At 43.1% G+C, this 126537-nt stretch overlaps 1 protein-coding gene across 1 annotated transcript; it reads right to left on the minus strand.

Moving 5' to 3' along the window:
• Positions 1-28021: 28021 nt before the first annotated feature.
• C5H1orf198 (chromosome 5 C1orf198 homolog) lies at positions 28022-120700 on the minus strand. The gene is made up of 4 exons (XM_069769127.1): positions 120180-120700; positions 83906-83956; positions 33703-34314; positions 28022-28754 (listed from the first exon to the last, which is right to left on the minus strand). Exons 1-4 carry the CDS (start codon positions 120519-120521, stop codon positions 28698-28700), a joined length of 1062 nt encoding a protein of 353 aa, XP_069625228.1. The 5' UTR covers positions 120522-120700; the 3' UTR covers positions 28022-28697.
• Between the last annotated feature and the right edge of the window lie 5837 nt (positions 120701-126537).

Raw genomic sequence — 126537 nt, forward strand, 5'->3', positions numbered from 1 at the left:
GCACAAGATTAGCCCCTAGAAGGACTGTTAGTATGATGGTCAGGTACGGACTGGGGCTGAAATTCAGCCCTGGCATTTGAAATCACACAGGCCCATGTTTTCTCCATCTCCAAGCACCAGATGGGATATATTACTAATATTACCCTGGATAGAGGGAAAACGAGATTTACTACAAGACCAATATGTCTGATGATACCCGTGGCCTACTGGGGTAAGTGATGGAGTCAGCGACTGTGTGCTCTGTCACAACTCTTAACAGTATGGGTGTCCTGATAACACAGATTTTGTTAACAATGCAGCAGCAAGGCAGCCCACAACCAGACCGGCCCTCCTGGCATTTGCCAGAATTGCCAAATGGCCAGTCCGGCCCTGATGATAGTTCATCATCAGCACCAGTATCAACACTAGATGACTCTGATTAGTTAAACTGTACACACACAGGCCTGGATAACTGCTCTCCCTCCAATCGGAACTGTCCCTGAGCTGTGCAATGGTATCAGTGAGCCAAGCGTGGCAGCGCAAGTCCTTTTACAATGATGAGGTAATTGTCAAGCACAGTGTTGGAAGACTGAGTGCAACACAAGGGGATGACGGGAAGGAAGCCCAAATGCTATGGAAAGGGGGAGTGGAGACCACAAGGCATTTGTAAATGTCATTTTTGTTTTTCTTGCCAAGATGTAGAATTTTGCATTTCTCCCCCTTAAATACCATTCTATTAGTTGCTGCCCATTGTTCAAACTTATCTAGATCCTTCTGGATCCTTTCTCTATTTTCTCTAGTGTTAGCTGTCCCACCTACCTTAGCATCATTTGATTAGTTTACCTTCAATAACCTTATCTTAATCATTTATGAAAATGTTGAACAACACTCGGGCCAGGACAGAGCCTTGTGGTACCCCACTTGAAACACTCTTCCAATTGGATGTGCAACCATTTATTACCACTCTTTGAGTACAATCACTGAGCCAGTTATGAATTCACTTAACCTTAGCCTTGTCAATCCCATACTTGGTCATTTTTTTTCAATAAGGATAGTATGAGATACTTTATCACATGCTTTGTTGATTGTTGAAGTTGAGATATACTATATCTACCACATTTCCCTGATTCACCCAGTTACTGATTCCATCATAGAAGGAAATTGGATAAGTTTGGCATGACTTGTTTGCTAAAAACCCATGCTGTCTCTGGTTAATTACTGTATTCTTATCCAAGTACTAAGATACATGTTTCCTGGTATAGAAATAAGGCTCACTGACCTGTAATTTCCTGGTTCCATCTTCTTTCCTTTTTTTTCGTCAGAAACTTTCAAAGATTCTGGCTAGTGGTTCGGCAATTTCCTCTATCTCTTCCTGTACCCTAGGATATACAAGAAGTATCGTTTCTCCTTGCAGAGATTGACATGCTAAGCATGCCAAGATGAGGAGACTTAAAGCCGCAATGCTCCTCTGGGAAATATGCTAATTATGCAAATTGTCTCTTCAGGGAGGAAAAGAACTAGAACTCTAGTGCCACCTATTGGAAGGTAGCAATCCTACAAGTCAATGTCGACCCTTTTACTAGCTTTGTCACATGACTTAGGATAATAGCCAAACCAGAATCTCAATTTGCAGACACTGTGTTTCAGGGTACTGCCCCTCGACAGTGCAAAGTGGAGATCTGGTTTGGCTGTGTGAGAGGTGTCCAACCGATATCCAAGAAGTATTGTTTCTCCTTGTGGAGATTGACATGCTAAGCATGCCAAGATGAGGAGACTTAAAGATGCAATACTCCTCTGGGATATATGCTAATTATGCAAATTGTCTCTTCAGAGGGGAAGAGAACTAGAACTCTAGTGCCACCTATTGGAAGGTAGCAATCCTACAAGTCAATGTCGACCCTTTAACGAGCCTTGTCACATGACTTAGGATAATAGCCAAACCAGAATCTCAATTTGCAGACACTGTGTTTCGGAATACTGCCCCTTGTCAGTGTACCCTAGGGTTTAATTCATCTGGGCCAGGAGATTTAAATTAATTTAAATTAGCTAAGTGTTCCCTCACCATCTGTAATACTCTGGTATTACAGTATAAAGCACATGCGATCAAACAATCAATTTCATATCCCCTAAGGGAAGTTAAAAAAAATAAAGTAAAAAACATGTATTTCAAATAAATAAATAAATAAAAGTTTGAATAATTAAAAATAAAGAAATAACAAAAATTTAAAAAATAAACATAATTGGTATGACTGTGTCAGGTCTATCAAAATATAAAATTGATTAGCCCGTACAGTAAAAACTGTAAATAGAAAAAAAATTGAAATGCAAGAAATGCGTTTTATTTTGGTCGCCACAACTTCACCAACAAATAGGAAGGAATCAAAATGTTTTAGTTCTCCCAAAATGGTATCACTAAAAATTTCATCACACTATGTAAAAAAAAAACAGGACGCTCACACAGCTCCATTGACGTAAATATGAAAACATTATAGGTCTCAGAAAATGGCTACAGAAACCAGAATTTGTGTTTTTTATGCATTTCTGATTTTTGCTTCATAAGTTTTAAAAAATATGAATTTGGCTTTGCCATTTATGTATAAATAACACATTCCGATTACTGTACTGACTTTATTATTATACATTTATATAGCACCATTTATTCCATGGTGCTTAACATGTGAGAAGGGGCAAATATAGACAAGCACAATAAACATCGGCAATACAAGGCACACATAAGTACAGAAGGAGAGACGACCCTGCCCACGAGGGCTCACAGTCTCCAGGGGATGGGTGAGGATACACTAGGAGAGGGTAGGGCTGGTAGTGTGGCGGATCAGCAGACTAAGGATCACTGCAGTTTGTAGGCTTGTCGGAAGAGGTAGGTCTACAGGTTCTTTTTGAAGGTTTCCATGGTAAGCGAGAGTCTGATGTGTTAGGGTAGAGAGTTCCAGAGTATGGGGGAAGCACGGGAGAAGACTTGTATGCGGTTGTGGGAAGAAGAGATAAGAGGGGAGTAGAGAATGAGATCTTGTGAGGATCGAAAGTTGCATGTAGGTAAGTACCGGTAGACCATGTCACAGATGTATGGAGGAGACAGGTTGTGGATGGCTTTGAATGTCATAATGAGAAAGAATGTGATAAAAAAATAAGTGATGCCTTAGCAATTACTTGCCACTTCCCACATTCAGCACCAGTCATATGAATTTATAAGGACCTGTAGACAAAACCTAGATTCATGCCATGTTTGGTCTTTATTATAGGTATTATCATTATTTCTGGTACCCTTTATTTATGTGCATTTTTGTCTCTATTTAGACTTTAATGCGGTATCGGGTGAGAGTAGCCACACCAAGGGGGCTAAAAGATAAACATGACAGGTACTAATTCCCAAAAGAGAGAGAGCAATATGGGGAGAAACTCCACATGTATTTCTGCACAGAAAGACAGCTTCTTCAGGGCAAAAGAGTAAACAAAGCTCTCCTATATATAACATGAGGAGCCCCATAGCTCCCTAAAAAGAGTATAATGATCTCCACAGCCTACACACAGACACACACTATGAGATCCCCCCACACAATATGATGTCCCCAACAGATCCCAGTCAGTATCTCACCCACATCCCCACAAAGTATGATGACCCCACACACAATGATATCCCATACAGCCCCAACATGCACTATGAGGGCGCCTACAACTCTCAATATAGTATTAGGGCCCCTACACACAATGATGTCCATCACAGAGCCCACAGGCAGTGTGAGGGCCCTTATGAGGTCACCCACTTCTCCACACACAATTTGAAGTCCCCAACATTCAGTTTGAAGACCCCACAAAGTATGATGGCCCCTAAACCCTCCAAAACAGTATGGAGACCCCCCAAACAGTTTGAGCGCCCTGCAGCCCCCTTTAAAAAAATACAAACTACCCACCTTCCTCCATTCCCATGTCTGATTCGGGCAGTGCACATTGCTGACTGAGGCCATGTCCGCACAGGAGGCAGAGCCAGTAACATGCAATGGCAGAATAGTGCAGCAGGAAAATGACAGCTCCCTCCTGCACCATGCTATTCAGCAGTAGGATGCAGATAACGTTGAAATGGCAAATGTTCAAAACTGTAACTCATTCTGCCAAAAAAAAAAATCCTTCACATAAAAAAGTTATGGAGGAAAAAAGGAAAGCCCAAAAACAAAATCGCCTTGCTGGGAAGGGGTTAAATAGCGGCATGATTTATTACTGTTTGAGCCTTTTAATCCTCTTATTTTAACTCTGTCCATTTTATCTATCTAAATTACATTTCATTTGAATGTCATTTTTCCTAGAAAAGGGAGAATTTACATGTAAAAGCATTAAAGCATAATCTGAAATATCACTTGGGTTCTAATACATTTTCAGCTTCATAGATAAGTGATATCGATGAATTTCCATGTACCACACAAAGCTTTATTTTGTTACATAACACAATACATTCATGTGACATTGAAGCACCAGCTGTTCAATAGTGTAACCTAATTTGATATATAAAAAAATAGTTTATTGTTAATTTTTCAGGACATGTCAAGATACCATGCTGGAAAAACTGTAACAGAACAATATAAAGGATTTTTTTAAAGATTTTAAAATGCTGTATTTTATGTCTATAGGAAATTCATATATTTAGCTTTAAAACTGTGATTGCAATGGTCAGGAAAATGCATAAAACTTTTCTCCAAAAAAGTAAAAAAAAAATGGTGAATTATATTGCCCCTGCAGCTATACAAATATAATTGATGTACAAAAAATTAAAATTAGAAATTTATACTGTGTCCGCTTTTATTCATGTCATAAATGTCCCATTTAAAGTTCATGTAAAAAAAATATATATATAGGATGAACGGAACAAGAATTACATGTAGGAATAAAAGAACATGCACAAAACATTATAACGAAAAAAACAATGGAAATCTGAAGGGAAAGAGAAGACTTCAAAATATAAGATGGGGGGGGCAGTTATACAGAACAAGTGTCGAGAGCAGAAACCAGCTCCAACACAATATATTGAAACTGGCAGGATTTTCTTTAAATACATTTTTTTCCTTTGGCACAGTATTGGTCAATGAATATCCAGAATAGAGCTCACTTCAGATATATGAAATCCAATATATCTCAGAAAGCTGACAAAGGAGAATGTGTTTTTGGTCAATTGAACTTTCTGTAGCTCTGTGACATCAAAGGAGCTGGACGCAGTCTGCCTACACGCTAATGGCCGTGGCGAATAGGACAATCTGCTTTTCCAGAATTGTGTGCCCAGTAAAAAAGTAGAAATATCAAAAGACTGACTGTGTCTTCCAAACAGAAATCAGGTGTGTACATGTGCTTACTAAGAGTAGCCATCTCCATATATAACCAACAAAATGAAGTAGCACTCTGTAACGCTATAGCATGAAAACATGAAATTTCAATTGCATTACTGCTCTAGAAAATATGAAAAATTGAGAATACTTAGTGCATAAATTGGCCAAATCATCCATTCCTTGCTGCCGCAATAATATATATCATATATTTCATGTTTGCATGCTATAACTATGTGAATACTTTTCTGCTCAATGATGACAAAAGTATTTTGGGAGTGATACCTTTATTTGCTAACCAGAAAATAATATGTTTGCAAGCTTTCAGAGCACAGTGGCTCCTTCTTCAGGCAGGATTACAGATAGATTAATAAGAAGAAAGCACAACATTTAGGGTATGTGCACACGTCAGGATTTTCTAGCAGAAATTTCCTGACAAAAAAACGGACATTTCTGCCAGAAATCCGCATGCGGTTTTTTTGGGTTTTTTTGTGCATGTTTTTGCGCTTTTTCCCAATGCATAGAATAGCGGGAAAAATGCGAAAAATCCGCAAAATTAATGAACATGCTGCTTTTTTTTACCGCAATGCGTTTTTTTGGCAGAAGAAAACGCATCATGTGCACAAAAATTGCAGAATGCATTCTAAATCATAGGATAGAGAGGGCTCCCTGCGTGCTTCCCTGAGACCCTCGGAACAACACGATGTGATCGCGTTGTTCCGAGCGTCTCCTCCGTCCTCCTCCCTGCAGGCCCCAGAACCAAGATGGCCATGGGGGTCCTTCCGGGTTCTGCAGGGAGGTGGCTTGTGCCGGCAAGCCTCCAGCTCTTCATGTCAGATTGCTGATCTGACACAGTGCTTTGCAAAGTGTCAGATCAGTGATCTGACACTATAGCATGATGTCCCACCATGGGACAAAGTAAAAAAAAAAATCCTAAATAAATAAATAAAAAAAATTTGTTTCAATAAATATATTTCTTTATGTAATTAAAGAAAACAATAAAAGTACACTTATTTAGTATTGCTGCGTCCGTAACAACCCGACCTATAAAACTGTCTCACTAATTAACCCCTTCAGTGAACATCGTAAAAAAATTAAAAAAAAGAGGCAAAAAACAATGCATTAACATAATACAGCCGAACAAAAAGTGGAATAACACGCGATCAAAAAGACAGATATAAATAAACATCGTACCGCTGAAAACGTCATCTTGTCCTGCAAAAAACGAGCTGCCACACAGCGTCATCAGTAAAAAAATGAAAAAGTTATAGCCCTCAGAATAAAGCGATGCAAACAATTATTTTTTCTATAAAATAGTTTTTATTGTATAAAAGAGGGTTATAGATATCGTTTACAGTAAACAGGTTTACAGTGATAGACTGGTACTGAGGGGAGAGGACCCTGTCCTTGCAGACTTATTTAATGGGATAGTGGGGAGGAGACAGAAGGTAGGGGTGAGGCGGAGGCTCTGGCGGTGGTGAGGCGGCGGTTCTGGCGGCGGTGAGGCAGCGGCTCTGGCGGCGGCATGGTTATTGTAGGCTGTAGGCTTTCCTGAAGAGATGGGTTTTCAGGTTCCGTCTGAAGGATCCGAGGGTAGTGGATAATCGGATGTGTTGAGGCATGGAATTTCAGAGGATGGGGGATATTTGGGAGAAATCTTGGAGGCGGTTGTGTGAGGAATGAATAAGTGTGGAGGAGAGTAGGAGGTCTTGGGAGGATCTGAGATTACGTGAGGGAAGATATTGGGAGATTAGTTCAGAGATATAGGGAGGGGACAGGTTGTGGATGGCTTTGTAGATAAGTTTTAGTAGTTTGACCTGGATTCGTTGGGGAATTGGGAGCCAGTGGAGGGATTTGCAGAGGGGAGAAGCAGGAGAGTAGCGAGGAGAGAGGTGGATTAGTCGGGCAGCAGAGTTAAGGACAGACTGGAGTGGTGCAAGAAAGTTAGCTGGGAGGCCACAGAGGAGGGTGTTGCAGTAATCGAGGCGGGAGATGATGAGAGCATGCACAAGAGTTTTGGTAGATTGTGGGCTGAGGAAGGAACGGATTCTGGCAATATTTTTGAGTTGGAGGCGACAGGAGGTGGCAAGAGCTTGGACGTGAGGTTTGAAGGACAGGGCAGAGTCGAGAGTTACCCCGAGGCAGCGGCTTTCAGGTGCAGGAGAGAGCGTGATGCCGTTTACCATAATAGATAGATCGGGTAGGGGGGATACGTGAGGTGGGGGAAAGATGATGAATTTGGTTTTGTCTACATTGAGTTTTAGGAAGCGAGAGGTGAAGGAGGATATGGCTGACAGACACTTTTTACATAGTTACATAGTTATTAAGGTTGAAGGAAGACTATAAGTCCATCTAGTTCAACCCATAGCTTAACCTAACATGCCCTAACATGTTGATCCAGAGGAAGGCAAAAAAAAGCCCATGTGGTAAAGTGTAAGCTCCACATTGGGGAAAAAAATTCCTTCCCGACTCCACATACGGCAATCAGACTAGTTCCCTGGATCAACGCCCTATCGAGGAATCTAGTAAATATACCCTGCAACATTATACTTTTCCAGAAAGGTATCCAGTCCCCTTAAATTTAAGTAATGAATTACTCATTACAACATCATACGGCAGAGAGTTCCATAGTCTCACTGCTCTTACAGTAAAGAATCCGCATCTGTTGTTATTATACTTAAACCTTTTTTCCTCCAAACACAGAGGATGCCCCCTTGTCCCTGTTTCAGGTCTATGATTAAAAAGATCATCAGAAAGGTATTTGTACTGTCCCCTCATATATTTATACATTAAAATAAGATCACCCCTTAGTCTTTGTTTTTCCAAACTAAATAGCCCCAAGTGTAATAACCTTTCTTGGTATTGCAGACCCCCCAGTCCTCTAATAACCTTGGTCGCTCTTCTCTGCACCCGCTCTAGTTCAGCTATGTCTTTCTTATACACCGGAGACCAGAACTGTGCACAGTATTCTAAGTGTGGTCGAACTAGTGACTTGTATAGAGGTAAAATTATGTTCTCCTCATGAGCATCTATGCCTCTTTTAATGCATCCCATTATTTTATTTGCCTTTGTAGCAGCTGCCTGACACTGGCCACTGAACATGAGTTTGTCATCCACCCAGGTCTTTTTCATTGACGGTTTTGCCCAGAGTTTTAGAATTAAGCACATAATTATACATCTTATTACTTCTACCCAAGTGCATGACCTTACATTTATCCCCATTAAAGCTCATTTGCCATTTATCAGCCCAAGCTTCTAGTTTACATAAATCATCCTGTAATATAAAATTGTCCTCCTCTGTATTGATTACCCTGCAGAGTTTAGTGTCATCTGCAAATATTGAAATTCTACTCTGAATGCCCCCTACAAGGTCATTAATAAATATGTTAAAAAGAAGAGGGCCCAATACTGACCCCTGTGGTACCCCACTGCTAACCGCTACCCAGTCCGAGTGTGCTCCATTAATAACCACCCTTTGTTTCCTATCCCTGAGCCAGCTCTCAACCCACTTGCACATATTTTCCCCTATCCCCATTATTCTCATTTTATGTATCAACCTTTTGTGTGGCACCGTATCAAAAGCTTTTGAAAAGTTCATATACACTACATCCACTGGGTTCCCTTGGTCCAATCCGGAACTTACCTCTTCATAGAAGCTGATCAAATTAGTCTGACATGAACAGTCCCCAGTAAACCCATGCTGATATTGGGTCATGAGGTTATTCCTCTTCAGATACTCCAGTATAGCATCCCTTAGAATGCCCTCCAGGATTTTACCCACAGTAGAGGTTAAGCTTACTGGCCTATAATTTCCAAGTTCAGTTTTTGTCCCCCTTTTGAATATTGGCACCACATTTGCTATACGCCAGTCCTGTGGTACAGACCCTGTTATTATGGAGTCTTTAAAGATTAAAAATAATTGTCTATCAATGACTGTACTTAATTCCTGTAGTACTCGAGGGTGTATCCCATTCGGGCCCGGAGATTTGTCAATTTTAGTTTTTAGATGCCTCCGCACTTCCTGCTGGGTTAAGCAGGTGACATTTAATTGGGAATTTTTATCACTAGTCATTTTGTCTGCCATTGGATTTTCTTGTGTAAATACTGATGAAAAAAAGTCATTCAGCATATTGGCTTTTTCCTCATCCTCATCCACCATTTCACCCAGACTATTTTTAAGGGAGCCAACACTATCATTTTTTAGTTTCTTACTATTTATGTAGGTAAAGAATATTTTAGGCTTATTTTTACTCTCTCTGGCAATGAGTCTCTCTGTCTCAATCTTTGCTGCCTTGATTTGCTTTTTACAGAATTTATTTAATTTTTTGTATTTATTTAATGCCTCCTCACTACCTACTTCCTTTAATTCTCTAAATGCTTTCTGTTTGTCACTTATTGCGCCCCTTACAGCTCTATTTAGCCATATTGGTTTCCTCCTATTTCTAGTATGTTTATTCCCATACGGTATATACTGTGCACAGGTCCTATCCAGGATGCTAATAAATGTCTCCCATTTTCTTTGTGTATTTTTGTGTCTCAGGATATCGTCCCAGTTAATTGCACCAAGATCCTCTCTCATCCGTTGGAAATTTGCCCTCCTGAAGTTTAGTGTCCTTGTAACCCCTCTATTACACATCTTTTTAAAGGATAGATGAAAACTTATTATTTTGTGATCGCTATTACCCAAGTGACCCCCAACCCTTATATTTGATATGCAGTCTGGCCTGTTGGTTAATATTAGGTCCAGCAGTGCCCCCCTTCTTGTTGGGTCCTGAACCAGTTGTGAAAGGTAATTGTCTCTCATAGTTGTCAAAAACGGATTACCTTTGCTGGAACTGCAGGTTTCTGTTCCCCAATCTATTTCAGGGTAGTTGAAGTCCCCCGTAATAATGACTTCCCCTTGAGTTGCAGCTTCATCTATTTGCTTTACGAGGATATTCTCCATTGCTTCCATTATTTTTGGAGATTTATAACAAACCCCTATCAGTAATTTATTATTTTTTCCCCCTCCCCTTATCTCCACCCACAGGGATTCTACATTTTCATTAAATTCACCTATATTATCACGCAGGATGGGTTTTAAGGATAATTTTACATATTGACACACCCCTCCCCCTCGCTTCTCTGCACGGTCATTTCTGAACAGGCTATAGCCCTGCAAGTTAACAGCCCAGTCATGGCTCTCATCCAGCCATGTTTCAGATATCCCCACCATATCATAATTATGCTCCAACAACATTATTTCTAATTCGTCCATTTTGTTGGCGAGGCTTCTGGCATTAGTATACATGCACTTAATGTTCCTCTCTCTACCTCTATTTCTTAAATTATTAACTGTTCTAACCCCACCCCCCATGCCACCGCCACCCCCAACTTCCTTATTTGTGCCCAGGTCTCTATCTGCACTATCTTCCCCTCCTATAAAATGAATACCCTCCCCCCTAATTCCTAGTTTAAACACTCCTCCAACCTTCTAGCCATATTCTCTCCCAGCATAGCTGCACCTTCCCCATTGAGATGCAGCCCATCCCTAGCGTAGAGCCTGTAGCCAACTGAGAAGTCGGCCCAGTTCTGAAGGAACCCAAACCCCTCCTTCCTACACCAATTCTTGAGCCACTTATTAACCTCCCTAATCTCCCGTTGCCTCTCTGGCGTGGCACAGGCAGTATTTCGGAAAATACCACATTGGAGGTCCTTGCTTTCAGCTTGCGGCCTAATTCCCGGAAATCATCTTTAAGGACCTTCCACCTACCTCTAACTTTGTTATTTGTGCCAATGTGCACCATGACTGCTGGGTCCTCACCAGCCCCTCCCAGTAGTATGTCCACCCGATCAGCGATGTGTCAGACTCGAGCGCCAGGTAGGCAGCACACCGTTCGATGATCCCTGTCTTTGTGACAGATTGCCCTATCTGTTCCCCTAATAATTGAGTCGCCCACTACCAGCACCTGTCTGGCCTGCCCTGCTCTCCTATTTCCCTCCTTACTGGAGCAGTCACTCCTCCGGCTTTCAGAGGACATGCCTGGCTGCAGCAGTGCAACCCCTGTACTAGCACCCCCCTCATCTGCCAACTTAGCAAACTTATTGGGGTGTTCCAGATCAGGACTAGCCTCCCTGGCACTTTTCCCTCTACCCCGCTTCCTAACTGTCACCCAGCTTCCTACTTCACCATCCTGCAGCTCCATCCTACCATCACCCCCCTCATCTATCCCATTGAGCGTCTGCTCCGTGAGCAGAAGACTCCTCTCCATATTGTCTATGGATCTCAGTGTTGCCAGCTGCACATTTAGATTCAGAATCTGGTTTTCCAAATGCACAACGTGCTCACATCTCGCACAGCAGTATGCACCCTCGACCGGCTGCTCAAGGACTGCATACATGTGGCAAGATGTGCACTGGATGGGATTCTGGACAGCAGGGAGGTGACATCTGGGCCAGAGAGGTATATCTGAGTGTTGTCTGCATACAGGTGGTACTGGAAGCCATGGGACTTTATGAGTTATCCTAGGCCAAGGGTACAGATGGAAAAAAGTAGGGGCCCTAGGACAGAGCCTTGAGGGACTCCAACAGAGAAAGGGCGGGATGAGGAGGTAGTGTGGGAGTGGGAAACGCTAAATGTGCGGTTTGATAGGTATGAGGCAATCCAGGACAGGGCAAAGTCTTTGATGCCAAGGGAAGAATCTGTAGCAGTAGGCAGTGATCGACTGTGTCGAAAGCAGAGGACAGGTCAAGAAGGAGGAGGATGGAGAACTGTCTGTTAGCTTTGGCTGTGACTAAGTTATTAGTAATTTTTGTCAGGGCAGTTTCGGTGGAGTGGTGGGGGCGGAAGCCAGATTGGAGGTTGTCAAGGAGAGTTAGATGAGAAGTGGGAGGAAAGTTGAGCATGGACATGCTGCTCAAGGAGTTTTGAAGCAAACGGGAGCAGTGATATGGGGCGATAGCTGGGCATAGCAGTTGGGTCAAGGTTAGTTTTTTGAGGATGGGTGTGATGGTGGCATGTTTAAAGTCAGAGGGGAAGGTACCAGAAGAGAGTGATAGGTTGAAGAGATGGGTTAGGGCTGGAATGAGCGTGTTAGTGAGGTTGGGGAGCAGATGTGAAGGGATGGGGTCAAGTGCACAGGTGGTGAGGTGTGATTTGGAAAAGAGGCGAGTTAGCTCTCCTTCAGTGATGTTGGAGAGGGAGGTTATTACGGAAGGGCAGAGGTCTGGTATATGGAGTGGTTGGGGTGGACAAGTAAAGGTTTGCCTTGTTTGGTCGATTTTGTTTTTGAAGTAGGTGGCAAAGTCCTCGGAAGAGATGAAGGGAGTTGGAGGTGGCAGTGGTGGGCGGAGGAGAGTTAAATGTGCTGAACAGTTGTTTTAGGTTGTAGGATAGTGAAGATACAAGGTTAGTGAAAATGGTCTGTTTAGCAGAGGTGAGGGCTGATTTGAAGTCAAGTGTAACTTGTTTGAAAGCAGTGAAGTCGTCTGGCAGGCGTGTTTTCTTCCAACGCCGTGACCCTGGATGCTTGTCGAGGTTTTTTTGGGAGATTGTTATGCCAGGGTTGCATATTGGTTCGTCGCACTTCGCCATGCATGAGAGGGGCGACTGAGTCTATGGCTGATGTGAGGGTGGTGTTATAGAAAGCGGTGGCGCTGTCTGTGTCATGGAGTGAAGATATGGAGGACAGGGGTAGGAGAGAATCTGAGAGTCTGTGAATGTCTAGGTTTGCAAGGATTCTGCCTTATAAATAGGGTATCGTTGTAATCGTACTGACCTGAAGAATAAAACTGCTTTATCAATTTTACCAAACGCGGAATGGTATAAACGCCCCCAAAAATAAATTCACGAATTGCTGGTTTTTGTTCATTCTGCCTAAAAAAATCGGAATAAAAAGCGATCAAAAAATGTCATGTGCCCGAGAATGGTACCAATAAAAACGTCAACTTGCCCTGCAAAAAACAAGACCTCACATGACTCTGTGGACCAAAATATGGAAAAACTATAGCTCTCAGAATGTGGTAACCCCAAAAATATTTTTTGCAGTAAAATGCGTCTTTTAGTGTGACTGCTGCCAAACATAAAAACCCGCTATAAATAGTAAATCAAACCCCCCTTTATCACCGCCTTAGTTAGGGAACAATAAGAAAATTAAAAAAATGTATTTATTTCCATTTTCCCATTAGGGTTAGGATGGGGCTAAAGTTAGGGTTAGGGTTGGGGCTGGGGCTAAAGTTAGGGTTGGGGCTAAAGTTAGGGTTGTGGCTAGAGTTGGGGTTAGGGTTTGGATTACGTTTACGGTTGGGTTAGGGGTGTGTCAGGATTAGGGGTATGGTTAGGGTTGGGATTAGGGGTTTGTTGGGGTTAGGGGTGTGGTTAGGGTTGGGATTAGGGTTAGGGGTGTGTTGGGGTTAGGGTTGGAGTTAGAATTGGCGGGTTTCCACTGTTTAGGCACACCAGGGGCTCTGCAAACGCAACATGACATCTGATCTCAATTCCATCCAATTCTGCATTGAAAAAGTAAAACGGTGCTCCTTCCCTTCCGAGCTCTGCCGTGTGCCAAAACAGGGGTTTACCCCCACATATGGGGTATCAGCATACTCAGGACAAATTGGACAACAACTTTTTGGGTCAAATTTCTCCTGTTACCCTCGAGAAAATACAAAACTGGGGGCTAAAAAATAATTCTTGTGGAAAAAAAAAGGATTGTTTTTATTTTCACGGCTCTGAGTTATAAACTTTAGTGAAACACTTGGGTGTTCAAAGTTCTCACAACACATCTAGATAAGTTCCTTGGGGGTTCTAGTTTCCAATATGGGGGTCACTTGTGGGGGGGTTCTACTGTTTAGGTACATCAGGGACTCTCCAAACGAGACATGGCGTCCTATCTCAATTCCAGACAATTTTGCATTGAAAAGTCAACTGGCGCTCCTTCCCTTCTGAGCTCTGCCATACTCCTAAACAGTGATTTACCCCCACATATGGGGTATCAGCGTACTCAGGACAAATTGCACAACAACTTTTGGGGTCCAATTTCTCCCGTTACCCTTGGTAAAATAAAACAAATTGGATCTGAAGTAAATATTTTGTGAAAAAAAGTTAAATGTTCATCTTTTTAAAAACATTCCAAAAATTCCTGTGAAACACCGGAAGGGTTAATAAACTTCTTGAATGTGGTTTTGAGCACCTTGAGGGGTGCAGTTTTTAGAATGGTGTCACACTTGGGTATTTTCTATCATATAGACCCCTCAAAGTGACTTCAAATGTGATGTGGTCCCTAAAAAAATGGTGTTGTAAAAATGAGAAATTGCTTTTAACACTTATAACTTTTTGGTTCCAAAATTGTGCTGATGTAAAGTAGACATGTGGGAAATGTTACTTATTAAGTAGCTTGTGTGACATATCTGTGATTTAAGGGCATTATAATTCAAAGTTAGAAAATTGCGAAATTTTCAAAATTTTCCCCAAATTTCAATTTTTTTCACAAATAAACGCAAGTAATGTCAAGGAACTTTTTACCACTAACATGAAGTACAATACCTCACGAGAAAACAGTGTCAGAATCCCTGGAATTCATCCAAGCGTTCCAGAGTTATAACCTCATAAAGGGACAGTGGTTAGAATTGTAAAAATTGGCCATTGGTCATTAACATGCAAACCACCCTTGGGGTTTAAGGGGCTAAGAATAGGGTATCTATACAAAAGTGACATACAAACCCTTTTAATTTTCTAATAAATTCTGAATGTTAGATACACCATCAGTATTCTCCGTATATAGCTCTTACGATGATTTGTCCAAGCGCATTTAGTTCTTATTCCGTTCTCAATATTGTCAGCAGTTACTCACACATGATATAGTTAGCAAGTAGCAATCATGGTATGAAGAGTACTTAAGATAACAGGGTTAAAATTAAAGGTTATGTTCAGGAGCATGTGGAATGGGAGCTACAAAATATAAAAAGGATATGCCCTAAATGTCTGATAAGTGGAGGTTCAGCCTCTGGGACCCTCTGGTATTGAGAGAAAACAATGTAACAGGGTTGCTTCCATGTTAAAGGGAACCTGTCACCCCGTTTTTTGAGATTGAGATATAAATACTGTTAAATAGGGCCTGCGCTGTGCGTTACTATAGTGTATGTAGTGTACCCTGATTCCCCACCTATGCTGAGAAATACATTACCAAAGTCGCCGTTTTCGCCTGTCAATCAGGCTGGTCAGGTCGGGTGGGCATGTTCACAGCGCTGTTTCTTCCTCAGCTTTACGTTGGTGGCGTAGTGGTGTGCGCATGTTGAAGTGACTAATCCACTGTGAGCACGTGAACAAGCAGCGCGCGATCTGCGCTGTCATCCCTTTCATCGGTGGGGGCGGCCATCTTCCTGGGGCCACGCGTGCGCAGATAGAGTGCTCTGCTGCACGGGGCTTCAGGAAAATGGCCGCGGGATGCCGCGCGTGCGCACAAGAGATCGCAGCGGCTATTTTCCCAAAGCCGTGTTTGCATCTCGGCTTTGGGAAAATGGCCGCTGCGATCTCTTCTGCGCACGCGCGGCATTCCGCGGCCATTTTCCTGAAGCCCCGTGCAGCAGAGCACACTATCTGCGCACGCGCGGCCCCAGGAAGATGGCCGCAACCACCGATGAAAGGGATGACAGCGCAGATCGCACGCTGTGTCTTCACGTGCGCGCAGGGAATTCGGAACTTGGACATGCGCACACCACTACGCCACCAACGGAAAGCTGGGGAGGAAAAGAGCGATGTCACCACGCCCACCCGACCTGACCAGCCTGATTGACAGGCGAAAACGGCGACTTTGGTAATGTATTTCTCAGCATAGATGGGGAATCGGGGTACACTACATACACTATAGTAACGCACAGCGCAGGCCCTATTTAACAGTATTTATATCTCAATCTCAAAAAACGGGGTGACAGGTTCCCTTTAAGTTGTTGTAATTTTATCACAAAGTTGGAAAACATTCTTAGTAACTTGAGTAAGTTAGTGAGAAACCGGTATAAATATTTTTTGTTTATATTGAAATAGCTCCCATTTATTGTCCATCAACTTATTACACATCATACAGGTCTGAATGTAGAGTCATGATTATAAAAATAGGGCAAAATTAACTAAAAATGTTTTACATTTGTCCTAGGCTATGTGCACACGTAGGAAATGTGGTGCAGAATTTTCTGCACAAAATCCGCATCTCCTGGCAGAATCCGCAGCTGCGGATTTGCCGCGGTTTTTATGTGGATTTTGCGCGGATTTGCCGTGGAATTGATGCGGATTTTCTGGAGATTTTGCCACTGCGGATTTCTATCATGGAGGGGTGCAGAAACTCTGCAGATCCGCACAAAAGAAGTGACATGCACTTCTTTTAAATCTGCAGCAATTCCGCACTGATTTTTCCGCACCAAGTGTACAGCTTTTTTTTTTACATTCATTTACATTGTACTGTACATCACAGTGCGGATCTTCAGCGTTTTAACACGGAAAAATCCGCTGCGGATCCGCAGCAAATCCGCATCGTCTGCACATATCCTTAAAGTAGTTTGCAAGTATCAATATAGTGAACCTAGATTGATGTGACCTTGTAATTAGCTCTGTCTAAAGTAGAAACATCAAGTGTTTTGCATTGCACTAGGAGGATCAGGTTCATTTTCTGAGATATAAACAGAAGCAATCTGGTCAAGGAAGAGTGACGATTGATCTTTGGTTCCCAAATGATGTATTTGAAGAGTTTTGCCCTTGAAGCTCTTGTCTTCATGACGGCAATGACACCTGTGCCGGAGTTTTTCTTTACAGTCTACATAGTTTGTTTCTAAAACTAAGCAATCTTAATGGGTTATTTTCTTAAGATTAGTAAAAATAAGTTAAACCAGATGTTTTTCATCTTTCCAGGATTTTAATTTCCCTAAACACTACCAGTCAATGGCCACTTTTACCTGCAATCTCATCAATCTTTTTTTTACCTGCAATTTCATAAAGACGTCTTTTTAATTTATGTGTGGTAAAAACCAGTGGCTTATTGTACCCTTTACCCATTTTCTATCTTTTTTTCAGGAATTATGAAACATGCTATGTTATGACAGGTGTGAAAGGCTAGGCCGGTACAATTCTCAGATTAGCTACAGTGCCATCTAAACTTTTAGGTTGTAAACTTTATTATGATGCGCACTGTGGACAAAGGAACATCAAGATCTCTGGAGATGGACTTGTAAGCTTGATAATTATTGATATTTTGTTTCTCAGGTCCTCAAACAGTTCTCGTCTCCTCTTTCTGTTCTCCATGCTTAGTGTGGCACACACAGGCACCAAATGCAAAGATTGAGTCAACTTCTACCATTCTTATGTTTTCAGGTGTGATTTTCATATTGCCCTCACCTGTTACTTGCCACAGGTGAGTTTTTTTTTTAAATTATGTTCAATTTGCCTTTTTTCATTTTTTTGTGCTGTTCCAAAACATACAAAGGAAATAAATGTGTATAACAAAACGTGTGTAATTGAAATATTATATATGTGTAATTGAATATTTTTTCTTCATTGGCTTATCATTTACATGTCTATTGATCCTATGATTTTGGACCCATACAAACATATCTTCTTTCCCCTGTACTCACTCCTGCATTATGCTGAATGATGTCCATATGATTTGGAACAAAGGACTTATAGCTGCAAGAATTCGGTGAGTGCTGCTTTTCATTGTTCTACAATTTTCCTGATCCTATGTTTTTCATAACTCCATGACTTTTCTTGTTATTGCAATTTCAATGTTGAGGAGCATAGGATTATGCTCTGATCTAAATGAGCATAATGCCTGTTGGGCTTCAGCATTGCATCTTCCTCCTTTTAGTCACTATCATGGTGAATAGTGGGGCATTTTGGGATGTCAGCCATCCAAGCTAACACCTAAAGGTTTTGTGTTTTACCATGTGAAACCTCTATTGACCCTAGATTACTTCACTATGCTTCTGCCTACATTATTATACCACATTCCTGTTGTATTTAACTTTTGTCACTGGCCCTTGGCTTATTTGACCAACCTGATTATGTCACAGTATTAAATCCTTGATCTGCCTGATCCCCTTTATCAACCTCAGCTAATCCAATATATTCTACTTTTCACCAACAACTCCAGTTCAACAATCAAACTTCACTTCATTGATATGTTTCGGCATAGATTTTTAATTGCCTTGCATAGTGCATAGTGACCCTATCTCCAAACTACTCTAAGCAGTAAGTGGCTATTTGAAGTAGCGAGTTTCACATTTCACAATTTGAGCCTCGGCCTTGGCACGTAAGTTAGGCATGAGGCACATTTTACTTATTGTAAGGTTAACATTTACTGGATTAACCTTTATTAATACATCTAAATCTCGATTGGATATTCTTTTCTCCATTACTACATTTCCAATTATTTCTATGGCACCTCAGTCAACTACTTGTTTTATGTAGCCTATTCAAAGCCTACTGTGTGTCGTATGGTTTTATAGCAACAAGTAGCAAGAAGTGATTATTGATTATTGCTGATGCATGTGAGGTTAATAGTATGGATTAACCTCAAAAGAGTACATCTAAATATCAACGACTTGCTATGTCAAAAGGTGCAAAATTATTTGTATTACTCAATAAATACACATAAACAAGACAATTGAGCAAATTCATACACCAAAGTATTCATAATAAATGATAAGCGGGCAGCAGTGCAACCATGGGGCAATGGAGGCCAAAAGGTATAAACGGACAGGTGGAAGAACCCTAGGCACCTGGGTCAAAATTTATATCCCAGTACATGTTGCTGAATGCAATAATATATGCAGGTACTAAAGTTATCCCACAAAAATTCCTAAGATGAGAAAAGAGAAAATATCATGATGTCTGACAATTTCCATTCCTTATAATTGTAACCGAGCCAGTGTACGGGTATGAGAATATTGCCAAACACATTGTTACATAATTATAAAGTGTCACTAGTGCATGTAAAGGGATATTATAAGGGCCTCTTAGGCTGGTTTCACACTAGCGTTTTTGAACGCATGCGTTTTTCTAAAAAAAAACGCATGCGTTTTTTTCCCTATATTTAACATTAAAAACGCGTGCGTTTTTTGATGTCCGCGTTTTTGAACGCATGCGTTTTTTAACTGCATGCGTTCACTTTCTAAAATGCAACACCCATGATTGGTATACCAACACCCATACACTGACCAGGTTACAATTGTAAGGAGAAAATAATTGTGCACCTTTGACATAGCAAGCCTTTGATATTTAGCCTCTTTTGAGGCTAATCCATACTATTATAAGGATATTTAAACTCTCTATGTTTCTTATTCTCTCTTTATAGTCTTTGGAGTGTATCCTGCAAAGAGTATATGCATTTTGTTGCACTGCATCAGTTCCAGTATGCTCTTAGAACTATTCTATAACTGTATGATGATTTAAAAACATAAATGGATTACTTAGGGGGGCAATGACTATAAAATAAGGGCATATTGCAAAAATGATAAATAAGACCAAAATAATTCGGAATATTCCACATACTTTATTAAAACTTAATTGTTTACAATATAAAATATGTCAAGAATTCCAAATCGACATGGAGACGGGTGCAAACAGAAAGTACATTGTCTGTCCCTAACTCACAGGAACAGAAAACAGATGCTGCAAAGGAATTCTGGATAATATGTTCTATGTAACATCATTTCAGCTTCCGGAAACTGGCGAAACAGGACAGATTTATTGACCAGAGAACACATTAATGCAAAGCATCAGTAGGCCTGCTAAGCAAACGTTGAAATGAAAGGCTGTATACACTTTTGCCATCATTTCTGTATTGTTCCAATGCATTATATTAACATTAAGAAAACCAGAAACAAACCGCCTGTGTAGTCTGATCCCGTAGTCACACAGTATATTCTCTTTTCCCCCCTTTTTTATGGTTTGTGGGTAATCAAAAAGAAGTGGAATAAAAAAAAAACTAGTAGCATATTAGTGAAAATCTAACACCAAATTAATAAAATTTGTACTTTAAATGCATTGGAGATGTTAAAAAAGTTGCAAAAGTGTTCATGGCCTTTACTTTTCAAAAGTTACTTTCTCGGGGGACACCCAGTTTTAGAATATCTATTGATGTTGAGGTTTTTGGAAATTCTATATAAAATAGTTTTAGGTATTTCAGGTTTCATAAAATATGTTGTTTGTTAGTAATAGTGCATAGTAATGAGATGTTCAATATGTACGGTCTCTATTATGTATGCCAAGGAATGTGTTTGTATTATCATCGGTCATTAAAGTAGCACTCTCATCAAAGTTTTTATCCTCTTAATATATTGAAGTCATCATATTATATAGCACTGTGCACTTACAATTGCTCATTTTGCCATTATACCCAGTTAATTTCTCTTTTTTCCATTAGGTCTATGACATCACGTGATTAAAAACTGACTTGCTGAATCCTTGTATGTAAGTCATTAGCACGGTGGAGGAGCGAAGCAGCTGAGTCAAGAAATGAAGGGTGATGTAGAATTGTAGTTCTAATGCTGCCTCATGCAGGGAAAAGAGACTTCCTGTTTTTACATAGAGCTTAGAACGATTCTGCTAGTCAGTTTTTAATCACGCGATGTCATAAACGTAATGGAAAAGAGAAGTATTATCTGGGTAGAAAGGAAAATTAGTAATTGTAAATGCACAGTGCTATATAATGTGATGATTGCAGTATACAAAGAGGATGAAAAGTTTTATGGTGTGTTTTTTTCTATGGTCATTGAATTGTACACTCTGCAAAATATTGGGCTATTAACCAGATATTGCGGCATTTGTTACAATTTACACAACTGCTTATTTCATTACTCAAGACCACATCAGGAATAATACTCACATGACGGCTGTCGCTCCATTCATTTTAATCATGATTAGTAACGGATTAGCCTTAATAGTAACAGATTCACCTTAATAAATACACAATCAAAGTGTGAATCTTCCTCATAGAGCCACTTAATAACACTCCCAAAACACAGCGTGTATCTAGCGTTTACTATACCGTTTATGCAGTGGATGGATATGTTTTAATATAAGGTGGGTTACAAACAAAACGTGTAGCAGAGACAAAACTGAATGCTGACAAATATCATCTTCCCGAGACTTAAGGCAACTATGTACATAGAAAAAAAGGTCTATTTTGAAGAAATGCCTATAAACCCTCTAAAAATAATGATTCTGCTGAGAAATAGTTTTGCGTATGTTATATGCCTTTTTAATATAAGTCTTGCATAAACAAATAATATAAAACAGCTTCTAGATATAAAAGTGTGCATCTCACAGATCTAAATGAGACTGGTATCTCACGTATTATCTCCGTTCTGCAGCTCGTAACAATAGGATTAGAATATCTTATGCTAGAAGTAGGGACCATTGATCCCTATAAAGCCCTGAATGCATTGTGTGTGCAAATTGTATCAGGTAAACAGAAGAAGACCTGAGACCAAACTGTATCAAGGTGAATCATTAAACTGCGGAAGAAGATAGACATTACAAACAACTGTATGTAATGTGAGCCGTCACCTATTGTATTAAGACGACTGAAGAGTAACATGCAACACAAGGGTTAGTTAAATACTGACTTAAATAAATGGTCCACTAAGTAAAAATATAACAAGGCCTGAGATTTAAAAGTGGATACAATTGTATAATAGAAGAAAATACTAAAAAAAGTATCACTATGTTAAATTATAGGAATTTTTTATACATGTACAGCCTGTGCAATCTACTGATTTCAATAAAGGTTTGCTTGGTTGTTTCTTTTTTTTATCTTTTATTATTGTATTTTTCAAAAGTTTAAACTGAATAACTGCTATGGAAACAGCTTTAGTAACGGATTTGAAAAAGGATTTTGTAAAGCAGACAACCACTTTAACAAAGAATAGACATTATTAACTGATTTAACAAAATAAGAAAGGTTAGTTTCTTTTAATTAAAAAGGAATTACTAATAAATTGTAAATCATCTTTAGAAAATAAATACTAAATTCGTACCAATAGATATGTAAATCACATGACTTTGAAATAACATTATTGCCTTTTTATTTATTTTAGAAGTCTGTTACTTAAGGTACCGTCACACATAACGATATCGTTAACGATATCGTTGCTTTTTGTGACGTAGCAACGATATCGTTAAGGAAATCGTTATGTGTGACAGCGACCAACGATCAGGCCCCTGATGGGAGATCGTTAGTCGCTGAGGAAAGTCCAGAACATTCTTTCGTCGCTGGATCTCCCGCTGACATCGCTGGATCGGCGTGTGTGACACCGATCCAGCGATGTCTTCACTGGTAACCAGGGTAAATATCGGGTTACTAAGCGCAGGACCACGCTTAGTAACCCGATGTTTACCCTGGTTACCAGCGTAAACGTTAAAAAAAACAAACACTACATACTTACCTTCAGCTGTCTGTCCCCGGCGCTGTGCTTCTCTGCACTCCTCCTGCATCCTGTGTCAGCGCCGGCCAGCCGGAAAGCACAGCGGTGACGTCACCGCTCTGCTTTCCGGCTGACCGGCGCTGACAGTGCAGAGGAAAGCAGAGCGCGGAGGACAGACAGCTGAAGCTAAGTATGTAGTGTTTGTTTTTTTAACGTTTACGCTAGTAACCACGGTTAACATTGGGTTACTAAGTGCGGCCCTGCGCTTAGTAACCCGATGTTTACCCTGGTTACCGGGGACCTCGGGATCGTTGGTCGCTGGAGAGCTGTCTGTGTGACAGCTCTCCAGCGACCAAACAGCGACGCTGCAGCGATCGACATCGTTGTCGGTATCGCTGCAGCGTCGCTGAGTGTGAAGGTACCTTTACTCATGCTGGTCCCCATGTACATATTTTTTGTAAAGGAATATGGTCCAACATAAACAGCAGTATATATACATACACACACACACACTACATGTGTGTGTATAAAATTTATAATATATAGAAAATTGATCAGTTGTATACATATATATATACTAGCTGAAGAGCCCGGCGTTGCCTGGGCATAGTAAATATCTGTGGTTAGTTATAGCACGTCACTTCTCTTATTTTCTCATCACGCCTCTCATTTTCCCAATCACATCTTTAATTTTCCCCCTCACATCTCTCATTTTCTCCCTCACTCCTCTCATTCCCGCCTAACACTTGTCATTTCGACCTCACATCTGTCATTTTCCGATCACTACACTATTTTCCCTCACTCCTCTCATTTTGCACTCACACCTTTTCATTTTCACCTCACACCTCTCATTTTCACCTCAGTATATACATGTTTGTCATTTCCCTTATATATAGTATACACCTGTATGTCATCTCCTGTATATAGTATATACCTGTATGTCATCTCCCCTGTATATAGTATATACCTGCTGTGTGTCATCTCCCCTGTATATAGTATATACCTGTATGTCATCTCCTCCTATATATAGTATATACCTGTATGTCATCTCCTTCTATATATAGTATATACCTGTATGTCATCTCCTCCTGTATATAGTATATACCTGTGTGTCATCTCCCCTGTATATAGTATATATCTGTGTGTCATCTCCTTCTATATATAGCATATACCTGTATGTCATCTCCCCTGTATATAGTATATACCTGTGTGATCTCCCGTATTAGACCTCGTTAACACGTTATTTGCTCAGTATTTTTACCTCAGTATTTGTAAGATAAATTGGCAGCCTGATAAATCCCCAGCCAACAGGAAGCCCTCCCCCTGGCAGTATATATTCGCTCACACATACACATAATAGACAGGTTATGTGACTGACAGCTGCCGTATTTCCTATATGGTACATTTGTTGCTCTTGTAGTTTGTCTGCTTATTAATCAGAATTTTATTTTTGAAGGCTAATACCAGACTTGTGTGTGTTTTAGGGCGAGTTTCGTTTGTCAAGTTGTGTGTGTTGAGTTGTGTGTGGCGACATGCATGTAGCGACTTTTGTGAGATGAGTTTTGTGTGGCAACATGCGTGTAGCAACTTTTTGTGTGTCGAGTTGCATGTGACAGGTTAGTGTAGCAAGTTGTGTGCAGCAAGTTTTGCGCATGGCGAGTTTTGCACGTGGTGAGTTTTAGGTCTGGTGCCTTTTGAGTATGTGCAAGTTTTGTGTGAGGCAACTTTTGCATGTGTTGCAAATTTTGTGCATGTGGCAATTTTACCGCATGTGCAAGTATTGCGTGTGGCGAGTTTTCCATGAGGTGAGTTTTGCACTTGTGGCGAGTTTTGCGTGAGCCTATTTTTTGCATGTGGCGAGTTTTGCGCGTGGTGAGTTTTGAGCGGCGACTTTTGTGTTTCGACTTTTATGTGGCGAGGTTGGTGTATGTGTGGTGAAATGTGTGCTGAGGGTGGTATATGTGTTCAAGCTCGTGGTAGTGTGTGGCGCATTTTGTGTGTGTGTTCATATCCCCGTGTGTGGTGAGTATCCCATGTCGGGGTCCCACCTTAGCAACTGTACGGTATATACTCTTTGGTGCCATCGCTCTCATTCTTTAAGTCCCCCTTGTTCACATCTGGCAGCTGTCAATTTGCCTCCAACACTTTTCCTTTCACTTTTCCCCATTAAGTAGATAGGGGAAAAATAGTTTGGTGAATTGGAAAGCACGGAGCTAAAATTTCACCTCACAACATAGCCTATGACGCTCTCAGGGTCCAGACGTGTGACTGTGCAAAATTTTGTTTCTGTACCTGCGACGCCTCCAACACTTTTCCTTTCACTTTTTTCCCCATTATGTAGATAGGGGCAAAATTGTTTGGTGAATTGGAAAGCGCGGGGTTAAAATTTCACCTCACAACGTAGCCTATGACGCTCTCAGGGTCCAGACGTGTGACTGTGCAAAATTTTGTTTCTGTACCTGCGACGCCTCCAACACTTTTCCTTTCACTTTTTTCCCCATTATGTAGATAGGGGCAAAATTGTTTGGTGAATTGGAAAGCGCGGGGTTAAAATTTCACCTCACAACGTAGCCTATGACGCTCTCAGGGTCCAGACGTGTGACTGTGCAAAATTTTGTTGCTGTAGCTGCGACGCTTCCAACACTTTTTTTCTTTTCACTTTTTTCCCCATTATGTAGATAGGGGCAAAATTGTTTGGTGAATTGGAACGCGCGGGGTTAAAATTTCACCTCACAACGTAGCCTATGACGCTCTCGGGGTCCAGACGTGTGACTGTGCAAAATTTTGTGGCTGTAGCTGCGACGGTGCAGATGCCAATCCCGGACATGCACACATACACACACACACACACACACACACATTCAGCTTTATATAGTAGATATATATATATATATATACATATATATACACACACACACACACACACACACAGTATATATGTAATATATTATATATACATATGCGTGTTTGTGTACAGTATATATATATACACACACACACACACACACAGTGGGTCAGTAAAGTCATGGTGCACTTTTGACCAGTCACAGGATCTATTTATAGTTTACATTTTGGCACCCTTTCTCTGGCCCAATCATATCAAACCTGTTCATGAGGAGAGATAACAAGAACCAATCAAACAACACCAACTCATTTAAGCTGTTGCTGAGCCCCCAGTCAGATTAACCCCTGATAAACTGAACTCTGATTAATACACTGCCAGGTCTGTGACATCATGCAATCACAAGCTTATGCCAGCTGTGTGGTTTTCCATGCCAGTGGAGAAGTGGACGGTACAGAGGAAAGTTCAGTGTGTTCGGTGGCTCGCTAAATTCGAATCCGTGACCAAAGTGCTACGTGAATATCGGCGCGTTTATAACGAAGCGCCACCACTCAGGAATAGGGAAAAGCAGTTGAAGGAAACCGGCAGTTTGTTGGAGAAACCCTATGATAGGTCCATTTTTTTTTCGCGGAGCGGTCTGTGACAGCAAACGCTTATCTTGACATGTTGGAATTGTATGCAGTGTCACAATTTCCAGAAGGTGTCATCTTTTAACAGGAAGGCGCTCCTCCGCACTACGCCACCATTGTTTGAGAGATTCTAGATAGAAAAAACAGCAAAACGAGGCAGAGCTTCTTACCTGCCTAGGCCTCTAAACAAATGCACTATCAGGATGCAGTGGACCCATGTGGTTAAGATGGAGACTACACAGGTGCAGCATAACCGATGAGGCAGCCACTCACCAGCTACCAAACTAATGGAGGGGGTGGCTGCTTGGCACAATGCTGCACATAAAAGACTTGTATGTGGCGCTGTTCACACAATGGAGATGCACAGCATCCAGGCAGGCCTAGTAGTGACACACTTCTATTAGGTCAGGCGGGCCTGCCCAGCGCTATCCAAATGCACCCCATGTGAACAGACACCACAGTTTACAAGACAAAAATGGGCCCAACTGCACCCCGAAAAAAAGTGCAAAAAACACAAAAAAAATATAAATACCTCACAAAAATTTTTTTATATTTTTTTGTGTTTTTTGCACTTTTTTTTTGCATTTGTTTAGAGGCCTAGGCAGGTAAGAAGCTCTGCCTCGTTTTGCTGTTTTTTCTATTTTTTGGAGGATCTCTGAATCCTCTTCTTGTGCTCTTGCTGTTTAGAGATTCTAGATAGAACATTCCCCCGGCAGTGGATGGACAGGGGTTCTGTCAAGCCATAGCCACCACGATCCCCGGATCTGACGCCCTTGACTTTTACTTTTGGGGCTATGTGAAGCAACATGTGTACATTGAAAATATCAACGACCTTAATCATTAAAACAGAAAATCACACACGTTATTCACTCTGTTACACCAGACATCCTTATCCGTGTGTGGCAAGTACTTCACTATCGTTTGGATGTGTGTAGGGCAACAAATGGAGCCCACATCGAACTGCACTGAATAGGTATGAAACTGGGAGAGTTTCTCTTTTATTTGGACCAGATTTCATATTTCTATCGTTTTTTGTTGCTTTCCAGTGACTGGTCAAAAGTGCACCGTGACTTTACAGACACGCTGTATATATATAACAAACTGATCAAATTTCTATCTTTATCCCGTGAGATGCTAAATGTCTAACAAGCTAAATATAAATACGTATTGTTGTGCAACTGATATATCTAGTTATTAAAGAATATGAGAAAAATAATATTATATAAAAAAATCCACCTGTTTTGATAAATATATTACCGCCGCATCCTACTAACCAAATTGACCTATTATCTTGGTGTTAGACCTATGAGAGGAAGTTCTTCAAAGGTTATAATATTACAAACTAAGTTCTAGATACCTATAATGCTCGGTGGAATTTGATTGCTCCTGATACCAGATTCCCAAAGGATTCCATTCGTCACAAGCAGTACAAACATGTGATGCCCTAGTACCCCAGTGACCAGCAGCACAGAAATGATGGCCTTTTTTAGTAATATTGAAGTGGAAAGCCTTAGACAAGATGAATGCGATCAATATCATCTATCAGGGCTCTTGTAATGCATGTGACTTGCCCCTAAATTCTGCCTCAAGCGTATGTAGTGTATAATCGGTTTCCACTACTGTCATCGGATCTATTTATTACGGAGTTATGACAGCTTTACTGTCAAATCCTGATGGACCGCATTGATTTTGGCATTTTTGACAGAAAGAGCAATGCAAAATGTGCTCTTATAGAAGTTTTATCTCCTACTCCAATCAGTTTTGTTATCAACTTGCATGAACATGGAGGACGTCACCCAACCGATTTGAGAATATTTCTATTGACCATTTAATACAATTTTGTTTTTCTTCTTTTTGATCTATTTAGATATGTGAGATGATTTAATCTCCAAAGACAAGCCCAGCAATACTAGTATCAAGTAGAATACTTTGATTTAAAGGGAATCTGTGACCAGTTTTGTCCCACCTAGCTGAGCACATCATGATGTAGTGGCAGAGACCCTGATTCCAGCAATGTTTCACTTAATGTACTGCTTGCTGTAGGCAGGATTATACAGAACTAACTAAGAACTTAAGAGGACTGCTAGATCTGCAGCAGATAAAACAGCGATTTTAGCAAAACAGCAAAAAGCAGCCCAGTAAGTGACACATCACTGGAATCAGGATCTCTGCCCCTACATTATGCTGCCTGCAAACAAGGTAGGAAAAACCTTGTGACAAATTCTCTTTATGTAAATAGGCATTTTTGGTTTTAGTGTAATTTCAAGAGCACTAGTGTAACAAAATGACTAAACGTTGTAGGAAACATGATACAGGCACAGTATAGGTACCATTAAAAAACACCTTGACTTCACCAAAACCAGTACATAAAAGGTTTAGCTAACAAATGCATCACAAAAGTATAGAAAATAAGGATTACAGTTTTACAAAAAGCCTTATAGGAAGAGATTGCAGGTAACAGCTAAACCATCCGATAAAGGAAATAATTAGCACGTGTCTTCCAACAGATTCCAACAGTACCGATGATCCTTGTTACCAGTTGTCAAGGAAATCAAATCCAGACTTCAAGAGTACACTACTAGTGTTAATCTGTGGAGGAAAGAAGAACTGTGGTAAAATTGTGACTGATTAAATTATTCATTGACGTCTGAATGGTTCTGTACATGGCGGTGTATGCTCTCAAAAGTTATGCAATATCTGATCCTCCTAAAAATCGGTTAATATGCATTCTGTCATTAGAAAAAGAAAACAATGAACACTACCTTGTTAAAGATGTTTTAGGCATCGTTATGACGTACAAGTCCTGCAAAAAGCAAGAGCTCACACAGCTACAGCATAAAAAATAATAAAAATACAAATTATGACCGTCTGAACGTGGGTGAAAAACTTGGATCTCACCCTACACGTGAAATGATGGGTCAGTATTTAACTGTAAAAAAAAAAAGATATTTTATCACAAAAATATACTTGTGACATGTTAAAGGAAATTGGTCCCCAGTTTTTTGTGTTATAAACTATGACTACCACCTTTACAATCATCTAAATGGGGTTTCTATAACCCCTTTAAACCTACGTAGGTGCCTGTGCATAATGCTTTATGCATGCAAATTGTGTGGTCCGGTATAATGGGTGAATCTAGATCGTGCTCAGCGCTGCACCGGGCACTTCAAATGCTGCCTCCTTTATTACGATGACATCTCCTACATCATCCATACGGTGCTCAAAGTCTCGCACCAGCGCAGTGGGAACAGAGACCGGCAGCACAACGTCAAGTAATGTGCCAGCGCTGACTTTACTTGTATGTCACCAGCTCCCTGGCTGTTCAGTATAGCGGAATAAGTGGTCTCTGACTCCACTGCCCAGGTCTCTGAATCCACTGCCCAGGTCTCGGACTCCACTGCCCAGGTCTCGGACTCCACTGCCCAGGTCTCGGACTCCACTGCCCAGGTCTCGGACTCCACTGCCCAGGTCTCGGACTCCACTGCCCAGGTCTCGGACTCCACTGCCCAGGTCTCGGACTCCACTGCCCAGGTCTCGGACTCCACTGACCAGGTCTCGGACTCCACTGACCAGGTCTCGGACTCCACTGACCAGGTCTCGGACTCCACTGACCAGGTCTCGGACTCCACTGACCAGGTCTGACTCCACTGACCAGGTCTCTGACTCCACACTGCGCAGGTCTCTGACGCCACTGACCAGGTCTCTGACTCCACTGACCAGGTCTCTGACTCCACTGACCAGGTCTCTGACTCCACTGACCAGGTCTCTGACTCCACTGACCAGGTCTCTGAATACACTGACCAGGTCTCTGAATACACTGACCAGGTCTCTGAATACACTGACCAGGTCTCTGAATACACTGACCAGGTCTCTGACTCCACTGCCCAGGTCTCTGAATACACTGACCAGGTCTCTGAATACACTGACCAGGTCTCTGAATACACTGACCAGGTCTCTGACTCTACTGACCAGGTCTCTGAATACACTGACCAGGTCTCTGCAGTACATTTAATTTCACACTATTATACTCTCCTGACCTTTACCTCACTCCATGCTATCTCCCCCCCTTTTTACAGTTCAACCTCTGCAGTGTATTCCACTACCTCAATACAGACTGCATCCCATGTTGTAAACTTAAACCTAATCAGCTTTCGGTATGTCTTTGCATTATCTCCCCCAGTCACATATTTCGCTTATGTTTTAACCCTGCACATTCCCCTTTTCCCCATCTTGTATTTCTGCATGCGTCTACTATTTCACTGAGCATCCTTCTTTACCAACAGTACCCGATACATGGTCTGTTCTGTTTTTTCAGTATATTTCCCTATGATGCTCTATCGCGACATACCTTTCAATATACCTTTTCCCGGATGGGAACATACAAGTACGACTGTTGATTCATTAATTCAATGGTATGTCCTCATTTATATTATCTTTACATTTCCTCTGTATCTTCCATCTCACTACGTTTTTTACTTTTCTGGCTCTTTCTGCCTAGCCCCGGTACTGATGTCTCCACTTTCTGGACATTTTTTCCCCAGGTCTCTGAATCCACTGACCAGGTCTCTGACTCCACTGACCAGGTCTCTGACTCCACTGACCAGGTCTCTGACTCCACTGACCAGGTCTCTGACTCCACTGACCAGGTCTCTGACTCCACTGACCAGGTCTCTGACTCCACTGACCAGGTCTCTGACTCCACTGACCAGGTCTCTGACTCCACTGACCAGGTCTCTGACTCCACTGACCAGGTCTCTGACTCCACTGACCAGGTCTCTGACTCCACTGACCAGGTCTCTGACTTCACTGCCCAGGTTTCTGACTTTACTGCGCAGGTCTCTGACTCCACTGTCCAGGTCTCTGACTCCACTGCCCAGGTCTCTGACTCCACTGCCCAGGTCTCTGACTTTACTGCCCAGGTCTCTGACTTTACTGCCCAGGTCTCTGACTTTACTGCCCAGGTCTCTGACTCCACTGCCCAGGTCTCTGACTTTACTGTCCAGGTCTCTGACTCCACTGCCCAGGTCTCTGACTCCATTGCCCAGGTCTCTGACTGCACTGCGCAGGCGCGAGACATCGAGCACCGTGTGGTTGACGTAGGAAAGGTCATCGTAATAAAAGAGGCAGCATTTGAAGGGCCCGATGCAGTGCTGAGCACGATCTAGATTCGCCCATTGATCTGGGCCACATAATTTGCATGCAGTGTGGGACATGAATAATGCTTTGTGGGCATAAAGGGGTTGTAGGATCCCCTTTTACATAATTTTAAAGTTGATGAGCAGGGTTTATAAGGCAAACAATTGGTGACAGGTTCCTTTTAAGAGATTTTCTTTCTGAAATTTCTAGACATTTAGGTATCACATTATTTAGCTAGATATTTCCAGTCTCTCCACAAAAAAAACTACAAATGTAAATAAAATCTTGGGAGAAGAGGAATCGGAGAAGAGACATAACATTTCATTTACTAACATGACTGCATTGCTAATGGGCACTGGCAGGAGATTACAGACATTACGTTCCCAGTGTATAAAATCATATCTGCCAATTATGAACAGTCACTTCCTTCCAAGAGGCATGCTGGCCAATTATCCCAGACAATTCTATTTCGCTGTGTATTTATTTTGTGGATAACAAACCCTAGGAAAATTAGATTTCAGGGCCCATGGATGTTGTGGCATCACAATGAAGACTCATCAGTACACAGCAATAATGAGCAGATGGCAGCTTGTTACATTAATGATCAGCTGTCGGCATCTGACCATTCTGTACTATATTGCAACATTGTGTTTCCACAGCATACCTGTGTTTCTACTTAAAACAGATCTGCTACTTTTATTTTGATAATTTTCCTAAATCGAAAATAAATTATTACATGCAGTAACAGTAAGAGCTGGAAAATAACAGTACTGTAATATGGCCACAAATTGTATTTTCAGAGGAAGAAGACTTGAACTCTATCGCCACCTATTGGAAGTATCAATCTTAAAAGTCAATATCAAGCCATTAATGAGCCTCGCCACATGACTTAGGATAAAAGCCAAACCAGACACTCCATGTGTAGATACGTGTTTTGGGGTGTTTGCCCCTTTCTCAATGCAAAGCAAGAGGTCTGATTTGACTGGAAGAAAGGACTCTGATGAGGGTCTGAGTGTTAACGTCTCTCCTTGTGGAGAGTGCCAAGTCGATGTAAGGAGACTTATAGGCAATGCAATGCTTCTCTGTGAAATTAAATATGCAAAATGTCTCCACAGATAGGAAGAGGACAACAACTCTAGCGCCTCCTATTGGAAGTAGCAAGCCTAAATATAATATGGCCCTAAAATCTGTAGCAAAGATTTCCTAAGTAACACTACTATACCATGACAAACAGTTCCCACATAATACTTACATATAGTGCCTATATAACAGTATGAAGACTATATTATTCTTCCATATAGCACCAAAACAGTGAACACATAATTCTACTATACAGTGCCAACAGAAAAGGGCTAAAAAAGCGATCAAATAATTCTCTAAAATGCCTGAATAATATTATAAATGGTCCTATGATTTGAATTTACACTAAAGCGATGGTAGGGTGGTACATGTCTCTAAATGGTGGAGTTCCAAAGGGGATTGCCTCCTTTTGACTAATATTAAAATTCCACTTTGATTATTATCATATCTGGGTGGGTTCCTCTAAAATCTACATGGAAAACATAGTGGGAAAATTAGCTACATTTGCTGTGCTTAAATAAGTAGTTTCCTCCAGCCTCTCTTGTGAACTGGAGCCATTTTTGTAATGCATGGAAGATCAGTCATCTGAGCATCACGTCGCCCGCAGTGAAGCCATGGGCAAAGTGCCCCATGATAGTTTCCTCCAGCCTTTCTTGTGAACTGGAGCCATTTTTGTAAGGCATGGAAGATCAGTCATCTGAGCATCACGTCGCCCTCAGTGAAGCCATGGGCAAAGTGCCCCATGATAGTTTCCTCCAGCCTTTCTTGTGAACTGGAGCCATTTTTGTAAGGCATGGAAGATCAGTCATCTGAGCATCACGTCGCCCTCAGTGAAGCCATGGGCAAAGTGCCCCATGACTTGGTTTGTAGGGCAAGCATCGTTGTATGATGTCTGATGCATCATGCCATGATACAAGCCTGACAATCAGTGGCTTCCTCTGGTAAAATTAGCTGTGTCCTGTGGGTGCTGCACACTGCTGACCATCGGGGGGATTGGCTGTATTCTACAATGGGAAGCCCATAACGAGACAACTATGCAACAGAATCCCAAATAACCTACGGATACATAACCCATTTGTAAAGAAGAGAAGCAATTTCAAAACCCTTAATATTTCAATTGTACCCATGCTCGGCATAGTGCAGAGTGAGTATCCTCAGTATTTTCAGAAGGTAGAGGGACAAGTGCTTCCCGGTTTTAGCACAAGATCTGCCTCTCGTTGTTTTGCCTACCATAAACCATATTCTAAGAAGAGGCCCATACTGTAAATTCCAAGAGGACACTTGTTAAGAAGTCTGACTATTTTACACATCTTACACTGACCTGTGAAAACAGCTGAGGTCCTGATGAAGAAGCCTCATTTTCAGGTTCCTTACTGATTTCTGTCACTGGCGGCATTCGTGCTGGTGGCTCTGGAAGAAAGACATCATCTAGAGTGCTGACAGAAGACTGACTTTGTCTTGGAGTCTCCAAAGCTAAAGAAACACTACTTGGATTGGTTGTCTTTGGCTGCTTAGTGACCACAGATGGCTTTTCAGACACAAGAGACTTCTCAGGTTTTTCTGGCTTTATCACTTCCTTCTCCTTCGGGAATGAATCTTGTCTACAGAAGACGGGAAGTGGTTTCTCTCCCTTTTCTAAGGACTTTATTTGACTGGGTGTCAAAGACTGAAATTCTGACGGTGAACCTTCAACTCTAGAACGTTCCATGCTTATTTTCCAAAATGCTGATTCTTCTTCTTTTCTGACTGGCGTAGACCCATCACAATTAGGTGTCCTGATTCCCTGAGATGGCTTGGCTGCTGAACTTCCAAGGGGAGTCTTAATTTGGGTGCTTTGACTGGCCGATTTGGGGGTTTGTTTCTGCTCACTCTGTACGATAGTGCTTGCTGGTTCTTGAGAAGACAACGAGGCAATGCTGAAGTCTATCTGACTCTAATGAGAAAGAAATAGAAGAAAATGAACAATGACAGGTTATTACGATTCAATAATTGACATCATCCATTTCCAATAACAGATGAAGATGGGGCTGGTGAGTATAATACAGGGAACCTACATTAGGCTAGGTTCACACTAGCGTTGCGCCGCCCTGCGTCGGCGACGCAACGCGCGACGCACGTAAAAACGCGCGCAAACGCGCGCGTTTTGCGACGCGTGCGTCGTTTTTGACGAAAATCGGACGCACAGAAAATGCTACAATGTAGCGTTTTCTTGCGTCCGACGCTAGCGTCGGAAACGACGCACGTGGCGAAAAACGCCACCAAAACGACGCACGCGTCCCCTATGTTAAACATAGGGGCGCGTCGCCGCTGCGTCGCCGGCGCGTCGCCGGCGCAACAGCGACGCACATTGGCGGAACGCCAATGTGAACGTAGCCTTAGTGACACCACTCCAGTGGTAAAATAAAAACAAGTGCTGGAGTGGTACTTTAATTACATATAGCCATCCCATCACTGTCCAACCCCATTATGGCTAGCCAACTGGCTGTAAATAGCAGAACATTTAGCCACAGGCATTAAACGTGGTAAAATGAATATTTACCTGCCAAATCTCCTGCTGCACTGTTGACTTCTGAAAATTTTTATTTATCTGGTCACAGCAATGATGCATTGCAAACCCTGTGACTGCGCAGCCAATCAATAGCATCAGTGATGCATGGGAATGGCTGCACCGTCATACAACATGTCATTGCTACAGTCAAGCATTCAAAGACCGTTAACAAACTGGCATTACCTTCCCTGCCAATGGCCAATTTTTTATGTCCAAAACAAAAACAATATTTTTTGATACCAAAGATAGTTAAAAAAAAACACTAAATGTAGAAATGATGAAAGTAAACAATTAGTTTAACGAAGGTAATGGCAGAGAAAACAACGGGTTAAATATCTTACAGAGTCCTTTACATTCACTGGAAAAAGACTAGGGGGAGGGGGGCAAACAGATGTAAGTCAGCCAAACCTGATGATTTTAGCAGGACTGACTATTGAATGTGAATGAGGGCCTCCTGTTTTTCCCCAGACAGATAATGTCAGGTTAGATGAGCATTAGGCATTATGAAATCAAGTGCGAGATCCTTTTGTCCTAAGTGGAGGTAAGCCACTGCCAAAGTCTGACACATGGTTTAAAGGGGTTATCCACTACTCGGACAATCCATTCTTGAATACTATGATCCTTACAAATGGCTGAAGAACCTCCCTCCATTGCGCAATCTGGAGCAGACCACACATGTTTTTATCCCCTTTGTCAAATACACATTTAGGAAATTTTAGGAAATAAAAAAAAATATTGGAAGTGCTTCTTTAAGTTAAGCACTATATTCTTTAAAGGGAACCTGTCACCCCCAAAATCGAAGGTGAGCTAAGCCCACCAGCATCAGGGGCTTATCTACAGCATTCTGTAATGCTGTAGATAAGCCCCCGATGTATCCTGAAATGAAAAATGAGAAAAACAGGTTATATTATACTCACCCAGGGGTGGTCCCGATCCAGTTCTGGTCCGATGGGCGTCGCGGTCCGGCGCCTCCTATCTTCTTACGATGACGTCCTCTTCTTGTCTTCCTGCCGCGGCTTCAGCGCAGGCGTACTTTGCCTGCCCTGTTGAGGGCAGAGCACAGTACTGCAGTGAGCAGGTGCTGGGCCTCTCTGACCTTTCCCTGCGCACTGCAGTACTTTGCTCATGATTAAGGGAGCCTAGTCTCCAGAAACGCGTTGAGATTCTTACCCATATGGTTGTGCTGAAGTCTGTATCCTCCATGTTCAAAGTTTGTTAATAAAGAAAAAGCTTTTTTTTACGGACTCGGTGAAGCTGGACATTTCTTTCTTCTTTTTCTGGATCTTGCACGCCTGGACACAGCGGGTCCGTGCTCCCGAGGTTTGGTTGCTGAATCACGGGTGAGCTGGTTTATGTTCCTTCTTACTAAGTACTTTGCTCTGCCCTCAACAGGGCAGACAAAGTACGCCTGCACCGGAGACGCAGCATGAAGACAAGAAGAGGACGCCATTGTAAGAAGATGGGAGGCCCCGGACCGGACCGCGACACCCTTCGGACCAGAACTGGACCGGGACCGCCCCTGGGTGAGTATAATCTAACCTCTTTTTCTCATCTTTCAGGATACATCGGGGGCTTATCTACAGCATTACAGAATGCTGTAGATAAGCCCCTGATGCTGGTGGGCTTAGCTCACCTTCGATTTTGTGGGTGACAGGTTCCCTTTAAATATGTCAGGTCATCAGGTCACATGTGGTCAGTTTTTACTTTTATTTTATTCCCGCCACTTAATTTTTTTTCTAAATCTGCAATACAGAATACTCAAGGGAGTAGCGGGAATAAAATAAAAGAGAAAAAAATGGCCAGTTTTGACCAGACGATGGGTCAAATGAAATGTTAGCTCCATAGGATTACACTGTACAAGCTACTTCTGCCTCGGTGTGATCTGGGGAGTCAGAAGCCACGTGAGAAGAGGACTAGGGCAGCGCTGGAAACTGGGGAACATGACAATCAGTAAGTATTTGTTTGGTACTTACACTACATTACATAACAATTTAAACATAAAAAGAATTCTTGTAAGTTCTTCTTTATTATTATTAGTATTTATTATTATAGCGCCATTTATTCCATGGCGCTTTACATATGAGGAAAGAACCTGTATGTTTCACACTTTGCTATGTTCCTTTTCTTTGGAAAATCTGTGCATGTATTTTTGGTTCCCTTCTCGCTGCTCTAAATAAGAATTGTAATCTCTGCCAGACCAGCTGTGAAAATAGCATTATAAAGAAAGGCCCCTCAGAGACCCACTGTAAATGTTTGTATGAGTAATAGCAAATGTATAACAACTTGTGCTAACAACACACAAAGGTTCTGACACAAATGTTATATTTGGTAAGATGTGGGAAAGGAGACAAGGGTGCTCCTGAGCCTCTTCCCCCTTCCCTGCAGACCTGTATTCTGACACCCAGCTTGGAGATGACTAGATGAGTCATTTGTCCGAAAACTGGAAACCAGGGATGCACTGCCTACCACCTACCTCTGTGTAACGAGAGATGCCAGACCGCACAGGTATGCAAGTGTGTTAGCAAATGCTGCTTATGCAGATAACTGCTATGCCATATGCTCTCCCCAGTCTTGGCAGCTACATTTCACTTTATCTTAGATCAAACAAGCTTAAATATAGGGTACATTCTGCTCATATACTTCACTGTCAGTAATATATATATATATATATCTATAATATAATGCTGGGAGCGTCACTCTGTCCGAAGCCTTTATAGACTGTGCAAGCGCAAGCGCCGGCGCAGTTTGGACCCCACAGAGTGACGCAGCCCAGGAGATCGCGGTATGCGTAAACACTGAACGCACACCGCGATCTCCACCGGAGAGGCAGGGACCGCCAGGGGGGTGAGTATGCTATATTCACCTGTCCCGTTCCAGCGCTACGCGCCGCTCCATCTTCCGGGTCCTCTGCCTGTGACGTTCAGTTCAGAGGGCGCGATGACGCGTTTAATGCGCGCCGCCCTCTGACTGAACAGTCACAGCCAGAGGACCCGGAAGATGGAGCGGCACGCAGCGCTGGAACGGGACAGGTGAATATAGCAAGTGTCGGGGGCCTGAGCTAGCGGCGACTCCGGCACCTGACCCCCCACAGCGCACCGGTGTCCCCGCCTGCTCAGGCCCCCCAGCACTCGGCGCCCAGCGACGATAGGTGAGTATGTTTTTTTTTTTTTATATATCACAGCAGCATACGGGGCATATAATACTATGGAGCATCTTATGGGGCCATCAACATTTATGGAGCAGTATACGGGGAATATACTATGGAGCATCTTATGGGGGTCATCAACCATAATGGAGCAGCATACGGGGCATATACTATGGAGCATCTTATGGGGGCCATGAACCATAATGGAGCAGCATATGAGGCATATACTATGGAGCATCTTATGGGGGCCATCAACCATAATGGAGCAGCATATGAGGCATATACTATGGAGCATCTTATGGGGGCCATCAACCATAATGGAGCAGCATATGAGGCATATACTATGGAGCATCTTATGGGGGCCATCAACCATAATGGAGCAGCATATGAGGCATATACTATGGAGCATCTAATGGGGGCCATCAACCTTTATGGAGCAGCGTATGGGGCATATGGATGGGAGCAGCAAATTACAGAACGGTGGCGCAGGATGGGAGCAGCACATGACAGAACGGGGGCGCAGGATGGGAGCAGCAAATTACAGGATGGGGGCGCAAGATGGTAGCAGCACATGACAAGATTAGGGCGCAGGATGGAAGCAACACATACCAGGATGGAGACCATATACCAATATAAATGCTCGCCACCCGGGCATAGAACGGGTTCAATAGCTAGTATATATATATATATATATATATATATATTTATATATATGTGTGTGTGTGTGCGTCTGAGAACAGAACCTTCTAAATTATAAAGAAATCTCCAAGAAGTGAATAGTGAATACAAAGACTCGGCTATGCAGAACACATTGCTCCAGCACCCAGCTGTGTAACTGCAGTAATGCCCAAAGATGGCCTACTTATCCTATCTATAGAGATACATTTGAAAAAGGACCTGTCGCCAGGTCAGAAGTGGCCAGGATTTATTCTTAATGTATTCCAGCTGTTTCCCTTACTATTCTTTTTTTTTTCTATTATCCAACATATTTGAAATCAGCTGGAGATATGGGCCTTTTTCATTTAGTTCTAATTTTCAAGGTTTTAATCAGGGGGTCAGGGGGATGTGACCCACATGTTTCTCTGTCGGCATGTATTAAGGCTTCTTTGCATAATTACCATGTAAATTTCAAAACACCAATACTATGGAAAATAAAGGGGACCATAATCCCTCAATTGCTAGGCAACTCCTAATTGAATATATCCTATAGAAAAAAAGGGAGTGATTAATGCCAAAAAGCTAAAACAAAATAATAGAGACCTATTTGAGCATAAAAAAAATAAAACAGCTCCTGTGAAACACGTGTTGGGGCTGCAGGCGTACACAGGGTCATTACTTTATGGGTAAGCACTAGTCACTTTACATTTTTAGACATACCGTATATACTCGTGTATAAGCCGAGTTTTTCAGCACATTGTTTTGTGCTGAAAATGCCCCACTTGGCTTATACACCAGTCATTGTCCAGAAAGCCGGCGGGGAAGGAGGAGCGGCGGAGCAGCGGCAGGAGCCGGCAGCTGTTGCTGTAACTGTGCAGCTGCTAAGGAGAAATGAATTTTAATTTCTCTTATAGAGCACAGTGATAGCTGCATCATACTCACCCTCCACTGTGCCCGTGCAGCATCTTATTGGTCTCTGTGTCGGCAGCTCTTCCTGTGCTGAGCGATCACGTGGCACCACTCATTAAGGTAATGAATATGCACGCGTCTCCACTCCCATTGTGGATCGCTCAGCACAGGAAGAGCTGCAGGAAGCCAGAACGAGATGCTGCGACGGTGCGGAGTAGGAGGGTGAGTGGGATGTTTTGTTTTTTTTGGAACAGGAAGCATGCATACCGGGATGGGGGGAAGCCATGCATACAATGATGGGACGGGGTGGGGAGCCATGCATACAATGACGGGATCGGGGGAGCCATGCATACAACGATGGGACAGGGGGAGCCATGCATACAGGACAGGATGGGGGGTGAGCCATGCATACCAGGACAGGAAGGGGAGCCACACATAGCAGGACAGCGACAGGGAAGCAACACATAGCAGGACAGCGACGGCGGAAGCCACGCATAGAAGGACAGCGATGGGAGGAAGCCACACATAGCAGGACAGCCACGGGAGGAAGCCACACATAGCAGGACAGTGACGGGAGGAAGCCACACATAGCAGGACAGCGAAGGCGGAAGCCACGCATAGCAGGACAGGATTTCCGTAGAAAAATTAGGTGCCTCGGCTTATACTCGGGTCAGCCTACGCTCGAGTATATACGGTAATTATATTTCACCTATTTTATCTATATGTATTAAAAATTCATATTTTTTATACCCAAATAAGTCTCCATCATTTTGTCTCAGCTTTTTGGGATTAGTCACTCCCTATTTTCTGTAAGATATACACTGTGTTCCAAATTATTATGCAAATTGAATTTAAGTGTCATAAAGATTTAATTGTTTTGTTTTTCAACTAAACTCATGGATGGTATTGTCTCAGGGCTCAATGGATCACTGAAATCAATCTTAAACACGTGATAATTAGTTTTCCAGTTGATTCTAATTAAAGGAAAACTACTTAAAAGTTATGTTCCACATTATTAAGCAGGCCGCAGGTTTCAAGTAATATGGGAACTAAAAAGGATCTCTCTGCTGCTGAAAAGCATTAAATAGTGCAATGCCTTGGACAAGGTATGAAAACATTAGATATTCCACGAAAACTTAAGAGTGGTCATCATACTGTGAAGAGATTTGTGACTGAAACAGAGCACAGACAGAGTTCATGCAGATAAAGGCAAAATGAGGGAGGTTTCTGCCAGACAAATTCATGGGATTAAGAGAGCAGCTGCCAAAATACCATTCCAAAGCAGCAAACAGTTATTTGAAGCTGCTGGTGCCTCTGGAGTCCCTCGAACCTCAAGGTGTAGGATCCTTCAAAGGCTTGCTGTGGTGCATAAACCTAATATTCAGCCACCCTTAAACAATGTTCATGAGCAGAAATGGTTAAAGTGGGCCCAGACATACATGAACACTAATTTCCAAATAGTCTTGTTTACTGATGAGTGTCAAGCAACCCTGGATGGTCCAGATAGATGGAGTAGTGGATGGCTACCATGTCCCAACAAGGCTGCGACGTCAGCAAGGAGGTGGAGGAGTCACATTTTAGGCCAGAATCACGGGGAAACAGCTGGTAGGACGCTTTAAGGTTCCTGAAGGTGTGAAAATGACCTCTGCAAAGTATTTAGAGTTTCTGACTGTCAACTTTCTTCCATGGTCTAAAAAGCAGAAATGTGCCTTCAGGAGCAAAATCATCTTCATGCATGACAATGCACCATCTCTGCTGCAAAGAATACCTCTGAGTCATTGGCTGCTATGGGCATAAAAGGAGATAAACTCATGGTGTGGCCACCATCTTCCCCTGACCTCAACCCTATAGAGAACCTTTGGAGTATCATCAAGCAAAAGATCTATGAGGGTGGGAGGCAGTTCACATCAAAACAGCGGCTCTGGGAGGCTATTCTGACTTCATGCAAAGAAATACAAGCAGAAACTCTCCAATAACTCACAAGTTCAATGGATGCAAGAATTGTGAAGTTAATATCAAAGAAGGGGTCCTATGTTAACATGTAACTTGGCCTGTTAGGAGGTTTTGGAGTTAAATAGCTTTTTATGTTCAGTGAATGTGACCTCCTAATGCTGCAAATTCCACAAATGAGCATTTTCAGTTCCTTAAAACATATCAAATGTATAAAAATTCTACTGTGCCTAATAATTTGATAAGTGCATTTTGAGTTTATTTATTTTGCAGATTATACTGTTATCATTGGGAGGTTTCTTCAATAAAATTCGATGTATACTCTAACGGGTGATGACTTTTATTAGACTGACTATCATTTGCACTGACCATTTAGGAAAATCTGAGAAAAATGTCATTTGCATAATAATTTGGAACACGGTGTATATGATTACCCTGTAAGTAACACCGCCTTGGTGAAGACCACACAAATTAGCCATACATAAGAAGGTCAATATCCCTGGAATTGTTTGGGACATTTAAAAAAAAAAAAAACAAAGAAAAAAAAAGAACACTCAGGGGAGCATAATAATAATAAAAATAATTTTATATCGTCAACATATTCCACAGCAATTTACCATCAATTGGGGGACATGAACAGACAATACCATGCAATTCAAATGTAACACAAGGAGCGAGGGTCCTGCTCACTAGCTTACAATCTGTAAGAATAGATAAAGAAGAAAAACTGGACACTATAGGCCCTCCTTAAAGGGAACCTGTCACCCCCCCCCCAGGCGTTTTTAACTAAAAGAGCCACTTGAGCAGCAGTAATGCTGCATTCTGACAAGGTGGCTCTTTTAGTTCTGTGTGCTGTAACTGCCGAAATAATCTGTTTTGTAATTTGTCCTAAATACTTTTCTTCAGTCCTGAAGGCAGGCCTTTCCCCTCCCCCCTGCTGCAGACGCCTCACAGCCGTCACTCAAGTCTTCTTGGCGCCGGGCGCCGCCTCCTCAGCGCTGTTTTGAAATGAGCTGGCGCCTGCGCTCTTTTCTCCTGCCTTGGGCAGGCGCAGTGAACGCTGCCCGTCTGTCCTCATATGCAGTCCAGCTGACTGCGCCTGGGCGGCCGCCCTGCCTGTGAATCCCAGCCCCGTAGTATGAATAAATAAGAAGACACTGCGGGGCTGGGATTCACAGGCAGGGCAGCCGCACAGGCGCAGTCAGCTGGGCTGCATATGAGGACAGACGGGCAGCGCTCACTGCGCCTGCCCAAGGCAGGAGAAAAGAGCGCAGGCTCATTTCAAAACAGCGGTGAGGAGGCGGCGCCCGGTGCCAAGAAGATTTGAGTGACGGCTGTATGGCGTCTGCAGCAGGGGGGGGGAAATTACAAAAAGGAAAATGGACCAATGCAAAAGTTTGGCCACCATTGGAGATTTGTGTGATTAGATTACTATGACCAAGGTTTCAGTCCTTAATTAGCCTGGTGGGGTTATGGCTTGTTCATTATCATCAGTAGGAAAGGCCAGGTGATGTAAATTTCCCAGCTTAATAAAACCCAGCCTACTCTAACCTCTTGCCAACAAACAGCAGTCATGGGTTTTTCTAAGCAGCTGCCTTGTATTCTTCAGTGATAGCTGCTCATAGGATTGCTAGAGAGGCAAATCAGAACCTACGCTTGGCTGAAAAAACCTTCAGGAAGATTTAGCAGCCTCTGGAGTTGTGGTACATTGTTCTACTGTTCAGGTACACCTGCACAAATATGGGCTTCATGGAAGAGTCATTAGAAGAAAACCTCTCTTGAGTCCTCACCATAAAATTCAGAGTCAGAAATGTGCAAAAGAACATCTAAACAAGCCCGATGCATTTTGGAAACAAGTCCTGTGGACCGATGAGGTTAAAATAGAACTCTTTGGCGACAATGATCAACGGTATATGTGGAGAAAAAAAAAAGGACACAGAATTTCAGAAGAACTTCTCACCAAACATTAAGCTTGGGGATGGATCAATTATTCTTTTGGGTTGTGTTGCAGCCAATGGCATGGGGTACAGGGAAGAATAGATTCCAAGAAATTTCAACAATTTCTTGATGCAAACATAACACCATCAGTAAAAAAAGCTGAAGTTGAAAAAATGATGGCTTCTACAAATGGATAATGATCCTAAACACACGTCAAAATCCATAATAGACTAACTCAAAAGGTGCAAACTGAAAGTTTCACAATGGCCCTCACAGTCCCCTGATCTGAACATAATTGAAAATCTAAGGTCAGACCTCAAAATAGCAGTGCATGCAAGACGACCCAGGAATTTCACAGAATGAGGGATTTTCATCCATTCTTCCTTGAAAATTTTTTCTCAAACAACAATTGAAAGACTCTTTGCTGGCTACAAAAAACATTTATAAGCTGTGATACTTGCAAAAGGGGATGCTACTAGGTACTAACCATGTAGGGTGCATCTGCCCATTTTCCTTTTTGTAATTTTTAAAACATAAAAAACGACAATATATTGCCTATGCATTATCAATAGTAAAAAGATCAAATGTTAAAAAAATTAATAATAAATATAATATAATAATAAAAGTTAATAAAAAATCATTATATTCTCACCTTCTGGCACCTTTCCCGCTCCTCGCGATGCTCCGGTCCCAAGAATCCATTGCGGCAATGACTGGAGATGCCGCAATGCATTATAGGGAACGGAGCGTCGCGAAGAGCATCGCTAAAGGCCTGGGCTGGATCCGGGGGCCGCCAGAAGGCGAGTATATAACTATTTTTTATTTTAATTCTTTTTTTAACAGGGATATGGTGCCCACATTGCTACTTACTATGTGGGCTGTGTTATATAGTACGTGGGCTGTGTTAGATACTGCGTGGGCTGTGCTATATACTACGTGGCTGTGCAATATACTATGTGGCTGTGTAATATACTACATAGGCGGTGCTATATACTACGTCTCTGCTATATACTACGTGGCCTGTGTTATATACTACATGGGCTGTGTAATATACTACGGGGGCTGTGCTATATACTACGTGGGCTGTGTTATATGCTACGTGGGTTGTGTTATATACTGCGTGGGCTGTGTTATATACTGCGTGGGCTGTGTTATATACTGCGTGGCCTGTGTTATATACTGCGTGGCCTGTGTTATATACTGCGTGAGCTGGGTTATATACTGCGTGGGCTGGGTTATATACTGCGTGGGCTGGGTTATATACTGCGTGGGCTGGGTTATATACTGCGTGGGCTGGGTTATATACTGCGTGGGCTGGGTTATATACTGCGTGGGCTGGGTTATATACTGCGTGGGCTGGGTTATATACTGCGTGGGCTGGGTTATATACTGCGTGGGCTGGGTTATATACTGCGTGGGCTGTGTTATATACTCCGTGGCCTGCGTTATATACTAACCACAGAAAAAGAAACGACAAAAAGCTCCCAGAATTATTTCGAATACTATATATAAATTTATTAACAGATCAGGTAAAAGATGACAAGCACAGGAAATGGGAGGGGAGTACAGCCACATAACACATGTCAAAAAAGGACACTCATAGGACTACAAAACAATCATAACCTTGTATGTAGGCAACACAGGACATACCTGCTAACGATAAAGTGTAATACAGTGTGAATACTGCACGGCGCCCATACTGCCTGATTGTAACCAAAATAGGTGCTAGGGTATGAATTACAAGTTCCAGAGATTGAAAGGGCCAAAGTTGAGCCACATAACATAAATAGTATATTTACCCGTATAGCACCAGGAGAGGAGTCCCAGAGTGTGAGAAAGGCCACACCCCTTGAGAAAGGCCACACCGCCGAAACGCGCGTTGGGGTGGACACTCTGGGACTCCTCTCCTGGTGCTATACGGGTAAATATACTATTTATGTTATGTGGCTCAACTTTGGCCCTTTCAATCTTTGGAACTTGTAATTCATACCCTAGCACCTATTTTGGTTCCAATCAGGCAGTATGGGCGCCGTGCAATATTCACACTGTATTACACTTTATCGTTAGCAGGTATGTCCTGTGTTGCCTACATACAAGGTTATGATTGTTTTGTAGTCCTATGAGTGTCCTTTTTTGACATGTGTTATGTGGCTGTACTCCCCTCCCATTTCCTGTGCTTGTCATCTTTTACCTGATCTGTTAATAAATTTATATATAGTATTCAAAATAATTCTGGGAGCTTTTTGTCGTTTCTTTTTCTGTGCTGCGTTATATACTGCATGGGCTGTGTTATATACTGCATGGCCTGCGTTATATATTGCATGGGCTGTGTTATATACTGTGTGGGCTGTTATATACGTCTCTCTGCTATATACTACGTGGGCTGTGCAATATACTACGTGGCTGTGTTATATACTACGTGGGCTGTGTCACATACTACGTAGGCTGTGTCACATACTACGTAGGCTGTGTTATATACTATGTGGGCTGTTATGTACTGCGTGGGCTGTGTTATATACTGCTTGGGCTGTGTTATATACTACGTGGGCTATGTTATATACTACGTGGGCTGTGTTATATACTGCGTGGGCTGTGCTATATACTACTTATCTGTGTTATATACTACGTGGGCTGTGTTATATACTACGTGGGCTGTGCTATATACTATACATATTCTAGAATACCCGATGCATTAGAATCGGGCCACCATCTAGTAGCAAGCAATATAATTGGTAAAAGTGACAGGAAACTGGAGATTTAAATAGAATATGGGCAGCACATTTACCCACAAAATAACTCATGGATTGGTCCACTGAGCAGCCCTTGTGATTGGACAGTCAGTAGGACTAACTATATAACAATGCTGTAAACTACATTACTTGGGCATCGCCCAGACTGCCCAGCATCATAGTAAGTAACGCTACAAGGGTAGAGGATGGTTTAGACTGGACGGGCTTTAGGATGTTTCTTGCTATCCACACCCTGTAATGGATAACAGCCAAACATAACTATTTCGAAACATATGCTATGGTGGTGTATTAAGGTTTAAAATAGTATTGTCTGCAAGAGTAGGAATTTTCCAAACATTGACAGACACCAGATTGGAATGTGAATATATAAACTTCCACATACCAACATCTGGAAAGTCCAGTAGTTAAAAGGGAGAGTGCTGCAAAAGATTTTGTTCAAAATCTAGCAATTCTTAGGATTTTTAACACTGCCACCTCCATAAAAAGAAATATGGCCTTGACATTCCACTGCTATGTCAGTGTGTTAACTACTGCAATCCTACAAATGACAGAACCTCATCTCCAGCTTGCTCAGTTCTAGCTGGAATGCTTGCTACTTCTGTTGTCCTCAGACCATACCAAGGAGGCCGGGAACACAGGCTTCGAATAAAGGATTCTTCTGATCTTTTTATACATTGTTAAATGTATTCACATGAAGCTGAGATTTAAGCATCTGGCTGACAGAACTTACAACTGAGGAAATACGGTAATTATTTGATCCCTTGCTGATTTTGCAAGTTTGCCACTGACAAAGACATAAACAGTCTGTCATTTTAAGGGTAGGTTGTAGGTAGCATGTTGCTTGTCCAACTGCAAGCAGCCTGTGTAGCTTAAAACATGCTACCATGGCTAGCAGCATCTCCAGACTTGTATCTCATCGAACACATCTGGGGCGTCATTGGTCTGCAATTGCAAAGGTTGCTGGATATATACGTTATGGAGCATATTAGGGTGTTTGGAGCAGGTTCAGGAGTTGAGCACACTCCACAAAGTGCAGCTGCTGGTTACATTACATAGCCGGCATCTGGTTTTAACTACAGCCATCAGCGCTACCACCAATGACTGTTGTTAAAACTATTAAATGCTGTTGACAATCACTAACAGCAGCATTTACGCATCGCAATGCGGGCCTCGCGCTCGTTCTGGTGCCCATTGTCCAGACATAAAGCAATCGCAGGAAGCCGATGAGTTGAAATGATAGCTGGTGACTTGTCAGCTTACTGTGTCTGTTAGGTCATTTCTCCCAGGATGTCTAGCCCCAGGCTTGACATCATAGAAGACTGTGATTTGTACTATATACAGCAATACTGGAATATTGCAGCATATGGTACAGACAATAAATCGATCACAAGTTCAGATCCCCTAAAGAGACTGAAAAATAAAGTGAAAAGTAAAAACAAACAAAACATAATTAAACATTTTAAAATATATATAAAAAGTGAAGATATGTAAAAACTATACAAATATATACATATTTAATATTAAAGTATCCGTAAAAGTCCGATCTATGAAAATACAAGATTAACATGACCAGTAAACGTTGTAATGAGAGAAAAAAAATCACTAGCTTGCCCCGCAAAAGAACAATCTCTTACATGGGTCCATTGACCCCAAAGCATTATGGATCTCAGAAAATGGTGTCAGAACCCAATTTTTTGTTTACAAAGTTAGAAAAAAAAAGTTATGGCTAATAGAAAACGAGGAGAAAAATGAAAAAAACAAAAACAAAAAAAAACACAAAATTGTCTGCATCCTTAAGCGATTTATAACCTTATTTTTTAATATTTTGTTTCCATTTTTTAAATATTTGCATATCAATGATATATCTATTGATCCATAATTGTACAACTTTTCCTTCTTGGTGTTGCAATTTCAATATTGAGGCATGTATATAACCTGTCACAAAAAAATATGTGTCAGTTCAACTCACCTCATATGTAACCCCAAGATAAGCTGAGAGAATCACAGGCGGTGCAAGGACAAAAGGAATCTGAGTTGGAATCGGACAAGCATGAACATCATTTCAAAGAAACCAAGGGGTGAGTAGTCCAGCACTCAAACTCCAGAAGTGATAAGATAAAGTATAACTTCATACAATCCCTGGCCTATTCTACCACTCCTGGAGTTTGACTGCTGGAATACTCAACACCTGGTTCTTTGGGAACGGATATATGTACACTGTCTCAAAATCATTTATTTAGTAGAAATAGATTCTTCACAAGCTGCAAAGAAAGCCCCTTTAAACTCAGTTGTAAAGGGCATCTTTATAATAGGATCAAGCATTGTTACGGGTCAATATGGGCATGTAAGTCATAGAAAGTGGAATAAAATGATATCTTGAAATCCGTAATCCGATGTCTTATTCCAAATCCATATTTTTGTCATGTGATCTGATAAGAGCTATAGGCCAGACACTGATCTCCATGAGACTCTGCCTCCAGAGCTTATTTTAAATAAAAAAATACCAGTGTGATATGTAATGGTTACCAGCGTGATGTGTAATGGCTGCTCTTCTGATCTCACTGCAGAGCTGTGGGTGATTATACCGGACACATCTGCAGGTTCCTCTCAGCGTCCATCTCTGTTGCAATACGGCAGAGCTCTGAGAGCTGCTGCTGCAATTGTGTTTGTAATGAAACAAAGTTCAGTTCTACTGTTCTGTGTTGGTTACAGATCTTACACTGGTAACTTCTCCTTTCATTCAAAGGGAATCTGTCACCAGAAATAATGCTGTTAACCTGCAGATATGCGGTTAATCTGTACGCAGCCGAATGTTGGAGGAGAAAATGATCAATATTCTCCCCGGCAGCATTTGGCTTCAGTCATGGGGGCAGAGGCCGGTTCAGTCACCGCTGTGAGTATACAGAGCGGCCGCTGTGCCACAATGTAGAGCCAGTGTCAGTCAGGGTCCGGGAGCTTAGATTAGAGGCACTGGCATCACTCAAACGCTGAAATAAAACCCCCCCAATGGAGTGGTGCTTAATTCTGATCATATCAAATTAAAATCAGAATTGAGCTTAACATTCAGGGGAAGACAAGAGGGACTATTGACTAAAGGTACCTTCACACTAAACGACGCTGCAGCGATCCAGACAACGATCCGGATCGCTGCAGCGTCGTTGTTTGGTCGCTGGAGAGCTGTCACACAGACCGCTCTCCAGCGACCAACGATGCCGGTAACCAGGGTAAACATCGGGTTACTAAGCGCAGGGCCGCGCTTAGTAACCCGATGTTTACCCTGGTTACCATCCTAAAAGTAAAAAAAACAAACGCTACATACTTACCTACCGCTGTCTGTCCCCGGCGCTCAGCTTCTCTGCTCTGGCTGTGAGCGCCGGGCAGCCGGAAAGCAGAGCGGTGACGTCACCGCTCTGCTTTCCGGCCGTTGTGCTCACAGCCAGAGCAGAGAAGCTGAGCGCCGGGGACAGACAGCGGAAGGTAAGTATGTAGCGTTTGTTTTTTTTACTTTTAGGATGGTAACCAGGGTAAACATCAGGTTACTAAGTGCGGCCCTGCGCTTAGTAACCCGATGTTTACCCTGGTTACCAGCGAAGACATCGCTGAATTGGTGTCACACACGCCGATTCAGCGATGTCAGCGGGAGAGCCAGCGACCAAAGAAAGGTCTGGCCCTCTAGCCCCGACCAACGACATCACAGCAGGATTCTGATCGCTGCTGCGTGTCAAACTAAACGATATCGCTAGCGAGGACGCTGCAACGTCACGGATTGCTAGCGATATCGTTTAGTGTGAAGGTACCTTTAGACCGCATGTTGTGATTAACACTGAACAGCACTGAGCAGCTTGTAATGTATTGTAATACATACAAACTACAAAACAGTTACTTTTTAAAATGAAACCAGTTAAAGAAATGCTTCTCTTCATATGATACTTAAAATCAAACAAAAAAAATGAAAAGATATCCATAGTCTTTAAGACTAAAATGAAATTCAGTTTTTCTGGTTATGAGGCGGAAAGCTCAGAAGTCTATTTTTACATGTTATTCAGTTAGTCGGAATGTATACTATTTCACAAGCATCTAAGGCCTCTTGTGACCAGAGGAAGCTGTTTAGTTTGGCAGGCTGGAAAATTTTAAATAGCAGAGAGAAAGGAATCTGATTCTGTCTCTTTGTACCTGAACATTAAATGAGAGCAGAACCAAAGAGACTGGCCAAAAATGTAAAAGGTCCAAGTCTATGTAAAGCCAAATATAGAATACTGAGCTATAGTTCATGGAACAACCTAATCAGCAAAAAAGCTGTACTTTACTAGTATTTTGTACTTAAAAGTTAAAGAGTTGGCCACTCAAACTTTTTTTCTGCTTAGAAAGAATGTGATAAAATTAACAAGTGCCACTTCCCACATTCAGCACCAGTCATATCTACTATATAATTGTCTAAGGGTCACTTCCGTCTTTCTGTCCTTCTGTCTGTCTGTCACGGATATTCATTGGTCGCGGCCTCTGTCTGTCATGGAATCCAAGTCGCTGATTGGTCGTGGCAAAACGCCCACGACCATTGCTACGACCAATCAGCGACGGCCACAGTCCGGCGGCAATATGGCCGCTCTTTCCTCCCCGCAGTCAGTGCCCGCTCCATATTCCCCTCCAGTCATCCAGTCAGCCCTCACGCAGGGTTGATGCCAGCGTTACCGGAGCGCGGTGTAACGCACTCCGGTTACGCAGCTTTTAAGCCTGTGTGACCAACTTTTTACTATTGATGTTGCGTATGCAGCATCAATAGTAAAAAGATCTGTTACAAATAAGAATAATTAAAAAAAAGGTTATTCTCACCCTCCTACGTCGCGTCCTGTCCTCGGCAGTGCAAGTGGCAGGTTCCGGTGCTAAGGATGCTATGCGAGAAGGTCCTGCATCACAGGTCCTGCGCTCATACCAACCCTGGGACCGGAAGCTGCCGCGTGCATCGCACAAAGGCGCCAAGACTACAAGGGGCCCTCGGAAGGTGAGTAATGAGTGTATGTTTATTTTTTATTTTTTAACCTGTTACATACGTGGCTGGGCAATATACTACGTAGCTGGGCAATATACTACGTGACTGGGCAGTATACTACGTGTCTGTGCTGTATACTACTTCGCTGTGCAATATACTACGTGACTGGGCAATATACTACGTGACTGGGCAATATACTACGTGACTGGGCAATATACCATGTGGCTGGGCAATATACTACGTCACTCGGCAATATACTACATAGCTGGGCAATATACTACGTGACTGGGCAATATACTATGTGACTGGGCAATATATGTGGCTGGGCAATATAGTACGTAGCTGGGCAATATACTACGTGGCTGGGCAATATACTACGTGGCTGGGCAATATATTACGTGGCTGGGCAATATACTACGTGGCTGGGCAATATACTACGTGGCTGGGCAATATACTACGTGGCTGGGCAATATACTACGTGGCTGGGCAATATACTACGTCACTGGGCAATATACTACATAGCTGGGCAATATACTACGTAGCTGGGCAATATACTACGTGGCTGGGCAATATACTACGTCACTGGGCAATATACTACATAGCTGGGCAATATACTACGTAGCTGGGCAATATACTACGTAGCTGGGCAATATACTACGTGGTTGGGCAATATAATACGTGGCTGGCCAATATACTATGTGGGCTGTGCAATATACTATGTGGACATGCATATTCTAGAATACCCAATGCGTTAGAATCGGGCCACCATCTAGTGAATTTATAAGGACCTGTAGACAAAACCTAGATTCTTGAAACAGCTTGTTAATCTTCATGAAGACCAGGCAACTGGGTTTTGCCCAAACCTGGTTTAAATCTAATGATCTTTAGGTGCCTATTCACACATTGCTAGAATTTTCACAATAATAATTCTTGAATTCTTTTAACGCTTCTGTAAAATCCACCACAATAAAGAGGATACAGTAAGTACAACTCATCAGAAGAGGAGCGTGTACACGCAGACATGTAGTTTAAAGGTACCTTCACACTAAACGACGCTGCAGCGATCCAGAAAACGATCCGGATCGCTGCAGCGTCGCTGTTTGGTCGCTGGAGAGCTGTCACACAGACCGCTCTCCAGCGACCAACGATGCCGGTAACCAGGGTAAACATCGGGTTACTAAGCGCAGGGCCGCGCTTAGTAACCCGATGTTTACCCTGGTTACCATCTAAAAGTAAAAAAAACAAACGCTACATACTTACCTACCGCTGTCTGTCCCCGGCGCTGTGCTTCTCTGCTCTGGCTGTGAGCACAGCGGCCGGAAAGCAGAGCGATGACGTCACCGCTCTGCTTTCCGGCCGCTGTGCTCACAGTGAGTGCAGGAAAGCAGAGCGCTGGAGGACAGACAGCGGAAGGTAAGTATGTAGCGTTTGTTTTTTTTACTTTTAGATGGTAACCAGGGTAAACATCGGGTTACTAAGCGCGGCCCTGTGCTTAGTAACCCGATGTTTACCCTGGTTACCAGCGAAGACATCGCTGAATCGGTGTCACACACGCCGATTCAGCGATGTCAGTGGGAGAGCCAGCGACCAAAGAAAGGTCTGGCCCTCTAGCCCCGACCAACGACATCACAGCAGGATTCTGATCGCTGCTGCGTGTCAAACTAAACGATATCGCTAGCGAGGACGCTGCAACGTCACGGATTGCTAGCGATATCGTTTAGTGTGGGGCTAGTGAGGGGCGATCTAATAACCATGTATAAGTATATAAGGGGACAATACAAATATCTCGCTGAGGATTTGTTTATACCAAGGAAGGTGACGGGCACAAGGGGGCATTCTTTGCGTGTGGAGGAGAGAAGGTTTTTCCACCAACATAGAAGAGGATTCTTTAATGTTAGGGCAGTGAGAATCTGGAATTGCTTGCCTGAGGAGGTGGTGATGGCGAACTCAGTCGAGGGGTTCAAGAGAGGCCTGGATGTCTTCCTGGAGCAGAACAATATTGTATCATACAATTAGGTTCTGTAAAAGGACGTAGATCTGGGGATTTATTATGATGGAATATAGGCTGAACTGGATGGACAAATGTCTTTTTTCGGCCTTACTAACTATGTTACTATGTTACTAGTGTGAAGGTACCTTAAGACCTAGAAGATCCTCTTCCTACAAGTCTGCAGAGTGACTCTATGTGACTGCAGACTTGTGATTCCTCACATTGCACTTTGTGAGGATTGTCCGTCCAGGGAAAAGCTGATGGTGTGACCGCAAGTACTTCTGGCCACATTCCAACTAGACTGTTGCCGGCCTTGCTTAAAACATTTGCATTGAGTGAGGCCAGCCCATTTAGTCAGAATGTGGCTGGGAGTATGCATATCCCATACTTACAGTCACATAACAGACTGCTCAAGGCGCCAGCACTGGGGAATCCTCACAGAGTGCAGTGCACGCAATGTGAAGATTCACAAGTCTGTAGTCACATAGAGATACTACTGTATTGTAGCTTAAAACTGGACAACCCCATTTAAAGGGAATCTGTCACCCCAAAAATCGTATATGAGCTAAGCCCTCCGGCATCAGGGGCTTATATACAGCATTCTGTAATGCTGTAGATAAGCCCCCGATGTAACCTGAAAGGTAAGAAAAACAGGTTATATTATACTCACCCAGGGGCGGTCCGGGTCCGATGGGCGTCGCGGTCCAGGTCCGGCGCCTCCTATCTTCATACGATGAAGTCCTCTTCTTGTCTTCCTGCCGCGGCTCCAGTGCAGGCGTAATTTGTCTGCCCTGTTGAGGGCAGAGCACAGTACTGCAGTGCGAGGGCGCTGGGCCTCTCTGACCTTTCCCTGCGCACTGCAGTACTTTGCTCTGCCTCAACAGGGCAGACAAAGTACGCCTGCGCCGGAGCAGGAAGACAAGAAGAGGACATCATCGTATGATGATAGGTGGCGCCGGACCCGGACTGCGATGCCCATCGGACCTGGACAGCAACGGGACCGCCCCTGGGCGAGTATAATATAACCTGTTTTTCTTACCTTTCAGGTTACATCGGGGGCTTATCTACAGCATTACAGAATGCTGTAGATAAGCCCCTGATGCCGGTGGCCTTAGCTCATATACGATTTTTGGGGTGACAGATTCCCTTTAATAAAGAAAAGCAAACTGTACTTGTGACGCCCAGGAGACCGGGATACCCAGCACCGGACCAATGGAGTCTGTCTCTTGAGGGGGGGGATGCCACGGGTGGCTTGACCCGGTGCTGTGGCCTCAGGCAATGCACAGTGTAAGGGGTATCGTGAGGGGACAGGCACTTACTTGATCAGCAGCAGGTTCTCCCAGCGGTGACGATCCCGATCCTGGATAGATGGCTATTGTCCAAATGAAAGACTGAGGCACTGAAACGTTTAACCAGTTTACTTTAACAATAAAGGATTTACAACCAGTCCTGTCACCGGAGTCTGTATGGGAACTCTGAGTTACTTTGACCCTGCCGGGGTCTTCGCCTCTTATTGTGCGCAATTTCTGTGTGGCCCTGCTGCTGTATGTGAACTGGCTGCCGGCCCAATCTGTCCCCTCCGGGTCCTGGTTCGACAGGCAACCCGAGTCCTTTTATCGGTTTACCCCCTCTGGGAGTACCGCTGAACTCTGTGTCTGTTGCTGCATCCGGCCCTAGTGAAGCTGATATCACTTCACGTTTTTCCGGTTGCTGTATTATATATAATGAATACAGCCACTGATCCGGTATCCGTCTTTGCGCCTGTTCTGGGTAGTGATTAATGCTACCCGGTTCTCACAATGTCCTTTTTCTCTATCCCTCTTCTCCTCAGGCCGGTGATTTTGGCCTGGTAACAGTCACAGGGCTGTTAGATATTAAACTGTATGACCTCTCACTTTCAGCTCCTTGGCCCAACTGCCATTTCTTCTCTCAGACCAGAATGGATCAAGGGGAGTCTCTGGAGCTCCCCCTTCTGGCCGGAGGTGGTAGTGCAGTCTTGCTATTTTAGTATTTGTATTTACTGTCAGTAACTATTTTTGTGGCAAATACCCCTAGGGGTGCCACATTCCCCCTTAGTTAAGAACAGTACTCCGGGACTGTGGGACAATAACATTTTGAAATAACAATTAATATGTACAGAGTCTTAAAAATGAAAAGTTACAAAAACCACTCAAGGAAACAAAAATAGAGTTCTGTAAAAAGTCACTTCAAATAGCGTCCATTAATACAGTTCTATCCTTGAAGGTATTAGGAAAGGCACTGTACTTAGTGTCCAGGAATTTAGTTCCATTTTTCCAACGGAGTTGTCAATATAAAGTCTAAAGAAAGTTCAAAAAGAGCAAAAAGCAAAGTTCAAAAAGCAGTCTTTCCGGAGCTTTGATTTAGTGCCTCCGGGCTGATAAAAAGTTCAAGAATATGCAAGAAGTTCATACAGACAAGTCTCTGTAGGCACTGGGCTTAAACGTTGCAGACTGATAACAATGACTATACTACATTTTCTGTTTAACTATATACGGCATAACATATATACAATTCACATTATGAGCTTTATAGTTGGTAATCTGCATACCTGGCCGGTAATTGACCCTGGGTACTACGCTGTGATCTACGTAATAGCGGTGTCTTTTCATGTGGTGTACTACTGTCTACTGTGGATGTAGTATCTGCCCGCTCTGCTAAAGATAATTCCACGACTATGGAGTTGGCAAGTCCACCGTGAATGGGATTACTCTGACCAGGAATCTGTTCTTCCTAGCCTGGAACCTCCTGTAGTACGGGGTCAGCCTCTTCCTGTCTTGGGACTTCTGGTATTGGGTTCGGTGTTGGGTAAAAGGCCACCATGGGAACCACTACTGCACCATGGTATGTTAGTAGGGTTTTGGGAAAGTCTCCTATACAGGTGTGATACACGTCCTCTTCTTTTTCCTTTACTGGTTAAACCTGTATGTGTTGAATAACTTCTGGTTCTGGCTGGACAACGTCTGGCTCTTTCAATGCTTCCGGACATAATTTAAGATTGTCTCTTGACACTAGTACAGATGTTAAGCCTCCGTTTTTGCTAATGAGACACATTTTAGGATTATCCACTCTTGTTGGTAAAACTGTGTAGGGTACGGCTTCCCACTGATTGTCCAGTTTATTGGTTCGACGATTTCTCTTGAGCACTTGGTCACCTGGTCTTAATGGGGTCGCTAGAGCATTCTGGTTGAAAGTTCGCTCTTGTCTTTCTCTAGTTTGCTGAAGGCTTCTTTCCACACTCTCTTGCACTTGGCGATACTGCTTTTGCCGTATGATATCCCAATTGGAGTCTTGAACTTCTGCATCTGGTTTCAGAATTCCCATTTCTAGATCGATTGGTAATTGGCCGGGTCTTGCACGCATAAGGTAAGCTGGGGTGCAGTTGGTGGAGCTCACCGGGACATGATTATACAGATCCACCAAGTCAGGCAATTTCTCTGGCCATTGATTCCTTTCTGTCTCAGGTAAAGTCTTTAGTAGGTCTATTACAATATGGTTCATCTTCTCGCATAAGCCGTTTGTTTGTGGATGATAGGCCGTCGTCCGGATCTTTTTGCAACCATACATATTACAGAATTCTCTGAAGATCTCTGATTCAAAGGCTGTACCTTGGTCGGTGAGAACCTGTTCCGGATATCCATGGGGTCTACAAAAGTACGTTTGGAACGCTTTGGCTGCTGTTTTTGCTGTCAGATCTTTTACGGGTACTACTACCAAGAAGCGTGAATAATGGTCCACGATGGTCAAGGCATAGACATAGCCGGACCGGCTTGGTATTAACTTCACGTGGTCTATGGCTACAAGTTCAAGTGGTTGTTTGGTGATTATGGGCTGCAGTGGTGCTCTTTGGTTCTTTTGATCGTTTCTTCTGAGGTTGCACGGGCCACAATTTCTGCACCACTGTTCGATTGATTTTCTCATCCCGACCCAATAAAATCTTTCTCTTAGAAGTACTTCTAACTTTTTCCAACCGAAGTGACCAGCACCATTATGGTAAGCTTCGAGGACCATCTTGACATCTTGTTTAGGCACGATAATCTGCCAAACCAATTCATGTGTTTTCGGATTGGTGTACCTTCTACAGAGCTTCTCTTGATACAGGAACATTTTGCCTCTCTCTTTCCAGAGTTGATGCGTCTCTTCTGGGGCATCCTCATCGGGATATGCACTTTGGTCAGTTAACAGTTCCTTCACCAACTTCACAGCCGGATTGCTGTCTTGGGTGTCAGCCCATCTATGGTGTGCTAACGGATTAAAATTCACCTCTTGTTGTTTCTGATAGGTACTTGACTGATGATGTTTTGCCTTGGGATGATGGAAGGCTGGTAGTTCAATTTCTTCAAGCTCCCCCGTTTCTTCTTCTACATCTCTCAAGTGTGGCATCCGGGATAGGGCATCGGCATTTCCATTCTTGCGACCTGCTCGATACTTGATCTTGAAGTTGTAATTAGATAACCGGGCTATCCATCGCTGTTCTAACGCACCTAATTTGGCTGTGTCCAGGTGGGTCAACGGATTGTTGTCAGTATAGACAATAAATTCTGCAGTGGCCAGATAGTGTTTGAAACGTTCAGTCACAGCCCAAACTACTGCCAGTAGTTCCAATTTGAAGGAGCTATAATTTTCTGGATTTCTTTCAGTAGGCCGGAGCTTTCTACTTGCAAAGGCGATGACATTCTCCCGACCTTCTTGCTTTTGTGACAGCACCGCTCCTAGTCCGACATTACTGGCATCGGTGTAGAGGATGAAAGGTTGATGGTAATCTGGGTATGCCAGAACCTCTTCTCCGGTTAGTGCCTTCTTTAGTTGTTCAAAGGAGTCTTCCCTTTCGTCGTTCCACTGGAAAGGAGGGTTTCGGTTTGAAGGTTTCTTCGTCTGCCCTACCAAGGCGTCTTGCAAGGGTGCTGCCAACTTGGTAAATCCTTTTATAAATCTGCGATAGTAACCCACCAATCCCAGGAATTGCCTCACTTCTTTTGCGCTGGTAGGTCTCGGCCAATCCCTTATGGCGGTTATTTTCTCGGGATCCGGTGCTACTCCCTCCGAACTCACGATGTGTCCCAGGTACTGTACCTTTGGCTTGAGAAGGTGACATTTGGATGGCTTGATTTTCATGCCATACCTGGATAAGGCTTCGAACACTTCTGCAAAGTCTTTTAAGTGTTGTTCGTAAGTCTTTGAGTAGACGATCACATCATCTAGGTACAGGAGGACGGTCTCGAAGTTCTTGTGTCCGAGGCAGCATTCCATCAGCCGCTGGAAGGTACCGGATGCATTGCAGAGTCCGAACGGCATGCGATTAAATTCACTTAGACCCATTGGTGTGGTGAATGCCGTCTTTTCCTTATCTCTCTCAGCCACAGGGACTTGCCAATACCCGCTTGTTAAGTCTAAGGTGGAAAAATAATTAGCAGATTTCAAAGCAGTCAAGGACTCTTCTATCCTAGGCAAGGGGTAGGCATCTTTATGGGTGATGTTATTAATCTGCCGGTAGTCTACGCACATTCTCATGGTTCCGTCTTTTTTTTTGACAATCACTAGAGGGGCCGCCCAGGGGCTACAGCTGTCTCTTATTACCCCGGCCTGTTTCATCTCCCTCAGCATATCTTTTGCACATTGATAGTGAGCGGGCGGTATGGGTCTATATCTTTCTTTTATTGGGGGATGGTCACCGGTGGGGATTGTGTGTTCTACCCCTTCTATCCGTCCGAAGTCCAATGGGTGTTTACTGAAGACTTGTTCATATTCCATCACTAGCCTATACACCCCTTGTTTTTGATGGGTAGGTGTTGAATTTATGCCCACGTGTAGCTGTTGGCACCAATCCTCCATTTCTCCATCTGAGCCATTGCCTTCCACCTGACAGGTTGGTTCTAAGGGCTCAATGGTTGTGATGGCATTGTTGTCAACAGTATATAGCTTTGCCATTGTAGCATACCTTGGCAAAGTGACCTCTTCCTCTCCACAGTTCAAAAGTCGTACCGGCACTCGTCCCCGGTGTACCTCGACTATCCCTCGTGCTGTGAGTATAGTGGGCCTGCTGTCGGTGTACACTGGTTCTATTAAGGCTTGATAATCTCGTCCCTTAGTACCAATGGCTGCTCTACACCATACCAGCATTTCTGTTTTTGGTGGGATTACAATAGACGTTGGATCACTTACCCTCACACTGCCGATTTCTCCACCTGCAACTTCTACCTGTTGCCTTAACATCAATACTTTTATTTCCCTCCGGAGAACTCTCTGCTGGCAAGATTGGGCAGTTTCAGCAATTTGCTGTAAGACAGAAATGACTTCGGAAAAGCAGTTCTCTAACACATTCATTCCTATCAATACAGTTGGTTCACAGTTCCGCCGGTCAACATCAACAACAATTATACCCTGTTTCTTCAATTCTACTTTACCAATCTTTATGGTCATCTCCCTGAATCCTAGTTTCGGTACCAACTTACCATTACTGGCCCATATATCTAGTTCAACATCAGAGGGCCCTTTATCAATATCTGCATCAGCCCAGTACCTCTTATAAAGGATATACGGAATAGATGAAATCTGGGAACCTGTGTCCAGCAAAGCGTTGAGAGGAATTCCGTCCAGCACGATAGGGATAATGGGTCGTCCTCCGATGTACCTGTCATGCCAGGGTGTTGGGCCTTGAAAGTTCATTCCTGTGAAGCGGCCCGCATTCCCAGGGGATTCCCATTTAAATCACAATCTCGTGCAAAGTGGCCTGGCTGCTGGCAACGACGGCAAATGGGCTGTCCATCCGGTTGGTAGCGGTCGCGGGGTCGTCCTCTCCATGTCGGGTATCTCCGGGGTCTCATCCATGGAACATCTTCTCTAAGGTTTGCCAACTCCATCTTGGGTCCTCTCATCTCCTGCATGGTTTTAGCCATTGAAGCAACAACATCAGTTAAAGAGTCAAGCTTTTGTTGAAGAGCCTCATTAGTACTGGGCCCCAGGGGCTTAGCAATGGCCCCGGACATAGCTGATGTCACTGGTACTCCATGTTGTTGAGGAGCCTCTGCCATGAGTTGCACAGGCTCCTGATCCCGAGGTGCTTCTGCCAGCTGGAGACGTATAACGCTCTCCTTTAATTGGGCAAATGTCAATTCAGGGTTCTTAAAAACAAGCATGCTCACATGCCCCCGGTGAGAAGGGGTGTAGAGTCCCTCAATAAATTGATCTCTTAGCAGTTTATCCGCTCCGGTGTTAAAAATGGGTTCAGCCAGTGTAAGTGATTTAAGGGCTTCCTGCAGGTTTAAGGCAAAGTCTCTCACGCACTCATTAACTTTTTGTTTGCAATTAAAGAATCGTACTTTAGCTTTGCTGCTGGCAGTGGTTTCAAATGTAGCTTTTAATCCAGCAAATATGCGTTCAACAGTGCCTTTTAGATCAGCTGCCCATGCTGTGACTTCTCGCTTAGCATGGCCACTTAGCTGCATCATCAGGAGACTAACACGCTGAACTTCACCCACGGGGAACATGTCAAAATGGGCCAGCATCTTTTCTCTGAAATCGTCAAGGGTATTAGGCTCACCTTCATACATTGGAAGCCATGGACCACCCGGGGTATATGGCATCAGCACCGGCATGATGGGCGCCACTCCTTGCACCGCTGCGCTACCGGACTCTCTATCGACACTCTGTCTTTCAGCTGCATTAGCGTCGCCGGGTGCTGCGGCGTCTCCGTGCTGCGACATACTGTGCCCCCTTAGTTAATCCGGACCCTTCCGGTCCTCCGCTTCCGTCGGGATAGTGTAGATTCGTTCCGCTGTGCAGCAGGATCGATTTTCCCCTTGCTCTGATGTCAGAGCGCTCAGCTTGGTGCCGCCCACAATGACACGCCCCCTGCTGCTCCCACCCGCCGCACGCTCTGTAATGGCGGATTCTGAAGTTTTTCAGTTAGACTGGGGCTCAGATGATGGCGTAGCTCAATTAACAGTCTTGTGCCTAACGGTTATGAGGTGATTACCTCAGGGGATGGCGGCCATCTTTACTCCATTATAACCAATGGGGAAAAGTCACTTTCAATAGTTTTCAATGGGAAATGGAATTTTCTTTAATAAAGTCAATTTTCAAGATTTTTCATCCAAGTTTTCACAATTTTGGACTCCAATCATGGCACACAATACCCGGTATACGGGCTGGCTGAATCCTGTTCGTGACGCCAATTGTGACGCCCAGGAGACCGGGATACCCAGCACCGGACCAATGGAGTCTGTCTCTTGAGGGGGATGCCACGGGTGGCTTGACCCGGTGCTGTGGCCTCAGGCAATGCACAGTGTAAGGGGTATCGTGAGGGGACAGGCACTTACTTGATCAGCAGCAGGTTCTCCCAGCGGTGACGATCCCGATCCTGGATAGATGGCTATTGTCCAAATGAAAGACTGAGGCACTGAAACGTTTAACCAGTTTACTTTAACAATAAAGGATTTACAACCAGTCCTGTCACCGGAGTCTGTATGGGAACTCTGAGTTACTTTGACCCTGCCGGGGTCTTCGCCTCTTATTGTGCGCAATTTCTGTGTGGCCCTGCTGCTGTATGTGAACTGGCTGCCGGCCCAATCTGTCCCCTCCGGGTCCTGGTTCGACGGGCAACCCGAGTCCTTTTATCGGTTTACCCCCTCTGGGAGTACCGCTGAACTCTGTGTCTGTTGCTGCATCCGGCCCTAGTGAAGCTGATATCACCTCACGTTTTTCCGGTTGCTGTATTATATATAATGAATACAGCCACGGATCCGGTATCAGTCTTTGCGCCTGTTCTGGGTAGTGATTAATGCTACCCGGTTCTCACAATGTCCTTTTTCTCTATCCCTCTTCTCCTCAGGCCGGTGATTTAGGCCTGGTAACAGTCACAGGGCTGTTAGATATTAAACTGTATGACCTCTCACTTTCAGCTCCTTGGCCCAACTGCCATTTCTTCTCTCAGACCAGAATGGATCAAGGGGAGTCTCTGGAGCTCCCCCTTCTGGCCGGAGGTGGTAGTGCAGTCTTGCTATTTTAGTATTTGTATTTACTGTCAGTAACTATTTTTGTGGCAAATACCCCTAGGGGTGCCACATACTCATCGCCGAGTAGTAACCGTACAATGTCCTGCACAAGGTTCTACAGATGGGCTTTATTTTTCCCCCTCTTTCAAGTTCTGTATTCTTCAATGGACTCCCCTGACATCAATGGGACACAAAGAAATCAATGAAATGCCTAATGATAGATTTTAACCCTTTTCTGACATGAGACGTACTATTCCATCCATGATCCCTGGGCGAATTTGACCATGGACGGAATAGTACGTCTCAGCGATCGGCCGTGCACATGGATGGTGAGTGGCCGATCGTTGCTGGGTGTCAGCTGATTCTCACAGCTGACACCCGGCACTAAGCAGCATTCCAGGAGCAGGCAGAGGGCTGACAGCCCCTCTGCCTTTGGATCGGAGACCCCGCAGCGTGACGAGGGATCCAGATCGCTGCCATGGTAACCCAATGTCGTCATGATGACATCCGGGTTACCAGAGCTGAGAAACTTCCTGTCATGCTCAGTGCATGTCAGGAAGTCTCTCAGGTCAGTGTGCACTGATTGCAGCGCTGACAGCTTTTATAACATGCAGATGCTGCTTCATCTGCATGCTATAGAAGCGATCAGCCTGCAAAAAATTAGTGTCCCATAGTGGGACAAAGTGTAAAAGTTAACCCCTTTAGTGAACAACATAAAAGAAAATAACAAAGGCAAAAAACAATGCTTTATCATCATACCTCCGAACAAAAAGAGGAATAAAACGCAATAAAAAAAAGGGATATAAATAAACATGGTACCGCTGAAAACGTCATCTTGTCCGGCAAAAAATGAGCCACAATACAGTGTCATCAGCGAGAAGATAAAAAAGTTATAGCTGTCAGAATAAAGTGATGCAAAAACAATTATTTTTTCTATAAAAGAGTTTTTATTATATAAAAGCGCCAAACCATAAAAAAAGATAATCAGTAATCGTACTGACCTGAAGAATAAAACTGCTTTATCAATTTTATCACACGTGGAAGGTGGAACAGTGTAAAGTGATAAAAAATAAAGTCATGTGCCCAAAAATGGTACCAATAGAAACGTCAGCTTGTCCCACAAAAAACAAGACCTCATATGACTCTGTGGACCAAAATATGGAAAAATTATAGCTCACAAAATGTGGTGATACAAAAACTATTTTTTGCAACATAAAGAGTCTTTTAGCATGTGACAGCTGACAAGCATAAAAACCCGCTATAAGGTCTCTTTCACACGTCATGATATTTCCGGTACCGCAGATGTCAGTGTCCGTGTGTGCAATACTTGCGGCACACGTGTAGCATGTGTGTGCCACATCAGTACCACATGGACGGGCACTAGGGAAAAAGCGTTGCAGTGAGCGCTGTTCCCCAGTGCCGGGTTCTGAACAAGGCTCTCATCATTCTCCCTTGCTCTGCCGGCGATCGGCACGAGCAGGGGAGAATGAGGAGAGTTACATTTAACCCCTTAACGACCACCAATACGCCTTTTAACGCCAGCAGTTAAGTACTTAAACCACGCTTTTTAACAGTGCTGAGGTTTAAGGTTATAGCGCCCCCCAGCGTCAGAATTTCTCCGGGGTCTCGGATGCTGGGGGTAGCCGAGACCCCACAGAACATGAGTTGGGTCGGTTTTTACCGACCCCGGTGTTGCAGTAAATGAAACCTCAGCTTTATCACCCCCTTAGTTATGGAAAAATAATAAAATAAGAAAAATGTATTTATTTCCATTTTAGGGTTGAGCTAAAGTTAGGATTAGGGTTGGGGCTAGAGTTGGGGTTAAGGTTTGGGATTAGGGTTAGGGGTATGTTAGGGTTAAGTTTGTGGTTAGGGTTATGGTTAGGATTGGGATTAGGGGTGTGTTGGGGTTAGGGTTGGCGTTAGAATTAGGGGGTTTCGGCACATCAGGGACTCTCCAAGCGCGACATGGCGTCCGATCTCAATTCCAGCCAATTCTGCATTGAAAAAGTCAAACAGTACTCCTTCCCTTCTGAGCTCTGCTGTGCGCCCAAACAGTGATTAATTATTATTATTATTTATTTATATAGCACCATTGATTCCATGGTGCTGTACATGAGAAAAGGGGTTACGAACAGAGTTATAGATAACGTTTACAGTAAACAAATTTATAATGACAGACTGGTACAGAGGGGAGAGGACCCTGTCCTTGCGGACTTACATTCTACGGGATTTATCCCCGCATATGGGGTATCGGCGTACTCAGGACAAATTGGACAACAACTTTTGGGGTCCAATTTCTCCTGTAATCCTAGGGGAAAAAAAACATTGGGGGCGAAAAGATTATTTTTGTGATTTTTTATTTTTACAGCTCTACGTTATAAACTTCTGTGAAGCTCTTGGGGGTTCAAAGAGCTCACCACATATCTAGATAAGTTCTTTAGGGGGACTAGTTTCCAAAACGGAGTCACTTGTGGGGGGTTTCCACTGTTTAGCCACATCAGGCGCTCTCCAAATGCAACATGGCATCCGATCTCAATTCTAGCTAATTTTGCATTGAAAAGTCAAACAGCGCTCCTTCCCTTCCGAGTTCTGCAATGCGCCCACACAGTGGTTTTCCTGCATATATGGGGTATGAGCATACTCAGGACAAATTGTACAACAACTTTTGGTGTCTAATTTCTCCTGTTACCCTTGGTAAAATAAAAACAATTGTATCTGAAGTAATTTTTTTGTGAGAAAAAGTTAAATGTTCATTTTCCAAAAATTCCTATGAAGCACCTGAAGGGTTAATAAACTTCCTGAATGTGGTTTTGAGCACCTTCATGTGTGCAGTTTTTAGAATGCGTCACTCTTGCGTATTTTCTATAATATTATAGAGTATATTATATAGTATTTTCAAAGTGACTTAGAATGTGCTGTGGTCCCTTAAAAAAATGGTGTTTTAAAAATGAGAAATCGCTGTTTAAATTTTAACCCTTATAACTCCCTAACAAAAAATAATTCTGGTTCCAAAATTGTGCTGATGTAAACATGTGGGAAATGTTACTTATTATGCATTTTATGTGAGATATCTCTGTTATTTAATGGAATGAAAATTCAAAGTAGGAAAATTGCGAAATTCTTAAAATATTCGCCAAATTTCCATTTTTTCCCCCACAAATAAACGCAAGTAATATCAAAGAAATTTTACCACTATCATGAAGTACAATATGTCACAAGAAAACAATGTCATAATCACCGGGATCCATGGAAACGTTCCAGAGTTATTACCTCATAAAGAGACAGTGGCCAGAATTGTAAAAATTGACCTGGTCATTAACATGCAAACCACTCTTGGGGGTAAAGGGGTTAAGCTTGCAAGCAGGGCCCTCAATCCACTTGTACTCGTTGAATTATGTGTCACACTGTAATGTCTGATATTGTCCCTAGTGAATTGTAAAGGGATGCAGAATATGTTGGTACTATATAGTTATGGCCAAAAGTGCGGAACCTTTGAAATTGTTCTAGAAAATGAAGTGTTTTTCCCAGAAAGTTATTGCAATTACACGATTTGTTATACACATATTCATTTCCTTTGTGTGTATTGGGACAACAACAACAACATCATCAAAAATGGCAAATTGGAAATACTTTTACGCAAAAACCCAAAAATGTGCTGGACAAAATTGTTGGCACCCTCATCTTAAGATTTGTTTGCACACCCTTTGCAATACAGTCATGGCACCCTTGAATTTGTTCCAGAAAATTAAGTACCGTATTTTTCAGACTATAATACACTTTTTTCCTCCAAAAATGTGGAGGAAAATTGGGGGGGAGAGGGAGGGTGCATCTCATAGTCCGGATGTACCTGTTCTGGCTGTGGTGAGGAGGTGCGGGAGCGGCAGCGGGTCACAGGAAGCAGGAGTCGGCTACTGCAACTAAAGCCTGTGCCCGCTGCTAAAGAGAAATGATTATTCACTGCATTCCACGCCCATGGGCGTGGAGGACCGTGAATATTCATATGTCTTGAACATCCAAAGAAAAAGAAAAGGTGGCACTCCACCTGGACCCGTTGAAGCGCATCGTGCGCGAAACGGCCGTTGTCCGGTTCACTCCCCGCACCCTCTCGTTTTACCTGCAGCCCAAAAGGCATGTCCTTACTCCGATATATGGAAGAATAAAGGATTTTTAATACATCGCTTGGTGAGTGCCACCTTTTCTTTTTCTTTGGATGTTCAATACGAATTACTGTTTGGTAGAGCACCACAGTGCGATTATATTCCGTTAGTCCGATTGCCATGAGAGACTTTGATTGCTGCAGTAAATTGCTCACTTGAAGGCCATCTAAAACCATCTATCCTGGTGCCGTCATACTTTCTTCTCTTTTTATATGGACTATTCATATGTCTTTAATAGCATCCTGGTATGCATGGCCTCACCCTTATTCTGGTATGATTGGACCCCATCCTGATATGCAGGGCCCATCAGAAAAACATTTAAAGAAAAAAACCCAAAACATTACACTTACCTTACTTCGCTCCCTCACAGCATCTTGTTCCGGTGCCAGCAGCTGCTCCAAAGGTCAGCTAACGGAATACTCACTACTCCACACATCGGGACTATGTGCGTGGAGGGCAGTGAGTATTTATTGCTCTTTAGTATCACGCACAGTGTTAGCAGGCTTCCTGCAACTGCCGGGCTTTCACGTGCCCCCGATATTAAAGGGACTGAATATTTAATGCTCTCCACTCCCATAGGCGTGGGATGCAGTGAATATTCATTCCCTTTAGCAGCGGGGACATGTGACTGCCCAGCGCTGCAGGAAGCCTGCGGCTAACATTGCGCGCGCTACTAAAGAGCAATGAATACTCACTGTCCTCCATCTACATAGTTCCGGCGTGGGGAGAAATGAGAATTCCGGCAGATATCCTTCGGCTTTTAAGCAGCGCATGACATCCCTGCCATAAGGGCTGTGGAGTCGTAGGCTAAGGCTATGTGCACATGTTGCGGATTTTGCTGCGGATCCGCAGCGGATTTGACGCTGCGGATCTGCAGCTGTTTTCCATGTAAACATATGGAAAACAAAATCCGCAGTGCACATGCTGCGGAAAAAAACAGCATTCTGGAATGCTGTAGATAAGCCCCCGATGTATCCTGAAAGATGAGAAAAAGAGGTTATGTTATACTCACCCAGGGACGTTCCGGCTGCGGTCTGGTCCGATGGGCGTCGCGGTCCGGGGCCTCCCATCTTCATAGGATGACGTCCTCTTCTTGTCTTCACGCCGCGGCTCCGGCGCAGGCGTACTTTGTCTGCCCTGTTGAGGGCAGGGCAAAATACTGCAGTGCGCAGGCGCTGGGCCTCTCTGACCTTTCCCGGTGCCTGCGCACTGCAGTACTTTGCTCTGCCCTCAACAGGACCGCCCCTGGGTGAGTATAATCTAACCTCTTTTTCTCATCTTTCAGGTTACATCGGGGGCTTATCTACAGCATTCTAGAATGCTGTAGATAAGCCCTTGATGCCGGTGGGCTTAGCTCACCTTCGATTTTGGGGGTGACAGGTTCCCTTTAAACCTCCTCTTTGGGACAGGCAAAACAACAAGTTCTTCCACTCCTGTATAAAAATGCCAGGAGTTAAATTCTCAGCTTGTAACTTTTCAGTCACTTTAAATGGGTGATGAAGAAATTCCTTCAATTCAGCCACCTGTGTCCATTGAACTTCATGTAGTGTTACCTGGGGGCTGGCCATATCTACAAGGAAGGGATTCAGCTTAAACAATCAATAATCATTAAATAGGTGCTGCCCCACCGAGTGGCTTGATCCACAATTGCCCCTTTTCCAGCACGTCTCTTCAGGATGGAATCAATTTTAGGGGTTCTGGCAGCATAGCCCATTTCCTCACTTTGCTAATAAGAGTTCCAGCATGTCCCTCTTCCAGACTATCTCTTATTGCCAGCTGCAGCATGTGCACAACACAGCGCATGTGATGAATAGGAAAGAGGTGTGAAGCAGCTTCAACAAGATCATCTAATTTTAAAGAATCATTTTGATGTTCTTCTGTAGTAATATCTGTTTGTTCCTCCGTTATGGGAATAGGACTGTGGCCTTCCACCTCCAACATACTGAATGTGAACTGTTCTTCTAGCTGCTGTTCACCTTCATTATTCTCATTCATCAGTTTAATTGTACGTATCATGTTTGCAGCATTATCAGTTACACTAGCAAGAACCTGTTTTTTTATGTCATAATCTTGTAGAACTTTTTCCACTAAGGTGTGGAGAAACTGGCTGCTGTATCTTTTAATGCAGCATCATAGTAACAATTTTTTTGTTGTCACAAACATATCATTGATAGCAAAATATTTCACTCTGTGACGTGTGCAGGCATCCATTTTAAGAAATACAAATCATCTCGAGAGTCTTTTTAAGATCTTCCTTTTGGTTAATGGCTTCTTCAATCACTAATTTTCTTATATTTTCTCTTTCAAGAGAAACACCAAGTTTGTGGGCCATTTCTCCATTAAGAGCTATAAAAGCTGGTCATGCAAATAATGATAATGGTACACAGTCCTTCACAATAAGCTCGATGAGCTGTCTTTCAAGCACATCTGTCATTGTTGCAGTAACTTTGTCACTTACAAAATATCTTGTAACTGATGTTTGAGATGCTCTTTCCTCCTCCTTTGCCTGGCGGGAAGTGCTGGTCTCTGGTTTCATGGTGCTGCTGTGATCTTTTTCAATCACAGCTTTGTAAATTTATGGGTGACAGCGTTGGAAATGTCTTCTTAGATTGGAAGCTCTTGAAGGAGCATTTTTATCACTGCCTGAGAATGCACTGATTTTGGCATCACAGCATTTGTTTTCATCTGGGTCACTTATACACTGACACACAAAATGTTTTTTATCTCGGGTCGCTGTAAAATGCTCAAATACAGCTGACTTCATAAGATGCTTCTTAGACATTTTGTAATTATGTAAATTCGCTCTCAAAATATTTTTGTCCTTTAAAAAAATAAGGTATATTGTAATTCTTGCAAGAGTAGGGAATCATGAACTGTATAATTTAGGATATAAATAAAACAATCTTTGCATACATCAATAGGACAGATGATAAGCATAAAGTTTGTAAAATATGTTAGCTAGCTTTATGCTGAACTTTCAATGTCAGGCTTGTCTCAGGGTACAGCTCACTAAATGCTTCACATCTTATTTCTTCACAGTCTATGAAGAGGGGAGGAGGGAGTGAGCATGTTTGTGCTGAATCGTATTGCAGAACACACACACACAAATATATATGTTATCATCGATCCTGTTACTGTATTTCTGAATTTGAGATGTTAGAAAACAGTTTTTCCTCCTTATATTCTATGTATAGTGTATATAAGTCATCAGGCCAGCTAATTTCTCCAAACATGAGCTAAGAGGAAAAACAAACTAAAACATCAAGCATACAGAGACAACATATACTGGACGATTGATTTATGCACAGTTTATTGAAAGTTTAGATATCCATTAGGAAGTACTTACCTTCCTTAATCCTGCTTTCCTGTTCACTCCAGAAGTTTTGAGATGAAGAAGGCTTTCCTTCCCTGTGTTTGTTATTTTTTCCCCTTATCTGTAGATGAGGAGCTTCACTACTTATCATGAACATAAACTGCAGCACAGATTCATCTCAGCTGAAAGTCTAGACCTTAGATCAGGAATAGAACAGACATTTATAGGACATTTCATATCTTTACCAAATTCTTATGAAAAAAATATTCCATACAAACTGCATTGAACTACTGTACCAAATTTATGATATATTTTAGGAGTTGGAGTCAGTCCATTTTATACCGACTCCAAATTCACCAAAATGGGGTCAGACTCCGACTCCACGACTCCGACTCCACAGCCCTGCCTGCCACGTGCTGCTTACAAGCATAAATCAGCTGCTGGCACCGGAATTAGACGCTGCGAGGGAACACAAGAAGGTAAGTGTAATGTTTTTTTTTTATGTTTTTCTGATCATACCAGGATAAGGATGAGGCCATACATACCAAGGCGGGGATGGGGGCCAATCATACCAGGATAAGGATGGGGCATTGCATACCAGGATTGGGATGGGGGCCAATCATACCAGATTAAGTACAGAATTGACCATATTTTTTGCTTCAATTTTTTTTCTAAATCTTCCTCCAAAACCTAGGTGCGTATCATAGTTCGGTGCATCTTATAGTCCAAAAAATATGGTATTTCTCCCAGAAAATTATTTTTTTGTGTTATTACAATTTTAAGATCCCTCCACAGGTGATCAATGGGATTTAGATACGGACTTATTGCTGGCCACTGCAGAACTTTCCAGGGCTTTGTTTCCATCCATTTTTGTGTGCCTTTAGAAGTATGTTTGGGGTCATTGTCCTGCCGGAAGACCCATGGCCTAGGACGCAAACCCAGCTTTCTTACACAGGGCACTGCGCTGAAACCCAAAATCCGTTAGTAATCTTCAGATTTCATGATGCCTTGCCCACAGTCAAGACACCCAATGCAAGAATCAGCAAAACAACCCCAAAACATCTTTGAACCTCCACTATATTTACTGTAGGTACTTTGTTCTTCTCCTTGTAGGGCACATTCTATTTTAGGTAAACAGTAGAATTATGAGCTTTACAAAAAAATCTATCTTTGTCTCCTCTGTCCATAAGACGCTTTCCCACGAGGATTTTGGTTTACTCATGTACATTTTGGCCAACTGCAGTCTAACTTTTTTAAGTCTCTGTGTCAGCAGTGGGGTCCTCCTGGGTCTCCCGCCATAGCATTTCATTTCATTCATATGTCGACACGTAGTTGGTGCTAACACTGATGCACCCTGAGCCTGCAGGACAGTTTGAATTTCTTTGGAACTTGATTGGGGCAGTTTATCCACCATCCGGATTATCCTGTGTTACAACCTTTCATCAATTTTTCTCTGCCGTCCACTTCCAGCTAGATAAGCTACAGTACCATGGGTTTTAAACTTCTAGATTATATTGCACACTGTGGACAAAGGAACATCAGGATCTCTGGAGATGGACTTGTAACCTTGAGATTGTTCATATTGTTCAACAATATTGGCTCTCAAGTCCTCAGACAGTTTTCTTCCCTCTTTCTGTTCTCAATGCTTAGTGTAGCACACACAGACACACAATGCAAAGATTGAGTAAACGTCTCCCCTTTTTATCTGGCTTCAGGTGCGATTTTCATATTGCCCACACCTGTTACTAGCCGTAGGTGAGTTTGAACGAGCATCACATGCTTGAAACAAAGTAGCTTACCCACAATTTTGGAAAGGTGCCAACAATTTTGTCTGGCTCATTTTGGGGGTTATGTGTAAAATTATGTCCAGTTTGCCATCTTTTCCTGTTTTTTTTTTTTGTGTTGTTCCAATACGCACAAAAGAAAAACAGTTTATGGCGATGTTCACACCATCCTTTTTTCATGCGGAATCGCCGCGATTTTCCCGCTGCGGGTCCGCAGCTGTTTTCCATGCAGGGTACATTACAATGTACCCTATGGAAAACAGGAACTGCTGTGCCCACATTGCAGAAAATCGCGAAAAAAGCCGCACTGAATAGCCGCGGTAAAAAAGAAGTACCATGTCACTTCTTTTTGCAAAACTGCAGCGGTTCTGCACCCATTGACCTCCATTGTGAGGTCAAACCCGCTGTAAAACCCGCAGATGAAAAATATATCTGCGGGTTTTACTGCGGTTTGTGGTGCAGAACCGCTGCAGTGTGGCTGCCCCCCGTACCCCAATCCCACCCCCCCCATGCTCTGATGCCACCCCCCCGTGCTCCGACGCCCCCCCGTGCCCTCATCTCCCTTCCTTATACATACCCGGCCTCCCGGTGTCCGGCCGGCAGTCTTCTCCCTGGGCGCCGCCATCTTGCAAAATGGCGGGCGCATGCGCAGTGCGCCCGCCGAATCTGCCGGCCGGCAGATTCGTTCCAAAGTGCATTTTGATCACTGAGATATAACCTATCTCAGTGATCAAAATAAAAAAAATAGTAAATGACCCCCCCCCTTTGTCACCCCCATAGGTAGGGACAATAAAAAAAATTAAGAATTTTTTTTTTTCCACTAAGGTTAGAATAGGGGTAGGGTTAGGGGTAGGGTTAGGGTATTTTCAGCCATTTTAACCCTAAAAAAACTTCCTAGAAAACACACAGACTCTGCATAGAAAACTGCATAAAAAACGCATCAAAAAACGCATCAAAAAAGCACCAAAAAAAGGACCTGCGTTTTCTGCCAAGAGCTGCGGTTTTTAGTCCTGAAATAAAAGGAGGGAAATCAGGAACGTGTGAACATAGCCTAAATGATCTCCCCATGTTTGCGTGGGTTTCCTCCAGGTAAAATTTTTTACTTTATTAACCCCTTTACCCCCAAGGGTGGTTTGCACGTTAATGACCGGGCCAATTTTTACAATTCTGACCACTGTCCCTTTATGAGGTTATAACTCTGGAACGCTTCAACGGATCCCAGTGATTCAGACATTTTTTTCTCGTGACATATTGTACTTCATGACAATGGTAAAAATTCTTTGATAGTACCTGCGTTTATTTGTGAAAAAAACGGAAATTTGGCGAAAATTATGAAAATTTCGCAATTTTCCAAATTTGAATTTTTATGCAATTAAATCACAGAGATATGTCACACAAAATACTTAATAAGTAACATTTCCCACATGTCTACTTTACATCAGCACAATTTTGGAACCAAAATTTTTTTTTGTTAGGGAGTTATAAGGGTTAAAAGTTGACCAGCAATTTCTCATTTCTACAACACCATTTTATTTTAGGGACCACATCTCATTTGAAGTCATTTTGAGGGGTCTATATGATAGAAAATACCCAAGTGTGACACCATTCTAAAAACTACACCCCTCAAGGTGCTCAAAACCATATTCAAGAAGTTTATTAACCCTTCTAGTGCTTCACAGGAATTTTTTGAATGTTTAAATAAAAATGAACATTTAACTTTTTTTCACAAAAAATTTAATTCAGCTCCAATTTGTTTTATTTTACCAAGGGTAACAGGAGAAAATGGACCCCAAAAGTTGTTGTACAATTTGTCCTGAGTACGCTGATAGCCCATATGTGGGGGTAAACCACTGTTTGGGCGGATGGGGGAGCTCGGAAGGGAAGGAGCGCCGTTTGACTTTTCAATGCAAAATTGACAGGAATTGAGATGGGACGCCATGTTGCGTTTGAAGAGCCACTGATGTGCCTAAACATTGAAACCCCCCACAAGTGACACCATTTTGGAAAGTAGACCCCCTAAGGAACTTATCTAGAGGTGTGGTGAGCACTTTGACCCACCAAGTGCTTCACAGAAGTTTATAATGCAGAGCCGTAAAAATAAAACAAAATTTTTTTCCCACAAAAATTATTTTTTTAGCCCCCAGTTTTGTATTTTCCCGAGGGTAACAGGAGAAATTGGACCAAACAATTTGTTGTCCAATTTGTCCTGAGTGCACTGATACCCCATATGTGGGGGGAACCACTGTTTGGGCGCATGGGAGGGCTCGGAAGGGAAGGAGCTCCATTTGGAATGAGGACTTAGATGGAATGGTCTGCAGATGTCACATTGCATTTGCAGAGCCCCTAATGTACCTAAACAGTAGAAACCTCCCACAAGTGACACCATTTTGGAAACTAGACCCCCTGAGGAACTCATCTAGATGTGTTGTGATAGCTTTGAACCCCCAAGTGTTTCACTACAGTTTGTAACGCAGAGCCGTGAAAATTAGAAAAAAAAATCTTTCCCCCCCAAAATTATTTTTTAGCCCCCAGTTTTGTATTTTCCCGAGGGTAAGAGGAGAAATTCGACCCCAAAAGTTGTTGTCCAATTTGTCCTGAGTACGCTGATACCCCGTATGTTGGGGGGAACCACCGTTTGAGCGCATGGCAGAGCTCGGAAGGGAAGGAGCTCCATTTGGAATGCAGACTTAGATGGAATGGTCTGCAGGCGTCACATTGCGTTTGCAGAACCCCTAATGTACCTAAACAGTAGAAACCCCCCACAAGTGACCCCATATTGGAAACTAGACCCCCCAGGGAACTAATCTAGATGTGTTGTGAGAACTTTGAACCCCCAAATGTTTCACTACAGTTTATAACGCAGAGCCGTGAAAATAAAAAATCTTTTTTTTCCCCACAAAAATTATTTTTTAGCCCCCAGTTTTGTATTTTCCCAAGGGTATCAGGAGAAATTGGACCCCAAAAGTTGTTGTCCTATTTGTCCTGAGTACGCTGATACCCCATATGTTGGGGTAAACCCCTGTTTGGGTACACGGGAGAGCTCGGAAGGGAAGAAGCACTGTTTTACTTTTTCAACGCAGAATTGGCTGGAATTGAGATCGGACGCCATGTCGCGTTTGGAGAGCCCCTGATGTGCCTAAACAGTGGAAACCCCCCCCAATTATAACTGAAACCCTAATCCAAACACACCCCTAACCCTAATCCCAACGGTAACCCTAAACACACCTCTAACCCTGACACACCCCTAACCCTAATCCCAACCCTATTCCCAACTGTAAATGTAATCTAAACCCTAACTGTAACTTTAGCCCCAACCCAAACCCTAACCCTAGCCCTAACCCTAGCCCTAACCCTAATGGGAAAATGGAAATAAATACATTTTTTTAATTTTTCCCTAACTAAGGGGGTGATGAAGGGGGGTTTGATTTACTTTTATAGCGGGTTATTTAGCGGATTTTTATGATTGGCAGCCGTCACACACTGAAAGACGCTTTTTATTGCAAAAAATATTTTTTGCGTTACCACATTTTGAGAGCTATAATTTTTCCATATTTTGGTCCACAGAGTCATGTGAGGTCTTGTTTTTTGCGGGACGAGTTGACGTTTTTATTGGTAACTTTTTCGGGCACGTGACATTTTTTGATCGCTTTTTATTCCGATTTTTGTGAGGCAGAATGACCAAAAACCAGCTATTCATGAATTTCTTTTGGGGGAGGCGTTTATACCGTTCCGCGTTTGGTAAAATTGATAAAGCAGTTTTATTCTTCGGGTCAGTACGATTACAGCGACACCTCATTTATATCATTTTTTTATGTTTTGGCGCTTTTATACGATAAAAACTATTTTATAGAAAAAATAATAATTTTGGCATCGCTTTATTCTCAGGACTATAACTTTTTTATTTTTTTGCTGATGATGCTGTATGGCGGCTCGATTTTTGCGGGATAAGATGACGTTTTCAGCGGTACCATGGTTATTTATATGTCTTTTTGATTGCGTGTTATTCCACTTTTTGTTCGGTGGTATGATAATAAAGCGTTGTTTTTTGACTCTTTTTTTTTTTCTTACAGTGTTTACTGAAGGGGTTAACTAGTGCGCCAGTTTTATAGGTCGGGCCGTTACGGACGCGGCGATACTAAATATATGTACTTTTATTGTTTTGTTTTTTTTTATTTAGATAAAGAAATGTATTTATGGGAATAATATTTTTTTTTTCATTATTTTGGAATATTTTTTTTTATTTTTTTTTTTACACATTTGAAAAAAATTTTTTTTACTTTTTTACTTTGTCCCGGGGGGGACATCACAGATCGGTGATCTGACAGTTTGCACAGCACTCTGTCAGATCACCGATCTGATAGCAGTGCAGGCTGCTTCACAGTGCCTGCTCTGAGCAGGCTCTGTGAAGCTACCTCCCTCCCTGCAGGACCCGGATCCGCGGCCATCTTGGATCCGGGTCTGGAACAGGCAGGGAGGGAGGTAAGACCCTCGCAGCAACGCGATCACATCGCGTTGCTGCGGGGGGCTCAGGGAAGCCCGCAGGGAGCCCCCTCCCTGCGCGATGCTTCCCTGCACCGCCGGCACATCGCGATCATCTTTGATCGCGGTGTGCCAGGGGTTAATGTGCCGGGGCGGTCCGTGACCGCTCCTGGCACATAGTGCCAGATGTCAGCTGCAATAGGCAGCTGACACCCGGCCGCGATCGGCGGCGCTCCCCCTGTGAGCGCCGCCGATCGCGCTGGACGTACTATCCCGTCCATGGTCATGGGGGCCCACCCCACCTCGACGGGATAGTACGTCCGATGTCAGAAAGGGGTTAAATAACCAAATGAAAAATAATTAAATACCCGGAAAAAGGGCCCTACGTGATGAGTCAACTCAGAAAAGGGAAAAAAATGATCCCCCAGAACAATTGTAGACTGATAAAAAATACAGTCAAGAACAATATAAATTGAAAAATACACGTATAATACTTCAGATATAAGGCAATATAAGTGATACACACGTGTATTATCTTATACTTAGTACCAAGGGTGTACAGATATACGTGAGATATCCCTAGAAGCTGAAAAAAACCTATAGATGTACGCCTACCTAGATGCGGAGGTTGGCACCCTAAGAGACAAAACGAGAATGGCACCCCCGTTCGTGCGATGGCTGTCCCTAATCTCCTACCTCTTCCCTATAAGGAATAGAGTGAGAAAAGAAGGCCAGGTGGCTGGTAGTATCATATGACCATATGTGATGTTCAATTACAACATAAAAGGCCTTCCCCTCCAATGTGATGTAAGAACAGAGGATAGAGATTATGAATAGATAAATAATAATATATAAATCAAACTGAATTAGCTCATCATAAAGTGGGCTGTTATGGCTGGCAATCAGGCAACACAGCGTGCAGTAATCAGCGCACATACAGAGATCTGGCAATAACCCAAAACAATAGGACGAGCTCTGAGACGTGGAATCTCTGTAGACTGCAGTACCTGATCTATCCTCACACAACTGTAAGCAGCAGTGAATTGCGCCTATCAACTACCTATGCAACTCGGCACTGCCTGAGGAGCTGACTAGCCTGAAGATAGAAATACAAGCCTGACTTACCTCAGAGAAATACCCCAAAGGAATAGGCAGCCCCCACATATAATGACTGTTAGCAAGATGAAAAGACAAACGTAGGAATGAAATAGATTCAGCAAAGTGAGGCCCGATATTCTAGACAGAGCGAGGATAGCAAAGAGAACTATGCAGTCTACAAAAAACCCTAAAACGAAAACCACGCAAAGGGGCAAAAAGACCCACCGTGCCGAACTAACAGCACGGCGGTGCACCCCTTTGCTTCTCAGAGCTTCCAGCAAAAGTTAATAGCAAGCTGGACAGGAAAAACAGAAAACAAACTAGAAGCACTTATCTAGCAGAGCAGCAGGCCCAAGGAAAGATGCAGTAGCTCAGATCCAACACTGGAACATTGACAAGGAGCAAGGAAGACAGACTCAGGTGGAGCTAAATAGCAAGGCAGCCAACGAGCTCACCAAAACACCTGAGGGAGGAAGCCCAGAGACTGCAATACCACTTGTGACCACAGAAGTGAACTCAGCCACAGAATTCACAACAGTACCCCCCCCTTGAGGAGGGGTCACCGAACCCTCACCAGAACCCCCAGGCCGACCAGGATGAGCCACATGAAAGGCACGAACAAGATCTGGGGCATGGACATCAGAGGCAAAAACCCAGGAATTATCTTCCTGAGCATAACCCTTCCATTTGACCAGATACTGGAGTTTCCGTCTAGAGACACGAGAATCCAAAATCTTCTCCACAATATACTCCAATTCCCCCTCCACCAAAACAGGGGCAGGAGGCTCCACAGATGGAACCATAGGTGCCACGTATCTCCTCAACAACGACCTATGGAATACATTATGTATGGAAAAGGAGTCTGGGAGGGTCAGACGAAAAGACACCGGATTGAGAATCTCAGAAATCCTATACGGACCAATAAAACGAGGTTTAAATTTAGGAGAGGAAACCTTCATAGGTATATGACGAGAAGATAACCAAACCAGATCCCCAACACGAAGTCGGGGTCCCACACGGCGTCTGCGATTAGCGAAAAGCTGAGCCTTCTCCTGGGACAAGGTCAAATTGTCCACTACCTGAGTCCAGATCTGCTGCAACCTGTCCACCACATAATCCACACCAGGACAGTCCGAAGACTCAACCTGTCCTGAAGAGAAACGAGGATGGAACCCAGAATTGCAGAAAAATGGAGAGACCAAGGTAGCCGAGCTGGCCCGATTATTAAGGGCGAACTCAGCCAACGGCAAAAATGACACCCAATCATCCTGGTCAGCGGAAACAAAACATCTCAGATATGTTTCCAAGGTCTGATTGGTTCGTTCGGTCTGGCCATTAGTCTGAGGATGGAAGGCCGAGGAAAAAGATAGGTCAATGCCCATCCTACCACAAAAGGCTCGCCAGAACCTCGAGACAAACTGGGAACCTCTGTCAGAAACAATATTCTCAGGAATGCCATGTAAACGAACCACATGCTGGAAGAACAAAGGCACCAAATCAGAGGAGGAAGGCAATTTAACCAAGGGCACCAGATGGACCATTTTAGAAAAGCGATCACAGACCACCCAAATGACAGACATTTTTTGAGAAACGGGAAGGTCAGAAATGAAATCCATCGAAATATGTGTCCAAGGCCTCTTCGGGACCGGCAAGGGCAAAAGCAACCCACTGGCACGTGAACAGCAGGGCTTAGCCCTAGCACAAATTCCACAGGACTGCACAAAAGCACGCACATCCCGTGACAGAGATGGCCACCAGAAGGATCTAGCAACCAACTCCCTGGTACCAAAGATTCCTGGATGACCGGCCAGCACCGAACAATGAAGTTCAGAGATAACTTTACTAGTCCACCTATCAGGGACGAACAGTTTCTCGGCCGGACAACGATCAGGTTTATTAGCCTGAAATTTCTGCAACACTCTCCGCAAATCAGGGGAGATGGCAGACACAATGACTCCTTCCTTGAGGATACTCGCCGGCTCAGATAACCCCGGAGAGTCGGGCACAAAACTCCTAGACAGAGCATCCGCCTTCACATTTTTAGAGCCCGGAAGGTATGAAATCACAAAATCAAAACGAGCAAAAAATAACGACCAACGGGCCTGTCTAGGATTCAAGCGCTTGGCAGACTCAAGATAAGTAAGGTTCTTATGATCAGTCAAAACCACCACGCGATGCTTAGCACCCTCAAGCCAATGACGCCACTCCTCGAATGCCCACTTCATGGCCAGCAACTCTCGGTTGCCCACATCATAATTACGCTCAGCAGCAGAAAATTTCCTGGAAAAGAAAGCACATGGTTTGAACACTGAGCAACCAGAACCTCTCTGTGACAAAACCGCCCCTGCACCAATCTCAGAAGCATCAACCTCGACCTGGAACGGAAGAGAAACATCAGGTTGACACAACACAGGGGCACAGCAAAAACGACGCTTCAACTCCTGAAAAGCTTCCACGGCAGCAGAAGACCAATTAACCAAATCAGCACCCTTCTTGGTCAAATCGGTCAATGGTCTGGCAATGCTAGAAAAATTACAGATGAAGCGACGATAAAAATTAGCAAAGCCCAGGAATTTCTGCAAACTTTTTAGAGATGTCGGCTGAGTCCAATCCTGGATGGCCTGAACCTTAACCGGATCCATCTCGATAGTAGAAGGGGAAAAGATGAACCCCAAAAATGAAACTTTCTGCACACCGAAGAGACACTTTGATCCCTTCACGAACAAGGAATTAGCACGCAGTACCTGGAAAACCATTCTGACTTGCTTCACATGAGACTCCCAATCATCTGAGAAGATCAAAATGTCATCCAAGTAAACAATCAAGAATTTATCCAGATACTCACGGAAAATGTCATGCATAAAAGACTGAAAAACAGATGGAGCATTGGCAAGTCCGAACGGCATCACCAGATACTCAAAATGACCCTCGGGCGTATTAAATGCCGTTTTCCATTCATCTCCCTGCCTGATTCTCACCAGATTATACGCACCACGAAGATCAATCTTAGTAAACCAACTAGCCCCCTTAATCCGAGCAAACAAGTCAGAAATCAATGGCAAGGGATACTGAAACTTAACAGTGATCTTATTAAGAAGGCGGTAATCAATACACGGTCTTAGCGAACCATCCTTCTTGGCTACAAAAAAGAACCCTGCTCCCAATGGTGACGACGATGGGCGAATATGTCCCTTCTCCAGGGACTCCTTCACATAACTGCGCATAGCGGTGTGTTCAGGTACGGACAAATTAAATAAACGACCCTTAGGGAATTTACTACCAGGAATCAAATCGATAGCACAATCACAATTCCTATGCGGAGGTAGGGCATCAGACTTGGACTCTTCAAATACATCCTGAAAGTCCGACAAGAACTCTGGGATGTCAGAAGGAATGGATGACGAAATAGACAAAAATGGAACATCACCATGTACTCCCTGACAACCCCAGCTGGTTACCGACATAGAGTTCCAATCCAATACTGGATTATGGGTTTGTAGCCATGGCAACCCCAACACGACCACATCATGCAAATTATGCAGTACCAAAAAGCGAATAACTTCCTGATGTGCAGGAGCCATGCACATGGTCAGCTGGGCCCAGTACTGAGGCTTATTCTTGGCCAAAGGTGTAGCATCAATTCCTCTCAACGGAATAGGACACCGCAAAGGCTCCAAGAAAAATCCACAACGTTTAGCATAATCCAAATCCATCAGATTCAGGGCAGCGCCTGAATCCACAAACGCCATGACAGAATATGATGACAAAGAGCACATTAAGGTAATGGACAAAAGGAATTTGGACTGTACAGTACCAATAACGGCAGAGCTATCGAACCGTCTAGTGCGTTTAGGACAATTAGAAATAGCATGAGTAGAATCACCACAATAGAAACACAGTCTGTTCAGACGTCTGTGTTCGTGCCGTTCTACTTTAGTCATAGTCCTGTCGCACTGCATAGGCTCAGGCTTACTCTCAGACAATACCGCCAGATGGTGCACAGATTTACGCTCGCACAAGCGACGACCGATCTGAATGGCCAAGGACATAGACTCATTCAAACCAGCAGGCATAGGAAATCCCACCATTACATCCTTAAGAGCTTCAGAGAGACCCTTTCTGAACAAAGCCGCTAGTGCAGATTCATTCCACAGAGTGAGTACTGACCATTTTCTAAATTTCTGACAATATACTTCTACATCATCCTGACCCTGGCATAAAGCCAGCAGATTTTTCTCAGCTTGATCCACTGAATTAGGCTCATCGTAAAGCAATCCCAGCGCCTGGAAAAATGCATCAACATTACTCAATGCAGAATCTCCTGGTGCAAGAGAAAACGCCCAGTCCTGTGGGTCGCCGCGCAAAAAAGAAATAATAATCAAAACCTGTTGAATAGGATTACCAGAAGAATGAGGTTTCAAGGCCAAAAATAGCTTACAATTATTTCTGAAGCTCAGGAACTTAGTTCTGTCACCAAAAAACAAATCAGGAATCGGAATTCTTGGTTCTAGCATCGATTTCTGATCAATAGTATCTTGAATCTTTTGTACATTTACAACGAGATTATCCATTGAGGAGCACAGAGCCTGAATATCCATGTCCACAGCTGTGTCCTGAAGCACTCTAATGTCTAGGGGAAAAAAAAGACTGAAGACAGAGCTAAGAAAAAAAAATGATGTCAGGATTTCTTTTTTCCCTCTATTGGAAATCATTGAAGGGCTCCTTGTACTGTTATGGCTGGCAATCAGGCAACACAGCGTGCAGTAATCAGCGCACATACAGAGATCTGGCAATAACCCAAAACAATAGGACGAGCTCTGAGACGTGGAATCTCTGTAGACTGCAGTACCTGATCTATCCTCACACAACTGTAAGCAGCAGTGGATTGCGCCTATCAACTACCTATGCAACTCGGCACTGCCTGAGGAGCTGACTAGCCTGAAGATAGAAATACAAGCCTGACTTACCTCAGAGAAATACCCCAAAGGAATAGGCAGCCCCCACATATAATGACTGTTAGCAAGATGAAAAGACAAACGTAGGAATGAAATAGATTCAGCAAAGTGAGGCCCGATATTCTAGACAGAGCGAGGATAGCAAAGAGAACTATGCAGTCTACAAAAAACCCTAAAACGAAAACCACGCAAAGGGGCAAAAAGACCCACCGTGCCGAACTAACAGCACGGCGGTGCACCCCTTTGCTTCTCAGAGCTTCCAGCAAAAGTTAATAGCAAGCTGGACAGGAAAAACAGAAAACAAACTAGAAGCACTTATCTAGCAGAGCAGCAGGCCCAAGGAAAGATGCAGTAGCTCAGATCCAACACTGGAACATTGACAAGGAGCAAGGAAGACAGACTCAGGTGGAGCTAAATAGCAAGGCAGCCAACGAGCTCACCAAAACACCTGAGGGAGGAAGCCCAGAGACTGCAATACCACTTGTGACCACAGAAGTGAACTCAGCCACAGAATTCACAACAGTGGGCCCCCTTATTGGTCTGAAAAAAATCTGCTGGTTCCTTTGGTGTTGAAAGTAGGCCCCTTTTACTGTTTGAGGCCCTTCGCAGCAACGGTATGTCTGCCCCTGGGCTGAAGTTATCTCACAATCAATGTGTGGAGACAAAGTTCAGTAGGTGCTCTCGTCCGCTGGCCCGGCTGTCTTAAGACTGTATGGACCAGGACTCATCCCACTAAACACCTGCACTTCTTTCCCGTGGGCAGAATACCATTCAGACAACACAAGGTGAGGTCATCAGTGACAATTTATTGAACCACCAACAGACAATAACATATACAACAGTCCCAGCAAATATCTAAGATGTCACAAAATACAGGGTCTCACCCTTCTGCTGACTCGCCTGGATTAGAGCAGCTGCAAATTTTGGGCTTCCATGTCAGACTACCCCCACCAGTGGCACCCCCTTTTTGGGGGCAGTCACAGAGAAGAGGTGAAGACAAGCTTAAGAAGCTGACAGTCTATTAAGGTATGTGGACAGGTGATCTGTCCCAACCTGGCTTCTTCTACCGACTATGTGGGGTCAGATTACCGGAGGATCCAACCTGGCTTATCCAAACATCTTTGAGGGTTCAGTGATGGTCAATGAGTCAGATCTTTATTCCTCCAGCTGGGGCCGTGGTCCCTTAAGCTGCTATCTCAAATCAGTATTCCTTTTGATGGAGCCATGATGTCCTGGCTGCTGTTCTGTAGAGTCTCCTTGTAGAAGGATAGGGATCCTTTTCATACCCAGAGCTGTCCTCCAGGCCATCATCCTCAGGTCTGGGGGAAGGTGGGATGAGGCTAACTCTCATTGTTTGAGAAATTAATCAATCTACATAGCTTGTCCTTCACTGTTTTCTGGTCATCAAGCTACAGGGACTTACACAATGGGTAAATAACATATTACCAAACATCGATTGTTCAATGACCCTGCGTCCCTGTCCTCCAATGATAGCAACACAATAAACTGCAGAAGCTGATATAATAGGTAGACAGTAGCCAATCAACAATTCACAAACATCAATTCAAGAGTCAACATTCAGACTCATATGAACATCAGTCTATGTCTCCTGGCATATTGAAAATATACGTGTAGCATAATTAAGAGAGTCATCACACTATGCAATATTTTTAACTAAAGTAGTGTCCAAAGTAGTTTTACTTTTAAAAAGAATCTTATTAAAGGGCAAGAATGAAAAGTCAAATAAGGTCATTTCATTTTATTTATGAACACCACAAGTGTCTCTCTCTCTCTCTCTCTCTCTCTATATATATATACACACACACATACATACACACACACACACTTACTCTAGTTTCCCAGGAAAACGGTGCAGAATGTTCATCTTGCCAAGTAATATCCTACAATAGAAAAAAAAGAATGGAATGTAAATATGCTGCGGCATCACGTTCACTACATTTTAGGCTCTGATCACATTGTTTTTTTTAAATAATATTGGCAAATTATGAAGTTGTAAAAAAATAATAATAATAATTTACAGATATACTTAAAATTTCCAAACTACGCAGATCAGGAAGATAGCCCCCCCTTTCCATCAGTAGACTCTTACGCTACTGGAGGGGCCTGGTTTTCACAATAAACTGAGTCCAAAAGCCAAACACAATACTTTTTTACCTCTGTAGTGTAGAGTTTCAACTTTTTATATAAAAATATGTCTCCTTTACATTTTGATATTTACCAATTTGGAGTTTCAATTTGGATTTTGAGACCATAACTTCTAGAATTATGTAATGTACTGATGGCTTCTGAAAGACTAGTTACTAAAACTGACTTTAGATAAGTGATAAAAAATATATATTTGTGTTAGAGCATCTTTCATTTATATTTTAAGGCTGCTCCAACTAAATTACAGAGCTCCTGATGTCAGATCTAAATACAGACACACGGAAACACATAAATATAGGTTTACCCTACCATACTTTTGAACAGACATGAGGACAACCAGAAAAATGCACTCTCAATTCCTGTTTGTATTATTGTGGTGCCAAGTATGTAAGATAGGAAGCCGCAGAGGACGCCTAGTATACGCACTTAGGCTGCCGTCACACTAGCAGTATTTGGTCAGTATTTTAAATGAGTATTTGTAAGCCAAAACCAGGAGTGGAACAATTAGAGGAAAAGTATAATAGAAACATATGCACCACTTCTGTATTTATCACCCACTCCTGGTTTGGGCTTACAAATACTGATGTAAAATACTGACCAAATACTGCTAGTGTGATGGCAGCCTTAGGCCGGCTTCACACTTGCGAGTTTTACGGACGTAAGAGCGCAGAAACTACGTCCGTAAAACTCGCAAAACATACGGCACAATTATTCTCTATGCCCCTGCTCCTATCTGCCGTATTAAACTGATCAGTATTATACGGCTTTCTACGGCCGTACAAAATCGCAGCATGCTGCGTTTGTCACCGTATTGCGCAAATTCAACGTCAATGAAAGTCTATGGAAGCCCCAAAAATACGGATCACACACGGACCAGCAGTGTGACTTGCGAGAAATACGCAGCGCTGTTAGAGAGAAAAGCCGGCAATTCATTGCGGTGTACAGTAAAATCACACTGACAGCTTACAGTAGAATAGGTAGAATAAATGTGGACACATAGAATAGGTATATATATATATATATATATATATATATATATATATATATATATATATATATATGTCAGTGAGACACATATATATTAATATTTCTTCCAGCGCTAGACAGCTTTAAAGCCGGTAATTCAATCACCGGCTTTTGCTTTCTCCTTCCTAAACCCGACATGATATGAGACCTGGTTTACATACAGTAAACCATCTCATATCCCATTTTTTTTTGCATATTTCACACTACTAATGTCAGTAGTGTGTCTATGCAAAATTTGGCCGTTCTAGCTAGTAAATTAAGGGGTTAAATGGCGGAAAAAATTGGCGTGGGCTCCCGCACAATTTTCTCCTCCAGAGTGGTAAAGCCAGTGACTGAGGGCAGACATTAATAGCCTGGAGAGGGTCCATGGTTATTGGCCCCCCCCCCCCCGGCTAAAAACATCTGCCCCCAGCCACCCCAGAAAAGGCACATCTGGAAGATGCGCCTATTCTGGCACTTAGCCACTCTCTTCCCATTCCCGTGTAGCGGTGGGATATGGGGTAATGAAGGGTTAATGCCACCTTGCTATTGTAAGGTGACATTAAGCCAGATTAATAATGGAGAGGCGTCAATTATGACACCTATCCATTATTAATCCAATACTAGTAAAGGGTTAAAAAAATACACAAACACAATATTAAACATTATTTTAATGAAATAAAAACAAAGGTTGTTTTAATATTTTATTGAACGCCCAATCCAATCACTGAAGACCCTCGTTCTGTAACAAAAAAAACATAATAAACCAACAATATCCTTACCTTCCGCAGATCTGTAAAGTCCAACGATGTAAATCCATCTGAAGGGGTTAAAATATTTTGCAGCCACGAGCTTTGCTAATGCAACATTGCTCATGTCTGCAAAACCCCGGAGAATGTAGGTAAAGTAGGTCAATGACCTATATTTACCTGCATTTGCGGTGAGGCGCCCTCTGCTGGCTGTTCCTAGATTGTGGGAACTTTCCTAGAAAGCTCCCTGGCTCGAGTTCATATGAGGACAACCAGCAGAGGGCGCCCTCTGCTAAACAGCTAAACCGCTATACCGGGGTCCAATAAGGAGACTGTGGTTGAGTCTGTGCTTTATTAAACGTAGTGGTATATTGATGCGGTGAAACTGTGAACAATGATATACATAGAATCAGTGCATGGTATAGAACAGATACATACTACACGTGATGTACATTATGCATAACATTTAGAAAGCTAGTAACTGAACTAGGAGTACAACTGGTTAAACTAAGCTAATATAGAGCAGAAATATCTATAGGAAGCATAAAGACATACCGGCAATGCAATCGCAAGGGGGATGAAGTGAAGCGTCTTTCCTTGAAGGCAAACTGAAGAAAGTGAAAGGAAAAATGGAGGGAAATGGAGGCTGAGCTACCATAATGCATTGCAAAGGAGGAGGAGAATCAGACATGGATAATACAAAAACAGAAGATTGAACTGCCAACATAACTCTGACCGCTAGAGGGAGCCAAAGCATCACAAACAAATAAAGATATGAATATCCATACTGAGAAACCTGCAATTATGCAAACAGATAATCAGGGTAACAATATTAGATGGCGGAGACAGAACAGACATATATATATATATATATATTATATATGTTTTTTTTTTTTTTAACACATGGATCCCTTGTATAGCCGTATGTCGGTTTTGCAAGCCTGCGATAAAAACACGCAGTACGGATGACATACGGATTACATACGCCGACACAGGATGCAGGAGGAGTGCAGGGAAGCGGACGCCGGTGACGTGACAGGCACCGGAATGTGAGTATGTGTTTTTTTTTTTTTTACATTTACAATGGTAACTAGGGTAAACATCGGGTTACTAAGCGCGGCCCTGCGCTTAGTAACCCGATATTTACCCTGGTTACCAGTGAACACATCGCTGGATCGGCGTCACACACGCCGATTCAGCGATGTCAGCGGGTGATCCAGCGACTAAATAAAGTTCTGGCCTTCTAGCTCCGACCAGCGATGTCACAGCAGGATTCAGATCACTGCTGCGTGTCAAACACAACGATATCGCTATCCAGGACGCTGCAACGTCACGGATCGCTATCGTTGTAATGTTGTTCAGTGTACCTTTAGTTTGAGAAAGTAGCTACAGGAGATGTTGTGTGCACCAACAATGCTGCAGAGTTTTCACATGTGCCAGAAAGGGAGTTAAGCGTACAAAGTACCATCCTTTAGGCTATAGTCACACGTCGTGCTTTCTTCAACATTTTTTTAATGCTTTTTATGCAAATTTTCAGCTGCGTTTTTACCAGCAAAAGTCTATGAGATTTCAGAAATCTCATGCACACAGCTTTGTTTTTTTCTCCTCAGTATTTTATGCTAAACCATGGTTTTCAGCATTTTTCACCAATTGAAAGCAATGAGTACGTGCAAAAAACGCTGAAAAATTGCTTCAAAAACACAGGTATAAGGTTTTGCTGTGTTTTTAGTGCCAAAACCTGATGAACTTAAATCAGATAATTTTTTTATGCACTAAACTATATCACCATGCACAATAGACAAATGTACCCTGACAAAAACGTAGGAGAAAATGCAGCAAAAAATGTAACAAAAACTAAGCAAAACCTGCTTTTTTGAAGCAAGTTTCTTACTGCCAGGCGCCTAATCATCAGAGGAAGGATTACAATAAGTCCGGGATCATACACAGCGAGATACGGCCGGCCAGTCTTGCTGGTTAAAAACAAGCTCTGGCACCGGCACTCCGGAGCGGAGCGTGCAGCCGCACAGCAATACATGGAGCTGCACGCTCCGCTCTGTAGTCCCGATGCCAGAGCTTGTTTTTAACCAGCAAGACTCAGCCGTATCTCGCTGTAGTGTGATCCCGGCCTAAAGCCGGGATCACACATGCGAGAAACATGGCCGAGTCTCGCATGTTAATACCCGGCACTGCCGCCGGCACTCAGGAGCGGAGCGAGCGGCTCCATGTATTGCTACAAATAGCTGATAACACAGGATCTCCCAATCACAACAAAGCTGACCCTGGTTTTCTCTCCCTTTTGAAAGACCTTTCCACAAACTCATTAGATGCATCAATACAAAATATAGGGTTGTAGTCCATTCATTGTAGCTAATGTACATTTGGATTTCTTGAAACAAGAGTTAAAGCCTAAAAAACAACCCAAAAGCCAGTGTGAAAATTGTAAGATTTCAAATGTTTTTTTTTTAATAAAAATTGTAATATGGAAACATTAAATTGCCCAAATTAAAAAATAAAATAAAAATCTTTAAAGGGACACTGTCACCTGAATTTGGAGGGAACAATCTTTAGCCATGGAGGCGGGGTTTTGGGGTGTTTGATTCACCCTTTCCTTACCCGCTGGCTGCATGCTGGCTGCAATATTGGATTGAAGTTCATTCTCTGTCCTCCATTGTACACACCTGCGCAAGGCAAGATTGCACCTTATGCAGGCATGTACTACGGAGGACAGAGAATGAACTTCAATCCAATATTGCAGCCAGCGGGTAAGGAAAGGGTGAATCAAACACCCAAAAACCCCGCCTCCATGGCTGAAGATTGTTCCCTCCAAATTCAGGTGACAGTGTCCCTTTAAAGGGAACCTGTCACCCCGTTTTTTGAGATTGAGCTATAAATACTGTTAAATAGGGCCTGCGCTGTGTGTTCCTATAGTGTATGTAGTGTACCCCGATTCCCCATGTATGCTGAGAAATAACTTACCAAAGTCGCCGTTTTCGCCTGTCAATCAGGCTGGTCAGGTCGGGAGGGCGTGGTGACATCGCTGGTTCTTCCTCAGCTTTACGTTGGTGGCGTAGTGGTGAAGACACAGCGCGCGATCTGCGCTGTCATCCCTTTCGTCGGTGGGGGCGGCCATCTTCCTGGGGCCGCGCGTGCGCAGATCGAGTGCTCTGCTGCACGGGGCTTCAGGAAAATGGCCGCGGGATGCCGCGCGTGCGCATTAGAGATCGCGGCGGCCATTTTCCCAAAGCCGAGTTTGCATCTCGGCTTTGGGAAAATGGCCGCCGCGATCTCTAATGCGCACGCGCGGCATCCCGCGGCCATTTTCCTGAAGCCCCGTGCAGCAGAGCACTCGATCTGCGCACGCGCGGCCCCAGGAAGATGGCCGCCCCCACCGACGAAAGGGATGACAGCGCAGATCGCGCGCTGTGTCTTCACCACTACGCCACCAACGTAAAGCTGAGGAAGAACCAGCGATGTCACCACGCCCTCCCGACCTGACCAGCCTGATTGACAGGCGAAAACGGCGACTTTGGTAAGTTATTTCTCAGCATACATGGGGAATCGGGGTACACTACATACACTATAGGAACACACAGCGCAGGCCCTATTTAACAGTATTTATAGCTCAATCTCAAAAAACGGGGTGACAGGTTCCCTTTAAGCTCACACTGGGCGTTTTTGCTGCCTTTTTTCATGCAAATTTTCAGCTGCATTTTACAGCACCAGCAAAGTCTATGAGATTTTGTCATCAGGATTTTGTGCTTTGCATGATTTTTGCATAATGGAGTAGGTCACTCCAATGAATGGTTGGTGAAAAAAAATCCTGAAAAACCCACCAAAACTGCAGGTATCGGGTTTTGCTGTGTTTTTTGTGTCAAAACCTGATTCTATAGAATAGGACTTTTTTCAACACAAAACTTTATAAGCATGCACAAGAGACAAATCTAGCATGACAAAACTGCTGCAAAAAAAAAAAAAGTATCAAAAATGCCATGTAAAATTCAAGAAAAAACAAGGAAAACATGCTGAAAAAATGACTAGTTTGAACCTACCCATAAGGAGTAGATCAACTATGGTAAATCCAAATTTAAAAACAATGCATAGCCATTCTGGCTTTAGTACTGGCCCAATATATACAAGAGATAGAATCACTATGTGTCTTCCTATAATCCTGAAAAGAACGACCTGGGTACAAACAAGACTTTGCCATCACAACCTCCCCTATATTACATTGTCCATCGCTGTTATTATATATCATCGGAAAGTCGATTCAAGGTGACAGGAGTATTTTAAGCTCAAGCACACTGAGGACATTGTATGAGCAAACCACAGTTCACTTTGATAATCCAAAGTTAACCCCTTATATATCAAGAAAATTTTGGTGTTTAAAGACCACAGTATTTTTTTTTACACTGTCATATGCAGAAATCCATTACTTTTTTTTTCTACTGATGTCGCTGTGTAAAAGCTTGGTGTTTGTTTTGCAGGAGGCGTAGTTTTAAATGGCATTATATTGATGGGTATATAAGTTATTGATTAGCTTTTATTAACTTTCTGTGGGAAGGAAACTGCAGTTCCACTGTCGTTTTTTGAATTTTAAAAAGTAATCTTTGTTTTATTTTTTCATGTAAATCAAATGTGCATGTAAACATAAGAAACTTTGTAATATATCTTGTTAGAGAAATCTTTTTTTCTCCCCCCAGGACTGATCATTCATTCTCAAAAGTCTTAATTCAGGGGTAAAATGTGTCTTGAGTGAGTACAGACTTTCCCATTAGGCCGGTTTCACACGTCTGTCTCCGGTACGTGTAGTAACAGTTTTCTCACATACGGAAGACACTGACACACGTAGAACCATTCAAATGAATGGGTCTGTGCACATGTCAGTGTGTTTCCACGGACCGTGTGCAAAACACGCAGACATGTCCGTTTTCACCCGTACACATGGGCCGCAAAACGTGCCACACACGTGCACACGGAGAACAGTGTACACTCTCCTCTGTATGCACGGATGGCAGCCGGGAAAGTAGCGCTACTGTAAGCCGCTGTTTCCAGGTGGCTGGTGCTGAACGCGGCTTTCATCCATTCACCCCTGCTCTGCCAGCGAGCAGGGGAGAATGAATGAATGAATGAAAAACCCGACGTGGGGACCCCCTATGTTTTTAAACCTACCAGGCTGGTAAGGAGCCATGAATATGGGCTCCCCAGCCTAAAAACAGCAGCCCGCAGCTGCCCAGAAAAGGAGCATCTATTAGATGCGCCAGTTTTGGAGCTTTGCCTGGTTTTTCCCACTTGCCCTGTAGTGGTGGCAAGTGGGGTAATGGGGGGTTAATGTCACCTTACAATTGCAAGGTGACATTAAGCCCAGCTTAGTAATGGAGATGTGTCAATAAGACACCTATCCATTACTAATCCTATAGTTAGTAAAGTGTTAAATAAACACCACACAGTAAGAACAAATAATTTTTTTGAAATCATACACCACACAATTTTGCCATCTTTATTGTACTGGTAATCCAAGTGACACCCTCCATCTCCTGTAAAAAAAAATAAAATAAACCAACACTATACCCATACCTGTCTGGCGTTCAGTCAGTCCCACGCCGTAATCCATATCTAGAGGATAGACAGTTTATAACCGGGAGCGGTGCTAATGCAACCGGCCCGGCTATAAACTACTGAATGATATGAATGAATGAATGATACACAGCGGGCACAGGCTCAGTAACTAGCGGTGACGTCACTGAGTCTGTGCTCGCTGCCGGCATGAACTCCTGTGACCTCAGGACCATGGAAGAATGCAAGTAATGAGGTCACTGTGACAGAGCTTGAACTGCCATGACCTCATCACTTGCATTCTCCCACGGTCCTGAGGTCACAGGAGTTCATGCCAGCAGCACAGACTCAGTGACGTCACCGCTAGTTACTGAGCTTGTGCCCGCTGCGTATCATTCATTCATTCTCTTCTGCTCACGTTGCTCGCTGGCAGATCAGGGGAGAAGGGATAACAGTCGCGTTCAGCACCAGCCGCTGGGGAACAGCACTTACAGTAGCGCTACTTCCCCAGTGGCCTTCCGTGTGGCACTGATGCGGCACATGGTTGACACATGTGTGCCGCACGTGGTACACACACGGACACTGATATCTACTGTACCGGAAATATCAGGACGTGTGAAACCGGCCTTACTGAGATAGGAGATGGCAGTTAGTGCTCATAAAACCCTATGGAGACTTGTACGTTTCAGAACTTTTCTGTCTCTAAGGCCGGAGTCACACTACCATTGAATACGGACGAGTGCTATGCGATAAAAAAAGGGCATAGCACTCAGACCAGTATTCTTCTATGGGGCAGCTCACTTCACCGTATTTTTTCTCGGCTGTTTTCAGTGTGCGAGTGAAATCGCAGCATGCTACGATTGTCACCGACACTCGGCTGAGTCTTGGCTCACTCGCACCGATATAAGCCTATGGGTGCGAGTGAGACAGCGCACACCACTCGGATATCATCCGAGTGATGTGCAATATACGCTGACCCCGGCAATAGAGATGGAGAAATTCATTTCTCCGCCTCCTCTGCAGCTGTGCTCCGATCCTCTCTGTGCGAGAAGCTCGGAGCACAGACACATGACACTCGGCTCCCGCTCGCAGCAGAGCAGGAGCCGAGAGTCATTAGCATATCGCATTCGATGTGACTCCAGCCTAACAATTCCCTCCACAGAATTTTAAAAGCATCAATCTCCTATCTCTGCAATGAGAAAGTGTTTTCACTGAATATAGATTGTACAGCTTTACCCATGAAATGAGAGTGAAAAATCAGTCCAGATAGAGAAAGATTGCAAAGATGCTGATTTGCATGTCTATTAACCCCTTCCTAGTGTGAGACGAAGGGTGCCATTCAGTTGTCATGGCAGCTGAGGGCCCCTTAGGCTATGTGGCCATGATCCAGAAGCAGTGCATGTTCGATGCCTCCAATGTGCTGCCATCTATTGAACGCAGGTGAATCCTCTGTGATCACTGAACTATGCGGATTTACAGCATCCAATACATTCTACTGATTAAATTTCTATTGCAGCGACTAGCGTCCCCACAAGAAAAATTGGCATGCTGTGGTTCTGAAAGACAAACCACATGTCAGTGTCCGTGGGTGATCTGCAGGCACACATACACGCATAGTGGACATGGGATTTCTAGAAGTCCCATCCACTATGCTGTAACATCTGGCCGCTGCGGGTTTGACGCTGCATAAATACACAGAGTCAAACCCACAGCAGTTCCTAATCATGGGCACATACCCTTAGCCCTATGGCTGGGTTTTATAGAAGGTTGTTTTGACTATACTCTATACTGCAATACTGTAGTAGTGTGCAAGACTGTAAAATTGCAGAGCAAAGATCAAGCATTTGTAGGTTTAAGTCCACTAAGAAATATATATGGAGGACTTTGCCACACACTTTAAAAATAAGATCGACCAGACAAGGCAAGTCTTCATTGTCCAACCACCACAACCCCTTTGTATACCAGACCAATGCCCAAACCCCATAACCTCCCTATCCAACATCACTGAAAGGGGGCTTAATTGTCTCCTCTCCAAATCGCACCTCACCACCTGTGCGCTTGACCCCATCCCATCCCACCTCCTCCCCAACCTCTCCACCACTCTTAGCCCATCCCTAACCCACCTCTTCAACCTATCACTAACTTCTGGCACCTTCCCTTCTGCTTTCAAACATGCCACAATCACCTATCCTTAAAAAGCCGACCCTCGACCCAACTGCTATGTCCAGCTATCGCCCAATATCGCTGCTCCCATTCGCTTCCAAACTCCTGGAGCAGCACGTCCACTCTGAACTTTCCTCCCACCTCTCATCTAACTTGCTCTTTGACAATCTACAATCTGGTTTCCGCCCCCATCACTCAACAGACAGCCCTGACCAAAATCACTAACGACCTACTTACCGCCAAAGCTAATGGACAATACTCTGTACTCCTCCTTCTAGACCTGTCCCCTGCTTTCGACACAGTTAACCACTGCCTCCTACTACAGATCCTCTCCTCCATTGGCATAAAAGACCATGCCCTATCCTGGATTGCCTCGTACCTTTCCAACCACACATTCAGTGTCTCCCACTCCCACACTACCTCCTCATCCCACCCTCTCTCTGTTGGAGTCCCCCAAGGCTCTGTTCTAGGACCCCCTACTCTTCTCAATCTATACACTTGGCCTGGGACAACTCATAAAGTCCCATGGATTCCAGTACCACCTCTATGCTGATGACACTCAGATCTACCTCTCTGGCCCAGACGTCACCGCTCTGCTGTCCAGAATCTTAGAGTGTCTATCTGCCATATCCTCCTTCTCCTCTCGCTTCCTCAAACTCAATGTGGACAAATCTGAACTCATCATCTTTCCTCCATCCCATACATCTTCCTTACCTGACCTATCTATCGCAATCAACGACATCATGCTTTCCCCCGTACCAGAAGTCCGCTGCCTCGGAGTAACCTTTCAAACCACACATCCAAACTCTGTCCACCTCCTGTCGCCTCCAGCTCAAAAATATCTCCAGAATCCGTCCTTTCCTCAACCGTCAATCTACTAAAATGCTTGGGCATGCCCTCATCATCTCCCGCCTAGACTACTGCAACATCCTTTTCTGCGGCCACCCTGCTAACACCCTTGCACCTCTCCAGTCCATCCTTAACTCTGCTGCCCGACTAATTCATCTCTCTCCTCGCTACTCCTCCGCTTCCCCCTCTGCAAATCTCTTCACTGGCTCCCATTCCCTCAGCATATCCAGTTCAAATTACTAATTCTGACCTACAAAGCCATCCATAACCTGTCTCCTCCATATATCTCTGAACTAATCTCCCAATATCTTCCCTCACGTATTCTCCGGTCCTCCTAAGACCTCCTTTTTTCCTTCACACTTATTCGCTCCTCATCCAACTGCCTCCAAGACTTCTCCAGAATATCCCCCATCCTCTGGAATTCTCTGCCCCAACACATCCGACTATCAACCACATTCGGATCCTTCAGACGAAACCTGAAAACCCACCTCTTCAGGAAAGCCTACAGCCTGCACTGACCCCGCTGCCTCCTTACCAATAGCGAAGCTACCGCCTCACCAACACCAGAGCTCCTGCAACCCTCAACCTATTGTCTCCTTCCCCATAATTCTGTAGAATGTAAGCCCGCAAGGGCAGAGTCCTAGCCCCTCTGTATCAGTCTGTCATTGTTAGTTTGTTTACTGTAAGCGATATCTGTAACTTGCATGTAACCCATTCTCATGTACAGCACCATGGAATCAATGGTGCTATATAAATAAATAATAATAATAATAATAAAAAGATTAAACTTTTTTTATCACTATTTGAATTAGGCACATATAAATAATTAATTTTTAGGATTTTTGGACTGCATTCAAAAATTCTTTAACAGATTCTTATGAGTTGAGTGCCAAGTTTTATTTTCATTGATTGTTTGGCTTGGGAACCTACTTGAGCACCATCACAGCTGTGCCACGATATACTTTTTAACTCTATGTGACTACAGACTTTGGAATTCTCACATTGAGTGCACAGAAAGGATTGTCCAGTCCCGGCGAAGGGAATGGGTGGTCATGTGACCTCAATTATGGAATATGCTTACTCCTGGCCACATTCCGACTAGACTATGTGCGGCCTCGCTTAATACACTTGCATCTAGCCGGCACGTGTCCGCATGTATGCAAATCACATACAGTGCCTACAAGTAGTATTCAACCCCCTGCAGATTTAGCAGGTTTACACATTTGGAATTACCGTATATACTCGAGTATAAGCCGACCCGAGTATAAGCCGACCCCCCTAATTTTGCCACAAAAAACTGGGAAAACTTATTGACTCGAGTATAAGCCTAGGGTGGAAATGCAGCATTTACCGGTGAATTTCAAAAATAAAAATAGATCATTATTTCCCCATAGCTGTGCCATATAGTGCTCTGCACCGTTCATATTTCCCCATAGGTGTGAACCATATAGTGCTCTGCACCGTTCATTGTGCCCCCTAGCTGTGCCATATACGGTGCTCTGCACCGTTCATTGTGCCCCATAGATGTGCCATATACGGTGCTCTGCACCGTTCACTGTGCCCCATAGCTGTGCCATATACGGTGCTCTGCACCGTTCACTGTGCCCCATAGCTGTGCCATATACGGTGCTCTGCACCGTTCACTGTGCCCCATAGCTGTGCTGTGCCATATACGGTGCTCTGCACCGTTCACTGTGCCCCATAGCTGTGCTGTGCCATATACGGTGCTCTGCACCGTTCACTGTGCCCCATAGCTGTGCTGTGCCATATACGGTGCTCTGCACCGTTCACTGTACCCCATAGCTGTGCTGTGCCATATACGGTGCTCTGCACCGTTCATTGTGCCCCCTAGCTGTGCCATATACGGTGCTCTGCACCGTTCACTGTGCCCCATAGCTGTGCTGTGCCATATACGGTGCTCTGCACCGTTCACTGTGCCCCATAGATGTTCCACATAAATTTGTGCCGCCGCTGCCGCAATAAAGAAAAAAAAACACATACTCACCTCCCTTGATTGCAGCTCCCGGCGTCTCGTTCCGGCGCCTCCATCTTCCCGGCGTCTCTGCTCTGACTGATCAGGCAGAGGGCGCCGCGCACACTATATGCGTCATCGCGCCCTCTGCCTGAACAGTCAGAGAGCAGAGACGCCTGGAAGATGGAGGCGCCGGCCGGGAAGATGGAGCGGCGCCCGGCGGCTGGAACGAGGCCAGGTGAATATAACATACTCACCTAGTCCTGGCGATCCTCGCGCTGTCCCCTCCTGTCTTCGGCGCTGCAGCTTCTTTCTCTATCAGCGGTCACCGGCACCGCTGATTAGAGAAATGAATAAGCGGCTCCGCCCCTATGGGAGGTGGAGCCGCTTATTCATTTCTGTAATGAGCGGTCCCACGTGACCGCTGAAGAGAGGAAGAAACTGCAGCGCCGAAGCCCGTGGGACGGCAGGGACAGCGCGAGGATCGCTGGGACTAGGTAAGTATACCCCAGCGCCCTCAGCCCCTCACCTGCCGACCCCACCGCTACCGTGACTCGAGTATAAGCCGAGGGGGGCACTTTCAGCCCAAAAATTTGGGCTGAAAATCTCGGCTTATACTCGAGTATATACGGTAACTTGGCATTGTGACATTTGGACTGTAGATCAGCCTGGAAGTGTGAAATGCACTGCAGCAAAAAAGAATGTTATTTCTTTATTTTTTTTTTAAATTGTGAAAAGTCTTTTCAGAGGGTCATTTATTATTCAACCCCTCAACCCACCAGAATTCTGTTTGGTTCCCCTAAAGTATTAAGAAGTAGTTCAGGCACAAAGAACAATGAGCTTCACATGTTTGGATTAATTATCTCTTTTTACAGCCTTTTCTGACTATTTAAAACCCTCCCCAAACTTGTGAACAGCACTCATACATGGTCAACATGGGAAAGACAAAGGAACATTCCAAGGCCATCAGACACAAGATCGTGGAGGGTCACAAGGCTGGCAAGGGGTACAAAACCCTTTCCAAGGAGTTGGGCCTACCTGTCTCCACTGTTGGGAGCATCATCCGGAAGTGTAAGGCTTATGGAACTACTGTTAGCCTTCCACGGCCTGGACAGCCTTTGAAAGTTTCCTCCCTTGCCGAGGCCAGGCTTGTCCGAAGAGTCAAGGCTTACCCAAGGACAACAAGGAAGGAGCTCCGGGAAGATCTCATGGCAGTGGGGACATTGGTTTCAGTCAATACCATAAGTAACGTACTCCACCGCAATGGTCTCCGTTCCAGACGAGCCCGTAAGGTACCTTTACTTTCAAAGCGTCATGTCAAGGCTCGTCTACAGTTTGCTCATGATCACTTGGAGGACTCTGAGACTGACTGGTTCAAGGTTCTCTGGTCTGATGAGACCAAGATCGAAATCTTTGGTGCCAACCACACACGTGACGTTTGGAGACTGGATGGCACTGCATACGACCCCAAGAATACCATCCCTACAGTCAAGCATAGTGGTGGCAGCATCATGCTGTGGGGCTGTTTCTCAGCCAAGGGGCCTGGCCATCTGGTCCGCATCCATGGGAAGATGGATAGCACGGCCTACCTGGAGATTTTGGCCAAGAACCTCCGCTCCTCCATCAAGGATCTTAACCCCTTTACCCCCAAGGGTGGTTTGCACGTCAATGACCAGGCCACTTTTTCCAATTCTGACCACTATCACTTTATGAGGTTATAACTCTGGAACGCTTCAACGGATCCTGGTGATTCTGACATTGTTTTCTCGTGACATATTGTACTTCATGATAGTGGTAAAATTTCTTTGATAGTACCTGCGTTTATTTGTGAAAAAAACGGAAATTTGGCGAAAATTTTGCAATTTTCAAACTTTGAATTTTTATGCAATTAAATCACAGAGATATGTCACACTAAATACTTAATAAGTAACATTTCCCACATGTCTACTTTACATCAGCATAATTTTGGAACCAAATTTTTTTTTTGTTAGGAAGTTATAAGGGTTAAAAGTTGACCAGCAATTTCTCATTTTTACAACACCATTTTTTTTTAGGGACCACATCTCATTTGAAGTCATTTTGAGGGGTCTATATGATAGAAAATGCCCAAGTGTGACACCATTCTAAAAACTGCACCCCTCGAGGTGCTCAAAACCACATTCAAGAAGTTTATTAACCCTTCAGGTGTTTCATAGGAATTTTTGGAATGTTTAAATAAAAATGAACATTTAACTTTTTTTCACAAAAAAATTATTTAAGCTCCAATTTGTTTTATTTTACCAAGGGTAACAGGAGAAAATGGACCCCAAAAGTTGTTGTGCAATTTGTCCTGAGTACACCGATACCCTATATGTGGGGGTAAACCACTGTTTGGGCGCATGACAGAGCTTGGAAGCGAAGGAGGGCAATTTGACTTTTCATGCCAAAAATTGACAGGAATTGAGATGGGACGCAATGTTACATTTGGAGAGCCACTGATGTGCCTAAACATTGAAACCCCCCACAAGTGACACCATTTTGGAAAGTAGACCCCCTAAGGAACTTATCTGGATGTGTGGCGAGTACTTTGACCCACCAAGGGCTTCACAGAAGTTTATAATGCAGAGCCATAAAAATAAAACAAAATTTTTTTCCCACAAAAATTATTTTTTAGCCCCCAGTTTTGTATTTTCCCTAGGGTAACAGGAGAAATTGGACCCCAAAAGTTGTTGTCCAATTTGTCCTGAGTACGCTGATACCCGATATGTGGGGGGGAACCACCGTTTGGGCGCATGGGAGGGCTCGGAAGGGAAGGAGCATCATTTGGAATGCAGACTTAGATGGATTGGTCTGCAGGCGTCACATTGCGTTTGCAGAGCCCCTAATGTACCTAAACAGTAGAAACCCCCCACAAGTGACCCCATATTGGAAACTAGACCCCTCAATGAACTTATCTAGATGTGTTGTGAGAACTTTGAACCCCCAAGTGTTTCACTACAGTTTATAACGCAGAGCCGTGAAAATAAAAAATCTTTTTGTTTTCCCACAAAAATTATTTTTTAGCCCCCAGTTTTGTATTTTCCCAAGGGTAACAGGAGAAATTGGACCCCAAAAGCTGTTGTCCTATTTGTCCTGAGTACGCTGATACCCCATATGTTGGGGTAAACCCCTGTTTGGGCACACGGGAGAGCTCGGAAGGGAAGGAGCACTGTTTTACTTTTTCAACGCAGAATTGGCTGGAATTGAGATCGGACGCCATGTCGTGTTTGGAGAGCCCCTGATGTGCCTAAACAGTGGAAACCCCCCCAATTATAACTGAAACACTAATCCAAACACATCCCTAACCCTAATCCCAACGGTAACCCTAACCACACCCCTAACCCTAATTCCAACGGTAACCCTAACCACACCCCTAACCCTGACACACCCCTAACCCTAATCCCAACCCTATTCCCAACTGTAAATGTAATCTAAACCCTAACCCTAACTTTAGCCCCAACCCTAGCCCTAACCCTAGCCATAATCCTAGCCCTAACCCTAGCCCTAACCCTAGCCCTAATTCTAACCCTAGCCCTAATGGGAAAATGGAAATAAATACATTTTTTTTATTTTTCCCTAAGGGGGTGATGAAGGGGGGTTTGATTTACTTTTCTAGCGGGTTTTTTAGCGGATTTTTATGATTGGCAGCCATCACACACTGAAAGACTCTTTTTATGGCAAAAAATATTTTTTGCGTTACCACATTTTGAGAGCTATAATTTTTCCATATTTTGGTCCACAGAGTCATGTGAGGTCTTGTTTTTTGCGGGACGAGTTGACGTTTTTATTGGTAACATTTTCGGGCACGTGACATTTTTTTATCGCTTTTTATTCCGATTTTTGTGAGGAAGAATGACCAAAAACCAGCTATTCATGAATTTCTTTTGGGGGAGGCGTTTATACCGTTCCGCGTTTGGTAAAATTGATAAAGCAGTTTTATTCTTCGGGTCAGTACGATTACAGCGATACCTCATTTATATCATTTTTTTATGTTTTGGCGCTTTTATACGATAAAAACTATTTTACAGAAAAAAATAATTATTTTTGCATCGCTTTATTCTCAGGACTATAACTTTTTTATTTTTTTGCTGATGATGCTGTATGGCGGTTCATTTTTTGCGGGACAAGATGACGTTTTCAGCGGTACCATGGTTATTTATATCTGTCTTTTTGATCGCGTGTTATTCCACTTTTTGTTCGGCGGTATGAGAATAAAGTGTTGTTTTGTTTTTTTCTTACGGTGTTTACTGAAGGGGTTAACTAGTGGGCCAGTTTTATAGGTCGGGTCGTTACGGACGCGGCGATACTAAATATGTGCACTTTTATTGGTTTTTTTTTATTTAGATGAAGAAATGTATTTATGGGAATATTTTTTTTTTTTCATTATTTAGGAATATTTTTTTTTATTTTTTTTTACACATTTGGAAAATTTTTTTTTTTACTTTTTTACTTTGTCCCAGGGGGGACATCACAGATCGGTGATCTGACAGTGTGCACAGCACTCTGTCAGATCACTGATCTCACTTAGAGCACTGCAGGCTTCACAGTGCCTGCTCTGAGCAGGCTCTGTGAAGCCACCTCCCTCCCTGCAGGACCCGGATCCGCGGCCATCTTGGATCCGGGCCTGGAGCAGGGAGGGAGGTGAGGAGACCCTCGCAGCAACGCGATCACATCGCGTTGCTGCGGGGGGCTCAGGGAAGCCCGCAGGGAGCCCCCTCCCTGCGCGATGCTTCCCTGTACCGCCGGCACATCGCGATCATCTTTGATCGCGGTGTGCCGGGGGATAATGTGCCGGGGGCGGTCCGTGACCGCTCCTGGCACATAGTGCCGGATGTCAGCTGCGATAAGCAGCTGACACCCGGCCGCGATCGGCGGCGCTCCCCCCGTGAGCGCTGCCGATCGCTATGACGTACTATTCCATCCAGGGTCAGATAGGCCCAGGGCACCTCGACGGGATAGTACGTCTAAGGTCACAGAGGGGTTAAGATGGGTCGTCATTTAATCTTCCAACAAGACAACGACCCAAAGCACACAGCCAAGTAAACCAAGGCCTGGTTCAAGAGGCAAAAAATCAAGGTGTTGCAGTGGCCTAGTCAGTCTCCTGACCTTAACCCAATTGAAAACTTGTGGAAGGAGCTCAAGATTAACCCCTCTGTGACCTTAGACGTACTATCCCGTCGAGGTGCCCTGGGCTTATCTGACCCTGGACGGGATAGTACGTCATAGCCGATCGGCCGCGCTCACGGGGGGAGCGCGGCCGATCGCGGCCGGGTGTCAGCTGCTTATCGCAGCTGACATCCGGCACTATGTGCCAGGAGCGGTCACGGACCGCCCCCGGCACATTAACCCCTGGCACACCGCGATCAAAGATGATCGCGATGTGCCGGCGGTGCAGGGAAGCACCGCGCAGGGAGGGGGCTCCCTGCGGGCTTCCCTGAGCCCCCCGCAGCAACGCGATGTGATCGCGTTGCTGCGAGGGTCTCCTCACCTCCCTCCCTGCTCGAGCCCCGGATCCAAGATGGCCGCGGATCCGGGTCCTGCAGGGAGGGAGGTGGCTTCACAGAGCCTGCTTAGAGCAGGCACTGTGAAGGCTGCAGCGCTGCATGTCAGATCAGTGATCTGACAGAGTGCTGTGCAAACTGTCAGATCACTGATCTGTGATGTCCCCCCCTGGGACAAAGTAAAAAAGTAAAAAAAAAATTTTCCAAATGTGTAAAAAAAATAAAAAAAAAATATTCCAAAATAATGAAAAAAAAAAAAAAATATTATTCCCATAAATACATTTCTTCATCTAAATAAAAAAAAAAAAACCAATAAAAGTACACATATTTAGTATCGCCGCGTCCGTAACGACCCGACCTATAAAACTGTCCCACTAGTTAACCCCTTCAGTAAACACCGTAAGAAAAAAAAAAAAAAAACGAGGCAAAAAACAACGCTTTATTATCATACCGCCGAACAAAAAGTGGAATAACACGCGATCAAAAGGACAGATATAAATAACCATGGTACCGCTGAAAGCGTCATATTGTCCCGCAAAAAAAGAGCCGCCATACAGCATCATCAGCAAAAAAATAAAAAAGTTATAGTCCTGAGAATAAAGCGATGCAAAAATAATTATTTTTTCTGTAAAATAGTTTTTATCGTATAAAAGCACCAAACCATAAAAAAATGATATAAATGAGGTATCGCTGTAATCGTACTGACCCGAAGAATAAAACTGATTTATCAATTTTACCAAACGCGGAACGGTATAAACGCCTCCCCCAATAGAAATTCATGAATAGCTGGCTTTTGGTCATTCTTCCTCACAAAAATCGGAATAAAAAGCGATAAAAAAATGTCACGTGCCCAAAAATGTTTTCAATAAAAACGTCAACTCGTCCCGCAAAAAACAAGACCTCACATGACTCTGTGGACCAAAATATGGAAAAATTATAGCTCTCAAAATGTGGTATTGCAAAAAATATTTTTTGCAATAAAAAGGGTCTTTCAGTGTGTGACGGCTGCCAATCATAAAAATCCGCTAAAAAACTCGCTATAAAAGTAAATCAAACCCCCCCTTCATCACCCCCTTAGTTAGGGAAAAAGAAAAAAAATGTATTTATTTCCATTTTCCCATTAGGGCTAGGGTTAGGGCTAGGATTAGGGTTAGGGCTAGGGTTAGGGCTAGGGTTAGGGCTAGGGCTAGGGTTAGGGCTAGGGTTAGGGCTAGGGTTAGGGCTAGGGTTAGGGCTAGGGCTAGGGTTGGGGCTACAGTTAGGGTTAGGGTTTAGATTACATTTACAGTTGGGAATAGGGTTGGGATTAGGGTTAGGGGTGTGTCAGGGTTAGAGGTGTGGTTAGGGTTACCGTTGGAATTAGGGTTAGGGGTGTGTTTAGATTAGGGTTTCAGTTATAATTGGGGGGTTTCCACTGTTTCGGCACATCAGGGGCTCTCCAAACACGACATGGCGTCCGATCTCAATTCCAGCCAATTCTGCGTTGAAAAAGTAAAACAGTGCTCCTTCCCTTCCGAGCTCTCCTGTGTGCCCAAACAGGGGTTTACCCCAACATATGGGGTATCAGCGTACTCAGGACAAATTGGACAACAACTTTTGTGGACCAATTTCTCCTGTTACCCTTGGGAAAATACAAAACTGGGGGCTAAAAAATAATTTTTGTGGGAAAACAAAAAGATTTTTTATTTTCACGGCTCTGCGTTATAAACTGTAGTGAAACACTTGGGGGTTCAAAGTTCTCACAACACATCTAGATAAGTTCATTGAGGGGTCTAGTTTCCAATATGGGGTCACTTGTGGGGGGTTTCTACTGTTTAGGTACATTAGGGGCTCTGCAAACGCAATGTGACGCCTGCAGACCATTCCATCTAAGTCTGCATTCCAAATGGCGCTCCTTCCCTTCCGAACCCTCCCATGCGCCCAAACGGTGGTTCCCCCCCACATATGGGGTATCAGCGTACTCAGGACAAATTGGACAACAACTTTTGGGGTCCAATTTCTCCTGTTACCCTAGGGAAAATTCAAAACTGGGGGCTAAAAAATAATTTTTGTGGGAAAAAAATTTTGTTTTATTTTTATGGCTCTGCATTATAAACTTCTGTGAAGCCCTTGGTGGGTCAAAGTGCTCACCACACATCCAGATAAGTTCCTTAGGGGGTCTACTTTCCAAAATGGTGTCACTTGTGGGGGGTTTCAATGTTTAGGCACATCAGTGGCTCTCCAAACGCAACATGGCGTCCCATCTCAATTCCTGTCAATTTTGCATTGAAAAGTCAAACGGCGCTCCTTCCCTTCCGAGCTCTCCCATGCGCCCAAACAGTGGTTTACTGCCACATATGGGGTATCAGCGTACTCTGGACAAATTGGACAACAACTTTTGAGGTCCAATTTCTTCTCTTACCCTTGGAAAAATAAAAAATTGGGGGCAAAAATATAATTTTTGTGAAAAAATATGATTTTTTATTTTTACGGTTCTGCATTATAAACTTCTGTGAAGCACTTGGTGGGTCAAAGTGCTCACCACACATCCAGATAAGTTCCTTAGGGGGTCTACTTTCCAAAATGGTGTCACTTGTGGGGGGTTTCAATGTTTAGGCACATCAGTGGCTCTCCAAACGCAACATGGCGTCCCATCTCAATTCCTGTCAATTTTGCATTGAAAAGTCAAATAGCGCTCCTTCCCTTCCGAGCTCTCCCATGCGCCCAAACAGTGGTTTACTGCCACATATGGGGTATCAGCGTACTCAGGACAAATTGGACAACAACTTTTTGGGTCCAATTTCTCCTGTTACCCTTGGTAAAATAAAACAAATTGGAGCTGAAGTAAATTTTTTGTGTAAAAAAGTTAAAATGTTCATTTTTATTTAAACATTCCAAAAATTCCTATTAAACACCTGAAGGGTTAATAAACTTCTTGAATGTGGTTTTGAGCACCTTGAGGGGTGCAGTTTTTAGAATGGTGTCACACTTGGGCATTTTCTATCATATAGACCCCTCAAAATGACTTCAAATGAGACGTGGTCCCTAAAAAAAAAATGGTGTTGTAAAAATGAGAAATTGCTGGTCAACTTTTAACCCTTATAACTCCCTAACAAAAAAAAAAATTGGTTCCAAAATTATGCTGATGTAAAGGAGACATGTGGGAAATGTTACTTATTAAGTATTTTGTGTGACATATCTCTGTGATTTAATTGCATAAAAATTCAAAGTTTGAAAATTGCGAAATTTTCAAAATTTTTGCCAAATTTCCGTTTTTTTCACAAATAAACGCAGGTACTATCAAAGAAATTTTACCACTATCATGAAGTACAATATGTCACGAGAAAACAATGTCAGAATCACCAGGATCCGTTGAAGCGTTTCGGAGTTATAACCTCATAAAGGGACAGTGGTCAGAATTGTAAAAATTGGCCTGGTCATTAACGTGCAAACCACCCTTGGGGGTAAAGGGGTTAAAGTCCACATGAGACACCCAAAAAACCTAGATAACTTGGAGAAGATCTGCATGGAGGAGTGGGCCAAGATAACTCCAGAGACCTGTGCCGGCCTGATCAGGTCTTATAAAAGACGATTATTAGCTGTAATTGAAAACAAAGGTTATTCCACAAAATATTAAACCTAGGGGTTGAATAATAATTGACCCACACTTTTATGTTTAAAATTTATAAAAATTTAACAGAGCAACAAAACTTTTTGGTTTGTAAGATTTATGCATCTGTTAATAAATCCTGCTCTTGTTTGAAGTTTGAAGGCTCTAACTTATTTGCATCTTATTAAACCTACTAAATCTGCAGGGGGTTGAATACTACTTGTAGGCATTGTAGCTATGATCACACGTCCATCACTCCCGGCACCAGAGAATCATCACAGTACGCATTGTGCATGATGTGAGGATTCACAATTTTGCAGTCATATAGCGTGGCTGCAGACTTGTAGCTTGAAGAGGATATCCATTACTTTTTCATTGCTGACCTATCCTTAGGATAAATCATCAATGTTTGATCGGCCACCGGGCATCCTCGCTGATCAGCTGCTATCAGTGTCGTGCCAGCAGCCGGAAATACTCACTTGTGGAGCTGCTCCGTCTTCTGATAGTGGCCTCGGCCGGTTACTGCACATCCACATCCTATTCAAATCAATAGGAAACGGATGTATAGCATCCTGTGGTGGCCACTAGCAGAACATGGCTCCGCAAAACAGTATTAATAGCCACCAGTCACCAACAGCTAATCGGTTGGGGTGCTGGGTGTCGGACCCCGACCGATCAGACATTGATGACTATCTTCTTGTTTCTATGTAAACCATAATGAGATCTGCTAATTGCTTATGTAATGTATTTGGTGTAGTTATTATACCAAAGGATTGTTGTCTGTCAGTAATTACCTAACCAGCAATCCATTAGGTGGACCAGACCTTTTGATATGAAAATATAGATCAAATGCAGATATACATCATGAAAACAGAAAATACTTGGTATCTTCGTTAAAAATTCTTTTGATAATTTTATTGATAGTCCATTAAAAAATCGTCAAAGCAGGAAAGCGATACATGTTGATATGTAAGTGTTACAATTAAGACTTGTCATGATTAAGTCTCCAGAAACGCATTGAGATTCTTACCCATATGGTTCGTGCTGAAGTCTGTATCCTCTATGCTTAACCCCTTAATGACCGCCAATACGTCTTTTAACTGACCTGAGATATAAGAGAATAGCCTCCCCATACAGGTGACAATCCAGGAGCTGTTGGCTGTACACTATAGCTGACAACTTGCTGTATCAGCGACGATCAGTGTTGGCATCGTACATATCTGTTTAACCCCTTAGATGCTGCTGTCAATAGTGACTACATCATTATAAATGGTTAACAGAGTGTGGGGGCTTCCTCTTTATCCCAATCGGTGCCTTCAGATCATGATTTTGTGGTCCTGATGTTTGCGATGATAATTCACAACCAAAGAGCGGCCTTAGAGTCTGTCGGCTGTTGTAACCTGTTCAGAAGTTACCGACATTTAGGTAGCAAAAATGCACATTGTCATTTCTGTCATACCACTTTGCATTAATTCCTGTAAAGCATCTGAAGGGTTAATAAACTACCTGACTGCAGTTTTCAATATGTCAGGGGGTGCCGTTTTTAAAATGGTATCACATTTTAGGGTTTCCCAATATGTGGGACCCCTAAAGTCAATTCAAACATGGATAGTTCCCTAAAAAAATAAATGTTGTAAATTTCCTTGAAAAAATGAAAAATTGCTGCTACATTTTTAAACCTCCTAAAATGCTAACAAAATAAAAGAACATTTTACAAATGGTGCTGATGTAAAGCAGACATGTGGGAAATGTTGTTTATTAATAGTTTGCTGTGATATGACCATCTGGATTAACCCTCCGTCACATACAATATTCGGACTAACGAGTTCACATACAATGTGCCTGTCAGGCGCCTGCTGGAAAAATACCTATAATATCTAATGTTTGCAATTTCAGTGCTCTAAAAGTGATCAGTGACCTTCATAGGGATGTAATATAAGAGACTACACATAATCAGTTGCAAAAAAAACATTTACTTAACATAAAACTAATAACTATGAAATATAAACTTTTCAAAACTCCCGCCAAATAGTCCCCAGTTCGACTCTCTCAAAAAAATGTACAAAGAAAATTTTTGAACACAAACTTAATTTTAAGGTACCTTAAGTACTATTAAAAACATATTCAATCAGAAGTAGATGCTGAGGTTTCCCCAGAAAAGTCACACTTGCAGAGCAAATAGCAAGAATTACACACCATTTTTGCATGTGTCAGGCAAATTGCTTTATGACATTTGAGACATTCATAATTTGAAAGCCTTCTGGTTCCGCTTTCCGTTTGGCAGGTGGTGCATCTCCTTCTTTTGTGAGGTGGTGACTTTTCACCATCATCTTCTGGGCGGAACCTTTTGAGCTGAACTTGAAGGCGAGAGGGGATACCGATTGTTTTCACGCTTTTCCTGCGTAGCTCTCCAAGTACTAGTTCATGGGCCAATTTTTTCAGATACAATCGTCTACGGAGTGGTTCAAGCTTGTTTTCAAGATAAATTACTTGTGAATTTATACCACCCAAGTTCAACATAGCAAAAAATATGACCATTGGCCAGCGTTTGATGTTTCTGCTGACGTTGAAAGTGGAGGACATCTGATCTGCTGTATCCACACCCCCTTTGGTGGCATTGTAAAATGTAATTATCTCTGGGTTTTTTTCTGCCCCAGTCCCAGGATCGATGGCAGCATCATCATGAAGTGTTGATAGAAGAAGTACGATTTTTTTTGGCATGTGGTACATAGGAAACTAAAGCCTTTACATTATGGAATGCAAACATACTGCTGTACTGTTGTCTCTCTTTCACACTTACAAACTGTGGCGGCAATTCCCTTTTGTTTTTTCTTACAGTTCCCACATATGACAGCTTCTGAATTTTCAGATAATCAATCAGATCACAACTTGTAAACCAATTGTCAGCTGTAATATTGCGACCCGATCCAAATAAGGGTTCAGCCAGTCTTTTTACAACATCAATGGGTTTGTTGCTCACACAGTAAGGACCTTCTGGTTGTTTTCCTGCATAAACTTCCAGGTTGTAAGTGTAAGTCTTACTGGCATCAACAAGGGCATACATTTTTATTCCATATTTGTTTGGCTTTGATGGAATATATTGACGAAAGGCACATCTACCACGAAAACCAGGGAGCATTTTGTCAATAGTGAGATTCTCTCCAAGGTAATAACTTTGTTTACAGTTTACAACAAATCTTTGAAATATATCACGAATTGGAGCAAATCGGTCATGTGTTTTGCGTTCGGTTCGGGTAGTTCTGTCGTCAAACCGAAGGCAACGAATTAGAATCTTGAATCTGTTTATGGACATAACAAGGCTAAATTTTTCAACTCCATCCCCATCTTTACCCCAAAGTTCCTCCAAACTTTGTCTATTTGCCCTATAAGCTCCTGCAAGGTACAGTAATCCAAAAAAAGCACGCAGTTCTATTTCATCTGTGGGCTTGATGGTTCTGTTGCAGATGTACTTGTCCTTTATAATGTCTATATATTGGTTGGTATATGTGACAATAGAGTCCAGAATGTCATCTGTAAATATACTGTTCCAGCATTCAACTGCAGTTTTTGCATTACGTGCAGTTCCTATTACTGCAGGAAGGTGAGTAATAATGTTTAAAGGTTCCCTACGTTTTTTCTGGAATGGCTTCTTGTTCCATTTAGTATTTTTATCTTTTCCAATATAATATGATCCAACTTCTTCATCCTCACCACTGTCACCATCTTGCTCTGTTTCAGAATCCAGGACACATTCTTCCACCTCATCATGAGAATCAATCTCACTTTCCTCTCCTAAATCCTCATTCAGTGTGAGGTCTCTATCATCTAACAGCATGTATGTTACTTCCTCAACATCAAGTTGTTTGGATAAATTGTACATTTTCCTCTCCATTTCAGCAGATAATCTGAAGCAAGAGAAGGAATATGTTAGGGAACTACTGTATATGCCTGAGCAGCACACTTTCTTTTATAAAATCTCCCTTATTTCTATGAAATATCCTCACATTTTGTGCTATACATTCATAAAACAAGCTAAATAAACTATTGTGATGAATAAAAACATAAAATACCAACCTTACTGAATGTGACGTATTCACATACAATGAGCCTGAGAGATCTGTGCAGCTATATCCTCTCCCCTGAAGCTCTGAAATCCAACTGTGATATCAGGTTTCACAGACCTTCAAGAGACAGGAGACTACCTGGAGGGAGGGGGTTTCCTCACAATCTGGTGAGGAGGGAGAAATGAAAGTAAAAGAGAAGCGCCTGTCAGATCAGTTGTATGTGACGGAGGGTTAAAGGGATAATCATTCAAACTTTGAAAATTGCTAATTTTTTAACATTTTTCTCAAATTTTTGATATTTATTATAAATAAACACAAAACATATTGACCTAAATTTACCATTATCATAAAGTATAATGTGTCACGAAAAAACAATCTCAAAATCACTGGCATTTGTTGAAGCGTTACAGAGTTATTACCACATAAAGTGACACTGGTCAGATTTCAAAAATTTGGCTCCGTCACTAAGGGGTTAAAGAAAACTCTTTTTTACGGATTCGGTGAAGCTGGACATTCTCTTCTTTTTTTACAATTAAGACTGCCAAGTTGAAACGTGTCAACATGTATCGATGTCCTGCTATGACTATTTTTCCAGGGCTGTGGAGTCGGCAAGCCAAACTTCCGATTTCCCTGATTACAAACTCTGACTCCACAGCACTGCCTCACTACTGAGCTTGTACATAAAGCAGTACTGTGGAGTTGGAGTTGTGGAGTCAGAGTCTGTGTTCATTTTGGTGGAGTTGGTATAAAATGAACCAACTCCCGACTTCTAAAATATATAATACATTGGGCGCTCAGTAGTTCAATGCAGGATGTGCTGTAAATGTTTTCATAAGAATTTGGGAAAGTTATGAAATGTCCTATAAATGTCTGTTCTGTTCCTGATCTAAGGATCTTGGCTTTTAGTTGAGATGACTCTGTGCTGCACTTTATGTACATGCTCAGTAGTGAGGCAGGGCTGTGGAGTCGGAGTGGAGATGAATCTGTGCTGCACTTTATGTACATGCTCAGTAGTGAGGCAGTGCTGTGGAGTCGTGGTGGAGATGAATCTGTGCTGCACTTTATGTACATGCTCAGTAGTGAGACAGTGCTATGGAGTCGGGAGTGGAGATGAATTTGTTCTGCACTTTATGTACATGCTCAGTAGTGAGGCAGGGCTGTGGGGTCGGAGTGGAGATGAATCTGTGCTGCACTTTATGTACATGCTCAGTAGTGAGGCAGTGCTGTGGGGTCGAAGTGGAGATGAATCTGTGCTGCACTTTATGTACATGCTCAGTAGTGAGGCAGTGCTGTGAAGTCGTAAGTCAGGGAAATTGAGGAGTCAGAGGTTTGGCTTAAGGACTCCACAGCCCAGAGTGCAGCCCAGATTCATCTCAACTAACAGCCAAAATCATTACATCAGGAACAGAACAGACATTTATATGCCATTTCATAACTTTCCCAAACTCTTATGAAAACATTTACAACACATCCTGCATTGTACTGCTGTGAAAGATTAAAATAAGCTGATTGACAAGCTGGTGTATACCGGAGGAGGAAAAGCCTTAAGCAACTGGACGCGTTTCGAACACATGTAGTGTTCTTGGAAACTGAAGACTAAGAACACTACACGTGTTCGAAACGCGTCCAGTTGTTTAAGGCTTTTCCTCCTCCGGTATACATCGGCTTGTCAATCAGCTTATTTTAATCTTGTTCAATAAAGAATCTTTTTAATTTTATTCCGGAGCTGGATATCTTCGTTCTTATGTGCAAGTGCCAAGCGTCAAGCAGAGACGTTTTTCCGTGCTCGGATCAAAACTCATGGGCTATGAGACTTATCTTCATGTGGTAAAGTATAGCGTGGCACAGCTGTGTCGGTGCTCAAGTGAGGTTTCCCACACCAGTAAATATAGTAAATAAATAACTTGGCACTCAACTTGGTGAATAGTGATAGTCAAGAAAAAAATTCAACCGCGTTGATGTTCTCCTTCTGCCCACGTCTTTTCGGAGCTGCCTGATATCTGCATCTTCATATGGATTATTCCTGAATACTTTGTACTATAGAGATTTTTCCCGCTCCCATTTTCTACTATGTGTCTCTATTGAGACCTCCTTACTTATGTTACCCTTTGGACACTATCGGTTCCTATGAGTGCGACATTACTTCCGTAGCCACTTACTCCTTCTTCTAGGTTATCCCTTGCATATATCTTCTGTGGATAGGAACAGATATCCTTTTGTTCGGCTCTCAGCCGCCATCAGTTAGGTCCTACTGGATCTATCATAGGACCATTCAATCATACACATAAAGTGCCGTTTATACTCATACATCACAGCAGTCGGTTTACTGAAGAAGGTCTTAATGTTTGACCGAAACGTCTAATTTGCTGGACTGCTACCCTAAGTAATAAAATTTTTTTTTCTTGACTACCACTATTCACCAAGTTGAGTGCCAAGTTATTTATTTATCTTCATGTGGGTGAGCTGAATTCATATTTTTTTCATTGTACTGCTGTACCAAATTTATAATATATTATAGGAGTCCACAACTCCAAAACCAGGGATTTTTTAATTGATTATCAATAAAATTATCAAAGAATTTTTAATGGAGATACCAAGTTTTTTTTATTTTCTTGAAGTATATTTGCCCACTCTGGCGGACAGGCTTTCTGGATCTCTGTAACTTCACAAGCGGTGAGGAAGACATCGACCTGGTGAGTTATAATCTTTTGAATTATCAAACACAGATGCCCAATATAAATGTTTCTTTTATTACATTTTTTTTAAATTTAATTTCCACATTGTACTTATTCCGTAATGTTATGAGTTGTCTGTTTTTATCCATTTTTCTTAAGATTTTAGGATTAAAATGTGTTGTTTTTTGTAAATCTGCAGAACTATTTATGATTAAAAAAATAAAGAATTAATATGTACATGTGAACCATCCAAAAACAGAACATGTGTTTTTAATATGATCCATGGACCAGAAACTGTAGCTGTAGGGAAAATTCCAGCAGCAGAAAGATCAAGTAATATCCAATGATTTATTTGAATATATAAAAATCAATTGCAACCATAACCACCACCTATAAACATTAAAAAGTCAGGAAGATGCATTGTGAATACATGTCCTTACTCATTACAATGACTGTGTTATGACTGAGGGAGAGGGCTCCTTCTGTCACCCCATGTGATCACTGATTGTAATGAGCAAGGACATGCATCTACAATGCATCTGCCTGCTTTTTTTTAACGTTCATAGGTGGTGGTTATGGTTGCAATTGATTTTTATATATTTCTTCAAATAAATCATTGGATTTTACAGTGCCACACAATCACATCATGGGGTGACAGAAGGAGCCGTCTCCCTCAGTCATAATATATAGATGCTTGAGATGCTATTCAACAGAACCGATACTGTTATCTGAAAAATATAGTCAATATACGGTATGAAGTATTCTTCTTATTATATATATTCTGCCAACTCCTTCTCCCATCTCAGCCAACATAATATAGGACCCTCTAGTTGAATCATTTTATACCCCCTAACGTGGCAGGTTGATGACCACTTTGAGTAGGTGAAATTGAAATGTTGTGGATGGGTTAAATCTGTGTCTGAATGCCATATTTACTTCTGGTAATGTCCACAAGACTATGGGTAGCCTCAGGGCCAAGACAAGGGTTAGGCGGATGCTTAGGGCACCACCTCAGGTGAAGAAGCAAGAGGCGCGCATTATTAAAGGGAAAAAAAATTGAATGAATCTTCAACCCCAGTGCTGTGCTGTGTGCTGGTTTCTTATTAACCAGTTGCGCGCTGCTAATGCCTATGCCACCACAGGAGAGTGCCGTCGGTCCTGGCAACTCTCAGATCTGCTGGGACGGACTAAACTGCATATTGGGATGATGGGATGATGGGCTGCAATACTAGACTCCACCACTAGATGGCAGCACATTTTACAAATGCAGCCCAGGAAATGACTTCTTGTAATATAGCAAGAAGGGAATATGGGTATAACTATTGTTCTGTATGGGGATTATGGGTGAAATATCACAAATACACATGCCCAGGAACATACTTCATCTACTTCTGATAGGAATATGGGTATAATTATTGTTCTGTATGGGGATTATGGGTGAAATATCACAAATACACATGCCCAGGAACATACTTCATCTACTTCTGATAGGAATATGGGTATAATTATTGTTCTGTATGGGGATTATGGGTGAAATATCACAAATACACATGCCCAGGAACATACTTCATCTACTTCTGATAGGAATATGGGTATAATTATTGTTCTGTATGGGGATTATGGGTGAAATATCACAAATACACATGCCCAGGAACATACTTCATCTACTTCTGATAGGAATATGGGTATAATTATTGTTCTGTATGGGGATTATGGGTGAAATATCACAAATACACATGCCCAGGAACATACTTCATCTACTTCTGATAGGAATATGGGTATAATTATTGTTCTGTATGGGGATTATGGGTGAAATATCACAAATACACATGCCCAGGAACATACTTCATCTACTTCTGATAGGAATATGGGTATATCTATTGTTCTGTATGGGGATTATGGGTGAAATATCACAAATACACATGCCCAGGAACATACTTCATCTACTTCTGATAGGAATATGGGTATATCTATTGTTCTGTATGGGGATTATGGGTGAAATATCACAAATACACATGCCCAGGAACATATTGTATCATTATTTTAAGAACATATATATTTATCCCAAATAGTCATGCCCAGTACCACATTTGATGAATTTCCCATAATAATATGAATAGAATTATTCACCTCCATGGTAATTCAATGTGAAATATTATATTTACAGAGGCCAAATAATTTTGCAGCTTTGTTTGAAAAAATATCTTTAAAAACTTGTGGGCACCTAAGCTCCATAATAAATGAATACCTATATGTACATTTATATTACAGCGTCAAATAGGCTAAGTAATTTCCTTTTACAGCTTGGTAATTCTGCATTCAATAGCGCTGTAATAAGTCAGTATACGCTGTTTATTGTCTCTATATGACGGCTTTTCATTAATATAGCGATAACAGTTTGAACTATTAATTTGAAAATATCTGCATTGATTTCCTGGACATATGCAGTGTTTATACGCTCAAAGATGCTGAAACAGGCCTGGAAAGACGGGTTTAACAAAGTTTTTGCTTTTTTTTTTTTTTTCTTCAAGATTGTGAAAACTGTCTGAAGCATTGACTTGAAAATAGCTTTTGTGACTTTATTGATATATTTTGTGGTTGGACGTCAAGGTTGCTGAAATAAGTAAATAAAGGCTGATTTAAAAGACTTTTAACTGCTTATCTTCAGTACTGAGAAAAAGGCTTAAAGCTGACCTGTCATCACATTCAATGCCACCAAGCCGCAGCTATGGAGGCATAGCTGACAGGTCCAGCAGTGTGGACAGCCCTCTATCCGCCTCCCTGGTGCCTCCGCACTAAAATATTACACTTTATTCCTCTCGACGGGCACCACTGGAAGCATGAAGTGTCTGTATCGGTCCAATGGAGTGTGAATAAATCTGCGCTATCTACAATGCACTGCGTCATCAGTTGCTGGGCAAGAATTTTTTTACTGCCCAGCGACTGATGACGCGGCACAGCGCAGGGCTCAAGCACTGATTGGTTCACACTCCAAAACACCAACAGGACCACTTCTTGATTCCTGTTACGCGCACCAAGGGGGCAATAAAGTTTAGTATTTCAATGAGGAGGCACCCAGGGAGGTGGACAAAGGTCTCTCCACACAGCTGGACCTGTCAACTATGCCACCATAGCTGCGGCTTGGTGGCATTGAATGTGATGACAGGTCCTCTTTAAAGCGTCGAGTTGAAAATAGCCTGTGTTTTCCTTGTGAAATTTAATACTTAGCTGCTCAATCGTGCATAGTGTGTGCTGTCAACCAACAAACACCTTACCCCACTAATTTCACATAAAATGTAATGTGATATGATCATCAGATGTGGATGATTATATTATTGACTATTATCAATATTCATTTATATGGGGATTATGATTTGGATAACATGGCTACAAATCCCAACTCCCATATTTATCCTTTACCTGATAAAAATATCCAGTAGAGTCTCTTTTATCCAAGCTAAGCGGGAGCAGAGGGTGCTTGGATTTGTGAAAAACTGGGATAACTCAAACAACTGAATAAAATGCCCCCCTTGTATCCTGCTGTCCCACTTTGGGTCTTCCTGTCCCTCTGTCCCTCTGAGTATCCTCCTTTTGTGTCATCCTACCTCTCTTTTATGTTCTACTGTCCGCTTGTGTCCATTTTTTGTGTCTTTGTGTCTAAAAGGGGAGCCTTGGGCAGCCGCCTGGATGCTTGGATAAAGCAGTAAATTGGCTGGCAAAGTGCTGTACAGTCATGGCCAAAAGTATTGAGAATGAGACAAATAGTAATTTTTCCAAAGTCTACTGCTTCATTTGTGTAATGGCAATTTGACATTCAGGAGTATATGCAAAGAGTGATCAGCTTAACAGCAATTACTGTACTTGCAAAGTCAATATTTGCCCAGAAAATGAACTTTAACCCCCAAAACACATTTTAACATCATTGCAGTCCTGCCTTAAAAGGAGCCGCTAACATCGTTTTAGTGCTTGATCCATTAACACAGGTGTGGGTGTTGATGAGGACAGGGCTGGCGATCAATCAGTCATGATTAAGTAAGAATGACATCACTGGACACTTTAAAAGGAGGCTGGTGCTTGGTATCATTGTTTCTCTTCAGTTAACCATGGTTATCTCTAAAGAAGCACGTGCAGCCATCATTGCACTGCACAAAAATGGCCTAACAGGGAAGAGTATCGCAGCTACAAAGATTGCACCTCAGTCAACAATCTATCGCATCATCAAGAACTTCAAGGAGAGAGCTTCCATTGTTGTCAAAAAGGCTCCAGGGCGCCCAAGAAAGACCAGCAAGCGCCAGGACCGTATCTTAAAACTGTTTCAGCTGCGGGATCGGACTACCAGCAGTGCCGAGCTTGCTCAGGAATGGCAGCAGGCTGGTGTGAGTGCTTCTGCACGCACTGTGAGACTGCGGAGACTCTTTGAGCAAGGCCTGGTTTCAAGGAGGGCAGCAAAGAAGCCACTTCTCTCCAGAAAAAACATCAGGGGCCGACTGATATTCTGCAAAAGGTACAGGGAGTGGACTGCTGAGGACTGGGGCAAAGTCATTTTCTCTGATGAATCCCCTTTTCGATTGTTTGGGACATCTGGAAAACAGCTTATTCGGAGAAGAAGAGGTGAGCGATACCACCAGTCTTGTCTCATGCCAACTGTAAAGCATCCTGAAACCATTCATGTGTGGGGTTGCTTCTCAGCCAAGGGAATCGGCCTAAAAACACAGCCATGAATAAAGAATGGTACCAGAATGTCCTCCAAGAGCAACTTCTCCCAACCGTCCAAGAGCAGTTTGGCGCCCAACAATGCCTTTTCCAGCATGATGGAGCACCTTGCCATAAAGCAAAGGTGATAACTAAATGGCTCATGGAACAAAACAGAGATTTTGGGTCCATGGCCTGGAAACTCCCCAGATCTTAATCCCATTGAGAACTTGTGGTCAATCATCAAGAGACGGGTGGACAAACAATAACCAACAAATTCTGGCAAAATGCAAGCATTGATTATGCAAGAATGGACTGCTATCAGTCAGGATTTGGTCCAGAAGTTGATTGAGAGCATGCCAGGGAGAATTGCAGAGGTCTTGAAGAAGAAGGGTCAACACTGCAAATATTGACTTGCTGCATTAACTCATTCTAACTGTCAATATAACCTATTGGTACTCATAATATGATTGCAATGATATTTCTGTATGTGATATAAACATCAGACAAACACTAATAAAAACCAGAGGCCAGCAGATCATGTGAAAATATAATTTTGGTGTCATTCTCAAAACTTTTGGCCATGACTGTATACGTTACCCTCATCTTTTTCCCACAGCCACACACAAAAAAAAAAATCTGCCCTGTATAGCGGGGAACAATATGAAGGTTTCCATTCCCATTCAAGTGAACCTGGATGGAAAACAGGCACATAAGATTCAATTATGCCTTGCCTACTGACGAAGAAGCAATACCGAGTCCTATATCAGACATGTGAACGTAAGCAGGATCATTTATTGTTCCATGAAAGCTATTTTGTTGGATTTGTTATGATGGCCTTCGTATTAACCTAGAGACCAGTATACACTAAAATACATGTTCCATTTCCAAATATTTTTGTTAAGATAACTTTTAATAAAATAATAGGTTTTATTTAAAAAAAAAATCTATATATCTCCATTAAAAGTTATTGATGTCAACAAACCTAAGTAACCAATAAAATCCTGCAAAACATCCAACATCCTATAAAGAACAATGTATTGAGAATAATATAGGTATATAAGCAAGAAGTATCGTGCAAGACTGCTCATCTCTATGACATGGCCGGCCTAATAAGGAGGTGGGAACACTGGGTCAAAGACCTATGATGCCAGGGGTGGGAGAAGTCAATGGACATGTAATCCTGTCAGATGCAAATAGGTTACAGGATCTGTATCTCCATAGCATTCTGACCACAACCCCATATAGAATAATAAATATACTAATATTCTTACCGGAAGTTAATGAAATGTTTCATCATATTTTACCAATAATCAACATATAAAACAATAATTGTACACATACGTGTTCTTACCAGGAATTGATTGAATATGACACTGGGCATGTGTATTCATGATATATCACCTATAATACCCACAAAGAACCATTATACCGATATTCCTATCAGAAGTAGATGAAGTATGTTCCTGGGCATGTGTATTTGTGATATTTCACCCATAATCCCCACACAGAACAATAATTATACCCATATTCCTATGAAATGTTGATGAGATATATCACCAGGCGTGTGTAACCCGATATTCTACACATAATCCCATGTAGTTACAATCTTTTTTCCCTGGTTCTATTATTAAACTTTAATCCAGCCCTGTGGATGTTCTGATTCATTTAAAGGGAACCTGTCACCCCGTTTTTTGAGATTGAGATATAAATACTGTTAAATAGGGCCTGTGCTGTGCGTTACTATGGTGCAAAACTCGGCTTTGGGAAAATGGCCGCCGCGATCTCTTCTGCGCACGCGCGGCATCCCGCGGCCATTTTCCTGAAGCCCCGTGCAGCAGAGCACTACATCTGCGCACGCGCGGCCCCAGGAAGATGGCCGCCCGCACCGATGAAAGGAATGACAGCGCAGATCGCGCACTGTGTCTTCACGTGGGCACAGGGAATCCGGACCTTGGACATGCGCACACCACTACGCCACCAACGGAAACCTGGGGAAGAAAAGAACGCTGTGAACACGCCCACCTGACCAGACCAGCCTGATTGACAGGCGAAAACGCCGACTTTGGTAATGTATTTCTCGGCATACATGGGGAATCAGGGTACACTACATACACTATAGTAACGCACAGCGCAGGCCCTATTTAACAGTATTTATATCTCAAAAAACGGGGTGACAGGTTCCCTTTAAGTATTTCCATTGAATTCCCTTCTTGCTATATTACAAGAAGTCATTTCCTGGGCTGCATTTGTAAAATGTGCTGCCATCTACTGGTGGAGTCTAGTATTGCAGCCCATCATCCCAATATGCAGTTTAGTCCGTCCCAGATCTGCTTGACGCCGCTTATGCCCCGGCCCCCGAGGGCTGGCATCGGGCACAGATTGACTACTCTTCACTTCTGAAGCGGTGCTCAGCAGTGATCCAAGCCTACTTGTTGGTGGTTTCCATCTAGCAACAGGTTATTCCCGTACTGCAAGAGTAAAAATAAGTTAGAGATGAAGCAAATATACTGGCTATTACCTTGTGCACTCAGGGCTGATCAGTGGCATAGAGGGCGGCCACGAGGATCTGTGCAGTCGCCCACAGCATTGTTGGACATGGTCATTATGGATGATCATTTAAAAATATATAAAAATAAGGACCTGTTCATACAGTCATCAAGAATTCTACCTGGAAGCATATGACAGATCTGTCATTTTATGGGGTGTAATAGAGTGTAAAGCCTATCTAATGAATGAGTGCAGACTTTCCAGGCCTAGTACTAATGATGGCGCCAGCGTTATGAAGCCTCATATTGCCATGTAAACATGATGTAGTGTCCCATAATATTTGTACTATAAGCAGATCCAGTAGTCAGACATGTCCCCACCTCTGTCACCATGTGGCCCCCCAACACTGTGATATCAGGCGGTGTGAGGGGCCAGAAGTACAGGCAGCCTACTGTCCCAACCCCAGGACATTCTATAATCATCTGATCCCTCCAAAATATTACATCCCCTAGTTCACTTGTCTGTGGCTTCCTCTTCTGAATACTACTGTGAAATGCTGTGGATTTTACGTGTGACCACAGCCATGACTAGTGTCCACGGGGTCTCTGTGGTGCCCACCTCCCTAGCACAGCACCTACCTCCTCCCCAAAGTGCACCACCTTCTGTCCGGTGTGGGTCTTGAGCACCGGGTAACAGGGCACGGACTCGGTGTGGCCGGGGCTCCGGTGCAGGGCATATCTCTTCTCCAGCTCCGGGTCCACCATGCTCTTGTCTATGGCTTCCTCCTGCTCCTTGGGCTGCATCTTCTCCCACTGAGCCCCATAGCGCTCCCGCACCCGCTCCTTGTCCTGCATGATCTTCTTCGCCATGGAGTTCAGGGAGGAAAAATAGGCAAATCTGTTCCTCTCCTTCTCGTCCAGGGGTCGGTTCCCCGACACCGAGATCCGGGCTGCGGCTATTGCCGCCGCCATAGAAGCCATGTCCTGTGTCCTTTGTGTGGCTCAGCTGTGTCCCTGACAGGCTGCAGCTCGACTGGCACCGAGCAGACGGAGCAGCAGCCCTCAGTCCTCCTCCCTCAGTCCTCCTCCCTCAGTCCTCCTCCCTCAGCTCCTGTACATTCTGCAGGAACAGTGACTTCCTTTATTCTCCTTCCCTCCACAGACACACGCCAGCCTCCATGTCTCCTTATATGTGGCTTCCTCTGCTCAGCACTGCCCTTCTCCAGCCTCCTGGTGCCATTCTGCTCTGCCCCCATTACTTCAGAAGCAAATATTATCATCACCTACACATTCTGCTGGAGAAGTAGTGTGAGGCCATATGTTCACACGTTCAGTATTTGGTCAATAGTTTACCTCAGTATTTGTAAGGGTATGTGTCCACGTTCAGGATTGCATCAGGATTTGGTCAGGATTTTATGCAGGTAAAATCCTGAACAAATCTGCACCTGAGGTCACTGGCAGGTCACCTGCGCTGTCCTTGCATTTTTTCTGCAACATAGGACATGCTGCGTTCTTAAAAGACACGCCGCATGTGCGTTTTTGCGGGTATGCCGCATGCGTCTTTGGAGACAGGATTTCATGAAATCCCCTCCACTATGCTGTAACATCTGGACGCTGCGTTTTTGACGCTGTGGCTCAACGCTGCATCAAAAACGCAGCGTTTCCTGAACGTGGAAACATACCCTAAGCCTAAGGCCGGCATCACACTACCGTAGAATACGGACGAGTGCTATGCGAGAAAACATCGCACTCGGGCCAGTGTTAATCTATGGGGCAGCTCCCATCACCGTATTTTTTCTCAGGCGTATTCGACGTGTGTGTAAAATTGCAGCATGCTGTGATTGTACGTGTATATCGTCTGAGACTCGCCAATGCAAGCCTATGGGTGTGAGAAAAACTCAGACGCCACACGGACCATCCATCTAGCTTGTGGCAAATACGTACACATTTTCCTCATTTCAGCCCATTGAGCAATTTCATTCAATGGTGAAAATCAGAGAGAAATATAAAGCCATACGCATGTCATACGGATACATAGGTGCGAGAAAATCGCATCATTGCATTGCAAACGCATTACACACGGATGACCATACGGAGAACACTTGTGCGACTCTCGGCAGGGAAACTCGCACCGATTTTTCCATACGTTTAGTCCGACTCTGGTCTAAACCAAAGGAAAAGTATAATAGAAACACGTCACCACTTCTGCATTTTTCACCCTCTCCTGGTTTTGGATTACAAATACTGAGGTAAAAAACTGAACAAACACTGAATGTGTGAACGTGGCCTTACACAGTGAGTGCTTCACTCTTGCGCCAACCACCAATAAAGGTAGATAGATATATGAGCAGAGCACACCACTAATATACAAGTCATACCAATACTGAACTTGTGCTACATATTGTAGTGAACCATAGTAACAATATCGAAAGAAGAAAAAAGGACTACATGAGGCCGGCTTCACACTCAGCGTATGAAAATACGGTCCGTATATTACGGCCGTAATACGCTGAAATGTCCCGAAAATAGTGGTCCGTAGCTCCTCCGTAGGCAGGGTGTGTCAGCGTTTTTTGCGCATGGCATCCTCTGTATGTAATCCGTATGGCAGCCGTACTGCGTGGTTTTCTCGCAGGCTTGTAAAACCAACATACCGCTATAGAAATGATCCATGTGTCCCAAAAAGAAAAAAAAAAATATATATACTGTCTATATATATATATATATATATATGTCAGTGAGACACATATATGTATATATACAACTATTTATTCCAGCGCTATACAGCTTGAAAGCCGGTAATTCAATTACCGGCTTTTTCTTTCTCCTTCCTATAACCCGACATGATTTGAGACATGGTTTACATACAGTAAACCATGTCTTCTCTCCATTTTTTTTGCAGATTCCACACTACTAATGTCAGTAGAGTGTATCTGCAAAATTTGGCCGTTCTAGCTCTTAAAATAAAGGGTTAAATGGCGGAAAAAATTGGCGTGGGCTCCCGCGCAATTTTCTCCGCCAGAGTAGTAAAGCCAGTGACTGAGGGCAGATATTAATAGCCTGGAGAGGGTCCATGGTTATTGGCCCCCCCCTGGCTAAAAACATCTGCCCCCAGCCACCCCAGAAAAGGCACATCTGGAAGATGCGCCTATTCTGGCACTTGGCCACTCTCTTCCCATTCCCGTGTAGCGGTGGGATATGGGGTAATGAAGGGTTAATGCCACCTTGCTATTGTAAGGTGACATTAAGCCAGATTAATAATGGAGAGGCGTCAATTATGACACCTATCCATTATTAATCCAATTGTAGTAAAGGGTTAAATAAAACACAAACACATTATTTAAAATTATTTTAATGAAATAAAAACAATGGTTGTTGGAGTATTTTATTCTACGCCCAATCCAGTCACTGAAGACCCTCGTTCTGTGAAAGAAAAAACATAATAAACCAACAATATACTTACCCTCCGCAGATCTGTAACGTCCAACGATGTAAATCCTTCTGAAGGGGTTAAAACATTTTGCAGCAAGGAGTTCCGCTAATGCAGGCTGCTCCTCGCTGCAAAACCCCGGGGAATGAGGCTAAAAATAGATCAATGAGCTATATTTAGCTTCATTTGCGGTGAGGCGCCCTCTGCTGGATGTTCATAGATCGTGGGAACTTACCTAGAAAGCTCCCAGGCTTGTAAACCATGTCTCAAATCATGTCGGGTTATAGGAAGGAGAAAGAAAAAGCCGGTAATTGAATTACCGGCTTTCAAGCTGTATAGCGCTGGAATAAATAGTTGTATATATACATATATGTGTCTCACTGACATATATATATATATATATATATATATATACCTATTCTATGTGTCCACATTTATTCTACCTATTCTACTGTAAGCTGTCAGTGTGATTTTACTGTACACCGCACTGAATTGCCGGCTTTTCTCTCTAACAGCGCTGCGTATTTCTCGCAAGTCACACTGCTTGTCTGTGTGTAATCCGTATTTTTCACGCTTCCATAGACTTTCATTGGCGTATTTCTTGCGCAGTACGGTGACAAACGCAGCATGCTGCGATTTTCTACGGCCGTAGAAAGCCGTATAATACTGATCAGTAAAATACGGCAGATAGGAGCAGAGGCATAGAGAATAATTGTGCCGTATTTTTTGCGAGTTTTACGGACGTAGTTTCTGCGCTCTTACGTCCGTAAAACTCGAAAGTGTGAAGCCGGCCTGACAGTGTGCACACCTGAGATATCTAAAAAAAAAATCAAATCAATTTTTATTAGGAGAAAAATGGACAAACATTATAAAACATTTAAAAACCGCGTACCCTGCCAACCCCTGAAATAATGTATAGCTTACATAAGTCAAAGTACTGGACAGATATGTAAAATGACACAAATAGCGGTCCTGAAATCACCAGGTAATTAATACCAGTTTAGCCATTTTTTATATTTATATAATGTGCAGTGAACCATAGAGCTGAGGTATATAGACAATAATATAAATAATGCACAGGCATTGGAAGTTCAGTCATGCACCAAGGGAGGCACATGAGAATTATCATATAACATTAGTGGTATAGATAACACCATAGGGATTTGATAAAGTCCTGAAAGGAAATATGACTAATGTAAGACTATAACAACCATGCACATAGCAAATATAAACCCATGCATCGTGGCTACACATAGCAATACCATAAAGATGGATACATAAAAATGAAAGCGAAGAAAGTCTTCTGTCCCTCTAAAAATCCCCTACCTCATGTATAATCATATACAACTAAGGCCTCTTTCACACTTCAGTCTTTTGGCGTCAGTCTGAAACCGCCATTTTCGTCAAATAGCGGATCCGCCTTTTTTTTTTGGCGGATCCGCTATTTTCCCATAGACTTGCAATAGCGACAGATTGTGGCGGATGGTCGTCCGTTCCATCCGCCATGCAACGGATCCGTCGAGATGTGGCAGAGGTTGTGTAGACATTGACGGACTTTGTAACGTTTTTTGTCGGCGCCAAAATGGCAGACCGCGGCAGATCCGTCGCATCCGCCACTTCCTAGAATGGGCGCCTATGGGTGACGGATCCGCCAAATGACCCGGATCCGTCGCCCATAGGCGCCCATTCTAGGAAGCGGCAGACGTGCCAATCCGTTTTTTTAATTGAGCATGCTCCAAAAAGTGGATACTTTGCCCAGACAACCCCAAAACTATATAAGAGGACAGGTGGGCTTCATTCCAAAATGTGCCAGCCAGCCAGAGAGACCCTGCCAGCCAGAGAGACCCTGCCAGCCAGAGAGACCCTGCCGGCCAGAGAGGCCCTGCCAGCAAGAGAGACCCTGCCAGCCAGAGAGGCCCTGCCAGCAAGACAGACCCTGCCAGCAAGACTGACCCTGCCAGCAAGACCCTGCCTGAGACAGCCATGTGAGTACTGCCATCCAGTATGAGTTCTGCATGTGTGTGCTTGTGCGTGCGTGTTTGTGTGTGCGTGCGTGTGCTTGTGCATGTGTGTGTGCGTGCGCTTGTGCGTGCGTGTGTGTGCGTGCGCCCGCCTTGTTTATATTTTTATTTTCATACTATGCTGGTATTTTGAATAGCTGTGCTGTAACATGTGTTTTGTGTGTGTATAAATGTTGTGTGATGTGTTCTGCATTTTTTTAATTATTTTCCATACTGTATTAGTATTTAAAATAAAGAGCAGTGTAGCTCCTACTTTCCAAACAAAAAAAACAATTAATTTAAAAAAATATAGTAATAAAAATTTCACAAAACTGTCCGTAGTCTCATTTCAATATAAATTTAAAACTGGGTATACATGCAATAAAGGTTCTATATACAAATGGGGAATGCAAACCTTTGGTATAGAAAATGTTATCTGGTTTTAGAAAATACAAACTGGAGGGTAATCATAATTACCATTTTCGGGAATTGGTATTTTAATTTTGAATGAGGAACATTTTTTATAAGGTTAATACTTTGTTTAGGTGGGTTTACCAGCATGCGCATGGCACATATCAAGTTTGAAGTAGTTTTGGTGTTGCTTTCAAGGGATTTTTGTTTTGTTTTTTTTTGTGGGGAAACAGGAGGTGGAGGGTTTGGCAGCTTGTGCATCAAGCATATGTAGCATATCAAGTTTGAAGGTTAAAATTATTTTTTATTTTTTTTGGGGTGAGGGAAAATCAAAATGTAAGTTAGTTTTAATTAGAATGATTACTAATTGGTATGCTATCTTTAAATTGGAAGATTTTAGAGGAACCAAACAAGGGACCGACCCAAGACATATGCAGGCAGGCCCCCCAAGTTTTGAAAACAGATGTAAGTGTAAAGTCCCGAAAGCTGCATCTATCCTTTTGTATAGTAGCTTAGAACTCTCTTTATACTTGCAGATTCTAGGGACCAAGAGGGACCGACCCAAGATAGACGCCCCAAGATAGACACAAGCCCGCAAGTTTTTGACCCAAGACAGACGTAGGCAGGCCCCCCAAGACCATAATGTCTTCTTCTGAGAGCCCCCCATCACATCATCAGCAAACTGAGGTGTTTTTTTTTTTGTTCTTCATAATTTTTTTTTAGGTACAACTATGGTAATTGCATTTTAACCCTTTATGTTTTTATTCTGTTTTCACAGGAAGATGAAGCAGAGAGGCTTACAGAAGGAGACGGACAGGGTGGAGAAATACAAGGAGCGGGAGCGCATAGTGTAAATTTTGCAGACACCGATCCTCACATACAACACACCACACCCAACACAAACATTCAGCACAGCACACACAATACATATGCCTCCATCCAAGCACATAACTTATTTATTTATCTTTTTTATTAGTCTTTACAATCCCGGGCTCGACGTAGAGTTCCTCAAAGCACCTCCCATAGTCATTGGAATGATAATCGCGGCGGTCACCGAAGAGTAAGTTCCTTTTTGGTTTGGTGTTTCGTAAACTGTAAAATTCATGTGGTATAATCTTTCCCTTTTTATTTTTATTTTTTTGTTAGGCTTCACAGCGTG

Source organism: Ranitomeya imitator, chromosome 5, assembly GCF_032444005.1.
Source record: "Ranitomeya imitator isolate aRanImi1 chromosome 5, aRanImi1.pri, whole genome shotgun sequence".
Classification (NCBI taxonomy): Eukaryota; Metazoa; Chordata; class Amphibia; order Anura; family Dendrobatidae; genus Ranitomeya; species Ranitomeya imitator.

Excerpts from the sequence above, each read along its gene's own strand:
- C5H1orf198 (XM_069769127.1), bottom strand. The coding sequence starts at position 120,521 with ATGGCTTCTATGGCGGCGGCAATAGCCGCAGCCCGGATCTCGGTGTCG. Across the intron at positions 83,957-120,179 it reads TGGTGCACTTTGGGGAGGAG|GATATTACTTGGCAAGATGA; the intron begins GTAGGTGCTGTG and ends TTTCTATTGTAG. Across the intron at positions 34,315-83,905 it reads CGTTTTCCTGGGAAACTAGA|AGTCAGATAGACTTCAGCAT; the intron begins GTAAGTGTGTGT and ends CTTTCTCATTAG.